This window comes from Glossina fuscipes, unplaced genomic scaffold (genome assembly GCF_014805625.2).
Source record: "Glossina fuscipes isolate IAEA_lab_2018 unplaced genomic scaffold, Yale_Gfus_2 174, whole genome shotgun sequence".
Classification (NCBI taxonomy): Eukaryota; Metazoa; Arthropoda; class Insecta; order Diptera; family Glossinidae; genus Glossina; species Glossina fuscipes.
In genome coordinates this window covers 1017308-1153667 of record NW_023998517.1, presented here as the reverse complement: position 1 = coordinate 1153667, position 136360 = coordinate 1017308, and the positions used below count along the sequence as shown (strand labels likewise).

General features: G+C 33.9%; 2 protein-coding genes and 1 long non-coding RNA gene across 6 annotated transcripts; 2 read left to right on the top strand and 1 right to left on the bottom strand.

Annotated features, from left to right (window-relative positions):
* Positions 1-512: 512 nt before the first annotated feature.
* LOC119641693 (kinesin-like protein KIN-8A) lies at positions 513-2876 on the bottom strand. The gene has a single exon (XM_038040480.1). The coding sequence runs from the start codon at positions 2874-2876 to the stop codon at positions 513-515; it is 2364 nt and encodes a 787-aa protein (XP_037896408.1).
* An 18537-nt stretch (positions 2877-21413) lies between these two features.
* Positions 21414-83735, top strand: LOC119641700. Its single transcript, XR_005247875.1, has 3 exons — positions 21414-21588; positions 82977-83369; positions 83469-83735. It is a non-coding gene; the product is annotated as an uncharacterized LOC119641700 (long non-coding RNA).
* Positions 83736-83833: 98 nt separating this feature from the next.
* Positions 83834-110303, top strand: LOC119641712 (homeotic protein antennapedia). 4 transcript variants are annotated; one of them, XM_038040506.1, is made up of 4 exons: positions 83834-84574; positions 87917-87955; positions 88147-88369; positions 109998-110303. In XM_038040506.1, exons 1-4 carry the CDS (start codon positions 83951-83953, stop codon positions 110246-110248), a joined length of 1137 nt encoding a protein of 378 aa, XP_037896434.1. In that variant the 5' UTR covers positions 83834-83950; the 3' UTR covers positions 110249-110303. The 4 variants fall into 4 exon arrangements, with proteins under 4 accessions (XP_037896434.1, XP_037896436.1, XP_037896437.1 ...); XM_038040507.1 differs by having other exon boundaries at positions 83951-84574; positions 88147-88357; positions 109998-110248; XM_038040508.1 differs by lacking the exon at positions 87917-87955.
* Positions 110304-136360: the final 26057 nt, after the last annotated feature.

Here is a 136360-nt window from a genome sequence, read left to right as displayed (position 1 = left end):
TAACCTTCCATCAATTTGTAACAATAAATGGACCAAGAGAAGTACGGATCAGGAATGCGAAAATTTTTGGCTACAAGCAGGAAAAATAACATTTGTCATCATATTGAGAATTTTTTTGCCATTGTGACTTCTGGAATGTTAGTAAGTATTGTATACATATATATATATGTACATAAGGAAGACTTTTTCTTTTTTAAGAATTTAAAATGAAAACCAGCCGCCAAGGACTTTCATTTATTGAAGAAATAAAAATAATGCTATCTTGAATGTTAAAAAATAAACCATAATTTTAATTATAAAAGAAATATCAAAGCAATAAACGGTTCGAAAGGACAAAGTTTGATAAATGTTCTCTAAAAAAAAAATTTTTTTTTTTATGCACATTTTTGTATTAATTACGAATATTGAAAGGACACGTAACGCAAATAAAATTAAATTTTACGAAAATATACAAAAGAACAAAAGTTCTGCAAATATGTGTAAATGCGACAAACGCGACAAAATGGTTTGAATTATTTCTTCGAACGTAATGAAGTTGCTCGATTGAATCGTACAGGAGGTCCGTCAGGTCCGTCGGGATTGCTGTTTAGTGCACGCATTGGTTGACGGCTCCCCAAGCTTGCACATGAAAAACGGTCTCTTGGGCCGCGAGAACCAGCATTCTTGAGCACTCTATTTGGGACAATTTTTCTATTTTCTTTTTGCAGACCAGTGGCCACAGTCTGCATAAGGTTGCGATGCGTAAATTGTTTAGATCTAAGTAAAACATTATTCAGTTTTTTATTATTTTTGGAAATGTCAACTAACTCTTCGGACAATACGCACGTAACTAAATTCGATTTACACTTAAGTGCTTTGCTTTTCTCCCAATGGCTTCCAGTTGAAGCTGGGCTGACAAGGAACGTGGAATTTCCACCAACGTTATCCTCTTGAACAGGTAATAACTTTGTCTTATGTAAATTCGTTTGTTCTCCATTAGTCTCTGCTGAATAGTTGCCGGCACTTGTTTTGTCTTCTAATCCATCTAAATCAAATAATTCATCGCCAACAACAAATTCTCCAATTTGTACAAATTTTTCTCCCTCGCAACCAAATGCATCATTGTTTTGATTGTCAAACATCGTTAGCATTAGGCCGAAATTATTCTGGCCACTGTCTTCAGTTTTTAATAAGTCTACATAGAAATGTTGCTGGAGCGCTTCTATATGATATCGTTGGTCTTTAGTGAGATACGCATCCTTGATGACTTTGTAACTTAAGTCAATCACTTTTAGTAGCTCAGTATGAGTGCTAATTAAGTGCTCGCTTCTAAGTAGTTGTTGTGCGTAATGCAAGCAAATGAATTGATTTTTTAAACATGGTTGTAAAGTATTTGCATATTGTGAGGTTTGAACATCATCCTGCATCTCTTGCAAGCCTTTGTAAAGATTTTTGAATTCTTCTCTCACGCACTTAGTCTTATCCATTAATTTATTAATTTCCTTATCTAAGTCACCGCACGATGATATATAGGCCAAGGACTCTCTTTGTGCCGTAGGAAAAGTTTCAAAAAGTCCGCTCACAATGGCTTTAAGACTTTTACGCCATGTTAGGATTTTTGTCTGATTCTGTAAAGCAATTAGGGTTTTTTGCGTCTTTAAAATCTCGGAAAATGAAGCATTGATGCGATAGCACCAATCACTGCATTCACTGGCAGCGAACGTATTGCATTTGGAAGTTTGATGTTCAAGGTCAGTGTTCGCTCGCTTCAGTCGATCATTTTCCTCTATAAGCTCGTTAAGCTTTTTAATATAAAACTCTTTGGGTAAATTCGATTTCAAAACATTTTGTCGTGAAGTTGTGCGAATTCTTTTTGCACGTCCAGCATACTTTAAAGTGTTATAGGTATCCTCATATGGTAAGGAACTCATTGACACATTGGCCACCATTAAAGTTTGGCAATTACCTCCCAAAGAGTCCTTCAATATGCGCGTGAGATTAGAGTCGCGATATGGTATGTGTTTCGAACCATCAGCTAACTTATTAATGCAATTCCCTAAAGCCAATAGCGATTTGTTAATACTGGCACCTTCTTTAAATCGAGATTTCACTCCTTTGGTGCTAGCCGCTCTTTCACTGCCAGCTAAATCGATCATTGAAAGTTTCACTATACGCTTACTACCAGTTTTAGAATCCGTCATACGAACGTGCACTTGGAAGACGGCATGAGAACGAGAACTTTCCGCATTAATATCGGTGGGATGCTGCGTGCGATTGGAATTGCCCAGCGTCAATAATTTAAGCAATTCTTCGACGCTGTATATTGGGGTCAAAGACAAACCACTTACAATAACTCCCTTTGCATCCTCCCGTAACTTAAGCGGTCCAGTTTTCGTTAGTAAGTTCATTACTTGTTCATTATATATTTCCAAATAGCTGACGCCCAGATCAAATCTGTAGCCATTAGTTTGCTCTTCGATTTTATTGAAAAGATGACTCATCGTTAAGGACATTAATCCAGCACAACGACGATTGCCAAGCATTGTAAATGTTTTCCCAGCCCCCGTTGCACCATATGCAAAAATTGAACAGTTGTAGCCGTTTAAAACAGAGTCAACCAACGGTGCTACACATTCTTCAAATATTTCTTTGTTTGCTGCATTCGCATCGAAAACTCTATCGAATTCCATGCTCATTTTTTTGTTTACCCGTTTCGTAACATCTCTAAACTTTTGTTTAACGCCTCGAAAAAAGAACTCATCGTCTTCTTCATCTGGATCAAAAAGTAGCGTCGTTCTATCAATAACTTCGACGACACTTCTCGTATTCAGCTCTTCTTTTTGATTGCATGGTCTTACTCGCACCGCAACCTTTATATTCTTTTGTTCATTAGCCATTATTACTCCGTGATATTAAAAAAAATTATTTAAAAAAATAAAAATTAAATTTTATCCCTACGCTTCTAGTTGAAAATAATCCAATGGCTAGGTTTACTTTCAACAGATCGCAGCAGCAATTTTCCAATTTTCAATGAACGTCTGCCTGATAAAGCCAACCCAAGATTTGTTTCTACACAATTATGGCCTTTTGATGCAAACTTTTTTTTTTGTTGCAAATATTTCCAAGGATTGTTTCTTAGTGCTTCTATATCAAAACGGATGAGATTTTTGTTTTACTCTTATTCGGGAGCTTCGTAGGCTTTTTTCACTTTTTTTTTTATTATTTATTTTTATTTTTTTTTTTTTTTGTTTGTTTGTATATGGATTATGCCTGCTTGATTCAATTTAGACCCATAATCCAGTAACGTGAAAAGCAAACTACTGATGATACTTTTTTTATTAGAAAATTTTATAAATATTATGACAGCAATTGTTTTTCAACACTTGAATCATGTTTTTTTTTTGTTCTTGAAAACAGGTATTTTCAGTTGCCAGACGATCCATAGCAAATATATTTATATCCTACACCAGTTGTGGCAAAAAGTTATGTTAAGTTTGTGCGAATATATGCTACAGCTAACACGACTTGAGATAGGCCCACCTTTTATTATACCGATCGATTGAGGATTATTTTCTGAACCAATCGTCGCTTGTCTATACTTCCGTCCTTTTCCTTGTCTTGTTTTTTGAGATATTTTGATGAAATTTGCTCCAAATGTCATGTTTTAACCCAAGGACGAACGTTTTCAAAATTGTTTCGAATCGGCCAACTTTCTCGACCACTTGCGATATAACGCCGATACATTGTTAACTTTTGAGTGGCGCAGGCTGTTTAATGGTAGGCTTTGCCCCATTCAAGCGCTTTTACTTGTTTTATTTTTTAACCGTGAAAACAACAAATAAGAGGTTAATAACGGGACTAGAACGGTGGGGAGAAATATTAAGACTCTTTCTCTAAGAAAGCCCACGCACTTTTTGAAAATAATCTCTCTCTTGTTCTCAAGAGAATGAAATTTATCAACGCGTTTTAATTCGCGTATTTTTAGTGAATTTATTCTGTCTAATGTTTGCACATTCTTTGTCCCGCTTACACCATGCGAGAGAAGCGCGATTTCTAAATATTACTTTCAACGTTTTATTACTCCCAGCAAATCCCGAATCGAGATATTGTGTAAATAGGGAAGGATTTTGCTTTTATTTTTAAAAATTTTAATGCGAAAGTAAACCTAAGCAAGAGACAAAGGATATTAGCTTCGATGTGAAATAAAACTTGTATATATAAAAATACATAACATAAGAAAAGCTCTACACATAAAATGAAACTAGTAAAGAAGTAAAGATAGAAAACGAACGCATACTCCTTCAAAAATATATACTAACGTGATGAATATAAATCATGATCTCTTGATCGATGGTGCGCCACCGCATTGATTGACGTTGCAAATGCACTTTTTAGGATTTTTCCTTGCTGTTTGCACTACGCGAAAAGAATGTTCAAATTACATGCCGTTATTCCATAGCTTACACAATCAAATTAATAAACAAATGTATCGAGATGAAGCATTAGAAAGCGAAGAACAAAAATCCTCAGAAAGAGCTTAATAATGACATGTTAAGGTTCAAAATACCCAGAGCAGCTGGAAACATTTTGCAATAAAAATGAGTGCTCTCGTCTGCATACATCACAATTCACGTCATCCTGGAGACCGATCAACTTTTTCTGAAAGTTTTCGACCTTTTCGCTCAAACACTTCATATCATCGATTAATAATTTATTTACTTGCTTACTTAAATTGCTCGACAATATGTACGATAAACATTTTTTTGCTCAGCGCAAGCACCAGGTAAAATTAAAAAAACTCGCTTACAATGTCAATGCGATGGCACTGTGAACTTCTTTTGAAATCCTTTCATCTTACGCACAGCAGTTAGGTATTTTAAGTTCAAATGGGGCATATTCGCTTGCTTAAGACGGCCAGTTTCACCTATAACTTTTTTAATATAAAAGTGTTTCGATGTGTTCGATTTCGGAAGATTTTCGTACATTTTGCAAATGCCCGGCGAGCATTACTTAACAGTTTGTGAGTATCTTCGTATGTTAGGAACTTACTATCACGTTCGTTAGTTAGGCAAAGTTTTGTAATTTCTTTCCGATCAACCGCTCAATAGCCGAGTAGGGTTCAAACTATTAACGTAATATCCTAACGCCAAAAGCGATTTCTTAATGCTGACACCATCTTCTTTTAATCGTAAACTCAATCCTTTGGTGCTAAGCCCCTCTTTCATTGCCATCAAAATCTATCAAGAATCCATCATAGGAACGTGCTTGAACGTGTAGTTGTCGATAATAAGATCATTATTTGCTCATTATATATATTTCCAAGTAGCTAACGCGTAAATCATATCTGTAGGCGTTACTTTGCCCTTTGATTTATTAAAAAGTTGCTTGATTGCCAAAAATGTTACGCTGGAAACGAACGACTGCCAAGCGTTGCAAATGTCATTTTATCCATTTTAACGATGGTTTTCGTATCCTCTTCAAATTCTTTTCCATTATATGGTGTTGTTCGCACCAAACCCCCTACATTCTTTTGCCCATTAACCATGTTTGCTTCCTCTTTTTTCTGCGTGGCAAAGCGGCCACAAAGAGTCTGCCTAACGATATATCCAAGATTTCTTTCTAGAAAAATATAGACACTTAATACAACTTTGTTTTGTATCGAATTTTTTCAAGAAATACCTTTAACGCTTCTACATCAAAGCGAACTTTTTCTTTTTTTTCTCCAAAATTATGACAGCTGTTGTCTTACTACACTCAAGCGAAATATGGTTTTGAAACAATGTATTTTTAGTTTAGACACACAAAAGCTATCGAGTGACTGGTAAACTAATGGAAATTATTTTTATTTTGTAGAGATGGAAGCAAATACCTAAGAGGTTGACTTTTTACTCCGTAAAATTTATTTATTCATAAAGTGGATAGAATGGCGCGTGAAGTATTAATAAATTCTGCCTCAAAGAAAATCAAAGCACTTTTGAAACAGAAACTCGAAAATTTCATTCCTTTCGAACAAATTGATCGATGTATGGCTTATTTATAACATTCGAACGTAGTCGATTTGCCACATTGTCTAAATTCAGATTGAGATTTAATTTAGCTACATTTGTCTATCTATCCTTAACCCATTTTATTGACTGCTGATATCCTCAAATTGTAACAATTTTAATAGAAAATTAAAATGTCAAATACATCTTCTCCATTCCCCCGGAAACAACAAGCTTAGCAATGGTGCGTAATTAGATCCCTGGGGTCGTACGGAAACACGCAACACAAGTTCCGTCGTCCGGCTGGAGTTAGAGATTGGGAATGGGTTAGAATCAGTTTGAATGAATATAAAACTCTTTACATGTTTTTAAATCGAAAAGTGCTTAAACACGCTTTTCCCCATTTTTACCTTCAAAAAGATATTTAAACTGTGAAATTTGTTCTCTACTTTCAGGTAACGGCGAAACATTTCTTGGTAATTTTATCACACAAATCATGGTAAGCTCTACTTGTAATAGCCAGATAGATTTAGATAAGAGCCTTCAATTTAGTATAGCTATGGTAAGCCTTACTATTTTCATACCGTTTCTAGAGGGAGCGTGGGTGCTAATGTTCAGAAAGTCGTTTTGTTTTTCCCCAACGCACTGCCTTCATTATAAAGAGGTGAACAGAAAAATAGGTGCGAGGAGTATTTTTCAATTCTACGTAATAGAACTTCTTAAATGTAGCTTCCACAAACCCCACACAAGCAAAACTGCTCAATATTAGATCCTGGAATCCCTAGTAAGCTAGTTATTGCAATGAAAATTTGAGGGGTTTTGTGTTGCTTCTGTAGCTTTTTCAGCTGGACAGTGAAGTAGGTGCATCCTTTTTAGAGCCGTGAAAAGCGGTTCATGCAAGTAAATCGAATTTCTTGAGAAAAAGATCTGATATGAATTAATTTTTGTAATAATATTAGATTGATCGAGCACGTGAAGAAAATAGACGGCTTGTTTATCAGCGCAAACCATACAAATTTGTTGGCGTATCACCAAGACGGTCTTGTGATTTCGTCACGAATGCTTTGGGCCTATAAAAAAAAATTTACAGATAAAAAACGAAGCAATTACAAAGAACTTCTCCTGGCATCGATAATCACATGATAGTTTTAACAAGCGGCGATGTCTTCAAATCGTCTAGAGCCATTCCCAATGAAATTGGGACCACCACGACCTACTCTTCGATGCCTATGAGGTGCCAAACTACAAAGGTGGAGTAGCTTGGAAAATTGCTTTGCTTAAAACAAGGAATTTGGAGAAGAGAAAAAACTTTGCTTCAGCCCATAAAAATTGGGGCCAACTAGAAGGGGAAGAAAAGTGGAGAAATCTACCTTGGGGCGTCGAAACCAAAAATAAATTTGTTTAGTTTGATATTGGGAAACGAGATGCACTTCGGTGAAAAGGAAAAAGTTCCACATTAGATTTGCTAAAAACAATTAACATGACAAGTAATCTTACGATATTGCGCCGTTTTTCATGAAAGGGTATCGGCCTGATATACCTCAGAAAACACTATGAATAGATTTGTATACAAAAACAAATTGGAAACTGTAATGTTCCCGCTTGCCGCTAAGCCACTGCATAACTCGAATGTGACTGCGTGGCCAAATCATTCTCCCGTCCTCAACCCAATTAACAATGTTTGGGAGAACTAAGGCGTCATATTTTCTATAGCAATGAAGAAGAATTGTGGCAGAGTATTCCCGATAGAGGAAAAATGGGTAGGGATATCATATTTGATGGATAATATCGTAATGGTTTTGCGGGAAAAAGTTTCTTTCTTCTTCACTATGAAGAAAAAAAACGAAATTTCTTTCTGACTCACCCAATAATATTCGTTTCATAAAGAGCAAACCACAAGGAGTTTCTTTCCGATAGCTGGAATTTCGAGTTGTTTGCATGGTTGGAGCAGAGATCCAAAATCTGAGAACTACTGTTAGAAGATAACCTCGAATCATCAAAATTCGCATCTCACCTTTAACAAGTAATTTCGCCGCCATCAGTCTCTGATAAGTTGAAACATCAAAGATCAAAGGGAAAATAATGCCTTCTAATCTCACAAGAACCAATCGCGAATAAGACGCAAGTTTTGAAAAGATCCTTATATTTTTGCTTCAAGTGTATAAAAGTGCTTAAAAGCCTTTTTAGTGAAGACAAATATATTGAAAATAATTACTGAAAAGTCCAACTACGACAACTATATTAGATCTCCTGAACATTACCCATTTTTCCTTTATGTGAAGCAAAGCTGAGTGAGCTTCTCAATCTCAAGTAAGCACTGGAATGTTCTGGCTGAGAAAAGAACATCCTCTCATTTCAAAATTGATTCGGATTGTTTTGAATGTTAATTTGTTCAAAAAAAATATTTCTCTTATGCAAAATTTCAAGGAATTTTAGAGATTGAAATTAATATGAATTTATTTTGCATATATATTCGGTTAGACATATTATATGGAAGCATTGGATCTATTTAATAAGTGGATATTTTAACCGAAAGGATGTTTAAATTCACATTTTTTCTCCCATTTGCTTTTGAAACTTTTTACGGAAATGTAAAACTTACTAAATATCTATCCTACAAATAGAGCAGAATTTCACTTAGATATAGTGTGCATGTGTGTGTATGATTCTATTACAAAAATATAACAAGAAAAAAAACAAAACGGATATTAATCTGCATTTGAAAGCATAAAGCGGAAATGAAAAGTTTCGTCAGACATGCAGAAATTGTGTGTATATGTGTGCGTGTATGAGCCTTGCAAACCTCCACACATAACACCAAAAACATAAAAACTTCACTGATGTTTGCCTATCTCAGTCCATTACTTTCTATCGCATTACGTGCACACAAACGTGCATAGGCATAGGGATAGGCATAGGGGTGTGTATTCACACATTGTAGCAAAGGTTTGTACGTTTGACATTCACAAGATTATTTGATTTGTTCTAAAAATTTGACAAACACATCTGACAGCCAGCCATCACTTTGATGTACGCATGTATCTAACGCATGGGTATGTCTGTGTGCGTTTTTGGTGGTGGATTTTTTTTTACTTAAGAATATTTCTTCTATCGACCATTTTTAAGTTTTTTAAATCAATATGAAAGAGAAAAACTCCATCACCTTTTAAGTACTACGTAGATGTTTGGATTATAAACTATGTCCGTGCTGCAAAGTCCCCATATACTAGTTAGAGAGATGGGTTCACCTAAGGTCAATGTTTCTATTTACCCAATAAAAGTTGAAAGTTATTCACAAGAGGCTCCTATGTTGTCAAACGGGAAGGTATCACCCAAATATATATGTATATATAGGAATATATTCGCCGTGGAGCGAATCTGTGATATCCACTACCAAGCGAATAAACCACTAGAGCGCAACATTTTCCTATGACGGATGTGTCTCTTAGTCGAAGTATTATTTTAACCGAGAAATACTTTCAGTAAATATTAAAGATTTCATGGCTTCTTAGCCATGCGGTTCTGAAATCAATCATATCTAAGGACTGCAGAAGTAGGACTGCTTGGCGGCGCAACGCGCCCATCCTCAAAGCGGATACATGGGCAGGAATGAAGAGTGTATGGGTAAAATAGAATTGGGATCGCCAAGTGAATTTGAGAGCTCCAAGAACAAACATACAAACGGAAGGCCAGACAGACAGATATTGCATAATTACCTTATAATTTAACATTATGTACTGTTTGTATAGCCACTCCGACTAAAACCGTTTCATATTCATTCTGAGAACAAGAATATTTCTGGCCGGTCCTTTCTCTCCTCTATTTTTTTTAGGGAAATTTCTCGCCTAACATTTTGTAGACCGGTATAGCGTTTGGAAAGGTCTTCGGCAGTCGTTTGTCATTGTTTGTTGCAAACCATAGTTAACATAGCTTATCTCATATATACGCATATGGAATAGTTTCCTATTTTCATAGCCTGCACAACTTATGGTAACGACATACGCATCAATCGCAAGGACTTAAAATAGTCGATCCGTGTTTATTCTCTGAGTCGATTTAAGCATCACTGTCAGCTTATCCACTGATATATTCTGCCATTAAACCTACTTAGCTTATATGTTTCTTTCCAAGTTTTCATCTAAAGTTTCGAGATATTTCAAGATTAAATTAATTAGGATCATAAGAAGAGACAGATGAAAATTAAACGCTGAAAATGGCGCTAAAGGGAAAGGAAAACGTACATTTGAAAACATAAAATGTTTACGTAAAAATAGCTAAAATTTGGATATGAAGGTGCAATTAGTTAAATCAATTCTTTTATAAAATTTCGGAAAGAAAGTGTATTTTTAATACAACCAATCACTCAAGGGATGTTATCTCCTCTACGTGCAACAAGATGACGGTCAGAAGGAAGTGAGGAAAGAGAAGGGGATAGAGAAGCAATGGCCGCAATCTAGTGGGTGTGCGCCCGGTCGATAAGCGTTATGCCTTTACCGGCTGAGCACTCAATGCATTTACGCCTAAAGTAAGCTCTACCGCACTGAAATTTGAACCGGCAAGCAGTGGGTTGGTATTAGCGATCCTTACCTACTTGGCCGCTCAGACGAAGAGAACTGTACTAGGCTTGAAAAGGGACACGATATTCAGTAGTTGACCTTATCCGGTTATAGTGTTTTACGTAGTAATAATTTTGTGTTTGTACCTTTTTTTTTTGGTACCAAAGCATAATATTACATAATATTAGGAATTTTTTCTTCTTCTTCTTGCAATTTAGTCCTTAACCGTGCATCTAAGTGCAATTTAGAATTGAGTGAAAATTGTTTTCTACAAATTTTTGAAGGATTGCAAAAAAAAAAAAGGAAAAAAAGGAGACTGCAAACGCTACACCTTATGATACTATGTTGCATTTTATAATACTCGCTGTGCTGTTGACGTTCTCAGTTTCAAGCAAGTGTCACGTATAGCCTGAAATGTCAAGTCATGTCAAATGTAAAAAATTTTAATATCGAAAGACAGGTCAAAGCAACTTGCTCTGTCTCCATGCTTAACGAAAATGTTTTTTAGCTTTTATGGTCCTTTTTGTTTTTGTTTGCAAGACTATCGCTGCTGTAAAAAAGATGAAATAAGAACTACGCTTTCGTTACAAGATTTGGTTTTTCAAAAAGGAAAAAAAAAAATAAAGAGAAAAAAAACATCACTTGAACAAATTGCGAACAAAGACGGTTTCTGTTACATGCACACTTGTATTTAGAATTTGTTTTTTTTTTTTTCTTTCTTTCAACATTATTCCTGTTATTCCGAATATTTTGTTACTGCTGCCGATATTCTAGACATTCTGAGTGTGTGATGTACACATATATGGACTTACATAAGTACGTATGATACATGATTTTTCATTTTTTGGTTAAACTGTTTTAATCAATGTTGTTTCTTTTTTTTTGTACAGTTGCTGCTGTTCAGGCGGCAGCTATTGTCAAAGTGGTTGTCTTTAGAAAACATTTCAATTTACACTACGATGTGTTATTTTTACGTTATTTTCATTTTCTATTTTCGAATCATGTTCTATAGGCAGGTCGCTATCGGAAAAAAGCATATATTAAAATCCGTGGGTGATTTGATATGACTTCCCTTGAATATTTTAACTCTTACATCCTTGTTTGGAAAGAATTTAAACAACATAGGCTTTTTTAGGTTAATCTTAAATGTCCATTAACGGAGACTTTGACCGTTCTGTTGATCGAGCCCATGCCAAATGCTATTTCTGTGTACTCTCCGAACGTAAAAATATCTAAAGCCTAATGCAATACAAAGTCTGACGTTTCGCGTAAATAATTCAAAACACTTTTCATGTTTTCGATTGTTTTGGTTAGCTGAGGCTCATGTTAAATACTGCGAATCGCGAAATTTCACCTGCCGAGTCAACGATATGCGTCATATAGGGTGTAAAAAAGCAAAACGAAAGGATGTAAGTAGCCTTACATTGCCCGAGGAACAAGTGGAGCAACGCCTTTTCACCTCAATAATATTTTCATTTCAATATATTCGGTCAATATATTCATTTGGCCGGGAAACGTGTTCGCTTGATTCGGAATATATTCACTTTGATGGGTTTGTACATAGTTTTTAATTGACTCTTAATTGATATATTTAAGATCTAAACGATTCGCTAACAGGATCATTTTGACTTGAGTTCAACTAAGAAACCGTTTATCTTTAAAAATTTGATTCCTGTCCGAAGGTAAGCTGAAGGCAAAGAGAATGTTCTTAGATGATTTAGATTAAATCTTTGCTTCCCAAAGAAATAAACAGAAGTGAAAAGTGTGTACTTTACATCAAAAATCAAGTGCTTGGTCTACTCATATATACATATCAAAATCCGAAAGCTTTGAGAGCTCATCTCCGAATTTTTGTTAAACATTGTAAGCAAAAGTGCTTAGGATATTCATTTAAATTAACGTTGCATGTCAACATAATATCATAAAGCGTAAGTATAAACAAGAGTTGATGTTTTGTTTTTTTTTTTTTTTTTATATCAAAAGATTGTTACGTATAAAAGTTTGGCGTTGATTACAATGATGAAATTTACACTGAAATAATTTCTGTTGCAACACTTTTTCAACGGAAAAGGGAGAAGATTTTGTTGATAACATATTTGTGTGTTTTTCTCTAAGTTTGCGTTCATTATATTATTTTTTTTTTTCGTTTTTCTTGTATCGCTTTTGATGATTGTTTTTATGCGTTTCATTGAATTTCCTATAGCGGTAATGGTGCGGCGGTGGTAGCGCATTAAATACTTTATGCCCCCGCGCGGCTAATGTTAAAACCCAGTTGGTTTGCCTTTTTTTAACCAGAGCCTATACTATTGTATGAGCGCATTGTGTGTCGTGCTAGGCTGTGATGTGCGCCCATGTTTGTTCTTTTGACAGCAGTCAACCCGTCGTCATTTCATTTGTTTCTACATTTGTTCGTGTTCATACATTTTGCTGTTATTTTTGTACTTGTTTTTCGTATTTTTCGTTGCCCTGCGATATTGTTCTTGTTTTGTATTTGATTCGTGTTGTTGGGCCTGCCAGCTACACTCACCCTTTCCCTCTCGCTTTGTCGAATATGTAGTTGCCCTGTCTCCCTGTTGTACCCTTAACAATTTCATTTCCCGTGAGTAAAAAAAAAACAAAAAACAGCAAAAAAAAAAAGCCAAAAAGCAAAGCAAACCGAATCACACACACACACACAAACAGCTCTTATGCCTGATTCTCTACGTATACACACAAGTTTTAGGTCCCTTTTGAATGTGAATATGTTTCGTTGCATATATATATGTGAGGTATGTGAGACTTCACGTCCGTCCTACCATTTTGATTTATGACCATTTCATTTCGCCGTTCAATACTAAAACCAACTCGAATGTGATTTGGAATTTTTCTCTTTTTTTTCCTGTTTTTGGTTACTACGATAGACGGACAACAGAATGGATTGTATGAGATGGACAGACATTTTCGATATTTTATATTTTACTTTCAACTACAAAAAAAAAAGAGAAACAAAAACCATAAACGGCAACAAAAATCCATAGTACAAATTTCAACATTCGAGAGTCGAATGACCACTAGACGCTATAGTAGCGCAACACCTTGACTTTGGCATATATATATTCTGCGTAGTACCCTAATACGCTTTCATTCATATCTTGTTAATGCGGTTTACATAATTTCAGCTCATAAACCTTGCCCGCTCCCCCGCCTCCCTTTACTCGCCATTATTAATGTACTATAATTTGGATTTCTTTTCAAAGGGGAAGATGGTTATATCTATTGTGCACTCATCAGGATATTGTTCGATAAAGATTGACACTTTCTTGTTATTATGGTACGTTGCGGCTGTTGCTGCCTAACAATTAAACGAATTGCTTGCTTAATGGATGTTAAATGTTTCTCAAGCAGATGCCGTTTTATATTTAATTAACTCAATACAAATGGACGCCATAAGCCATAGGATTGCAATTGCGAAGGAACGAGACGAAGAGATGTGAATAGATGACTGGCTACGCTCACTACGCGTATGTGTTGATGAGACAATTTTGAAATTATTCTTCAACTCGCCTTGAGCCCGTATCATTACTTTACACAGCCGTTTAGTTATGCCGCATGTATTGTTACGTAGTTGCCGATCGAAAAGCGGAGAGTATTTACTTTGTCATTAATTTTGTAACATTCAAAGATACACTAAGTGATGTATAGTGCGAATATAGACATGCCTTATAGGCGTAGGACGACCATGACCTGTTTTATGTGTCGGGTAAAAAATTAAAATTCACTTTTTGGTGTTAGCCTTAGCTAAAAAAAATATCACTTGCCAATATATCCTCTTCGCAAAAGCTTACTACGCGTAAGACGTAAGACTGTGTCAAAGGTCTATCAAAGATATTTTGAATTTGTAAAATGACATTTTTCTGGCTTATTAAAGTCATCTCCGATGTCTAAGAATACGTGCTTGTGTTTTGATTCGATATCATTTTTATATATTAATTATTCTCTAGGCGTAGGTCTGACCATTAGAGCCAATTGTAATTATGTGACAACACAGGGAGCATCAGAGATCTTAACAAGGATTTAATGTATGTGTTTTCCATCTTCCTGTGTCTCGGCATCGTCCACAATATGATGAAAATTCATCATTAAATATGAATCGTATGGATCTGCCCGTCTTTCTGTCTGCTATTGAAGTTCTTGAGCGAAAAATTTTATCAACAAAATTTGGTTCGCTTAAAGCTCATCGAAACAATCAATTATTATAGTTTTGTAGTTTTAGAATTTATATACTTTAGGCGGTTTTTCTAGATTGCTACTGTGTAGTTACTTATACATATAAACGTTTGGAAAAAAAATGCAATTATGACACACTATCAATTTAGATAGGAATAGTTGATTTTTTGTTCGTTCTATGAGTGATGGGACCGTACAATACGCGCTTAATTTGTACAGGTTCATCTGGTGTAGTTTGTGAGTAACGAGCGAAGAAGCAGTGTTTTCTTCCTTTTGGAAAACGGTGGTGTTCTTCTTTTTTGCGATTACTGCAGGCGTCTATTTCGAGCATTTGGGTCCATTTTCAATAACAACCTGCTGCCAATTCTTCCGCTTAAGTTGAAGTAATTAGTTTCATTTTTGCGGTCAAAAGAATGTTTACAACAGGGACAACAGAGACGGACGGATGGACTTGCTTAAATTGAATTTTATTGTCATTAGTAATATGTACACTCTGTCAGGTCACTGAGGCTGACTTCTGGGCGTTGCAAACGCTCGTACGATATGAATATACCCTCGCCTTTGATGATGGATAAAGTAGCAATGCTCGACGCCGATGAAAAATTCGAATCGACTGGCCATCTGCTACACAGTTTTAAATCGGTGCCTAAAAGTTTCTGTTTATTTTTACCTACGGCAAATATAACAAATTCGTTTGCCCTCCTAAACGGTTTGGTGGAGTAAAGAGAAGAAAAATTGTTTTCCCGCACAGTTGCAGGTGGTATCCTAAGAACTGAAACAATGTTCTTACATATATGGAAGTAAATTTAATAATAATATCATCAAAGTTTGTTGTGTAATGCGTATTTCCTCACAATAAAAGATAAGATAATAAATATTTACACAAACACGTGCACGCAATTCTAGTTAGGTTAGGTGGGCACAATAAATGCTGATTAAGACAAACATATTATGGGCTGTTTTTTTTTTTTTTTTTTTTTTTTTTTTTTTTGTTATTTCTCATTTAATTTATTGCTTCACACAATTAACACCATTTAAAATTTAGAAAACTTGACTTTAATTATTCTTATAAATTTGTATGTCTATATATGCATAGTGAATAAGAGCGGTTGAAACGATATATGCATAAAATAACTCTCTCTGATATAATACATAAATCATAACTACATACTACAAATCTCTCATGAACATTAAGCATTACAATGAGATGTCAACCAACCCATTATTCCTGCATATAATAGAGTTGTTAATGTCTTACGTATGGAAGAGTGAGAGAAAGAGAGAAGAAAAGAAAGAGAAAAAGAAAGTGAAGAAAATAGAAAGAGATAGAAAAAGTACATGATTATCAATTTGATATGTGTTGTGATGGTGTTAGTGCTGGCTGATGCTGAATGATTTCGTTCTTGCTTACACTGTAGAAAAAAAAATTATGGAATTCGCTTAATAATGCTGACCGTTGCTGCGTGGCGTAAGATTCGACAACCACTTTTCTATGCTTCTCACTTTCAATTGAAAAACAACAACATTATATGCAACCGAATGCTTTTTTTTCTTCCAGTTGAATTTTCATTTTTAAGAGAAAAACGAATTGTGTCATTTACATACATACGTACACATTCTCCAACGGCTGGTCGTACAAACCGTCGTTCGTTCTGTTGTTGGTATTTTCAACGTACAAAAAAACAGCCCATAAATCTTTAATATGCTACATGTACGTTTTCAATTCATTAGTTTGTGTTGCTGTTATTGCTTTTTTTCGGGTTGCTGTTGCCACTCCACTGTTGTTGTTCCCTTAACGTTGTTATTGTTACTATGGTAATGAATTTTTAGTACAATGTCGGCATAGTTTTTCCTTTTCATTGTTATTTAAATGTTGGTTTATTTTTATTTTTAATTTTTTTACTTTTTTTTTGTAAGACAACAACTTTCATAAAAAGTTATTAAATGTGAATTCATTCAGAGAAAAAGGGGTTCCAGTATTTGTTTTAGTTAAAGTGAGATAATTGTTGCATGTTCATGGTTTCAATTATGCTCGCTTACCGTTGCTATACTGCGGACAAAGAGTTATCATAGCTTATATCTTCCGGAAGCATTTACTATTAAGCCATTATTCCATTGAATACTATACCTGATGATATTTTATGTAAATAGGAACTGTCGAACTGGAAGCTCAAATGAAAACGAGTACAAGCCTTTGATGTAAATCATCTTCAATCTACCCTGGGCTGTATGTCAGTCAATAAGCCGACGGCAATTTCTTTCACATTTATTATTCTATGCAAACCCCCTAATATCTTTGCTTCTTTCTTTTCATGTCTTGTTTTTTCTTTTTAAGGCAAGTGTTGCGATATTACTGGCAATTTTTAAAGTTGATCTTTAAAAAGATCAAGAACATGTATCTGAAGGTTTGGCTTTATATCTTAATTGCTGATCTTTGTGAAATTTCAAAATATAACGGACAAACTGACGGACGAAGTATACAGCTAAGTAGCTTTGAAGCGTAGCGGATGAAGCATTTACTTAGCTCGGTTTGAAGGCTCAACGCGTCTGCCTAAAGCAGAATAAAGGAAGAAGTGCATTGGAACTGATTCTGGTGATGGACAGACGGACGGATGAAGCATATATCAATAATTCGGTTTAAAACCCGAAAACGTGAATAGCCCTATGAAAGCTTTATGGGATCCACAGGTTTTACATATCTTGGGCAACTAAATTTTCCGTAAAGATTAAATGGACTCTAGCTTGATGCTTAAGAAAGCGTCAAATTCATGATAAGACATTTTGGGTGATTAGTTTATCAGTTCGTTCGCGACTTTGATACTTGATGCGTGCATAGCATTTTGAACGGATTTCCTTAAAACTAGAATAGCCTCTGTGTGAGGCAAGCCATATATATGTAATCGTTTCTACTAAGTTTGTTTTCACAAAATATTATAGGAATTCATCGCAGGTATGTTAATTACGGGTTCATGTTTTTGAGTTTTTTTTTTTTGTGCAAAGAATGTTTTAATTCATTGAAAGTCCTATAGTGCGATAAGCTTTACCAAGGCAAAGTAAGATCTACCATCTTTTCTAACCACTCTATAAATCATTTGTGGTCATGAACTCAAGATTTCTGCTTAACTTAATACATAATTTAGATAAAGACAGTAAGAGAAGATGTTTGAAACAAGAGTCAAAACTTCTACTTAAACTCCATATATATAAAAAGCTTTACCTTTCTTAGAAGTCAATCATACCGTTACAAATGAACCTTTTAATCAACAAATACAAGAAAAGACTTTTTCCAAACTAAAAAAAAAAAAAAAAAAAAGAATTGTTACAAGCGAAAGTGTCACAAGGGCCAAAAGAATCCCTCCATTATCACTTTTCATTATACAAACAAAGTAAATTCATTCAAACATACTTACACGCATGCGATATTAGCACATATATATATATATATATATATATACATAAGTATGTATATAAAATTTGAAGCATAAAATGCACAGAATTATACATATACATATGAATGAATAAAAACACGTGCTACATACTAAACTAAAGTTGTTTTCTTCTTAAATTCTTTTCAAGTCACCAAAAAAACAAAAGCGAAAAATTTCATTTAAACAGAAACGAATTTCAGATACACGCTATCCTTTTATTATTATTACTAACGATTCTTTACATTATTTGCTGTTGAATTTTACCAACTTATAGTGACGTCTATTAGATAACAATGGTAGAGGGAAGGTTAGGCCAACTGTAGGCGTATACATGTTTTACATTTCTTGTAGAAGACACAGAAGAAAGTTTCCTCTAGAAAACGCTTGAGTACTTTTTCTTTTTTCTTTAAAAGCGTAACCCTTTCGTAAGCTGCGTTTTAACGGATGAAGAGTCCGTTCGCTTCGATGGATGATAGAATGTGCATATGCGTTTTAAACTTTCTTTTCATCAAGTCGTTAGAATTCAACTTAAGAACTTTGATCTTTATATACGTATTTTGACTGATTTCCTATCAAAAAAAAAAAAAAAAATCACATATGGTATTACCGATGCTATTAATCCCACTACTCCTTTGCATAGAATTTTGAATTGATTTAATGTTTCTGATCGTCCGTTCGTTGACAGAAACGTGCATTAGTGTTAGAAATTAGTGTTCGCGGTTTCAAATCTCAAGCGCGGTAGAGTCTGCTTTGATCGTAGCGATACCGAGTGTTTAGTCGGTGAAGGCGTAACATCCACTAGGTTGTAGCTACTGTTACTTTGTCTCACGTTTTTCCCAACGTCACCGTGTTACACGAATAGGGAATATGGAATATGTGTGGTTAGTGTTATTACAAAAAAAAAGTCGGCGCCAAAAGTGAGATAACTTAAAAACATCTAACAATCGATCAAAGTGTATAAAAGGATCTCGGACATTGAACCTCATTCCTAGGTTTATCCAACCTGATGAAGACTCGCAATTTGATTTCAATGGGCGGAGAGTAAAATGGAAATAGTTTTCATAGGTCTATCGACATATCAACGGTTGATAAAATCTACTTGAATTGATGGCGGCTTGACTGGTGTAACAAAATTTCTCTTTACTAACAGGAAATTTCAACTTTTATCGACTTTTACGTCGATCTGTTCCTTCTAAATTTCATTTCAAATGCGTACACTAATCATTATGTTCATACCAGCCATACATAGGCCAGATTTCAAATCAATTCTGTTTGGCTGAAATGTTCAAACGGAATAATAAGCTTTGTTTACCATTCACGCAAACTGGAAAACCGAGAAAATATATCCAGTAAGTAAGCATAGGTGGCACACACATGTGGGTATTTGAGGCAAACAATAAACACCGCCAATTAAATACAAAAAAGCGAGAAAGACAATGAAAAGAAAAACAAAATTGAAATGTTGCTATAAATTCAATATATCTGCTTTATGTTAGTTAAATCGTATATATATATATATATATATATATATATATATATTTCCATTGCAACATTTCCATGAGAACAAACAACATTGCAATAGCGTATGAAGTCAACGTGTTGCCGAAATGCTTCGAAGTAAACAAAACAAATGATTTCCAACTAGAATTGAAAACATTATTGGTTGTATGTGTGCGTTTCGCTACGTGTTTGGTATTTCTTGTTTCTTTTTCATTATTTTGTTTACACATATTTCCTTAAGTAATTCATCATTTTCCCAGTAAACCAGCAACAAATGTTGCCAGAGTGTATGTGCTGACTGGAGCAACATGCGAAATAGATTTATTGGAATGTTTACAAGTATTGAGGTTCGTTGTGAATTCACTGTTAGCGCGTTTGTTTAGTTGTTTTTGAATGAACGTGTTTAATAGACGTGTAGTATTTCAAAACGCTTAAGTCCCCCTCCCGGTTGTATTAATTCAAGCAAAATAAATATATATTTAATTGTACATCTCGTTTTATAATTTTTAAACTTTAATTTTTAACACTTTCTTCCTTCGGAGCTTAGTTGTTAAAAAAGAAATTAAAAAAATACATAAATAGAAGTTTGCATTGCAAAATGAAAAACAATTCCGAACTAAAGTGAATAAATTAAACAAAAAACAAAAAAAAACCGAAGGAAAATTTTTAATAAAAATGTGAAAATGTTTTGGAAAATACGAAGAAAACTGAATTTTTCATAACCAAAGAATTAATTTTATTTGCTAAATTAATTTTAAATATATGTTAAGAATATATTAAAAAAAAAAATAAACAAAATATCAAATTGAGCTTTTGTCCAAGTGTAAAAGAAAAGACAATCATCAATCGTCATAGATTTATAAAAATTCTATTAAAAAGTAAAATTTAAATTTTAAATTCTTATCAAAGCCAACCTTGAACTCTTTTTAAATTCAATTGTGTGAAGCCAGACCAAAAAAAAAAAAAAAAAAAAAAAAAAAACATAAATAAATAAATTAATAAATAATTCATGAAAAATGTCACCAATAACAACAACACTTGATGCTCTATTGAGGCAACTACAACAATGTTGCCCAAAAACTATACACGGTCTTGTTCAAAGTATCAACTCAAGTCGCTGTTGCTTCGTCGTCTTCTCAAATCCGCATACGCACTGATAAACTTTAAATGACCCACAGCGGTTTTGTTGTTTCTTTTTCGAAGTGATAAAAAAAAAAGAAGCGAAATCACAAACAAACAAAAATAAAGGAAATAAGACAAGCGAGCGTCAAATACCTTTTGCCACCATCATCATCATCATCATTATTATTATTATTATTATCATAAGAGCGCAGTGATAACTTACAATAATAACATTAAAAAAAAGTTTCAATTATCATTAAAAGTTTTTTTGTTCCTTTATTTTGTTTTCTCTTTCTTTTTCGAAATAAATTGTTTATGGGTAGAAAACGAAAATTTTCGCGTCAACATCGAAATTTATATTTGCTTTCGCATCTTATTGTTGTTGTGCTTTATTCTACGTTTCTCATCATTCTTAAGCTTCATCAAATTATTACCGTGCAAATCTTTACAATTTTATTTCCTATTTATAAAAAATTCTATCGAAATTTTAAAAATAAATACATTTATCGGAATTCCATAAGAATATCGTGTAAATAAAACAGAAAAGAAGATAAAATTCCTTCAAAAACTGTAAATATTAAAAAATAATCAACCAAATAAAAATTTTAATTAAATTATTTGTAAATTTTGAATAAAATCTTCAAAATATTGTGATATTAATTTAAAACAAAACAAAAAAAATAAATAAATAAATAACACGAAATCATATCTTCTAAACGAAGAAGAGTATTTTAAACTTTCCAACGCTAGTTAAAGAAATTATTCTCCACGAATATATCTACTGCTGAATATCAATCAATTCACCAACCTAAGGTAAGGCTACACTTCCAAGTCGCGAAAGTAAAGAAAACGATAATGAAAAAGTGCCTCAAATTTATTGATCAACCCGTTAGAGCGCAGTAGAGTAATCGTCCACTTTTCGCTCTCGTTACACGGCAGAGTTCTGCTTAATGTTTTTAAATAATTTCCGATCTCTATAACAAGTAGTTTATCTATAGTTCTGGTTTATTGCAATTTGATGTCAGAATATTTTCAGTAGCGAGAATTAGTTAATTGAAACGCCCGCGGTAAAGCAATCGGTGAAGTTTTTCTTTTTCTTTGAATGATTTAAACCTATTTATTGTTCTACTAGAGCTATTTATGTAATTTAGTCTTGGAATCGCTTTTAATATGTAACTAGTTAGCTGTGTGCGTCGTCATCCGTCCATCCGTCCGCATCATATTTTATCATTATGATTGTGTGTTTCTCATATTAATGTATTTTAGCAAAATATGTTTGTCATTTTATCAATTCGACCTAACAGTCAGCGTTTGACGAATATACGAGTAAATCGCTAAAGAACTCGACGCAGTTAACTAAATGAGAAGTCTAAGAGGGTTTACTTAAATATTGTATTGTTCGCTAACGTATCAAGAAGGTTTCAAAAAGTCATTGCTTACTCTACGTTTTCGTAAACCAAACCACACAGAAATGGTGCAAAGTGTTCAAGGTTTGCGCTGCGAAATGATTGAATGTTTCCTTTCAAGCACTGAATCAATGAAGTAAAGTAAATTCTGCTCCATAATCTCTATTCTTCATTTCATTTCTCGTCTCGATTAATTGAATCTATTTCGCTTGAAAATCGGAACGTAAGCGCTGGGAGAAGAACAGCATTTCCATTGTTATGGCATACGTTTTGCTTAATCTAGAAATGTTCCGAACTTCCTAAAAAAAAAAAAAAAATGAGTTTCCTAATGGATACGCTTTCGACTTCCTCTAATGACCCTTCGATCCAATAGAATCAAATTACAATAGAATCGAAACTTAAAAAGAATTAAAAAAACAAATCGAAAAAAGTCCGAGATGGAAGAGTGCGGACAAACAATTCCTATACGCAATATGCTATGACATTGTTTAACTTAAGAATTAAAAACGAATAATTTTATCGACCTTAGCACGGAATCTTTACTTCGTCTGTTCGTCATAGTTCTTAATTTCTACGTTGGGATCATAATTTGTGTTTCACATTGAAGAAGAAATATTCAATCGACTTCTATCAAAAACAATTTCCACAATTACCACGAAACTAAAAGTGTGTTGTTCAAAAAGTCATTTCGTCTCTTTTTTTCTAAAAAGACTGTAATTGCATTTTCTCACAGACAAATTCATTGTCAATTGAAACAAATCAACGACAAACCAAAAGGCGTTAACTGAAGCAAACCGTCGGAAAGCAACTCATGAGGTCGCTAAGACCTCGTGATTACGTGAAGCGCTTTAATCTTTCATTTTCAGCAAGAAATGACTTTCTGGACAATCCAATAATTAATTTTCGCATATTTTCTTTCAAAGAGACTTAACAGGGGCTATAGCCTTGTGGTGTTTGGTTTTTTTGCTGATCAACGAAGGAGCGACTCTTTTGAGAGCAATCATGTTAGAGGTGTAGGATACCTTTGAAAAAACTGTTATTATCCTAAGGTAGTGTTTGAAAAGACGTTGTTATAGTTTTTGGATATGCCTATGGATCTAAAGTTTCATACTTTGATCTATATTTAGTTCATAATTCGCGTAAAAGTTGCGGTTATGTTCAATAAAATGCATAAGAGGTGCTTACCATTGCGTATAGTTCTTACAATTATGATTTTTCCGTGGCATTAACGTAGACATTCAGGGAAATATGCTTGATCCATCTTTCAGTGAGCTGTAAAAAGAGAGAAACTATGACGTTATTTGAAATCGGATTAGAAATATTCTGTGAGGGAGGCATAATCAGAACGTCATATTGAATATACAATGAATGCTACAACATTTACGAATTTTTCAACAAATTATTGTAAAATGAAATGAATAGAATATGGTTTGAAATTTCAGTGCTATAGCATCCATATTCGCGAACGTGTGAAATTATTTGAGAAAATTTATTTTGAAATACCCCTCGTTCAAAAACTAAGACCAATTTAATTTTTTTCTTTTGAAATCTATTCATCATTCTGAATCTACTTCGTCGCCTTCAATGTAATCCTCAAAATCCAATAATATTCCTTATTAACAGTTTGGCCCGCCGGACGTAATTCATAGTGCACAACATCAAGCTAATGGAAGAAAACTATTCACATTACCTTTATTTTTGAGCGACTTTAGAGCGCTTTCTTCGGTCTTGGCAGGGTTTTTGCACAGTATTTGCTCAATAATCTGCTTTATGACCGGTTGGTAGTCAAGACTCATCTCTTCACGCACGTATTGCAAATAATCGGAAAAAATACTTTTGTGTCGTACAGAAGCAAGCGCAGTTCAAACACTATTCACGTTTATGACACACACTGTTGGCACACATGGCTGCCACAGTGCTACCGATTTAAAAAAAAAAAACCTTTTCCGATATTTGATGTAATCGTACAATTTGAATTAAATGTTGATCTCTCTTTTTGGGCACAGAATCATATAGACAAACCCCTAGGTCTACAAGGAGTCTCACATCGTTCGAGACTCCGAAAAATTTTATGGAAATTTTGTAGTATTAGAAACGGAAGAAGATAACTGCCTAAATCACATCGCTCGATGAGAGAGAAATGCAGACTTTATTATACATATATAAGAACAATTTTCCATAGTTACTGTATAGTAATGCCCTAAAATGCATAAGAATTTCCTTCTCTTGTATTTTTAAAATTTTTTACTTTTCTAAAAACCTGCATTTTTCTAATCCATTCAAAGTTTTGCAATTATGGCAGTGATGTTTTGTTTAGTAATGGTTGCACGAAAACACCGCCCTTATCAATTGTCCGCCATCTTGGATGCAAAAGAAAGAGAGAGCAACAAGACGATTTTGCAGTTGCGTAGCGTTTTACTTTGTTCTAGAATTCGTTCGTTCTGCAGAGATATATTTACGTAATTTTCGAAATTTATTTCTTAAATGCGAACATAAATAAAACCAGATAATGGTAAAATTATTTGAGTGGTTAGTACCTATTGGATGCGAAGGAGCTTAAAACGACCACGGAAGACAAAATCGTTTCCTATTAAAAAACGTGTCCCATTGACTGCTTGACAACCTTTTTCTTGTCCTTCGGAAGGCCCTTGCTTGGCTACTACAAGCTCTAGCCTAATGACGCGTAGATATTTAAAATTTTGTGTGGTTGACTGTTTTTGTAGCCGAATCTCTTCTATTTTCGGACTCATTTCTCACTTTATATAAATAAAACCTTCGAACGAAACCTTCGCAATATTGAAGCATTACGAGAACAATGTTGGAACTTGGAACTGATCAAAAATATTCTACTTGGCTTAGTGAGAGTTATTAAGTCCGACCGTCTGCCCATCTATCCGTTCTATTTTTCGTTTCTGACTTCAAAGCAAATGTTTAACATAAACTTAAATTCGCCTTCTTGATGCTTCTGAAATAAAAAAATCTGCCATTTTAGGGGCTAAATAAAACCGATGCCAAATTTTGCTTATTATACTTTACAGAAATCTTTAATCTAAAACAAATCATGAATGTCTGATAACTGTTGTTCGTTGTCATTGCCCACAAACTGTGATCAATTGGTCTCGAATGGATTAAACACAACGGTATAGAATCGTTCATCGCTCCGCTTTTGCTTGGCCGCTAAAAGGGGGCAAAATGTCTTGATTTTTGCTGCAAGGGTTACAATCTTCGCAGGTTTTCGTTAAAAACCATAAACTGTTGTGCACTAAGAAGGATAAGATATATAGCACTTCCACTTCAGATTAATTGCCTTGGATATTGTAGGTCTCTCCCTAGGTATCGCAAAGGATCTGTTATAGCCTCCGTAGTAAGCCTTAATGCAGTGCAGACTATTAGTTCATTCTAAACTACCCGATTCAATGAATTTGTAACGAAAATTGTAAAATATGTAGAAAAATGTTTTCCCTCTCACTGTTTAGCGTACGGTATAAGGTTTGAGTTTGTTGTCTTTTATATGAAAAGTGAAAAAAAGAAAAAAATGCAAATCTTTTAAATCCACACGAGAATTTTTTCTCTTGACTGTATTATATTTCTTTTTGTGAATATTTACATAATTTTCTTGGCATAATGTTTAAATAATTATCGATAAATCTTGTATAAGATTTATAATAAATTTTATGTATTTTATGCGTTAGTTAAATAGACGGCGAGCGGCATAGTATCACATTAGATTTTCTAGCATAAATTTTACTTTTACGTAAAATTCAATTTTCAAATGTATTTTCAAAACTAAATAATCTAAAAAATATTGAGCCCCGTAGCCAATAGCTACTCTTAATAGCGAAGGTGTGTGGATATACGCGGCTTCTGCACAGGTCGTAAATAGTATCTCCGATATCGATTTATGCAGATTCTGCCAAGAGACGAGCGAAATGTCCCGTTCTACCTTGCACCAATGCAAGACCATCGGCAGAATCAGAGATGAAACGTTTAGCGAACACTTTATAACGTCTGATAAAATACTATCCTCAGGACGAAAGAAAGCGGCGGGATTGATAAGAATCGTAAAACTGTAAAGCTAAAGACATGAGCTGGTACAATAGGTCTTTTAGGTCGCAATACGGACTGCCCATATATATGGATAATAATATGGATATATTACCAACATATTTGCGTAATGAAAGAATGTATAATGATTTCGTAAGAGCTCAATACTTTTTTTTTGTAATTATAATACATAAAAATGAGCTTTTCTTTCACTTACAGAAACGATACACAACCTGTCAATAGTAAATACCTGCCAAGAATAATTTGCATATATATGTCATTAGAATAATGCCGATAATACGAGAACTAATACGTATAATAACCAAACACCAATAAATGTATATTCGGTGCGATAGTAGTCTCACTGGATAATAACATAATTAATTAGCTATAATGTATGTTAATCAAATTGTACTTATAATTGCAATTTAATTAGCGCATTTAATTGATTCATACATAAATCTTTTAGTGTCTTGTCAATGTATGCGTACATCTCAATACGTATATATATACGTTTAGTGATATGATTTACTCAATAACGAGAATCTATTTATGTGACTTGACGAATGTTGTAAGCAAAAGGAAACTAAGAAGTGCAAACTATATACATTTATATTAAGACGAATCTTGAGTGCTCTGTACTCGTCACTGCATGCTCCATATATTTACGCCGTTCATAGCTGGCTTCTGTTGGCTATGTTATGTGATGTAAAAGAATTTATTGTCCTTCTTCTCTTGCCGTATGCGGAAAAGTAAATAATTTTATGAAAGAGGCTCTTAAGTGAATTCATATTGGATACAATTTTGGTCTTACTTAAGTCCAACTGCTTCAACAAAAAGTGTTGACCAAAAAACATCGAGGAACTGCGTAAAAAAACTAAGAATCATTTGATATATCTAAGTGATGCAGTGATGCAAAAGACAGGGCCCTAGCTGTGCTTGCCGCTCTCGTGAAATTCTCTTATGAGACTGTGGGCGCATTGGTTGTTAATCGAATAATTTTTTCTAGCAAAAATTTTCCAGCAAATTGATTAATGATTTTAAGAAAGTTCTTGGGCAAGTGAAAAGTGTTGAATTAAATGCCTTTCATATTAAATAATATGTGTAATGATTGCTAAATTTAATTTCTCAAAAGTCAAGCCTATCAAAATTTGGACGAAAAGGGAGGGGTTAAAACATTGAGTTGAACAACTGTTACTTTCAATTATAAGAAGATTTATGGCTGCATGGGGCGTGGCGGCAAATTCTGATTCGCCTGATTCGATTGGTAAAACGAACTTGAAGTCAGATTGGATGCAAAAATTTTAAAGCTAAACTTTAACCGACACTGAATGCTACTAAGGGAGCTATAAAGCTACGGTCTCTTGTGGTGGAAGCCACGTTGCGACGATAAGAGAAAGAGAACAAATTGATTAAGATGCTTGAAATCATCCGTACTATTACGATTACAAAATCTCTGCTTGCATTAAATACAACAATCGCTAGCAACAAGAACACAAACTTCTATAAGTATCAGCAGTAGTAGCAGCAACGGCAGTAGTACGAAAAAACTACTATTTGTTTATATTTATACACGTATGTGCGTATATGTTTGGTTTTGCTTTTTTCTTTCTTATTTATTTATTTATTTATTTTTTTTAAACATGGGTCAGATGAACTAAACAAGTTGTTGCTTTATTTTATATTAGCAGCACCACACAATAAACGATCCATGTGGTTGTATACGAGTGCATATAAAAAAAGCGCACTTTACGACAAATGAAAAGAATAAATAAATAAATTCCATATGTAGAATAATTGATAGTTTCCCCTCATCACTGAACAGTTCAACGCTGTTCAACTTTACATCATTTTATATTGTTTCTTGTACAGTAATGGAGAAAATGATTGCAAATAAAAAAAATTCCACGTCTTTAACTCTGGTTCCATTCCTAGCGTAAGAGGCTGCTGCGACTTGTTAAGACAATTAAACTGAACTTTGGATGATAAGCATATACACAATAACACAATGAATAAAGCGGATTTTTTCTGCTGCTGTAATGCATGATCGAAATTTTGTGAACGCCAAGAAGTGCGGTTGCATTTGCAATGCAAAGTCAAGGTTTGACCCCAAGAATGCCTTCAAATATACAAGAAACTACGACCCTTAAGCTGTCAATAAAGTCTTGTGTACATTGCAATCACAACTGTTATGCCGATCCACTCAACTGAATATTAAATTTGCAAACGATCGAACAGCTCTTGGAACAGCATCTAAGACCTAAGATTGTGAATTCATGTCTGTTCGTTTGGTAGTCAACGCACCACTTTTTTATTGGTTGCCACCGGAACTTGCAAAACCTAAAAAAATTGAATTACAGATCTGATTCAGGCTTAAATGCACGGGTTAGGAGTGAAAATTTACAAGACTCTTACTTACTAAAATGCTTACAGTATTTATGGAACAGAAAGCCTTGGAGGAAAAACACCTGAGAATTGTTGTTTTTTTATTACTTGTCCGAAAATATGATACACATTTAGAAATGGACATTTTTCTCCACGAACACGGACATTGCGGTAGAGTCAACTTTGCTCGTAGCTATAGTGAGTGCTCAGTCGGTAAAGACATAAAACTTACCCACTACTTTCTCTCTACTCACTTGAGACACCTGAGTGATGGGTGATATTATAGTTAAAGGGACAGAATAAAAAGTTGTTGAAAGATGAAAACTAGTTAAGAAATAGATAACCTTTGTACAATCTACGTGGAGTCATTTTTTCCTTGTTCGAAAATACGATATATGATTATAATTGGGTTTAATAGGAATGATTTAAAATGATACTTGATAGTAACGCCTGGGAGCAAGAACAAACGTGAATAACTTAAACATTTAGCCCAATTTGTATATAACGCGGATGTGAAAGCAATTGGGTAGCAATTGTGGGTAAATAAATTAATTTTGTGTTCGACTGTTTATAATAAATAATTAGCGCAAAAATAATTTACTTGTATGTATAAACATATAAACATAGATGCACATGCAGAACGGCGTTAAGTCTACAGTTTACATGCTTCTCTATGTCAGGCAGAGCGCACAACTACTTAGTATAGCAGCCAGACTACTCTTTAGTTGAAATTATGGAACCTGCAAACCAACCGTTTAACTAGTCAGCCAACCATCATCCTCATCACCATAGCCATCATAGCTGGCAATAAATCATTTTTGCTCATACTTTGCGCATTTTTTTTTTCTTTATTATTTTTGTTTTTCAGTCTTTTTTTTTTTCAATATATTTTCTGTTTTCATTTACATTACTCTGCTGCGATACAGAGAATTGCTTTTTGCTGGATTGGTTTTTTTGTTTTTGTTTTTATATCGGTTTTCCCTTTCTCTTCATAGGATGTATTCAAAATAAATGCTTAACAAGAAGTGAAAGAGAGGCTGTTTAAGAAAATTTTGGATAAAATTTTGGACGAAGCGAAGACTAAGGCTAACCTAATGGGTTCGACTCCGCACGTCTTTACATATTTTTTAAAGCAATTTTCTATGTATATTGATATGTGCGCGGAAGAGGCAAACAGCAGCAAGACAACGGCCTAAATAAGACGTCAAGTCGATAACTATGAAGTTTCTTTTCTGTGCAATATTATCATCTATTACGGTACTGACACTGGTGATTAAGTTTTTCCAGTATTTCAGATCAGTAATATGTTTGGAAATGTAACCAGACTTATGTAGCCAGCTTTTATGCTGTTTAAGTAGAGTTTCATTGAGTAACAAAGGTGACTCATCATGCCTGTCCTGTTCACCAGACAAGGGTCACTCAGTGCCAGATATGTCTTGCACTAATCCTGGCCCCAGTGAGCAAATAGTTAGGATGCTAATGTTAGGTTAGTTCAAGTAAACACATAAAACCGTTGGCTTGCTTTGCTGAATTCATACTTGCTAGAAATATGTACATTACGTGCGTTAGTGCCTGTTTCAGTTAGTTCCCTGCAATGAATTCTATAAACATTTCTCGCTTGTATAAATAATTAAAATGAACAATAGTCTTTAGATCTATAGGACATTTACTCGCAATTTAAGTAAGTGATTGATCTTCAAAGAGCTTCACCGAATTGTAAGCGGAAGAAGATGGGCAGCCAGCTTGCCATTAGTATCATAGTTTGCGTTAAAAATTTAGTTTAAAAAATTAATTACTTATAATCGCTGATATTCACACCGTAAGCTATAATTAAAATTTAATATCATGTAAATCTAATTAACTGAAACCAGTCTTTTTGTAATTATGAACAAATTATAAAAACGGTTTCCATTGATAAGGAAATTCCTAGAATAACATTAAACACAATTAAGTTTTCATGCTTAACGCGCACAGCATATGATTTGCAATGATCGTTAAGATAATGATACTTGATTTTAGTTAGTTAATTTATACAATTTTTTATAAATTTTATCGTATTTTTCATTTAAATTGAGACACTAGAGCAACACACGTTCAAAAGATTTTTACTGAGAAAATCTTCTCAAGATTCTTTCCGCTTTATATAAAGTTAGGAAGATATTTGAAATTTCCTCGTGTTGTACATGTGAAAAGGGAGAAACTATTATACATTTTTTTTTATGTATCTGTTATAAAAAGTAAAAAGAGACTTAGGGATGTACTCTGGCGTTGTGATTGGTCACTTTCTTGCTTTCGTTATCATAATTTCGCATCCACTTCAGTATTCCGAAGCCAGAGTCATAAAAAACGGCCGATATTCGTCTTACTAGCGAACATGGTTGTTAAGATCCACAAATAGCCCAGAAAAAAATGCCTTGAGACTTGCTTGATGTCTCTCACGTGTAGAATAATCCGGTAAGTGCATGTATTATTGACAAGCTTGAATGATAGAAGCTGGGGCCACCTATCCACCTATTAAACTACACGTCTTTAGTGTAAGTGTACTATAAGAATAATGTGTAATGGAAACGGAAGGGCTCGATTGCATAGCAAACCATGAGTGTCGTTACAGTCTATTCTCGAACGATAAGCCGCCTTAAAGAAATATAACATTCTCACAGAAAGATTCTATAAAAAGATTTTTGCATGCGATATGTGCTGATCACAACAACGAAAAAGTTAAGTCAACACTCAGCCGCCAGCAAGCAAGATAGCAACCGACGAAACACCTCCAAGCCCGCCAAAAAAGTAGCATTTCTCCAACACCGGCATACTGCACCTTATATACTATTGATCGAATTGTCATGAAATCTTCAAACATTTGTTTGAAGACTGGTGCTGTCTACAAATCATATGGATCCGTATGAGCCTAAGCGGAGCCAACAATCATGTTTAGCATTGCAGTGGAATCTTTACGCTTTCATTATCTGTTATTCTGATAGTGCATTCATGCTAGAAACAAACTGTAGGTAGATAGCAAAAGATTAGGTCGTAGTCGAACATAACTTCTTTTCTCTTCTTTTAGCATGACACTCCTCTTTTAATTTATTTAGCGATTCTTGTTGTTCGCCATAGGTTAAGATAGTAATTTTCGTTTCATTCGATCTTTGAAATTTCTTTTTGTTTTTTCAATTATTTCGACCGCTTAATATAAGCAAATTCTCGATTTTATTTCGAAGCGATAAAACAGTGCGATTTTCAAGAAAATTATCGCCATTTTCATATGAGGTTCCGGGAATGAAGGTCATAGTTGAACTGAATGCTTTTCAACCAATTAACTGAGTATGACGAATATATACGTTATAATCTGTCCATCCGCCCCTATCGGATTTTCTCGTAACATTTCATCGTAATGAATGTGTATTTGCCACAATAATGCATTTTAGAAAATCTTACACAAATATATAACACAAATATAACACAATTTCATATCACACATACTCTACATTTGATGAGTATACGAGCGAGTATGTCGCTAAAGAGGTCGACATCGTTAACTGGTTACGTCCAATTCGACGAATTTAAGAACCTTAGTAGATTTCTTTCTTTCGGTACACACAAGAAAATGTTATGAACAAAAAAAAGGAAAAAAAAATACTCTTGTTTCCAAGTAAACGAATGCGTGTGTGTCTAGAGATGCTCACGTTAGATAATATTTCTACGATGTTGCGATGTTACGCTGGTGAACAGATTACAACGACAGGTGTGACACTGACAGCTCTATTATACGTAAAATATTGTGCATTAAAGCAATTAACTTTACTAACAAATTTTTCTGATTTTTTCGTTTTGGTGTTTTTTTTTTTTTTTTCAAATAATTATTTGCAACAAATCAAAGTACAAGTGATGGTGTTAAAATCGAGATATAATAGAAAATAAATAAAAACACACAAAAATAAATGCAGTGAACAACATTTGTGTTTTTGAACGTCATGCAATACTTATGTATATATGTATCTAAGTATTGTTGTTCATTTTTTTCTTTTTTTCTATTTTGTTTTTAACGAATAAATTACAATATCAACCAAACTGTTTTATTCAATGTCAACAATATATTTCTCTTTACATATCTTTTTATATATAATATATTTACATATATGCATTTATTAATGTGTATATGTGTGTATTGATAATAAAAAAATTTAATAAAAGCTTCTGTGATGAAGATTATCGTCACAACGGTCATATAATATGGAAAACGGTTATTTAATAGGCGAAGTTGTTGTTTTTTTTTTTTTCTTATGTCAATTCTTGGATGTGCAACGTGTAAGTAAATGTGTTTGTATAAACGTAAACAAAACAAACAACAAATATAATAAAAACAAACAAAATATGCTAAAGTCTGAAGTCTATGTTGCTAAAACGTCACTTTCCAACAACAAACAGTTAGCAAAGTTTACTATATCTGCATGAAAACAAAATAAAAAAAATTAAATAAAAAACATTAAAAAGAAAAAAAATGAAAAACGAAAAAAAAAAAACAGAAAACAAAATGTGAGAAAAACATAGCAGTGATATCTAATGTGAGAGCTCGCATAAACATGTGAGACATACGAATTTGTAAACATATACATATACGTGCATGTACGTTTTTGCAGCTGTATTTGTACAAACATGGATGTCATTTCGATGGAGATAGTTTCTTTTTTCCTTGTTTTTTAAACAAGTATGTGCTTAAGTGTACACACAATCATGTGAAAATGCACATATTGTACGTATAGGTATCTGCAAAAAAAATGCTTATATATATGTGTACATATATATATATATATATATACATACATACATAGTTACGACAATGCTTTCAGTTTCCATAGTAAACAATATGCAAGAAAAGTGTCAGTCAAAATGTCGCTTTCAACACGCGCTTACACTCACTTAACAAACTACTGCTATATGTAGTTGTCTAAGAGCATGTCTATGTATTTATTGTTCATGCACACACTGATAGATGTGCATCATATGTAAATGTCCATACGTAGTTGTGTATATGAGAACAAAACAACAAATGAAAAAAAAAAAGCAAGAGAGTACACAACGTATTAAACATATTAAAAGAAAAAAAAAAACCAAAAAAATGATACTTCGTTGTCTTTCGAAAATCATCACTAGAATCTTTCCTTATTATGATCATGATAGTCAAACAATAAACTGGCATTACTACATTGGGAATTTGATATTGTCCCATCATTGGCAATTATCTCAAAAGTTTAAAAAATAATGAACCTTATAATAGCCGAATAGCTGAATGTCGCGATATGAATCGAGAGAGAATAAAAAAATTTGTTGTTCCTCGCAGGTATATTTAAGATACATGCTGACTCGCTTTGCTGTATTTATTAATGAAGCTTTATTTTCACGACATAATTTATTCCGTATGTATATAATGAAATCATAAATCGATGTTTTTCATAGGACATCTTTGAAAGTTAACAGTTAACACTGATTAAATATGCTACACCATTTTGCCTATTACAGCTATTTATAAACGACTTTTCACAATAACACATTAGATAGGAAGTGGTTGAAATAGTGATTCGATCGAAACCATTTTCTGTAGCACTCGTGCTTCGGCCAAAGCACATTCCATCAAAATATCTCAAAAATTACGACTCATACGTTGAACACAAAATATGCGAGGCCGTGGGTCTATTTCTGAATTTAAACATATCCGCATAACTTAATATACCTCGGTACCGCAAGTCGTGTAGGATATAAAAATACCTGTTGACCTCATCCAAAACAACTCTATTATGAAGGAGTTCCGAACATTCAAAACAATTCCGAGTCGATTGGCAACACGAAAGGTGATTCTATCTCAATTCTGCCTTGGTGTTGCATACATGTTTTACCACATTTGTGGTTGTGTGTGGTGTCAGGTTAATACCGCCGGAAATCATTTCGCCGGCATTGTGCGAAACAAATATCTTAATAATTTTTTCCTATGCATGCCTAGTTTAAACACGTTATTAGAACGGTCAGTCAGCTAATATTGTGGTCATGTATCCCGAAATGCGTGGATCGATGAACTACTAAATCTATTAAGCTACAAACGATGACTTTTTAATCCACACACAGAATGACGTTTCAAGAGAAGTGAAAGGCATCGATATGATTAAACTATGTCTCTTTCATTTTCATTCATTCACCTTTTACTTGTAATGGAAACTTATGCGTATGCGAGCTTGCGGCAAAAAGCCTAGTTTGACGCATACAGTTTTGGTTTTTAAAATGGAAAGCAATCAATTTCTTAACTGAATATTCAAGTAATGCTTTGATGATGAGGTTGTCTTCAAGTCTACTCCTTCAGCTATCCGATTAGTGAGTTGATAACCTGGAATTGGCGTCTGCACACTATTACAAATTTCCTTAAACGGTCTTCGAAGGGTATTTCGAAAGGCACAATTATTATGACATTCTTATAAACTACTGTTATGGGCATTAAAAAACGCCACAATCTACAAGTTGATAAACGAAACCCAGTAAATTGCTTAATATTTATGGTTGATTGTTCTCCTATCTACGCAATGACTGAAGCCGATTTTGTTAAAAGCTTGGACTCAATTTTATATACCCAAAATTTTCCAAGTCTGTGTGGGTATGTTTTATTTATTTTTGTGTGTGATTAACTGAATCTTTAAATGCAACCCTGAAAAAGCCACATACATGTGTTTTATATAAAAAATTTTGATTTTCTAACTGAATTCTTATGATTTAATGAATTTAGCAATAAGTATGAACGAACAGATGCCTACAATTGGACAAATCGAATCAACGCGCTCCGCAAGTTAGAGTTACATGCGTAAATGAAATGTATTTACGAGTCTGTACAATGGAAATGACATAATTAGTATGCCCCACCCTTATAAAAAATATATTTTATGGAAATTTATTCATATAACATTTTAGTTGTAACTTGCTTTTTTTTTCTTCCCTTCTTTCTGTGTTGGTCGCTTGTTTGTTTCTTTCAATGAACAGTTTATTAATATACGCTCCGTCCGTCTGTGCAAATTCACAATTATTTTTTTTTGTATAGAAATTGAATAATTCTATATCATATTAACGTTATATATATATTTATACATATACATATGCATGTGTGATGATATGTACACTCGTACAGATTTTTATTTTAACAAGTTTCAATAAGATTTTATTAACATCAGGCAAAGTCTGCTTGCTGCTCGTTATTATCGAGAAAAGATGTTTCCCTCTCCTTATGTACACATAATCAAGTATATAAATGCAAAGACTATGTACATATATATATATATATATATAAAAATAAAATTTAGGTAAAAGTTCACTTCGTTTTTAATTCACTTTTTTGTTTTGTGTGTTTTGTTTTTGTAAACAAAACCCACTTCACAAAATTTCTCGTCTTTAACTTTCCAGACTGATTTAAGTGTGTTCGTGTGTCGGGCTATGTGTCAGTCAAGTTAAGAGCGCGATTTTCACGATATCTGCTAAAATAAAAATAAAACGATTTTTATACCTACCAAATAAAAAATATATAAATTTAGTTACATCATAAGTAACTAATGAGAGGCTGCCACTGACTGACAAGATTTACCGAAATCCAAATAGAAAAAAACGGCTTTTCAGGGTTCAGGGTTTTATTTATATTTAAAAGTGTGTGGATTTGTGTCCCTTTCCATTCCACTGTCAATCAATAGTTTTGCTAAAAAGGTGCCTGACAAACAATTCATCGGTTAGTCAAACTGAAGGTTTCTATTAACCTAAAGTTTATATTAAGCCCTTAAAAGCTCAAGTATGGGTAATAGGTTTGTCAAGGTTCAAATTGTTTTATTTTGACTTTCTACTGAACCCGGGCGTTAGCGTAAGAATTAGTTTGGCTTCTAATAACATGTATGACAAGGAAACCAGATCTTTCCAATATTTAATGTTCTACCGAACTCAGGCTTCAGTAACGCAGTGACTTTAGTGTTCAGCATATAGGGTACGACAAGGAATTCCCAAGTCCATATATTATTCGTATATATGTCTTTCGAATCAAATTTTGGAGTAAAATTACAATACATTCGATGATAGAAGTTTGCCACATAGCGGTTGACTTGTGTTTTATTTGTAGTCGTAAGCACTTTCAAAAAAAAAAAAAAACTACAATTCGCATACTTAAGGGTTTCCCCAAATTAAGGTAAATCGGGCGTGTTTTTACACAGACGCCTTCTGAGATTGAAATTTTTAGGCTTAGAAAGTACTTTCTTCTGATTTATACTCTGATTTGATTATCCGAGACTATAGTAAGTTCTTACATAATTGATTGCTTGGATTGACTTAATTTGTAAATATGCAGTAATTGGAGAATGGGAATGCATTGCTCTTGCAGTTTGCTATTTATTTGATTTCTTTTCACATAGTTTAGCTCTTGAGCCGATTCTGGTGGTGTGATGTGTAATTCTGTAACTGTTGATCTGGATGGCTTGTACCACGACACTGAATTAATAAATAAATAGGAAATTTATTCTGAAAGCTTTTTGACCTTAACGGCATAAGTATTGCAAATTTTTCGGCTTTCATAGATTTCGAAAGGTTTTAAAATAGACCGTAGAACGTAAATCATCAGGTAGAACATATCATTAGATGGCATATCATATGATATAGTTTTGGTAAATGAGATTTAATAAGGGCAGTGACGTATTGCGATAGTCTAGGGTTGCTCTAAACTATAAATAATAATTCAATTTAAATAATTTGTAATTGCAAGCGATATAAATGTTTATAAAAAAAACGAATTATAAGCAAGAACGAAAGCTTCGAGGGATTCTATGTAAATGCTACGTATTCTTCCTCATGTTAAGCTAACTTACATGGTTTACGAGAAAGAGCTTTTTAATTCTGTGAAAGTTTCACATTTTCACGGCGAACATGCAAGCAATCCTTCTTCAAAGGACTTGGCCTTGGTGACTTCCGAAGAGACATTGACTTGGGAACGTAAATTATAAAATAATAAGATTTTTAGATTTTTTAACTTAGGTGTCTTTTAACAGTTTTTTTTAAGTGACTGAGAATCACATCGTGGTATGGTTCGCTACAAAAATGCTTGGTATGATTAGGGCTAATGATGTTTTCAAGCCAAACAAGATTTATAAGGAAAGAGCGCATACACGAATCTAGCTTAGAATCTTATAATAATCCTCACCGTTCACGTAGAGAGTTGCCTGGATTGTCTTACAAATGAAGTAACAACCTAATTATAACTTGGTGTTAGCGAGCAAAAAAAAAAAAAAAGAACTGAGGAGAAAAATTTTTTTCTTTTGCTGAAAGGGCAAGCAAAAGCACGAATATTATGGATCATTAATGCTTGCAGAGGAATGCTCTCCTGTAAATAGTTTATTAAATTACTCTAATTTTGTTTGCGAGTGTTATAATTATGTACTCGCCGTCGAACATGAAATATTCCATTACATCAGGGAAATTTCGTTGCTTGCGCGCTTCGTCTTCTTAAGGGTCTTAAGGGCAAAGCTCTTGACAAAGTGTTTAAATGAATTGATGTTTATGCAAATAATTTCGAAGAGAGCACCTGCTTATTATAAGCAATAAGTGAAAAGCAAAGTTTATGATAATGAGATAATAAAGAAAGCCACCTAGTATAAGAGAGGTATAGGTATAAGTGGTGTTGGTATCTAGCAATATGGAAGAAAATGAAAATGTAAAGAAAAACTTAATAGATGGAAATCTACGACTAATTTCCACTATAATCAAGTATTTCATTATTGGGTTTTCTAACATGTTTTTCTTTATATTAAAGATATTTTATTTGAATTACATGTTATTTGATAATGGCCGCTATACGGCAAAGCGTACTCATATACATACATATACTGCAGTATTGTGTATGTGTAGTACAAAACGCGTGTACGTGTATGCTTAGATAAATTGTACATGTTGTTTTTATAGTTACATATTTGTCTATGCACATATATGCATATGTATATATATATATATATATATATGTGTGTATATATATAAATATAATGTAAGTATGAAAAGTGAAGGCTTCCATTAGATGTGTGCGCATAAAACCTTAACAATATCGCCGACACGAGGAGTTTTGTTCAGAATCTTAGTTATGTGTTTGCGTGTTAACATGCAATTTTTTTTTTTTTTTTTTTTTTTTTTTTTGTTTTTGTAAACTTTTTTTCCCTTACTTTTTTTTTTTTTTTTCTTTTTTATTACATTAACAGAAAAAAACTGAAATAAAAGATAAAAAAACATTAAATAAATTTTAAACATTCATAGCAACAACAAATCAGTTAAGGTTGTGATGGTAATGGTGGTGCTTAGTGCTTCAAAAGAAACAAAAAAAAATGAATAAATACATAAAGCAAAAAAAAAAAAAAACAAGCAAATTAGGTAAAGTTTAAGTTATAGATATGTGTACGTGTATATATGCATGATTGTATGTGCAAGTGTATAACGGTGTTTTTGGTTTATAACCGCACCGCACCACAGAAATGCATTTTTGTTTGCTCTGCTTTATATAGCTTTGCTTATTTAACCAAATTAATATATAATTAAATATGAATATATTTTACGATATTATATGATGGCTAAAAAATATTAAGCCTTTGACGAGCATTCCATTTTCCAAATGCCCATAAATACTAACACTTTTGATTTACTTGATTTATTGACATTCAAACCTTCAATAAAGTTCAATATTTTTTAGACTAACTAGAGGAAAATCTTAGTGGATTGTAAATAACTTAATTAAACAAGAACACCAATAGCAACAACAACAACAATGGAGGATTTATAACTAAAAAAAAAAAAAAAATTACTACTACACTACGGTTATTCTTTATTTACATTATGACATATTTACTGAAAATTAACCAACCAGTCGCATATTGTTATCCATTTTCTGTGGAGTTTTATATTTCGCGCACATGTTAACTTATGTTTATTCAAAGGATTTTCTCTACGTACATGCAGATGTATATGCATACATATATATATATATATATATATATATATATATACGTATATATATGCTTGCCTATGTGTACAACGGTATACCGTTCGTGACTTTGCGCGAAAGGCTCCATTCAATATGCCCACAAACATATACATATACATATAAAAGTTCGCATTTATTTGAATAGGTTTTTGGTTGGCGTGTGTGTGCGTGTGTATGTGTATGTGCGTATGCATGTGTGTGCGGTGAACACAGTTGTTATGTGGCGCTTTTGTTTACTTTGCTAGCAGAAAATCTTGTTAAAAAAAATTACATTTACAATTTATACACGCACACACGTGCAAACGCTATATCATTTATTCACATTCGTGTTAAATGTAAAGTTTATAAATAAAACTAAAGTTTCAAAGAAAATTATATTAAATTTTTCAAGAAAACTAAACGCGATAAAGCTAATCTTTATGTACGTTCATGAATATGTAGATGTTGATATGGAAATTGTTACCGCCTCTTAAGCGCTATTAACAAATAGAGGAGCAGTAACACCTAAAAAAAAAAAGGCAACACATTATTATTTGCTTTCCTTTGATTTTTATTCTTCTCTTATGATATTCTAGACGTTAGCATTTTTGTTCTTTTTAGAGAAAAAATAAAAAAAAAATTTATACCACTTTCACTTGATCCCTCACCATTTTCAGCCAAAACAACAACAAAACGTAATTCAAACTTAATTTGTTTTTCAAATATTAAGGTTGCCTATAACAGTCAGGAAAATCTCCCTTTTTAGGGTAATATGAATGGTCAGAGTAAGTTCTTTCGTGTCATTTCGTGCCACCCTGCTGGCCTTGGTTAAACTTTTAAATTCGTGGCCATTCATCCGTCCGCTTATCTTAATGTCGCAAGAATTGGTTAAATTGTAGGCATGCAGCACATCACTGACGTAATCACTGTACTCGTGACGCGCTTTAATATAATTCGGAGAAATGTGGAGTGAGAATCTTGAGTCTGAAATTCAATTTGTCCTTATTGTTATTCAGTACAGGGGATGTGCATAGAACGCACGAAACCATATGAACACTTGAGATTTACATATTTATTTATTGAAAACCAACCATGGACAACCATTTGCTTGCAGAACAGCGGCGATTCTTCGCGGGATAGATTGAATAACTGATAGTCTGAATAGCTTCCGAAGGCATTGCATCTTTTTGTAGCAAAGCATGCATCAATGCATTCAAGAAAATCTGCTCCAAACTTTCCCTTAACAGTTCAATTATATTATGCTCAGGCGATTGCGGTAGTCATGCAACTTGTTTAATGATATTCTGATGGTTCTCAAGCCAAGGATGAGCGTTTTTGTCTGTGTTTATGGCGTATAGTTATCTTGGAATAAGGAATATGGCGAAATACGAAACCTCCCCCAAGCTTGACTATAGTCATTCTGCAGCCTGGATCTTCTTTTGGGCTCCGCAATCGAAAAACCCGATGGGTTTCAGGAAATAATGTGAACGCCCTTCTTCATCGGTCTTATGATCTTGGCACCATTTTTTTTCTAGACTTCCATACATATACAGAGTTTCCCAACCGGAGCTCTTTCAGGAATGCTAGCCTTGCGGAGCTCTCACTCTGTTGCTTTTGCCAAAATGGCATTGCTTAAGTAGGTGTAAAATTCTGCTGAGACTTTCTCCACGGTAATGTTATGTTGTCTGCTGACAATCGTTTTCAGTGTTCGCCAATCTCTATCAGTTAAGTTCAGGTTTCGATCAGTTTTCCTCTTCGCCGATGGTATTTTGCCTTAATTCGTGTATGTTTTTATGATCGTGGACACTGTCGCTCATGAAACATTCCGCTAACTGAGCACAAATGATTTTCTCCCGTTCGAAGTCTTAGAGATTACACATTTCACGAATGGATTTAATTGACGCAGAAGAAAGCACATAACGCACTGAAATTTGACACGTCAACAATGAACGCTTCGCACGGAAGCAATATTGTCAACATGCAACCAGGCGGTATCATATTGCAGGGTGTTCATATTATTTTGCTCATCACTTGTATTTTCCATCTGAATAATCTACACTGAATGGTATTCAGGGATTGATCACTTTTTAGTGTTTGATGTACAAATTACATTTCATGCCGTTTTGTTCTCCTACTTGCACAGAGATATCATTGATCTCTAGCGGTTACATTGCTATTTAACATTAAATCCGTTACAAATGATACAAAATAGTTATGTATAAATGGATTTAATGACAGATTATCTTCTCATGAAACAAACATTTTAATTTCAAATTAAAAAAAGAAAAAATATATACAAAAATACGTCAGTGAGAACAATGTAACGACAGCATTGAATACTCAATTATACAATTGACACAAATATTAGTTAATGATATGTATGTACAATACACGCTGTATATATGTATATATATATATATGTATATATATGTATATATATATATATATATAAATGTGTGTATGTGTGTGCGTGTATGTATGTATACATTGATCGAGAATTGTACTAACGAATCCAAAATTATAGTAATCGGTCTCGAAAACAGCAACGTTACAGCAACATAACAATTTGTAGCTGATACTGTTTACCACAAGGCACAAAAAAAAAAAATGAACAAAAAAAAGCTGCTGATGTCTATGCTGTTGACGACTGCTTTACTATGTTTCGCTGAGGCTGATGGTAGACTCTGACGAATAAAAACGTGTTTATTGATAGAAATCTTTAAATTGTCAATCAAACTTCACATTCAATGTGTTCACGAAATTTTTCCGAACAGCAATTACAAGCAACAATAAGTATAATAAATACATACAGCCAGACATGTAGACAGACAGTAAAAACTTATAAAGCATCGTAGCGAAAAGACAAAGAGAGGAAGACAGAGAGAGAGAGAGAGCGAGAGACAATTTAATTTTGCTGCACTTTAAACAGCAGCAGAAGAGTATATTGTCACTGCTGCTCTGGTGGCATTTATGTGCCTTTAATAAGTTTATCAGCGCCATCAGTAATTTCGGTTTCCGCTTTTTGTTTTGTCTCAGTATTTGTGTATAAGCCTCTGTTTATTTGTCCGTCTGACTGTCAGTTCGCTTCTGTGATCTTATTAAATGATTCGTTTAACTTTATACATATACATATATATATATATATATATATGTATGTTTATGTATATGCACAGACACTTATGTATATATGCTTTGCAATCTCTTTGTGTTTTGTATTCACAAAGTAATTGTATAAAGCGAATATATCTCGCTTAGTAAGGTCGGCGCAAGCTTGCTTGTATACATATGTATGAGAATTTTAATTAAACAATACGTCTCGCGGTATTTAAAGCGATATGAAAGACAAGGAGATAAAATATACAACCACTTAAATTTTTATGGTTTCTATCGCTAAATTAATAACTGCTATGTAATATGCGAGAAAATATTTTTAAACAAGATAAGCAAATTGTTGGCGCTTAAGTTCAAAGCAATTTTATGCATACACATAAAATGAAATTGATGAAAACAAAACGACCACGTAGCATAGTGATAAACTTCAATCATCTAAAAATCTATGAATTTTCTTACATTCAGAAAATTCATAACTTGCAACATAAGTGATCTTCTTTACAGCAAAAGAAATTTACCATTTTAAAGCAACTTTCATTCTCCACATATGGAAAAAGTCGTGCACATATAAAAAATTAATATGCAACGAATTTCTAATAAAAGCTAGAATGAAAGAGTTAACTTACGAACGCTAGTTGCTTGGAACAGCTATTGGTTTCGGTAAATCTAGCTCTCTCTCTCTCTCTCTCTCTCTCTCTCTCTCTCTCTCTCTCTCTGTGTAAACATAAAAGGAAAAAAGTTGTAGCGGCAGCACAGAGGACTTTCATAATGTTACGGAAAATTGGTTTAGGCCAATAAGCGAACTTGCTCCAGTTCCAAACCGTATATTAAATATAACTTAATGAGGCCAGCCGTGGTGATGAACGAAAAACAATCCAGTTCCCCAATGTGGAATCAAACCGAACCGAAAATGCATATAACTAAATAATCAGTGACGATGCAAAGACTCTCTTTTTCTCCCTCTCTGACTCTTTCTCTCGTCTTATTCCGCTTTCTCTTCTTTTCTTTTTCTGCCTCACTCTCACCCTCTCAAACTGTGTTTCTCCTTCTTCAACTCTCTCTCGGTCTATTTCCCTTGTTCCCGCCCATCCATCTACCCTATCTCGCTCTCGTTCTGACACTATGTTTCTCCGTCTATTAGACAATGGAACTTGTTACCACATTTTTAAGAAAGCGACTCTTTATGGCGCGGGACTTTTCAAATCGTATTCAACGAGTAAGGCCTTTTTACTCGTTTTACTTGGCTCTACGTCATCGTATTTCTGCTTTACTTTGTTGCTACTTTTCATTTTAAATTCGAATTTTTGAAAATGAACTGTTATCGTAGCACGTGTCGTAAACGCAAGCATTCTTTTTTTCGTAATTTTTTTATTTTTTTTATTTTTTTTTTTTTAATACGTAACATATACTATGTGCGTGTAGTTGTGGGGTAGAGTTGCATTATTCTTTGATCTCTCCTTTAAACTTCTTAAACGAAAACAATAACAGAGACACAAAAAGAATTATTATGTGTTGAAAGGGTTAAAACTGACTAAATGAACTTTAAAGTTAGTTATTTATAAACTATCCTGCCGATCTAAAGCATACATATATATGTATATATAACGTATATATATATATATATATATATATATATATAAACGAGTGTATGTAAGAAAATTTCAGTGCACATGCGCGCAGTTGGCGGTCAGAATAACTGCCATAAAAACATAAAAGACAACAATGCTTGCTGTACATATACATATACATATATATATATATATGCCTTCAGAAAACCTTACACAACAATATTCTTTCCTCTTAAGAATTTTTCAAAAGAAAACAAAAAAGAAATACATTTTTTTATTTTTTTTATGCGAACCAACTGCTGTCCTCTCTTAAAGAAATAAGTTAACAAACATTGTGAACAAAAACAAAAAAAATTAAAAAACAAAAAGATCGTAACAGTTGACATTAATGTAGTCAAAAGTTAAAAAGTTATACAAACAAACATATACTAAAAAGCGAAAGAAAAAGAAAAAGTAAAAGATGGTCTTAATACAAGCGCACATGTTGTCGTTATCGGCCAAAAACGACAACGAAAAAAGCAAAAAAAAAAAAAAAAGAAGCAAAATAAATAAATAAAAATAAATAAGTAAAGGAAGAACAATAGGTATTCCCCTATGGTCACCAGAATTTTAAATGGCAGCAAGGACTTATGCGATCGGTTGTGTGTTTCATTCGCGTAATGAAAACCAGTAACAAATTAACATATTTGTTATTGTTGTTGTACTATTGTAGTTGGCGGTATTTTATTATAAAGAGTTTACAAGGGAGGTTAACAACTTAATACCAAAGTTACGTTCGAAACATGAATTAACTGTCATTAACTACAGCAATTAGTAGGCGGATTATATTGTTGCAATTGTTTTTATTAATTAATTTCATTAAAAACGAATATCGAACTAAATTTCACTAATAACGAGTTTGTTTTTTTTTTTATTGTTTCATTTATAAGAACGACTGACTTAACTGCAACTTATGAACTAAATTCATCCTTCTATTAGAATTGTTGTTCAATTTCCAAAATCTGGACGTATCACAGATCGATACAAAATGCACAAACCATATGCATGCTTGATTAAGGTGACAGCTTGAAATGACTTTTAGCGTCAAATGATTTTTTCGACTTATTACAAGAAACGAGCGACACGTTTAATTAGCTTGACACTTTGAGGCGATTTTTAGACGATCCTAGCAAGAATTATTTTTGGAACGATATCTGAATATATCCGTCATAGACCCTGTGAAGTAAGTAGATTCTGGTTATTTTGGAAAATTTCCGATCGGTTTATCGTTAGGTGGATTCATTTATTATTCACCAGCACTGAAACCTATAGATTAATCGATTCGATTCACAACGAGTTGAGTTAAATGTGAGCCACATTACTAGTTGCAATTGTCAACTGCCACGGCAGATAGCACTTTTCAGATTGGAAGGATCAACATTAGTTCGGGATCTAATGATACCACATAGAGACGGTTTCACATGCCTACTCCACAAGACAACCATCAACGTGAGGCCTGTTATTCTAAATTAATTGCTTGAACTCTCTTCAAACTCCAGAAAAAGCTCACTCAGTATGCTAGTTTTATCCATATTTCATTCTACGCTTCTTTAATGATATTTTCGCGGGGAAGTCATCAAACGATGATGTTGCACCCAATGGGTGCATTTATAATCGTTTCAACGATTAAATGAGAAAGTGACGACACTTACTAGAACTCTACTTTGGAAATTATACTTATTTTGGGTCTGTATTGTCGACCTGACCTCTCCATTTAGCAATAACATGGCAGTGGTGCTAGAATATTTCCATTAGAACTATGTAGTCATCGATGAACTAATTGCGTACTGAGTGTATGTAACAATTGCCATAAAAATTTCGTTCCTCGCATCCCTTTCTATCATTGACATGAAAGACTCCTATTTGAGGTGCTTGGAATAACAAATGGATAAGAATCGTGGCTACCAAGTCGGTGCTTAGAGATTCAAATCTCTGTCGCGGCCTACAGCTTTCTCTTTTCTTGGCTCTTTCTAACCGCCACTGTGTCGTACGTAAACGAAACATCGATCGTAAACGTAAAATCGATTAAAGAATTCATTTGTAATTTTCTTCTTTTTTTTTTTTAATGTCGAGTTAATTTAACCCTTAGTGTTAGTTGTGTATAATGAAGATTTACTTAATAATTTAAATGCAATGATTTCAATAAATAGTTTAACTATACTAATTATAGGGCGCAAACCACTTTCTTGCTATAAGTCTTGAAAAAAATGTTTTATTGACGAAATAAGAGTTTTTTTTCTATGTGAGTGTATTAGTGTATAAACGAATGCATACGAATGTGTGAAATAAATTAATGGTTTAATTGAAAAATTTGTTGAAATATTCGCATTTTGTTATATACACGTCTGATGTCTAATGTACACAACGGCAACTGAAGAGATAAAGGGTGAAAGACGATAATATATAATGTGAATGAATAACTGCTACTGACGTCATGAAATTGTAAGTAAAATTAAAATGTTTAAGAGTAAATGTATGCATATATATATGTATATATATATATATATATATGTAAAAGTAATTTTTTCATATGATGATTGAGTTAGCAAAGTCTGAAAATATGGGGCATTTAATAGAATCGAACTTGTCTAACAACATTTTAAAAATACACTCCTCGCAATTAAATGTATTTCTGAGAAAAAGAGTATATAGTGTCAATAGAATTATTATTATGGAATTTGTTGATAAACAACTATTTTCGTGTTTTTGTAAAAAACAAATTTAGAAAAATCTTAGAATCTATTCTACACTTACAATGTATGGAAAACGTGATGAACTTATCACTAAGCTTAACTCAAATGTCTGCCAAACTCTTCTAAATCTAATAATAGGCAATAATTTAAAACTTCTGCGCATGTGTGCAGTTTCTTTAAAGATTTTCGCCCATGCTAAAGATTAAAATACTAACGGATGTGAATCATCAATTTTTTTTCTATAGGCGGGATGTATATATATTCGGCAATTCGGCCAATAAGCTCATGGTTTTGAGTTTCGCTATTAGCTAAATAGGAATTTTTTAAATTTCAAAATTTTAAGAGTTTCAGCGGCATCGAAGAAACTTTCTTTTATTCGAAATGAAGATTTCTCTGTCAAAAATAAATTTATAAACGCCTTAGCCACGACGTTTGTTCTCGCGTAAAACACTTACCTTCCACCTGCAAATGTGTATTATCCAAGCGTTTCACTTGTCTATTAGGAAAGAATCTTCTTGCTAGACGACGAAGTAAAGAAAAGTGCGATCAAGAAGTTGATATACATTTTGTACGAAATTTTTCGAAACTTTCATCTTCTTAAAAGTCATACGCTAGGTGAAACCTGGACTGAAACAAGTGAAAGCTTTATAGTCTTCTCAAGCGGTCCTTCGTTCGACTATGCTAAAGTTTTTCACGTTACTGCCATCTAAAGGCTTACTTTTAAAGAAAGCCCTTACATTGGGCTGCGTTCGAAAAACAGGTCCACATCGCCCAAATTAGATTTAAACATTAAATCACCATTTTGTGACAATTTTTATTGTAAATCACAAAAACATTGGCTTACGTAAGAATGTTTATATGGAATGAGGTTTGATAGATGGTTCCATGTTATCCAAAATTTTCCAATTCATCAATTTTTGACAATAAAAATGAAAAATATTTTGTGGCACTTCTTTGTATAGGCCCGATTTAATCCATTTCTAGTAGCCGATATCAACGGATTGTCATAATCGTTCATAAAAACATCTCTAAAATGTTGTCCTTTAGATCGAACATAAGAACGCATTTAAAGAAGTCAGATATATAGGTGAAGAGACCGTCTTAACACAACTCTGAACCGATGGGTAGGCCAATAGACGGATTTAAGTCAAGTCCCTCTGCGTGTCGAGTACATACGCACAAACTTGATCTGCTCTTCTTGTGACGTACGACATAACAGTGCGAAATTGCGCAAAGTGCTGGGAAAATGAGCCATTTTTGGGCACTAAATGTTGAGCGATTTACCTCTGCATAGGAAGTTATTCAAGAATTCCAACAAAACCAATAACTATAAATCCGTCCTAATCAAAATTATTCATGTCTGCATATTCACTACTTTTCCAAATATACACACATATCATGCACTTCTGCGGAGAGCTTAGAGCTCTTAACAATCTGGCGTCGCCATCTTAATCGCAGCACCTTTTCTTGTCTTATCAAGAGAAATGCATTGTATACAAAAATTGTTGTCGCAAGTGCAAAATGTCGCGTGCATTTAAACTTCGACTACGAGTGATTAAAATGCATGTTTATTAAAATATCGCCTAAAACAAAGTAGGGCACTTTGTCTATACCTTAAGTAGTATCTTAAGTAATTCAATCTTTAGCTTTCAATTAGTTGATAAATTTGATCCGGTACTTACATGCTTACATACTAATCTGAAAAAAATACACAAACTAACTATGTTCCACCATCACTTTGCTTAATTTTACAAAATAAAAACGTCAACCGTGCGATACAGAAAAAAAAAAAAGTAAAAATAAATAAATGAAAAAACCACAACCTACACAACCCAAGCAACAACAAACAGAACACGTAGATAATTAACAATATAAAAACAATTTGTAACACAACGACCATGAATAACAAAAACCTTACCTTACCTTATGTGCTCTTCTCTCAAACTCTAAGAAAAACATAGACGATCTCATGCTTTAAATGTATACGCAAACAAGTTTGTACATGTATGCATAACCTTCTCAGTCTCGTAAAGTTCAATTGCAATTAAGAAAAGCACACATTAATTTACAAGCCATGGTTTGGCACAAATTGACCACCAAATAGAGGTGTTGCCAAAAACCTTAACAACAAGAAGCAAACATGAGCTAAGAACGAACAAAACAAAAATACAGTCACCTTAAAAAAAACATGCCACAAAAATTACTTAATTACCTGCAACTGCGGCATTTACTCATTCACTAATTCATTCAGTTGTACATACGCGTTACCAATACCTACCTATATACCTATATATATATATATATATATGTATATATATATATATATACCATACCATACCTATGGACATGGTTATGTACTCACTACCTACGTAAGATATATGAAAATATGTTCGCTAACTTTACGGTTGAATTCAACGAATTGGTTAAGAAAGCCTGACAGCAAAAGCCTTTGCCACCAAATAGCTCCGTATCAATGTGTAAATACAATAATGAAAAATTCATGCACAGAATATGTTTTTTTTTTTTTTTTTCGTCCTTTCTTTTTATTCATCGTTTCTTGCTACCAGCCAAAGACAGAAGAGGAATATTGTCTGCGCTCAGTCACCGGTTGTTTTGATATTCATTGAATTGCAATTTTCATTATCACCTTCACATACCGCAATCTTCTGAACTCATTAAAACATTGAATCGGTAGCCAAACCAAATAAAAAAAAAGAGACGATCGAATTTAAACGAATCTTAGATACGCATCGCAGCTAATAATCAATGCGCCACATCCAATTTGTCCCTACATGGTTACACTCTGAGGTTAACAGAATGATATTAGCGAAGTCTTGCCGAGACCAACTATTCCACTGGTGCGTTCAAGCCTATCCAAAAAAATTGATCAAGTTCGCGAGAAATTTTTCTAAATCCATAACAACAAGTTTTCAATGTCGTAATACAGCCCGAGTTAGTTACGCAGCTCAACTGTTAGGATGATGTTTTTGCTGAACCACAGATGAACTTTGCATCAAATTCTCTTAAGGCAATCAATTAAATCTGAAAGAGTGAAGTAAGTAAAGCTCTCATCGGGATGAAGTTAGTCGTCGTCTCGGCGTTTCGCCGCGTGCGATGAAAAATGCACACCCCAACCCAAACTGTTAACCACTATCGCCTTTCGTGTTTGACAACCCGCAGCAACTTAGAGGACTCTGCTACTCCTGCAATGTCACAAAGAGGTCATGTGTAGAACCCATTTTCTCTCGTTAGATAGGGGGTGGGGTCTATCTATCACCTCAAACACTTAGTATATCCACGATTTTGAACAACTTCGGGGGAGGGAGTTTTTGCAGAACACACTACAGCTCACAGTTCACGTAGTCTTTGTTCATAATTGTGCGGAATGTAAATAAAACTTGATGCAAAAGTCCGTTAAGTCCAGCCAAATATTTTAATATCTTTAGGTCAGGTAGGTGAAGAAGAACCGCTTCACTTGCAATTGTTACTGCTAACGTCATTTCCACAAGTAATGGCTGGAGAAGGTGGAGAATTTCGATGTTCGGCATTAACAGACTCCGTTAGGAGGAAAATAGTAAACGTCGAACAACAACTGTTCTCAATTTATTAAGATCCCTGACATAGACAGAACTATACTAATGTCACTCCGTCGATATTTCTGCGTACGGATGCTTTTAGAAAAGGTGCAAAGTTTAACATGTCGCTACACTGTTGAGCTGGCAACAAAAAACTCTCATCGCGGTGGTGTTTTTTAAATAGGAGGAAGTTTTCAAAAAGTTCATGGAAAAATCCTAAATAAAATTAAATGTTTGCAGCCTTCTCATTTAGGTCAATGGTAGGATCATTTCGATATCAAGTAAATGAGTGAGCAAAGTTTAACTTTTCGTCTTAGATTTAAAAAGAGCCGTTATATGTGTTAAGATTTACACCAATCATCCTAATTACTTTACATTTGAGACTGTAGAAGCCATCAAAAATTTGAAATTGTGAGTGCAGGTCATCTTTAATGTCGACTTTTAGGTCGTAACCTTCGGGTTATGACAAAATTTCTCAAATATCAAATAATACTTGAAAACTATATTCAAAGCGCAATTTAATCAAAAAGAACTTCAAATATAGTTGCAAAAGAAAACAACAACAACGAGAAGAAAGTTAATGTATTCTCTGACGTCGTATACAAAAAGTCGAAACCTCAACAACATTTTTTATATATAAATGCATGCAGATTAAGTACAATAAAAATAAACTTTTTTTTTTGCAAATAGAAAACCAAAACTTTTCATTCATACCATACCATGCCATGCCATGTATATATTTATACACATATATATATATATATATATAGAAATAGGTATGCTTACGAATTTTTACAATCCACTTGAATGCAAAAACAAAAACCAAAAAGCAAAACATTGAACTAAATGTTTTGATGTATATTTTTACTCACGACAGAAAAATTTTGAATGAAAGATATGCACATAAGCTTATATCTGTTATGTGTTTGTGTGCGTGTGTCTCTTTAGCAATATAAAATGGGGTTTATTTAAGGAATCGAATGTAATAATAGAATAAAGAGCGAAAAAGTCACACAAAAAAATATCGGAAGAAGAATTATTTATAAAAAAGAAAATATCAAAATTGTTGATATCCCCGAGCCAAGCAAATTATGATACTGAACTTGACTCAAAGGAGGGAAATGCAAACAAAAATAAAGAAGCAGCAGTCGCCCACACCAGGAAAGCAAAAATAACACCATATTTTTATAGCCAACGTCGAAGGAGGAGGGGTGTATTCACTTTATCAAAACGTTCGCTACGCCCAGAAGAAAGCTTCGGAGACCGCACAAACTACATATATACTCTTGGTCAGCATCAAATTTGAATCTATCTCCGCCTGTCCGTCTGTGTAATGTTTGTTGTAAACACTCTCTTGGGGCCGAAAATGAAGCTATCAACTTCAAATTTGGAAAATAATTGAAAATTCGTGCATGTCGGTTGGTATTGGAGATGAACCAAATCGGTCGGAGAACACGCCAACGCCAGCTGAGACAATCTCTACTTTTCAAAACGCATAAGAAATTGTTTTTTTTGCTCATTATTCATAAACTGTAGCAGATAAATGTAGAAAAACTTGGACACGTATTCTAAGGGCAATGCTGTAGTACCTGTGAAAAAGTGGAAAAAATTGGCTGCGCCTACCCCGTACGATAGTTCATCAAAATGTAATTTGTGAAAAGAGCCTTAAAAGCTTTATAAATAAATTCTTGGCCAGTTTCAAATTCACAATGCCCCCAAAACACGTCCGTCTGTTTCACTGCCCAACTGTGTACTATCCCTGGTAAACATTCTCCCGTTAACGAAAATGAAGATATCGCCTACAAATTTGCAAAAGCATTTTCAAAGGACACGCCTGCAATGCCTACACACCTGCGTGGCAAAAACTGTGCACACATTTCCTTTCCTTATCTTTGCTTGTTACTTGTAAAATGCAGCCCATATATCAGATAAAAATGAAAATTTAGTTCTGTTACTTTCTTTTGTTTTTTTAGGATAACGGTGATGGGTATCAAGGGTTCGGTCACGATCGCAACCAACCTTTTTACTTGATATTATTCATTAACGTGACTAATATATTACGCTTATGTATTGGTTTGTAACACCAATGGAAGTATGCTTGACTTTATTGGAAAGTTTAGGTAAAGTTAGATAGATAGATAGTTTGCAACCCAGACGTATTTGAAGAATGGCAGAATTGCTGGAAAGCGTTTCTTTTCGATGTGTAGGCAAGAGAAGGATGATTATGTTTAGGGATCACATCCCAACCAAACTTTTTTACTTTTTCTACCTCAAAAATCCTAGAACAGATAGTTATGTGATACGTTTTCCTGCGCTTCCATTTTCTTAGCTTCTACAGAGACAGAGCGCGTACATTATTTTCAAATGTAGTCTGAGAAGAAGCACCAGAGTGCATTATTAATGCATATAATTGAGGAAAGAATTTCGCTGGTTAGAAGATTGTGAGATGAACTTATTCGATTCTGTGTTCTGAAGTTGGATCTCACATGACGGTATTCTTAGGATGAATGACACCAATTTTTTCCTTTCTTCTTTCTCTCTGATAAACGGCCCTCTACTCGTGCCAGAAGATCCTATCTATTCGTTTGCAGAGCCAAAAGATACAGTCAAGGGCTTGGGTTTTTTAAAGCGGTGCATAAAAGAACTTACGGCAAACCCTATATTCGTATGAAGTTAGGGCCCAAATAATTCCTAGAGACCCTTAACTGCTTATACCGAAAGGTTTAAATGCTCATGGGCGACAAAAGTGTGCCCAAAACTCTCTCTGCGCCTGGAGTTGCGCGATAGTTGTGTGTGTTGCGCTTATGTGCAGACATATCCATGGCAAGGGTTCCTGCATATAAAAGACGTTTATCCACCAATTAAGTGCTTTCAGTGATTTTGTCGGCGATGGCGAGCCATTTCACCGCATACCGCACCCCACACTACCGCGATTCGTTCCTTAATAACATTGCTGCCTTTCGGCCAACTTATGAACAGCAAACTTTCCCACCTTTCCAGAAGTTTTCACTTTCCCTCTTTCATTCTTTCCTACGTACAATTCTCCCTGACCACTACCTTTCTAACAGCTGTGGGGTAAATAAAAAAACAAAAAATTTAGCGACATTTTTGCTGCGACTGTTTCTAATCATAACAGTACTTCCCCGATCAATGATTTTTCGATAAGCTTAGTACGAGAGACTGTTGAACAAATTCCGACGTTCGGAGCGTGTGTATTGAGTCTTGACTTGCCGCGACTCCTTGAGACAAGGTTTAAAAGTGTCGTGCGTACAGCTAAGGTTTTAAATAAATCTTGGCCATAAGTGTCCAAAGCCATGTCACGGAAGGTGAATGGATACCTTTTCTTGCCTTAGGCATATGGAGTTAAAAAGGCCAACTATATATAATAGTTTTATCCAGGCACAACTATGTACAACCAAAGCTAGGAGATGTGCTTACATTGTGAATGAGCTCAGCTCACTGTTAAAAACCAGAATTTTGGTAAGGAGTACAGGCTTTTGGGGTCAATCCGCAGTCTATTTTGACAGTCTATTTTGGTAGTGATTCTTAATTAAAAAATGAATTAGAAAACTTGACATTTTTGTGAAACGGATTATTTTGAAGAATATGCTGCTGCTTTGTTCAGCAATCGCATCTTAAGCTCCTTGGGCTAAGTTAACTAGAAGTAGTACAGTAGGCACTTTATTAAATGGTTGTAATAAAACTTTCGATATTCGCTTAGCTAAGCGGCACTTTTGAAATTTCATTTTTATTTGCTTATAATTGTTGCTTAAAAAACATCATCTATTTGATGAAGTTTTAAATAAGTGATTATTAAGTAGTTTGGTCTTTGAACGTAATACAGTTTAACGTTTTCTTTTTTATGTCTTAATGAAATCGTTTTAATTACAAGTTCATAAAGATAAGGTGTGGAAGGCCAGTTAACGAAAAAGGTTAATTATTTTTTCAATAAAAAGGTTTTAAACAAACGCACAATTAATAAAACCGTCATGTCTTAGTTTAGGCATTAGTTGAAACTAAATACGAAAAAGAAAAAAAGCAAAGATCTTTACATTCCTTCCAGGTTTTTCTTTGTTATTATATTTATGTTAACCTTGTAGAATATGCCTACTTTTTTGTTGTTGTTATAAGATCAACCAAGAATTGTGATGCAATAAGAACTTTCTCTTTTTCGTACCTACAGAGTTAACACTATTCCCGCACGACATGAATAGTTAGTTGTATACGAATGCCAGCGATCGCTGTAACATGTATATGTATCCGTTAAATAAAAGGTAATTTAACAGCAGGTTCAGCAGGTTCTCTTCTTTACGATAATTTAGTGGAAAAGGACGCATCAGGTCTTTTTATAAAATTATGCAAGAATCATACCAGCTGTGCACGCTAGCATAACTATGCAAAATGCATTATGTAATAAAGTTTTTCTAAATCTTCCACGCTACGCTTGAGATCATTGTTAAGAATTATAAAAGAAAGATAATGAAAAAAAAAACAAGAAAGAGTTTAAATACCTTCCGCACCATATGCATGAAAGAATAGTGGAGGCGTGCTTTGATCAATGTTCACGTTTAAAATAGTTGAGCATTTATTTACAAAAGAAATTCAAAAATTTGTTTTTTTTTTTCCCAAACATATATTTATATGTAACCATAAGTTTGATCAACAATGTGTCGCCGTAAACATGAGAATTGAAAAATGCATTTGCTACAGCAGAAAAAGGGTCGATTCTTGTAGCGCATCTAATGTTGGCATCTCCTGAACACGCATTTTCTGTTGAGCTCATGAGTGGAAAACCTTTCAGTGCAGCACCTTTTATGCGAATTGTTTTAATTGGGAGGTTATGTAAATATATGAAGGGAGGTTTGTTCTTAGAAAAAAACGGCTAAAAAATGTTATCCAATATTTGCCATTTGGATGAGTGCGGAAAATATTTTCCGGAAGATAGTGCAGGAAGAGATTACAAAGAAAGTTTATACCTTTCGCGACGGCGCACCAGCAGCACACCTCGTCACCAATTTATGTTTACAATGTACCACCACAATTAGTAATTGTCTTTTGTAGACCGCGCCAGCAGCCCTCACTCACTAAGTAAGTGTCATATACTCGTCGCGAAATGGTTAATGCTTATCTAACCTTACAATGAAGTGAAACAGATGCGCTTTTTTTTATTCTATGATCAATCCCTTAAAGCATGTCTGCCATTCGTGCAATGCGCCGATGTGCGCGAAGGCGAAAAAGTGCGGAAAGACAGAGTCAGGGAAGCGGGTAAGGTGTATGTCCAGTCTGTAGGTGTTATGCCTTTATCGATGGAGCCCTCACTATACCTACGACCAAAGTAAACTCTATTGCGGTGCGACTGTGAGTGAGAACACAGCCCTTTTGGACTTTTTCCTCTAGAGTCAGCGACAGTAATAGCTGTTATTAATAAATCGTAAATAATTATAACGATTACATATATATAATTAATAAAAAATGTCAAGTGTAAAGCTTCGCAGTCATACTAGAATTGAAATGCAAAAGTTTCGTCACAAATTATTTTTGGCAAAAGTTTCCATAAAAGATTTCAAAGAAACTCCGAAGGGTTGTCGATGTATAATGATGAGAGTGGTGATCTCAAAAGTGATCAAAAAATTGTGTCAAAGCAAGCGCATATACAATTCAAGATCGGAACAATCTTAAGTGAGTTTTTTCGTGCAACTTTTCGATAAACAAAAAAAAGTTTAATTAAAAGAGAAAAGTCCTATAAAATAAAGTAGAAAACACTCTTTAGTACGTCGTAAACATTTTCATTGCAACTTATCGTCTCTTAGATCCACATGTAGATCTTTAATCGTTCATTGCTCAGACTTTATTTGATTTTTCCTTCGGCAGTGTTAATAACTTAACCAAATATTATAAGGCAGAAAATAAAAGAAGAAAATCAAAGATGAAAGATGAAAGCGCCCTTTCACACTTGTGCTTTTAATCTTCAAAATTCAAAGTATTGGAAAACCCCACATGTGCACGAACAAAGAAAGCTTATAGATTAAGAGAGAAGTTATATTCAGCTTACGACGAACTTGTTGACATGTATAGCTTGCATTGCTTCATGTCAATTACTTCTTTTCTTTAATAGTTTTTCAATTCAACTGTACTGCAAGCATAACATGCCCTGTAAGCTGTTATTCAGTTGTATATAGATATATTGCTCGTATCAGTTACAATACGGAACAACTACAAATACATAAAAAAGATCATAACGAATATTTTCCAAAGCATAAGATGTATAAGTAAATTAATTTTTTTTTTTTTTTAATATGGAGCAAGCACTCAGGGTATGTCCCCTCTATTCGTGAAATACGCTGAAGATCAGAAAGAAATGGGGAAGCAGGAAGAGATACGGAGGTGAGAGCAACAGTCCCATGACAGCAATTCATCCAATTGGCAAGTGTTACGCCTTTACCGATTGAGCAATCGCTGCAGCTGTGACCAAAGTCGTAGTCACGATACTTACCTACTCGATTACTCATACGGATATTCAGCATATTTGGCCGAAAATTTTATATAAACGAGAAAAAATAATAATAAACTCGGAGGACTGCCGATCGAAGTTAGATCTTTTAAGAAATTTGCGAATTGTAGTCGAAATTAGAGACCGATTTTTCTCACCTTGAAATGCAAAAATAATATTATATAAGGGCAGGTCTAGATATAGAGAATGACAGAGAATGTATAGAGTAAGGAGGATAAAGGTTTTAAGGTTTACACGAAAAGACAAGACAAGAGCTTTCGGCAAGCGACTGAACTGAATTTAAAATGTTCACATCTTTCTACAAAAATGTTCTCTTATAAGTTAGCCCTCATCACTTCTCGTAGTACCCTCATCGCGAACGAAGGAACCAAGTATATCCAATTCACTTTAATAATCGTTTGAACGAAAATGAAAGTCATAGTCGCGAGCCATTTTAGTCAGCCTAGGTTTCATTAAATTGTACTCACAGCCTTTGCCGTGTGTCGATAAGTAAGTTTTTTTTCCTTCAGAAATGAACTGATTGTACGTGGAGAGGCTTTTGAAAAAATAGATGACAGAGACAGAGAGACTTTCTTAGCAATTTATTCGGTCGGCCTGAGTAGCGGAAATTACTTGAAGCGACAGGTTGGGAGACTCTATAGTAGTCGGGTATCGAAGAACACGTTCAACTTAATACAACTCACAAATACGAACACGTACACCATTTTCCTTTTGTGTGAATGCTATACACATTGGCTTCGGTTAGAGGGAGGTTTTTACTCATTCTCATTCCTGTGGATATGTTTTTAACCTTTGCCTAGGATTGTGCTGCATGCATTTTCGGAAAATTCAGTTTACCTGTTTTTATTACACTATCTTACATACAAAGTTATATTTACGTATATATGTAATAAACAAAGCTACTTTGTTAGTTAGTGTGTTTATACATATTATTCGATATCAGTGTAAAAACATCCCCGACATATGTCGGTATTGGGTGGTAAAATCATTTGTTGTTTTTCGTTAAGACTTTTCACCCTCCTATCATCCAAATGGAAAAACAAATGTTATACGAGGAAATAGATAAAAAAAAAACAAAAAAAAAAAAGAAATAATGAAGGGAGAGAAAGAAAATGTGGAAATAAGAAAAACAACTGGATTTGTTTTTTTTTTTTTTTTTTTTTTTTTAAAAAAGTTTTTTTGCCATTATGGATAAATTATAAATGTTTTTTTATTTTTTTTTTTTTTTTTTTTTAATTCTTTTTCCTTTTCATTTCATTTCATTTCATTTTTCATACTATTAAACTTTCTATCGGAGTTTTTGTGCTGATGATGTTTGTTCGAAATAAACATAAAAGAGCAAAAACAGACTATTCTTTCGAACCCTTAAGTAAGTTGAAAAACAACTTTTTTCTTCGCACTTTAACAGGACTTTACTTTTACGTTCGATACGATATACAGATAAAAATAGTTTTCTCTTACATTTTAAGTTTGACGATAGGTCTCGTTATTAGAAATTAATCACATTACCTTATACACACACACGCACATACACCCACATACACATTTCCATATACCATAAACTTAAAGCAATTAAATTAAGAGCATTTGCTTAATTTGTTTCACAGAGGGTGTCACCCAACACAAAAAAAAAAACAAGTTGACGGATAATAGTTTTATATTATTAAAAAGTAAAGAGAAAGGATGTAGGAAAGGGAACAAAGGAATTCGAGGAATTTCTTCCCCGGAATCAGTGAAGCTCATGGATCAAGGAACGAGTTAGGCAACCCGTTGAGCGCTATACTTTATTCTACGTTCGTCGTGGCTATCCCAAAACTAAGTCTATTCATTCAGTGAAGGATCGGCTGGAGGGATATTGCGGACTTTGTTTGAACACACCATTTAAACCATCGTCAACCAATGGTTCACTTCTGCCCGTTTCGTGTGGGAAATGCCATCGTGCCTGTGGGCAAATTTACCCACAACCGTACTTACAAACGGCGGATCGACGTTTTATGTTCTTTGCTTGGGATCAGCCTGCGATTCATTTTGCAAACTATCGGGATTGGTTTGCCAAGGGATATCGTCTATATTGTCTTGGAAATATTCTTTCAGATTTCGGTTATTCAAGCCGCTCATTGATACCGCTTTTAGTCTCAAAATGTGGTTAATTAGGTTAAGGTGATCGCGAAATTTCACTGCATGTGCTACTCTACTCCGTTACTTTTTGTTACAAATGCATGGTTTTACTGGTAGTGTGCCCTACCCTATCTCATCGACCAGATACTTTCCATAACCACAGTTGTGCTTTTAGAAGATAACAAAGTTAAGATCGTCTCGCTCACATGCAAGGATATGTATCTTTCTAACGCGATGTGAAAGACCCCGAATGGTCCAACGTCGTCGTTAGCAGAAATGAGAATTATTGTACCTCGTGGCAAACAAGCGACATTTTCGTCACTTAAAATCGTGTAATAGATTTTTTTACTCTCTGTTGTCTTCCAAGTGCCAGGATTTGAAAAAAATCTAAACAGTGATGATATCTTCATTGAGTTGGGAAAAGTGCTATTGATATTGATTTTGGATATCGAGACAATAGCTAGAAGAGACAACAAAGATAAGAAAGATAAACAAATGTTACGCGTAAATTCGCATTTCAGGTAACTAGACCCACTTTAGCATCGAAATGAAACGTGAAATATCGCGTCTTTTTAGAAACCGCTTTGAGAATTCTAGGCTAAATTAAATAAGCTGTTTAAGCATGCGTGAATGTTTATTGGCGCTCGACAACTAGCAGTTGATCTATTAATCATTTTGAAAACCCTTAACTTCATAAATTTATTTAAAATTTGGAAATTTAAAAAAAAAAAAGTTGGTCTAAAAATTCATCGCGAACTTTTAATATGAGATCATCTATTAATTATAATTCATTTGTTTTTATGTTTTTTCCTTTTATTTATTTATTTATTTTTTTTTTTTTTTCTTATCGCAAACAAAAGCTTTTAATTCATTAACAAATGAACACACATTCAGCAAAACAAAAGCAGAGTTGACCAAAAAGTATATTTTATTATTAACCCCATTTCCTGCTCCATCCAACTCGCTACAACTCATGTGTGGCCTTCATTAACACTCTAGAGAATTTTAATAAAAAATTCCCACATTAATTTCGGCGACAACAACTACAACACGGAACACGGAAAAAATGGATCTTCAGAGCAGCAAAAAACAAAAACAAAAAAACAAAAAAAAAACGAGAACACTACAGCTTACAGTTGTGACATTTGTTTTCAAGTCTCAGAAGTAAACCAGTAACATATTTCAACATTGAAAAAAAAAAAAAAACTCTGATTATGTTTTCAGTTGCTTAACGGTTAAAATGCAAATGGGCGGACTCGGCGAGTATAATATAATAATACGTCCATGACATAAACACTATTTGTTTGCTTACATATATCTATATACACAATACAACTGGCCCTGTTTAGCTTATATATATGGTATATATATATATATATATCCGAGAACATGTCAGCATATCGTAGCATTACATTACATTTCATTTAACTTCATTTCATCATGTTGCTAACTAAACAAAATTTTATGAAAGTTGACATAACCACACATTTTCATTTGTGTTTTTTGCTTTTAAAAGCAAACAAACACCTTCCGTACCCGTGATATGTATGTATATATATGAATAAGCAAATGTATTAGTACTCGTTTACAGGGATTCTACATTATCCTACCTTAGCCAAGGGAATGGGAGATGTGGGGGAAAAGTGAGCTGTAGTTTTATTTCTAAACCACGACCATTACCACAACGAATACCAAACGTTGCTGCATGTAAGTCTAACAAATGCTCCATGGAATTGTTAGACGATTCCCTTTTCTTTTTTTTTTTTGCTTTTGCTATGGCTTCCGCCGAAGGATGAAGTTGTATTTATTTCATGGAGACGTTCGCCATGCTTAGAAGAAAGCTTCAGAGAGTTTTCATATACGTATCATACTAATAGTAGTGTTGTATTTATACATAAAATGTCATATATAATATAATATATATATGTACATATATTATGTTTTTGGTCAGAATCAAATCCTAAATCTATTTAGGCATGTCCGTCTGTCCGCTTGCGGCAAGCATTCTCCAGGCAGCAAAAAGTAGAATATCGGTTTCAAATTTGGCAAAAGCATTTGAAGTATTTGCGCGCAAATCGATATTGATAGCCAAAGCCAAACTGATCAGAGAACACCCCTACAGTGCAACATAATTTGAAAACAGTTCGGTTCTCAACAACAGGAAAAGTTTGGCTTTTTCCTAATCTCTACAAACTATTGCACACTACATAAACCGATGACATATTTTCCGTGCATCGTGCGAGTGATTCTGCAGTATTTGCGCAAAGGCGGAGAAAATTGCCGCCCGCAATAAAATCCGTGCGATTTGCATAAGCAAACCTTGGAGTTTACATTCTCTCTAAATAAATCTATCCATATGCAGCGCATTATATATATTGAAGGTATTGGAAAACTACTCGTACTCTTTGGTGCCTGATGTTAACTATGGTTATATTTATTTATTCTTAGGATCGACATGTTTTAGACCACACAGCCGTAAAAGAGCAGCAGTTTTGCATTGGTAGCTAGAAGGTACAACTTTTGCAGTTAAAGGCTTTTCCTACGATCAAACTCTATTTTCTAAACATTTGGTCAGCGCTAGAGCAATGGAATTCATATATGCAGATGGGCCCTTGAGACTTAAAGGTACCAAGTCGTCGGAATTTAGTTACGGCATATTCTCTCTATGGTTAAGTATTCAACGCTAAAGGCGGAAGCGGTGTCTTTTTGCTGTTTGTTGATAATCTAAGTCATACAAAAGAGACCAAGCGACCGCGTGAACGGTATGTGATGTCCTTATGCGGAAAACGAGCCCTAAATTTCTCCTTTCTTCTGTTGGGTAGCTACAGTGTTACAAGTTCTTTTCTGATCTGCTATTCATTTTGCAAGAGTACATCTTAGTATAAGATCGATTGAGAGAAGTGTTTGCTTATGCGAAATTTTTTGATTTTCACGTAGCATTAAGTGAGTGCAAGCAGATGCGAAATTAATTTCTTCGCCAGTTTTGAGAAATATTTGACAATTCGCCGTAGGGCTGAAGGCACCTTATAATGATCTTAAAAGAGAGTTAACAAAACAATCAGAGTCAAAAAGATATTCTGAAGCTCTTGGAAATGACAAGGAAGGGTATTGAGTCATCGAACAAAAGCTCTTTTTTTTTTCTTTTTTTTTTGTATCCCAAAGTGTTCTGCAACCCATCATAATTTCTTTGTATATTCATGCGATTGTTGTTTTCTAACGTTTTCTGATCTTTTGCTTTGAATATCAACTCAAAAATGTCGCCTTTGTTGTGTGGAGAAAATTATTTGGAAAAAATTTATAATATTCTTGGCACCGTTTCTTAAAACAAAACTGACAAATATTTTGTTGCATGTTTTTAGTTTTTTTTTGTTTTTTTTTTTTTGATTTTTTGGTCTCTCAGTTTTGCATTCTTGTATATTTCGTTTTTCATTGGTTCTTTTATCTTATATTTAAAGTTTTGTATATTATTTTATTTCGCTTGCGAAGATTTTCTTCTCGTTTAGTTGTGTGTGTGTGTGTGTGTGCCTGATTCTTTACTTATTTATTCTTCGCCTTTAGTGACTTAAATAATTCATTTAGTTATTGTTGTTGTGTAGATATATGTGGACACGTGATTGTTTGCAACTGACACTATATATACATAGGTACATAAAAAAAATATATACACACATATATATATATATATATATATATGTGAGTTTGATATCATGACTATGGGATTTGCTTATGCTTGTCTTACTGAAGGCTGACATTCTGTGACAGGCCATGAGCGCAAAAACGCTTTGTATTTCGTTTTTTATTTTTATTTTTTTTTTGTTTTTTCACTGTTGTTGCTATTTTGATAAAAAGAAAAACAACACATATATATCATATAACATATAACATAAAAAAAAAGAAAAGAAAAACGTTTGTAGTGTTGAGTGGTACGAATGAGTAAATAACAAATGAAACGAACTTGAAGTAACAAAAGCAAAAATGAAACATTTTATTAATATAAAATATATATATATGTATATATACATATATACATGCATATACATTCATATTTGAAAGGAGGAAAAAAATTCTGTAACATATCAAAGAGAAGCAAAATGCAAAGAAAATCCCTTCACCTTCACTGCACTGTTGAAATCTTGAATCCGGCATTCATAAAATGTCAAACACTTCGCCGCCTCTTAATTGAAATGAAATAATTTTCTGTAACGAATTACTACTGCACACACATACTCATCAGCAAACTGCATGTATACAGACCACAGCGGTGATTGACTTTGTCGTTACTTTTGCAATATTTACAAATACTTATGACAAAGATCCTGCAAAATAAGCATAATCTAGGTCCACCGAAGACCAAAGAAAGAGTCGACTTCGCCATATCTGTCCGTTTCTTAATAACTGCGCTGTATGTATTCTTGAATGTCAATTCTAAAGATTAAATTTGGGAATAAGCGTAATTAGGTAAAGTTAGCTCCTCCCTTGATAGCCAAAAAACTTGGCCTACATACACAACAGCAATGTAATAGAAAAATGGTAAGATCGATCAAACTCAAAGTACTTAGGAAAGTCATCTGAAAATTTATGGCAAAAATATCGGGAAGTGGCTTTCAGGCTTTCCAGTATAGTTGGTTGCATGCTATTTATAGCAGAAGCTCCAAGAAGCGGCATATAGCCGGGATTCGCATTGAAGCGAATATCGCGCTTTTTCATTTGCTTATTACACTATCATAACATAATTAACTGACTGATTTGGTGTACGTTCACGTACACATGTATATCAAGTCATTATTTTTAGTGCTCATGCATGCATCTACTTAACTGCGCAATTATTTGAATGTGTGAGCGCTAACCGCAAAACTCATTAGCCTCCATTGTTTGCTCGCTAATTTGGTAATTATGTTGAGCTGCGGTAAACCGTGCTAGTAAACAGACAACAATGGGCGACATAGATATCTTTACAATATCGTAAACATTACACATGTGCATGTTATTATATTAAAGCAAAAACAATGTATGATAAATTAAAGCAAAAAAATAATAATAATAATAATAATAATAATGCAAAAATTCTTACATTTTTTCTACAAAAGTACTCATCATTTAGGCATGCGATGCTTTAAAAAAAAACAAGTAGGAAATCGTATTCGGTTGTAATAGACTCTTTTATATCCATCACTTTGTTATCGTAACAAAGTTAAAAAAACGTAAAAGAATTACATTTTCATGCTCTATAATATGAAGTGGGCGTGGCCAATTTTTTCTATTTTCAAAGTAAAAGTCTCTGTCACATAGGCGTGCTCTTGCAAATTTGTAGGCGATATCTTCATTTTCGCTAACGGGAGCACACACTTGGACAGACGAACAGACGGACATGCTTGGATGCATTTCAAATTTGGTACTGGTCAAGAATTTATACACTTTATGGGCTTTTTGAAGCTTGTTCTTGCGGATTATAAAGTATAGGTGCTCCAGCATCATCCGTAAAATATGCTTTCAAATTTTTGTACATTTATCTGCCATAGTTTATGAATAACGAGCAAAAAACCAATATTCTAATCCTCTTGAAAAGCATAGGTCTTCTCAGTTCGTGTGGTACTGTGGGCGTGTCCTAAGACGCTCTTTGGCCAATTTGGCCCAATGTGCAGACGACTTTATGGTGTTTCTGATGCTTCCTTCTGGGCGTTGCAAATGTTTTGATAAAATGAGTATACCTGTCAACCTTAGGTGATAGGTATAAAAAGCAAATAAATAAAAAAAACGAAATTTAAGTCGTGTTATCCTTTAGGGCGAATCTTAGACAATCAGCACATTAAGCATATACTTATATAAAATTGTGCAAATTTTTTCTCTTTTTTTTCTTCGATAAATAACCCGAGTTTTAATTGGCCAACGCGGTTCATCTTGAACGTTAAAGGATTTGAACAATTAGTTATAGATCAGTCAGTTCAATTATGTGCAAATGTTTTCCCTTTTGTTGAGACTGTATTTGTGTTCTACTTGCTGCAAGCGTGTTTATGAAAAACTCATTATCCATTTTCAGAATTGATTTTTGCGAGTGAACGGACAACACAACAGCAAAGTTTCAAATTTCTGTTTCATTGGTAAGGGGATTCATTTCATACATGAGGGGATGGACGCACAGACAAACATGACTTAATCGAAGCAAAATCTCATGCTGATAAAGTGGCATTTTAAGCTCTAACGAGAAATACTTCTTGCGAAAATGGTTAGAGAAAACTATACCATCCGTCGAAGCAAACAAAACTCGGAAGGGTTCAAGCTAAAGAAATCTAATATGTATCACGCATTTGATTTGAAAGTTGTCACTAATCAGGGGTATACATGCTGAATCGACCATTTGATACATATTTTCGTTCCATATGAATAAAAGGCCTTAAGGCCTTACGTTTCGCAATGTGTTACTTATCCCTTGAACTTTTAAATTTTTCTTTGATATTATAACACTATAAGAGATGTGCAATGGACAAAAAAAAATTAGGAATTTAAGTTTTGCATGAAGGATACATATTTCTATATAAACGCACACACACACCCATATCACTAACGATGAATTAGTACCAATGTTTCTTCGTTTTCTTTGGTAGAACTTGAAAGTAACAAAATTTATGGTAGAATTTGGAAATAGAGAAAATGAAGAGAGAAATAAATGCTTTTGCGCTATTTTTTAGAAATAAATCATTCTACCGTGAAAAAATGTAAATTTTTACGTGAATTGAAAAATAATACTGAAAAAATTTTCAATATTGTATAGAGGATAAATAATCGCAATCAATGTTACAAAAAATTAAAATGTTAAGCATATTTTCGGACAGAAGAAATGCTTTACTTTTCACTTCATTAGACATTATACGCAAAGATTATAATGAAAATTCATATAAATTAAAACAAAAAATAGTCATTGTACCGAAAAATTTGTCGTATATGGACTATAATTTTTAATAAAAGAAAAAAATGCAACTGTAGATTAGGTTTACTTGCGTAAAGTTATGATATGATGTAAAAAGTTGAGAGCTTTCAGCATTCTATTTACATTAGGCCTAATATTTTCTAATCTGATTCTACGTACATGACTAACATACGTTGTAGGTACGAATGGCTTGTATTTCTTCTATTTTTTGTTTTTGTTATCTAATTTTAATAGCCTGTCTTTGTATAGTAATGTTATTATAATTGATTGAACATTATTAGCATTTAAAAATGGCAAATTCAATCATTCTCCAGCTGAAATCTTAAACCACAGGAAATGCATAAATGCAACCAAGTATGATATTTATTTGATAATTGTATTAAATTATAAATATAATAGTAGTAAGCGACACCACAGAATATAATAAGAATAAGCAAAAAAAAAAAAAAAAAAAAGCACTGAAAAAAGGCAAGTAAAAATAAATGCATGAAAAAAGCAAACACATAACACAAACAAATCAACGGGATAAAAGCACCCAACAACCTTTTCTGGTAAAACGTTTAGACACATGTATGTATAATGTCAATATGGATAGATGGATGAACGGACAAGTGGACGGACAAATGAAAAAGACAGACAATCAGACAGACTGACTGTCAAGCAACCAGTGTCAATATAACCTGACTTCAACAGTATTCAGCTTACAAAACGTAAAGAGATAACGACAACAATAACAATAACAAAACCAATAATGATACATCTAAAGGCAAAGATATGAATGTGTTCACTTAACACATACATACTTCAATATATTGGTGACTGCACCTGTTTAAAGTTCACTTCACACAATCAGTATGCGCTGTCAAAGTTTGACAGTTAATATACTTTAACATTAATGCAGTTTTTGTTGTTTTTGTTTTTATTTTGATTTTTTTTTTTCGTTTTTCTCTCCTTTTTTGCGGCCGCATTTTCTTCGCCTTCTGTCTGCATCTGAGAAAGATACTACAAAACTTTATATAGAGTTTAAGGCTTAACTAAATGAGTGTGTCAAGGGAACTTGAATGTACGTTCGTGCGCACACCATGTTGACTGTTTTTACTCTCAATACATAGAGCATAGAATTACGTACATGGCAAAGAACCATCATCTACTATTACTACTACTACTACTACTACTACTACTACTATTAGAGGGTAATTCTTCATGATGCTCCAATCTACTCTATAGAGTGCACTGTTGCACTGTTTTCTACGAATTATATAAACTAACGAAATGTAAACATTAATTTAAAACCTTTTACCCACTGGGAATAGTGTGGAGTTTTGTTTTTGTTCTCGTATTTTTTTTTTTCACAAGTTGATGTCATCCTCAACAACTGTGTACTGAATGTTATTATTGGCTATTGAAAGACATGCATTAACAGCAGTTAAGAGACAGGGAACATCATCTCATCGACGCATATTGATATCGTAACGATTTCAATCATTTATCATGCCAAAAAATTATTATCTCTGACAAGAGATCAGTTAAACAACGACTAGTGATAATAAATCTAATTGACATACTTTGACAAACAAAGGACGAAAAAAGAAGGCAAACAAAAAAAAAACAAAGAAAGAAAAACGCAAAAAAACACAGGAATCAACGACTGATTATTGCAGGTTCGCCATCATTACTAATTTAATTTCATAAAAAATTCATGAGATTTTCTTTTTTTATTTTTATTTTTTTTTAAGCCACAGTTGCATTTATTGCTCTTGTTGTTGTTGTTATTGATTAATTAAAAATGGCGGCAATTAAGACTCTTGTTGTTGTAATTATCGTAGATTGTCAAAGAGATTTAAACTTAAAAGTCGCTTTACATTTTATGATATTCTAAAAAGTATTGAGCTCTAAGACACGAGATTGTCAGGCATGGCAATGCATAGGAATCATTTGAGAATTAGTCAAAAGCAAAAAGGAAAGATCAACTATTTTCGATGTGGAAATTTCGAGTTTCGGTCCGCGCACAAGCACAGGGAGGCATCGACATTCTGGCAGAAGCCGAGAAATATCGATGCCTAAGTAATTGTAAAATTTCAAAGAACCTGAGCAGGCATCATCAATTCTCTATAGCGAAAGCCAAGAACCTGAGCAAGCAAGTATAACCGACCGTATATACAAGAGACTTAATTTTTGGAAGTTACCAGATTTCGATCCATTTACGAATTTTGACTGCGACCAAGTCTTTAGTAAGGTCGACAGCGAAGGGAGGCTTTTACATACCATAAGCATCTGCTAAAAAGGTCATGATTGTAACTCGGCGAAGCGAAAACATAAATTTATCGTGATTGAAAGGGGAAATTAAGAAGAGAAAAAGGGCACAGTTGATAACTAACAAATAACAAAACATAGTCCCCGACATAGAAATCGCAAATAGAAGAAGAGATTTCCAAGAAAGTGCTCAGATAGGGCCAGTACAGCAAAATATACGTTGATGGTCAAGGAGACAGTGCACTATGGGGCACAGCGCTGCTTAACCCTCTGCTGGGAGACCCCGCTGCGGTTCACAATTAGTTTCATTCGCCTTAGCTGTTGTGTGTGGCTTCAACAAATTGAAAAAAGTACAAAGTATTACACAACCTTGAGTCTGGTCAGAGTTTTTGAATAACGTAAAAGTGCTTTTTGGCAAAAAGCCTTTGGAACTGATGCTTCACAATCTTTTCATTGGAATGCCTCTGCAGGATTCATAAAAGAGCAGGGAATACTTTGTCGGGACAAGGAACAGTTGTCCCCGCGAAATCTTTATGGGCTCAATACTTTTTTTGGATGATCGTTTGCCTTGGAAGCTTGGAGGAGAGTTAGATGTTCACGGTTGTAATAATTAATATTGGTTCGTAAATCATTTTGTTTCTTAACAGGCATTGTTGAACAGCAAGCATGCATATTACGGATAATAATAACGCAATACACACAATCAATTCATATCAGCCCAAGTGTTATTGATATCATTTCAGTTTTTGTTAGTTTCGCCGTTTCTTTTACCTATCAACAACAATCGATTGCTATAAGTTCGCTTGCTGCCTGCCTGCCTGCTCGCCTGTTTGCCTAACTGACTAGTCTGATCTATACGACTCATGTGTTTGTTGGCTGTCTGTTCTGTCCACACTCGCGTACGTAGCGCCCCAGACTGAACGTCCAAGAAATTGTGACTTCATCTGGCACATTGATTGGCAGCTGAGCACAACTCTCGCAGAGAATGCAATAATGCAGACACAACAGCTCAAGACTAAAATAAAAATCAATGTGAATAAAATAAACAAAAAACAAAAAACAAAAAACAAAAAAAGAACAGCCTCACAACACACGCAGAGTCACCGAGCCTTGGCTTAAACAAACTTTTGATTTGTGTGAGAGTTTTTTTCTTCTTTTTTTTTATTTATTTTTGTTTTTTTTATTAATATATTTACAAACTGCACATTGGATTGTTAGCCGGCAATGAAGAAAAACCAAACAACAAACAACTTTAGGAAAAAAAGCCAAACTAGTGAAACTTTTAAGTAATGCGTCACCATCACTATCATCATCATCATCATCATCATCATCATCATCATTATCATCATCATCATACTTATCATCATCATCATCATTACTGTTATTGTTATTGTTATTGTCACCGTAATAATCATCGTCAATATACGTTGCAAGATCATTATGTGAAATGTCATCATTACGGTGGACATTACATACTCTTACGACAGAAATGCGTGAACAACTTAACTCGCAGGCACGTACATTTTAACACATTCTCATGCACACACACACACACACACACACACACATACATACAATCGGGCACTTGTGCATGCACAAATACACGTGAAGTTTATTATAAAATGTTGTTTTTGTTTTTATTTATCTTTAGTCGATGGCTTTTTTTAATATCATTTTTATTTATCTTGTGCTGTGGTAATTTTTTTCATGCTAAGACGAAACAAAACAAAGAAACACACATACATTTATACTTATATATGATAACATTTCGTTTAACAAAAAAAAAGTCGACTTCTGGACACAAACGTATTATAGTTAATGGCTTTTTAAGTGTGCGTTCATACTATCATTTGTCTGTTAACCAATAACAACAACAACAATAACAACAATACACCTCTAGTACGTACACGGGACGAATAAAATTTTTCTATTTTCTCAGTGACCGATTGAAATGTTTAACGATTACCTAGAAAATTACAACAAAAATCATACAAAAAAAAAAATATATATATATATAGTTAAATGGCAACAAAAATATAACAAAAAAAAAAAAAACACAAACCAATGACAAAAACGTGATAAAAAGAAAACAGAAAAAATTATTTAGACTATTTTATACGGACAGACAAAGATTGCGTGTGAAAATTGCCCAACATTCCAAGTTACTTCATTTTATTCTTTTATTCGTAATAGTAGTAGTAGTAGTAGTAGTGGTCGTAGCGATAGTAGTGTGCAACCGTTGTACGTAAAACTTCAGCAGCTGTTTAGTTATATCAGTTATTTTTTCCTTTTTTTTTTTTTTTTTTTTTCTTTCACGCTCTCCCCTTATTGTCAAACTGTGAATTTTAATGCGATATTGAACTAATAATTGAACACGAACATATACTTGCTTTTACCTGAGTCCTACATTAGCAGAACGATTAAAAATTTAACATTCACGTGTACGTACTACACATAAACCATAAATGACTTGTCAGTTCGTTAGTATTCTTGTATTCTATTTCTATTTCTATTTTCACGATTCCTGGCTTAAAAAACTTAAGCGAATGTTATAGCGATGGCTACAAACGTATTACATTGCATGAAAAACCGCTTAATAATAATATTATGAATCTAATGAAGTCGTCGACGCTACTACGTTGCATACAAATGTTTTCAATCAAACGGACCTTCAAACTACACGTTATACTAAAAGGTTTAAGCGAATAAAACTTTGAAAGTTACGCAATAAAATCTAGTCATTGTTGAAATATAGCTTTGAACGATATATTGCTCTCTATTGCACCTCTAATATTTCGAAATAGAAATTTTCTACAGGAATCTCTTCAACTGTGGCCGCCTGGGTGCTTGACAATTGCTGGGACGAAAGCAAACGACATAAATTAAACAAAACACAAAAAGTTCATATTAAGTTCCTCGGAGTTGAGCGATAAGCGATAAGAAAATAGGAAGAAGTGTAAGTAGCCGAGTAGGCAAGACTAGGGACTACTAAGTCAGCATTCGCGACTTCAACTCGCAATGCGGTAGAGCCTACTTCGTCGTAGCTGTAGTGAATGCTGAGTCGGTGAAGGCCTACTAGTCTGTGGACATGTCGTCCCTAGCTCTTTCTTCTCCCCTTCATTTCTTCCCGAGATACTACAAAATTTTATCTAGAGGGAAAGTGATTGCCCGAGTAAAAAAAAGAAATATTAGCCTACTACTCAATACAAGCATGTAAAGTAAATTGTAATTTTGGTCAAAAACTCTGGAAAATTTGGTTCGAAGTCCAAAAGGATTTTGAAGGAAAAAAAACAAGTCAGTATAGTCGGACAACGTCAACAATTAAATGCCCTACATCACGTCGCCTAGTACGCTTATTCGCTCTCTTTGGCAATTATCAACCAAATATTGCACATTAGTTTCATGCAAAGGCATGGAAGAGCGCATATTGGCGGCTGCCAGAACATCAAATGTCATGATCAAAATTTAGCAAACTTAATTTACTTCCTATATATTACACTTTTTAAGTTTCCATCATAAAAAACTAGAAAATAGAGTTTCTCTCCTTACAAGGGCTTGCTTTTTATGGTGACCTTTATATAGATTACGGTTTAAAAAATAGACTTATCTGATCCGAAATTTTCTACCGCTAACATTTTTTCGAAATTACTACCATGAGTCAATTCTTTTCGTACAAAATATTAAAAAATCAATCTTTTTCTAAAGAGCTTAGTATTCATGAGAAATCTTACAGAGAGTGGAATCCAAGAAATAGACGCCTATGATCACATTTGGTCCACATAATTTTTATGCAAAATTATTATCATGAACAAACTTTCATCAGAACGCATTAACGCCCTGTCGTTTGTAAAGATTCGCATTTTCCGAGAATAATGGAGAATAAGGAGTGGTATCTAAAAAACGGACCAACGTGGTCCAAGTTCGCAAAGGTTGGTTTTCCTCTCAATTTACTGTTATGAAACAATTTCCATCATGACGTATTGAAAATTACATCTTTTTACCAAACAAAGATTCAGTTTTCATAGAAAAGGGGATTATCCGGGAGGGTTAAAAAAATTGTTCTTATCAATTTAGAGCATGGAAATAGAATTATTCAGCCATTTTTGACGAGAAATTTTGAAAACTATAATTTTTTTCCGTATAACCAAAATAAGTCGTTATATGGGAAGTGCTCGGAAAAATCGATTAGAATCGTTTTCAAAAGCGTTCGCCTCAATAAAACATCTTAAAAATTGGGCTCTGTAGGCTGAACCCAAGAAAACAAGACAAACAGACGGACAGACAAGCTTAAACCGATTCAGAAAGTCATTCAGAGTCGACCCAGCCGATGAGTTGCTGAGTGACCAAACGAATGATTCTGAGTGGACCGATATAAAAAAAACTGGATCTATCTTCAGCCCGCGCAATCTTAGTATACATTGTCTCACAAGTGGTGTAGGGTAAAATGAATAAATACAAGAATATACTCATTGCACGAGAGATCTTCAATTAACGTTTGTGCAAATTAGTCGCAATTTTGAAATTAAAGCGCGTTCAGAGTAAGTTATCCTGCGTGATTAATATCTCACGGCTTAGGAGATTTTCAAAGCAAACCAAACGATAGATTTAGAGGCTTTGTGGGTAAGCTCTTCGTAAATAAATCGAACCCAATGTTGATTAAGAAAAATCATTTTTTACTTAATCCAATACGCAATAAGTACGCATGTGTAAATGTTGTGCTAGAAGAACAACCATTCATCTAACATTCAACTACTTTTTCAAGCACGTGCTACGATTTCATTTCCGCAAAGTATGTCATCTGTTTATTTTTATGCAATAGCCAGAAATATGTTTTGGGAAACATTAGATTCTTTTGACAGGTCACTGCCTATTCTCGCTTAGAAATGAGAGAAAGCAGTCTGTTGTTCAGTAATACATACTTAATAGTACATGACCTTAGCTGATGTAGTTTGTTAGTCAATTTGCCTTACTTTTCATAGGATGTTAAAAGCGTTGTTTTTAGGAGATATCTTCCCTTGCATTTTTGCTTAATGACTTTTTCTTCGAAACAAAAACGCAGCAGCCTGAAGAAGCCGAAGAAGTCAATGCTTTATCGAGAATGAGTTAAAATACCTCAGGTTAATGTAAATCTCGTGAAAACTTTTACTTACCTTTTAAGCACTCTGTTCATTTTCTAGGCGCCACGCGTCTTGTTATCAAAACAGTCATTATTAAGCTATAAATAAGAGAAAAAAAAAAGAACTGTTTAGTGTAAACATTTTTTTAATTTTGATAATTAAATCTTTATAATTAGTCTACATTCTATTAACTAAAGTTTTTTCATTCCATTACTATGTGCGGCAATAGGTTTAGTTTATCCTCAAACTATTACGAAAACATTTCTTAACCAATGTCCGCTCTTATAGCGCTCTTCCTATATAGCGTTTTATCAGACCGATGTAAGGCAGGTTTACAATTTTATTCTGTTCTTATAAATTTTTTATTATTTTTAAAATATTTAAAATATTTTTTAATTCAATTTTGAAGTATTTTAATGAACGCCTCAAGTCCTTAAGTAGTTTTGTACTCTTTGCTTATTGTTGTTGCTTTTTTTTGCTTATGCAATGAAGAGCACATTTGTCTAATGGATGTTTACTTCATTTTTACCGTCGGCCATGATGATAAACAATTTAGTAAAGACAACCACCGCATTTATGAAAAACCAGCCCACTATGACAATACAAACACATATACATATATAGATACCGTTACTCTCCTCGCCAGGAGGTAGTGTTACGTTACATTGTTAGAGGATTTAATTTCTACTCAGCGTTGGCACCGTTGAGCTGCAATCAAGTCAGGAGACATAGCAACGCCTTGACAACCACTAAATGATTTTTAATTTTTTTTTTTTTTTGCTTTCTTTCTTTCGTTATTTTTTTCATTTTTTCATTTTATTTTTATTTATTTTTTTTTTTTTTGTTAATTCAAGGCTCAGAGAAAATCACCTCAGAGAAAAATACGAAACAAAGCAAGCAGAGCAACAGTCAAGCAAAGTTTCACAGCACAACACAAATCATGTTATGAGTAAAAGAGATAACACTCGAATGTCAGCTTATTTTTTGCACACAATCAATCATTCACTTTAACGGCGGTAAACGAATAAAGTCTTGCATGCATACATACGTGTGCAAGCATTCAAAATGTAATGGTATGCGGCGAGACCAACAACAAGAAAGCAAAAAAAGAAAACCCAAGAAATTACGAACAACAATCATGAGAGTAGTTCGGTTCAGTTTGCTTAATAGATTTAATACTCTTTCGTTTCTTTCGTGTAACGTTAAGCGGCACAACGTGAGCATGGGTATGGGTGCAATAAGTGAACGAGAGATGGGCGCGTGAGTACACGCGAATCACGAGAATGAAAGTTGCAAAGCGAACGTATTTATCTCTATTAATATAGAAAATCTTTAAACGACGGCTAACCTTTATGGATTCTATTTAAGATGGCGCGGTTCTCTCATTTCTTCAGATCATTTTGTGAAAATAAGTTTTAGTTTAACGATGCCGTCCCTTCTCTGTCTCCAATGCAAACGGACGACATATATACCCATCTCGAGTGTTTGAAATACGGAAAATCATGCACTTAAGGAAACAATCAACTTTTCATACTAAACGTATATATTTATGTAGGTACGTATGTATGTATGTATGTATGTATGCATATATATATACGTTTGTGTAGTGTTTGATTGTAAATGACGTAGTGATATTGATTGAAGTGGAGCAAACAATTTACAAACTATTCATTCGTATACGGGAAGAGTGTGTCTTCTCTATCCCTTGAATTTTGCTTACTCTCCCTGCCGAGATTTTATGTTTTGTTTTATACGCTTTGCGGTTTGTATGTGTATGATTTCTCTGCATTTAACCATCAAACATCAGCCATTTTGATTTACGACTTCTATGCTGGGTTTTGTGTAAGCCTAGACTTATCGTCATCATCATCATCATCATCATCATCATCATCATCATCATCGCTATCGTTGTCGTCGTCGCCGTCGTCGTCGTCGTCGTCGTCGTCGTTGTCGTCATTAACGTTTTGTTCATCAAGCGTAGTTACACTGGTGACTGCTGGTATAATGTGTTTTTTCTTCTTTTCAGTTTTTTTCCGTTGAGTTGATTTCGTATAATTTTTGCCTATTGTGTTTAACGCACACATCTAACAGTTACACCATTCTCTGATGAAACTCATACATTCATACATACGCACACAATGCCCATTCCAGCGGTAAGCTGGCTACTGTTGAATGAGTTTCTTTACCATGACTTCCGTTTTGCTTGGACTGACTTTGACAGTCTTGTTTCCAGAGATTGTTATGTGTGTGTGTGTATAACAACAACAACAACAACAACATATATTTATCGCGTTGAAGCTTTTACTCTTTTCCCATCATCTAACTATAGGCGGCGTAAGCTTAAGACGTCCGACAATTAAAAATAGAGTCGGAAAAAGGAAAAAACAAAAAAAGGCAACGAAATAAAAAAAAAAATACTAAAAATAAGTAAACAAAAAAAAGAAAAAAAAAAAATTCTTCTTTTTTTCTTTGTATATATTTCGATATATACAGTATGTATGCGTATATGTATAAATGAAAACTACACACTTGGACGCACACGGTATATCGGTTTTCCGTTACCTCTTATGCTCAACTTGGGCAAATATAATTTTTTTTTTTTGTTTTTTTTTTGTTTTACTCATCCATTGATTGTCTGCCTGTATGTGTGTGCGTATGTCTGTCTGTCTGTGTGTGTGTGTGTGTGTGTGTGTATGTGTGTTAATGCTTTTGTATTCTTTTCGGTGGTCTTTTTCTGCAGCAGTTGTTCTTTTTCACATGTTTACACATTTTTCAATACACTATACCGCCATCAATAATTTGCAGGCGTTCATTATTGAATGGTCATCGTTTGAAATCTTGTTGTTGCTATTTTAGTTGGTGCTCTTTTGGGAGCGGTTATATTTGCTGCAAAATTTTAAAAAAATGTTTATTTTAAATCATTTCCTCATGGCTGAGTTTTGTCGAATGGCTTTTTATGTTCAAAAAAATAAATAAATGAAAGGCTCAGGTAGACGTTAGAAATTAATTTTAAGAAACACATTAAGCATATTGTGACGCAATAGGCTTTTTGGGTGCTTTTCTTATTAAAGAGAAGTGCATTGCTGAATATTTTTCAATGTTCTTTTTCAAGCATATTCGTTAGCGCAATAAACTTCCACTTCTCGATATTCGGCTCTCATTACATAAACACTTCAAAATGTCATTTGAACTAATTTGTGAGGACTGACTGACATATTGGAACATGTAAAGCCGGATATGTACTTCAAGCCCATTTTATATGGCATAGTCTAGTTATCTCCTAATATAATTGAGCATGTATTTGTATAATCTATGGTACCTTTGGAGAATAAGCGCATACTTTCTTAATTATTTGTATAAAAAGGCCAATCATGTGAGGATAAGCGTATATGTTGGTTTACACTACTCAATAATTGAACATGTATTTGTATAATCTAATGGCGCTTTAGAGAATGAGCGTATTATCTAACTCGCGCTATCTAGCCTTGCGAGTAATGACAACCGATTTAAAAGCCAATATTTATAGATCGTGTTTCTCTGTTCGGCTTTTCAGTAGTATCTACAATTCTTTGAAATCAATGAAACTCCTCGACATGCTTAACAGAGCTCTTCAGATCTTGCGTTCAGCTTTCGTGGATAAAGATAAAAAATTTACTTTCCACTTCACTTTTTGTGCCATTGCTTTCCAACGATCTTACTCAACAGTCTTTTAGCCACTTGTCTTGGTCATTTCATATTCACATTTGAAGCTTTTTTACGGTATTTGGCAGATCAGTCGAAATTTACGAATTTATCTGCACAATTTACAAATCTATCTTCCTTACAGGGGATCTTAGATCCTATTCTTCGCAAAGAAATGCTTTTTAAAGTAAATTGATTAGTTATTGCACACACGTCACGCAGAATCTCTGTCATGCCTTTTTCTCAAATAATGCATTGCTTGTACACGCATCCGCAGCAATAACGTATTCATTGACGAATCAATTAATAATATTGTTTTTTTAAATGTGTCGCTAAACCAATTGCATTGAATAAGCAAATGTTAGGCTGAGGACTTCGCGGATATTGGAGACGAAATTGACCTTTCCAACGCTTCTCTTTTCTACTAAAGGTATGACAATTAAATGCCAGCGAGTGCTTGTATGAAACAGTACACACAAGCTGCTGAAGGAATAATTAGGCGATTAAAGTTTTAGTCGATAATATTTTAGCGATTACGATGAGGTTTCCACTCTAGTCGTAAAGTCGGGGCACTTTAGGAATATTTTTGCTAATTAAGTGGACAAAAACTTATCATATTAAAAGATATGATATATAAGTGAAACAACCGTCTGGGAGAGTATAAACTATACAGGCACCTAACCTAAAACTTTTCAGCGCCGAGAAGGCAGAAAGATTTACATAATAAAGTGCAAATGATTGCTTGTTTCGTTTATTTGATGGAGACAAACCTACTTACATTTCGATGCATTTGCTTCATGCATTTTTTTATAATATCAATTAAATAATTTATTTTGATTTACAATCGGTCGAGTAAGCGTTAAATAAATTAATTTTTATCTTAAGAAGATGTGAATCTTTTTTAAAGTTATCTAATATTTCCAACATTAGTTGCTCTATCGGATTATTTCATCTTTTATGCGAGCAACAAAAGAATTAAAGATAAATGTTTGTTTCTTTTCGAAATAATTTTTATATCGCCCTTTGACAGTATGGAGACATCTGCAGATAAGTTGTAGAATTGAAATCGTAACCGAGACAATAACCAAAAAAATATACAGTGAAAACTTGATTGACAACTTCGAAATTCAAGCAACAGATGGCGCATTTCAAATAATATAGATTTTTATATAAAAGCCTGAAAGTAGGCAATAAATTTTCTCATAAATTGTTTTTAATACTATTTTAAGCAATCATTGAAGAACAGAAATTTTATGTAACGCGCTGTTAAAATTTTTACTTTCAAACACAAAAACAAAACAGCTTCGTTAGATCAACTATAATTTATAAAGCAATGGTCCGGGTGTCATGAAATTTTCTAATATTCCTTTTGAAGTTTGGCACTATCCAAAAATGATATGGATTCGTCAGCAGCCGTCATACATCTGTATGTCGTTTTACGACGTTTCATCGTATGACGTTTGTATCGTATTTACAAGAAGTCTTTGTTAACAAGAATTTGGTTAACTTTAATTTTAACATTTTTAATGAATTAAAATATTTTTAAGTCGCCTAGAATAGATAGGTAAAATTCCATCTTTCTATATCTATTTTTGCGATTTTTCGAATTTCAGAAACAAGTCGTACGTTTGTCGAAGGGAAAACTAATTAAGAATTCATTTTATCGGACAACTTTGTTACATATCATATTTGACTATCGTACTACTAAAAATGGTAGAAATAATTCTATCGTTAATGGTTGATATTTGTTATGTTTATACGAGAAATTGGGCGGCTAACAACTCGCACAAACTAAGCAAAACTTTCCTTTTTTTCATTCCTGTATGTGCCAACGTATGCATGTATGTATGCGAATATGAGAATTGGTATTTAAAATGTTAGCTTAAAAGTTTCAGCAACTAACAAATTTTATCGAGAACATTATTTCAACAATTTACTTTAAACAGAGTTAAGCTAGACATTATTATCAGTTCGCTTAAGCATGACTAGGTTTCATTTCTTTGGAAACTCGAAACCTTCGCATATCCATGCATAAAATCTGTCATGTGTATACGCTTTATTAAAAATCAAAATATATCTGAATGCACTGAAAACAAATTCTATACAAAAACACTTTTCTCTTTTAATCGATATCTTGAAGTGAAGAAGTTTTTATTACACTTATTAACGGCAGAGGAAAGAATATTAGTTTTATGGTAACAAAAAATATTGTGCTGAAATAAGCGGACGAAGTGAAGATATGCCACATTTCGAGATAAACGGTTTTTTACATACGGTCAGCTCTTTTGTAACGCGATAAATTTGTATCGCTTTTTACGAAGACTGCGCTCTAAGAAACTAGGATTTGACGTGCCATCCAGGTTTATTCGAGCCGCGTTACAGCATGGTTGACTGTGCATGACTAAGCTTTGATATTAATGGCGCATCTGGGCAGTCATATGCACTTAGCTTGCCTTCAGAGATAAGGTGTAAGGCGGAGTACGGTCAGGCACGCACAAGAAACATATCATGCCCTACATCACTTCTTGTACAAGGGTATGCTAAGTTTGTACGGATGTAAACAACAACAAGCAGGGCTTGAGGTAGACCGCCTTCTTATTGTATCTATTCATAATCACTTTCTGAATCGACTTAAGCTTGTTCGTCCCTCTGTCTGTCTTGTGCTCTCCACCTCAGTTTTCAAGTCGGAATTTTTGAGGTATTTTGATGAAATTTGGTGCACCGGCGTGTTTTGGTTTTGGTCCAAGGACGAACGCTATTGAAAGAACTGAGCATTCTCTTCAAATAGAGCATGAGAGTGTTTTCTTATTTCTTTCATTTTTCCTATTCATGTTATTTGAAATTACTTTCAGTGTACTTTAACGTTTAACGTGTTTATGTTAAAAATATTCTATCTTTGCCTACGAAAGCATTTAAAAACTGTATCGGTATGTTTGTATACTCTAAAATAGAAGAGAAAGCTGAGAGTCCCAATGACGATATGGCTTCATAAATGCCTAGACGTTATCCAGCATCCATTCGTTTTGTTTGTGGGCACCATAAGCCAACCGTGAGTCTGGGTTATGGCTAACAATTATTTATTTATGTTTGATAGGCGATGGCGGTAAGGGGTAAAAGGACGGAATAGAAGGGGACGCGTCACATAATCATATATATTTCACTATGCATTACCTTGTCTATGTTTACATTTCTTGTGGTTTTGTACGATTGCCTACCATCATCATCGCATCGTTGTTGTCGCATATTTGTTTCCGGTTTTCATTGTTCTGTCTTTCATGCCAACGTTTCTGTTGTTTTTTTTTTTTTTTTTTTTTGTTACGTGATTACGCATAGCATTGTGTATTTATAATTGAAACGGAAGCTTTGGTTTTGTCAGCTTTTTGTTTGTTGGTTGTTGTCCTTTCCAGAAAGATGTAAACAAATGAATGAAATTTTTGCGTTGTGGAGATGGAAATCATTATGTATTTCTTTCACTTTTCGTTGCTGTTATATCAGTACAACATGATAATTAATTTAAAATCTCACCTAATTTGTACGGTAAATGAAATAATTGTGAGACGAGTTTAATTTACATATTTTGCTGCTACGACTTCAACTGCTATTTACATTTTGTGAATTGGTTTAAGCATAAGTGTCCGTCTTTCCATCTGAGGTCGGTTTGTGCTGAAGCCATAAGCCATAGACCGCACATTTTCAATGTACTCTCTTAACATAAGGTATGCCGGACGAACGTCACCAAAAATGATATCCACCGGACAATGACCACTTCTCAAAAGTAGTCATAACTTACAAAAGTCGCTATAGCTATGAAACAGTTTTTCACTTCATATTTCTCGACATATATCAGTGAAAAATACGATTCAATCTTATTAAACGAATGTGGAGTCTTCGGATGGGATAGAACCATACTTTGAATACACTCCCATGTAAAAATGTTTACAAAAAAACCTAATCTTTATATGGCAGCCAGGTTCACCTTTTAGTTTTTTACAAGTAAAAATAGTACAAAATAATGACTTCACATAAAGTTTATTATAGCAATTGTTGGACTATAGAGATCTATTTTCTGCACCCAACGCCGCACAGGTAGAGTCTCATGCACGTAACAATAAGTAACTTTTGATATTCTATGATAAAAGTAGGTGAAGAAAGGTGGTGTTAGGTAAAGTGGTTAGGTAGAGTGGTGGAGGTGTGAGGTAAATTGGTGGCGTAGGGTATGTAACACTCGATATTGACCGATGTAAGGGTTTAAGATATAAGCTAAGATTTGTAGACCTAACACTTTGATTATATTACAAAAAAAAAAAAAAAAAGAGAGGACAGAAGGACAAATGCAAAGGCAGAAAAGGCAATATTTTGCTAGCTTCACACTATGGATATTCACACAGGGTATACCCGTAGATGCATATGGTTTTCTTATCCACAATCGAAAAAAACTCCGATTATTCTGAATTTTTTATTTTAACTTTAATCCGTAAATCTGATCAGAAACATTCTAAGGAATGCTATTTTGCAACAATTTGGTCATACAGCGGTCCATTCATCTTGCCGGCCGTTGAAGAGGTCTTTTTTGATTCGCCTGACTTGCACAAATTGAAAAAAGATACTCACTAAACTAAATAAATTTTGATTCAAGTCAAAGCCAAACTGATCTTTTGCTTACTACTAACTACTAAAAACTGAACTATTAAGCTACTAAACTAAACTAAACACTATGAGTATCTTACTAAGCTGAATGAGTATCTTAGGAAAAGGTGAAGTAAGAAAGAATTTTTATCCAAAATTTCCATTTTTTTAATTTCATTATTCTTACCTGCTCCGACTCCATTCTAATTAAGTGGGCTTTAGTTAAAACATTACAATGGTAGGCGTTAACTGTTCTAGAAGCACCATTAGAACTGGACCTAAAAACCCTTATGCAATTAGATATTTCAGGCTACTGTCGTATAGTGATTTTCTTTCCATTTCTCAGGTAAAAAGATCTTTCGATTTCTCAGGTCATAAGGTGACGAAAATAAGTGTTTTATTTTAAAGTTTAAATAAATGTTAAATTGTATTTACATACATGTGTTAGCCGAGAAGTTGTTGCTGTCATCGAAAGTATTTAAAGGCTTTTAAAGACAAATCAAGGTGAACAGAAGGATCCAATTGGCCTAAAGACAAGGTTGACTGGCTGGCTAGTTGCCTTTAGGTTTTTTCGATATTTCCTCATCCTCTACGACATTCGTATCCTTACGTGAGTACGTGCATGAGTTATATAAAAACACATACGCACATATGCTTATAAATACATATATAATTCCTGATGCCATTCTATTATGCTCTGCATCTGCTATTCATGTCATGTAATTACAATAAGTGTATATGTATGTATGAATGCGAGCATACATATGTGAATTTGAACATATTACAAATACATTAAATTCATATACATGTATATATATATATATATATATAAATCCCATCCACATGTTTAAGGCTGTTGCTTGTATTGTTGAAATTTATGATTTATTGGGTCAAAAGTTATAGATTGTATTAAACAATTTGAAAGAGATAGCAATACGAATTGAATGAAAATGAGAGAGAAAGAGAAAGATAGGTATGCAGGAAATTGAATGAATTTAACCGGAAGGATGGTCAGGTCAAGGCGATTATCATTATGCGTTCGCCTATACGGCCATATTTTAAATAAACGCCATTACAACAAAAACAAAAATTATTCTAAATAAATTTTTTTAACAATTTTTTTGCCTTTTCTTTCTTTCACTTTCAGAGTTTCATATTAAAATTGGACACAATAGCACTTAAGAAAATCCTGGAATTTATTTTTACCTAAAAGAAAAACGGAGAGGAGAGAAGAAACAAAACAACAAGAAAACAAAGCAAAGAAAATAAAAATAGAAAGGAAAAGCCAACGGATTTTTTGTAAAGAATTTTTTGCTCCTAATCTATATTTTTATCCAACTTACAAAAAACGCATTCTATTTTGGATTCTGTACCAATCAGCGATTCAAGAGTAGAGGAAGGAAGAGAGAAAGGCACACCATAAACTTTTGCCTTGCATGAGATCACCAAGAGAGATAGCTAATTTTATACCTCAACACTTAAACGCTAAGCTAAGGATTAAATAAATTTGTAAATTGTACTTAAGTGTTCAAAGCCCTAAGTAAGTCGTATATTAAAAGGAAATGATTATCCTTTTTTCTCTTTTTTTTTTTTTGGGAAAAGGTAACCTTTTAAATTAATGAAATTTTTTTTCTTACAGGTTTTACGGAGTTACATAACAAACGCAACACATACACACACACACGCGCACGCACCCACACACAGACAGACACACACACTTACATACATTTCTATATACACACTTAAATACGCAAAAACACATACTTACATAAAATATACGCATACACCCTCAGACAGGCGCAACATACAACCCCACATTATTTATATATTAAAGATAAGTTCTATTTAAAAATAAACTTTAGCTTCAAGCATCTTTATAAAGGTTTTTCTATTCAAAATCAATCGCAACAACAATAAAAACAAAAACAACCGATCAAATAAAAAAAAAAATAACAATAATTCCCTTTACATACAGACATTAAAGGAAAAGTCATTTGTTTATAGTAAAAGAATAAAAAAAAAAAAAAAAAATTAAAGAAAGAAAGAAAGAAAGAGTCACTAGAATATAAGCACATACAACCACACACATCACCGTAATACACACGTAGATATTTCATAAAGATGACAATGAGTACAAATAATTGTGAAAGTATGACATCATACTTCAGCAACTCCTATATAGGTGCTGATATGCACCATGGTCATTATCCGGGCAATGGCGTTACCGATCTCGATGCCCAGCAAATGCATCATTACAGTCAGACACCAAATCATCAGGGCAATATGCCCTATCCACGTTTCCCGCCCTACGATCGTATGCCCTATTATAATGGTCAAGGTATGGACCAGCATGGCGTGTATTCGCGACCCGACAGTCCATCCAGTCAAGTTGGCGGTATGCCGCCCGTTCAAGCGAACGGTAGTCAAATGGTCGCGCAACAGCAACAACAAACTCAACCTCCTCCACAACAACAACAACAACAACAACAACAACCTCAAAATGGGCCACACCAAGCACAACATGGTTCAGTAACGCAACAACAAGTCGCAACACTTCCACAACATCAACAGCAACAGCAGCAACAACAACCGGTTGTTTATGCCAGTTGCAAATTGCAAGCGGCCGTTGGAGGGTTAGGTATGGTGCCCGAGGGTGGTTCACCGCCGCTAGTCGATCAAATGGGCAGCCATCATATGGGCACACAAATGTCAATGTCACACCATATGCAACATCCGCAGGCTCAGGTGGGTATCGATTTTTCAATTTTCGAACTTGTAATCAAACAGCGAAGAGAGTTATGTAGAAAAATTTGAAACTAAAACCATTTGATATTAACAGCTTTGAAGTAGAATTTTAGTGTTGCTTCTAGTTTTCAGAAATCGATCACAGAATGCACTAAAACGAATTCAATTCTAACTTGTGTAGTATTTTAACGACATTTAATAGTAGAAATGTTAATTAGTATACTAGTAGAAGCAATAGAAGAATATCATCAAAAACACCATAAAGTTTGCCTTTTAAAATATAGAAAAAAGTCCTGCTTTGCAGCAGCGTTTATTGCCTTTCACTTATCACTTTTTTAATTTTTGCAGTGCGCTTTGCTTTAGGATCATTTCTTCTCGCATTTCTTGGCTATAGCGCCCTCACTTTTTGTTGCGTTACTTCCTTTAATCGTAGTCATGTAATCGTAGTCCGTAATTAACTAGGAAAGCGCTTTTTTGTCCTAAGACGGAGACAAATGTAAATTTTACGCCAAAACTGCTATACCAAATTGATCGTAACTGGTCATTACTCTGAAACAATAAAGAAGATGGGACCGAATTTTCTACACCCACCACCATTCCATCGAGTGAGTGCGGCTGATTTTTTCTGTATTTAGGAGGAATAAAGGCGGAAATTTATATGTGTATGTGCAGGTACATGTGCTGCACGTTACAAATAACAAGGAAAAAGAGGGAAAGCAAAGGTGTTCACAGTTTTTCTTGCATAGGATTATGGGCCTTGTAAGCGTGTCCTTTGCAAATTTTTTTGCACATTTTCAGGCGATATCTTCATTTTTGCGAACGGGAGAACGCTTATCACAGACACTACACTGTCAGGCAAACGAATAAATCGGCGGACATACGGACGGACATGCTTAGGCGTATTGAGAATTTGAAACCGCCCAAGAATTTATATACTTTGTGACGGCTGCTTGAAGCTTTCTTCTGCATGTCATAGAGGAATTAAAAAGGAAATTAATCCTTGCTGCTTTGATGTTAGTTAGGCGCGGTCAATTTTTCCCATATTTGTACAGGAGACTACAGCATCATCCACAGAACATACATTGGAGTTTTGTAGATCTCTCTGCTCTAGGTAATGAGTAATGACCAAAAGGCCAAAAACAGATTTGATCTTATTTTGTGGAATACAGCAGGCGTGTCTTTCAACCGATTTGCCCCGTTTTGCAGTACTAACCAACAAATTTGAAGTCGATGACTTCCGGCCAGGAGAGTGTATACAAGAGACATTACAAGGGCAGATGACCGGACGAACATGCTCAAATCGATTCAATATCAGAATTTGTTGTTAGTCAAGTAGATACTTTTGGGTTCTCTGAAGCTTCCTTCTGGACGTTGTAAACTTTTGGACAAAATCAATATGTTCCTCATCCTTGGGTGGCACTGTTTCCTTAAATTTCTCTGCCTTTTTTACACTGAATTTAGTCTTCCTTATTCTCTACTGTTTACATATTGATTAGTTACACTCTTGCTTACTCTAGCAGAAATTGCAATCGCTTTACACAAAATTGAGCTATTGGTAAGGAGAGATCATTGCAGTTGTACGACTTGTTTTATATGTCGGACACATGGCACTTTAAATTTTTGTTTGTCCATCATCTCCAAAATTGTTTAGTTTGTACACGATTTGCATGCTCGAATGTGTTCTCTATATCAGATACAGTGCAACTCGAATGAGGGGCAATTTGGTTCTATGCGGCACTTAGGTACAATTGCACAAAGCAACCTTGCAATCAGTTGTTTGGCATCACATTGCAGCTGTGAGGTTATTTTGTTTTACTCATTGCTATCTTCGATAGATCACAAAGGGCCCTTCAAGCAGAATTGACATGTTTTAGAAAATAAACACAAGAATGTGTTTCTTAACCTAATCGTCTACCGAAAGTGGCTGATTTTAGAAGGGATTGAAATTATTATGACATTGTACTCATGTCAAAAGTATAAACTGTAAAGACACTCCTTGCCTTTGAGGTTCTAGACCCGGATAGTCCAAGCAATGTCTAAGCGAAGCTTTAAACAAATTCTACATCAATTAGGGGCAATTAATGTGTCATTCGATCAATGATCTTTCCGAGTTTTATGCAAAGATCGCTCCATGAAAACGGAATAAACAAAGGTTTCCATGGCCCGTTTCTGTCAAAGTAACGCTTTATAAGCCCTTAAAAGGTCAATTGGGGAAATCAAGAGCTACAATGAGCTTGCACTCAGGCTAATTTCCATGGTTTCAAAGGCAATCATGGCTTACGTCGTATAAAAAAGAGTAATCGCCACAAAATCATAATTCTCATGAAATCGCCAGGAAATGCATGAGTTTATCTCTTTTTTCTTAAGTCAAATTAAGGCTCAGTTTGGCAGCATTGGAAACTGGTGGCTGTCAAATCCTTTTGAGTTTGATTTTTATATAAACAAATATTAGTTATTTAGCTTTTTTTTCCAACCTAGGACTGATTGTATTTTTTCATAGTCAAGTTCACAATTACGCCGCATAGCATTATTTTGACAACTGACGAAACAGGGTTTGTTTGCGAAGAATATTTTGACAACCAGCAAAACAACTAGCAAATCCTTGCTTTTTTTATTATTAAACGGGATAAAATCCTGCCCAAGGAAGAAAAAATTTAGTGAACGTGAAGGAAAAAATTGTATTGACAGAGCGTTAGGATCAAGACTGGTTTACAAAATTTTGTTGTGGAAAATGTTGATGTCGAAGCTGCACATTCTCGATACGAAGTGGCGGACGAGATTAAATTTATCGAATCCAACCGTTCACGATCACGTGAAAACCTAACGCCTTTCATTTCCATTTTAAAGAAAGGAAGAAGCGAAATTACTTTCCAAACAACCCAATATGTTTACAGGCGAAGAAAAATCCGTTTGTTAATACTTTTCCATTTCTTCTGTGAAATCACTAAAATCCTCGCCATCGTAAAATAAATCCGTTTTTAGAAAAAAAGTACAGACCAATCTGTAGGCTATGGAGAAAAAAGGGTCTTGACTTTTTCTTGGGAGCTCGACAGAATATTTATTCTTTGAACTTTTGTTACATCATCTACATTGTCTGTCACGTTTCATGGCAGAATTCAAAGGCAAATCTATCAATAAGTAGCCAAATTGCGCGAAAGTATTTCGTAGCATAGCGGAAGCTTTAGATAAGTCCTTTTACGATATATGAAGCTCGACTTTATACAAGTTTATAAATAGTTCTTAATCAGATCGGGTAAATTGTCTGTGCTTAGATTTTATTATTATTTTTTCATCAATCCATGCATTCTCAATACCCGATCTTATTTGCCTTTATTTTTATAGTTGGGTTACAATGATGTCGGAGTTCCCGATGTTACGGAGGTAAGAATCGAAAAAGCAAATGAAAAGAAAATTAAATAATAACAATTTTCCGTTTTTATATTATATGTATGTATGTTATTTGCAAATAGTATTCATTACGTTTCTTTCAAAAATTATTGTTTTTTTTTTTTTTTTTTCATAAATTATTGTAATTAAAATTTTGTAATTGATTTGCATTTCATTTATGTTAGGTTCATCAAAATCATCATAATATGGGTATGTACGGGCAACAGCAGGCGGGCGTAGCGGGCGGTCCGCCTCAAGGTATGATGCATCAAGGCCAGGGACCACCGCAAATGCATCAAGGACATCCGGGACAGCATACACCACCGTCACAAAATCCAAATTCACAATCATCAGGGATGCCTTCGCCTCTATATCCTTGGATGCGAAGTCAGTTTGGTAAGTGTCAAGGAAAGTGATCGACAATTCCACGAAACGTATAAAGTGGAATTTTTTTCTCCTAACTCTTATCCAGTAAACGTAGTTGTTTGATTGTATTCGAATAATTTCTTTTTTATACTTTTTATTTTTAAATATATTTATTATTTTTTTTATTGGTTTTCTTTTTACTTTTCAATTATTGAGAATGCTTGGTATTGCTATTGTAATTAGATTTAAAATTTTAGTTTCTTATCTACGACCTATCAAAATTCCAATTGGATGGTTTTCTTTTTTGAAAGCAAATCTTCAGCAGGATATTATCAACAAGAAATCATAAAGATATTCCGATAATCTGTCAGTAGATGTCCTTCACATAAGGGAAGTTGGAAGACGATTTTTTTTTACGTTCAATCGTTTTGAGGAACAAAATATTCTATACATAGATATATAAAAGTCTTAAGCGTCGAGCACAACGAATGCATTTGTATCGCGCCTTATGAGAAACACTTATTTTTAATACATGATGTATGCATGATGTATGTTGCGAATTCATTCGTTGCTTTCAGCGCTGCACTTGCTTTCCTGTTCACTCTTCGAATCTGATTTGGTTCAATTGTTATATGACAGTAATGGAAAACACCCAACAAACATACAACTTCGAACCAAATTTTAGTTCGATCCGTGACGTGCAAGCAATTTGAGAATCTAAGCTCTTGAATCTACGTTGGAAACAGAATACTCAGACTGGTCGTGGTTTCATACGACCTCACTGAGTTCGTACAAATTTGTCATGTTTTCATTAACCGGCATTACCGTAACAAAACAATGATCAATAGCAGAGCCATGAACCTTCAAGTGTGACGATGTGATCATTCATTATTAAGAAAAATGAAATATATTTTTAAAAGTGAACGCACTACGAACGCAGCTTTTAAAGTATTCGACCTGGCAACTTGCTTATTTCTCAATATACTGGACTTCGTCAAAATAATCAACGGCAGACCTTGATTCTTCGGAGTCACGTTTCGCCGTTTGCAAGAAGAAAATAACCTAAGGAATTAAATTTGCAGAATAGCACGTACGAGGAAGAAAATCCTCCACTGACGCATAGAGTCGAACGGAATGGTATGGAATCGTTCAAAGAAAGTCCATCAAGATAAGACTGATTTGGATTAAGAAGTACCTTAGAAGTGTGTGAACACGAACTTTGGTTTTTTTATTCCTTTAACACGAGCAATCAGTCAGGTGACGTCCCTTTTCGCGTAACATGATCACTGTCAGAAAGAAGCGGAGAAAGGGAAAGCAATGGGGAGGAGACGGCCGCAGCCTTTTGCCTTTACCAACGGATCTCTTGCTATAGTTACGACCACAGAAAAATCTATCGCATACCAGTTTAGTCCCTAAAATAAAGAATCCAAAGCCAGGACTATCGGAAATGAAAGGTGGTAAATATGAAGCAAAAATAAAACTCTCTCCTGGAGATGGCCGCCATAAATATGCACTGGTTTCAATGGGTTAATGATTGTTCGTTGAACTTACTAATAACGCTTCTCAACCAGCAATGAAGGCTTTTAGAATAAAAGGCAGAAATATCTAAGCAGTTAAAAGTCTTTGAAGCGAACATTTTTGAATAGTTGTCTTGCGAACAGATCTGCTATCAAAAAGGCGATGAATTTTAAGGCATTTGCAACAATCATAAATTTGCGTGAAGTGCCTCGTCCTCTTTTGCTTTCTCTTTCCTCAGGAGGGCTGTATGCTTGTAGATTTCATAGAACTACAAGCCGTTTCAGCCGGCTGGCAGAGTCGGAGACAAGAAATGGATTAACTTCGCTATGCGAAAATTGTCTTTACTAAAATTGCACGCAACGCGAATGCGGAGTTAAAAGTCACTATTTTTAAGTTTTAATTGTGAAAATTATATAAGGCAAATAGACGAATACGGATCTTAGGCCGATCAGAAGTTCATATAAACTATGGAATTTATGATAATGTCTTTGCGAAACTTTTACATGTTTCCGTTGAATGGAACTGAATAAGTGATTGAATGCGAGTTAGTTACGCTCCAAATTTGCAAAAGAATTTGTTTACTTTTGTCAGCCAAAAGCATTATGTATAAGCAGTCACCTCGACTTGCCAATGACCTCTGTCTCTACATATAAATGCTCTATATCTTGCTTTAAACTAAACCCTTATGTTCTCTATGCAGTCGTAATCTCGTGTATGCTCGCAAAATGCGTAGCATTATTGTCGGGTGGATTAACCTTTTCTTTGGCAGGAATTCAAGCATGTAATGCTTTTCAAGGAATCCTTTTAATGTGTGTTAAAATTTCACTTTTACATTGACTTTCTTTTCTTTTTGCCCTTACTTAAGAAATTTTGGCACAAATATTTTTTTTTTTTTTTTTTTTGTTGTGCCAAATGTCAGGTATCTTGATAGGCGAACGGTGTGTTTTCATTTCATATTATTTAGGCTTCGCCTTCATTGATTGATTGGCAAAGGCTCATAAATTTTATTACCTTTCGAATACTACTACTACCTTTGCTTAGGAGGAGAGCCAAGGCTAAGTGCATGCAATTAGAGTTAAAATAAATTAAGAAGAAGACTATGCTTCTAGCTAAAGACGAACTAAATTAAATAATTAATGTAAACGCTTTGGGAAATGGTTAACCTTTCCAATGAAGCTATAATAACGATGAAGTTGCTCATGCAAAAGTATCTTATGTTAAGACAGGTCTTAGTTTGCACATCGTGCTTCAACTTTGAAGACTTCTACCCCGGTAAACATATTTCCAGCTTCAGTTTTGAAGACCTACTCTCTGGTAAGCATATCTTCAGCTGCGCTAACATTGTGAGGATCGGTAGTTGTTCTATTCATCTGATGGGAAAATCAAGTCTAGGAAAAATGGGCTCAACTGAAAGCCTGTTAAGTCTGTCTGTCCACCATTGCTTCTTCTCTTGCTTTTTTCAGAATAATTGAATGAAGCAAATAAAGTCGTACGCGTTTTGTTACGATATATTTGCTTGCAGCAAATATCGATCGCTTTCACAGCATTCGATAAAACATTATGTAACACAATGACAGTGAAGTTCCAATATCTAGTTCCTGCCATATGCGATATATACTCACTCACTCGTATATACTGTTGACTATATTTTATATTTCACTTCATTTCTTTTTCACTATTTCTGCCGTTCAGGATAGCGTTTTGTGTGATTGTGCGTATTATGCTGTGTCCATGTGCAGCATGAATACTGAACGTTGTTTTCTTTCGTCTGTTTTGTTTTTTGTTCGGGTTTTGTTAGATTGAGATGTAAAGTAAAATTGATTACAGCCATTAGTTACACGTTATGTGCAATGGATGCCATCAATTTATTAATCTCTGGTACACGAAGGTTTCACGTTTTTTTTTTTTTTTGCTTTTTTCTTGCTTTTTTTCTTTTTTTGTTTGTTTTTGTTTGTATTTTTATTGCGCTTTACTTCTTTTTCGCATCAGCCATTCATTCATGCTGATGTTTCTCGCGTTTTCGTTTTACTTTTTTGTTTTCTTCTTTTTTTTTTTTATAGGATCACGCGTACTTTAGTTAAGCTCAGATGCAGTCGAGGCTCAGCTAAAACTGCATTTGCATTGTAAAAACCACAGGCTACCAAAAGTTTGTCGGCGTGACTGTGTGTATTTTGTTGCTGCTTTAGTTCTATGGATTGCTTACACAAAAAAAAAAAAAAAAAATTTATTTAAAATACATCGCAAAAGCATCTCGATTATAATTTTTCGCCAAGCGATCCCACTGTATTTGTCGTTTATAACTACTTAACGCCTGTTTAAGTTGCTTGTATCCATTAAAATTATTAATGGTTCGGCCGGGATACCAAATACCAGCCAGGCCAGCAGAGTAAGGCTGAAAGCACGCCAAAGCCTGGCCTAACAGTCGTGACTAAGTTCTAAAAAATGTTTACTTGATACGGAATAAAGTTAAAAGACAGAAAAAATAGAAAAAAAACAAAAAAAAAGCAAAAACGAAAACAAAAAATCCCTTTTAGTGTCACGACTTCCTTTTTTTCTTCTTACTTTTTATGGACAACAAAAGTTTTAGTTTTTCAATTCTTATAAAATTAAGTTGTTAAACTAAAATGTCTTTTTTTTTTTTTTTTCTCTTGTTCTTGTTTAAGTTTTCGGTAAAATAATCCCTTAAACACATAATTTCGTTTACTTATTGCTTATGAATAAAGAAAAAGGTTAAGAAAATTGCAAAAATTTTTCCAAATATGTTTTTATAAATTATTGCAAGCTTGGAAGAAGAAGCAGACAAAAAAAAAAAAGAAAAACATTTCCTTATTACTTATACATGTCCTTGTTATGCTTTTGAATATTATTGTCCTTTACTTGTTGTTGTTGTTGTAATGCATGTATGTTGATTGCAACATTGTTGTTGATAATTTTGTCTGACCGTAAATAAATAAATAAAATAGAAGGCATCACCATCGTCTACGTATTATGCACGACGACAACAGCAACTTGTTGTTTATGTCTTCTGCAGCATCAGCATCCTTGGGCTGGTTGCTGAGGATGCCTTTAAAAATATTTTGGCTTAGAGCTGCTCGTTTCTTTATTTTTTTCTTTTTTTTTTTTTTTTTTTTTTTTTAGGGGTTATTCGTGCGGTTTTTATCAAAAGTATATTTTTATGTGTGTGGCTACCAACTGTTGCCATTTTTAAGGTAATAAATTTTAGCGGTATTAAGCAAATTCTGCAACAAGTATTTCACACTCTCCGAGTTCGTACTTTGCCCAAAGCAAAGATAAATAGTATGCACATAGTTTTACTGGCAGACAGACACACAAACCCGCAGACACTATAACAATAATTTTTATTATTCAAAATTATACAGTATTTATATGTGTTTAGTAGAAGATATTCAGCAATAGAGAGAAAAAAGCATTTTGTTAGTGAGGTTTTGCAACATTCTCCTATCAATCGATCTTAACAAGTAGGAGAATGTAGGAGCATGTGTGAATAAGTATTTCAAGGTCAAGCAGCACTAACGGTGCCTTGCGTTCACAGCTCCTTGGGATCAATTCTTCTATTGGTTGTTATGGTACCTGTGACAAATCTTTCAGCTAACAAAACATTTGATTTTAGGCTAATCACACTTACGATATAGAGGTCAGTGGATAATTTTTCGTGGATCCATTTTAATTTCTCAGCAAAAGCCAAATATAGCCACTGCCTTCGTAGTCGATTCGAAATGAAAGTAAAAATTGCAGCATAGTACTGTTAGTACCAGTGTTGCCAACTTGTTGCTCAGGTTAAAGGGGTTACGAAATCAATTGCTTAGCGCTCAGTTAAAATTTCTGACATTATTATATTTAAGTGGCCCTAATTAATTAATAATGCAAATGCATATCATAATTACGGACAATACAATCAAAATGTACATCATCATTTCGGGAAAAAAAGTGTAATGTTTTTACTTTCTTAGCGACGAATTTTCACTATCGAACCAGAAGGTTAAACAGGGTTACCAGGTGCCGTATTCCTTAGTGTTTCCCAATTTACAGTGTGCCGACAAACTTGTCTGACCCTTATAATTTATAATTCCGAATGCTTTGCTAAGCTTTATACTCTTGAAATAATATCAAAGCAGAAAGAAAAGCTGCTCGTTTGTTAATTGTGGAGGTGGGATGCACGAACTATCCTTAATTCTTTTTCTGAATCATTTCTTGTTGTTTCCCTGACTTGGCACTGAGACGTATTGCATGGTCTTGTTATCAGCACAAGTCTCTCATATCTCTTTCGAAGAGCGCAAGATAGAATAGCACAATTCAATTTGGCAAAACACATCGTCGGCTTTTTTCTTCGCACTCTATAGACACTAACAACTTACTCTTCTTTTCGCTTGCACATGTATACGCCCCGTAGTTGGTCCATGCTTTTATTCTAGATGCCATTGTTAATAAAATATTTAAACTAATATAACATCAGGGAGGGACAGCGACGCGGAAAACTTTATAGAAACAAGTCAATAGTTACAGTAGACTTCCGAAGAATAATTTCTTCATTACAGTATTGAGAAAATTGATTTAATTATTACATTTATTATACGAGCAGAGGTCTCCGGCTCTTCCTCAAACACATTTTAAAACTTGGTCTGACCTATGACAATTACAAACGAAGACCTTAAAGACCTCATATTAATCTCATCGAAGCGTTTCTAATTTGCAAAAACCTTCTTTGAACCACATGATCTTAAATGATCTTTAAGCAATTTTTGTCATTCTTTTTTTTTCTGTTTTTCCTAACATATTTTCTATTAAATATCAAATCCTTACACTTATTAATTTTATTAGATATGATAAAATTTTGTAAAAATACTTTCAAGCATTGTTTATGCCATCCATATAACACCAGCATATCCTTTAAAGATAATACTGATTGTGTGCAAAGTCAATTTCACAACTTTTCCTTAAAGTTTTCAACGCATTCTTTTCAAAGTATTTTCTCAACATAAACGCTATTTTGTCAGTTCGTTCGTTTAGTTGAGTTGAAAAAACAAAGAAAGAAAAAAAAAGGAAGAACAAAGAGGAAAACTTTTCTTAAGTTGAGGATTTTCTTAAACTACATGAGCTTTTCTAGCGCGTCAAGGATGTGTTCGAAAAGACAACAACTACTTAAAAGGACGATTTGAGAAGCTTATAACACTAAAACTAAGTGACGTAAATGTCTAAAGAAAGACTTTTTCTTTTCATTCCTCGTTTTTCCTCTTTTGCAAAAAACTAAAATAATAGCAACAGCAGCAGGAGAAGAAAAAGAGAGTACGAACAAAGCGATACAATCAACTTTAAACTGCTGACAGAGCGTGTATAAGAAGCGTTCGCGTATATGGGCAACAAAACTTTAAATACTAACAATTTGAATCAAGAAATGAAGAACGACGATACATGGTTTCGTATTAATACTCAAGTTTTCATTAATACAATTACTTATATGCATATATATATATATGTGGTGTGTGCATAGATTATTGCAAAGCAGTACAAGTAAAAAGATTATATGGGCGCTAAGACGAATCTCAGGTACCTTTCATCGCAACCGGTTAAATGAGTTTTGGAGAACTTAAGATGTCCTAGCGGACGAATTGGAAAAACTTCCACTTAGGACTTTGAGAGTTTTTTGGACACCGAGCAGGTTTTACTTGTCGTAAACAGATTTCGTCTAAGAGTACAGTGAGTTCTTGATCAGATGGCTTTTATTAGCGTTTATTGTACCATAGCACATTTGTGGTGCAGGGGTATATTAAACTTGTCCAAATGTGCACTGTGCTCTTGCGGGGGAGGGACTTGAGATGGATGCCGCTCTTATTATACTGTTGATCGGGTGAAAGTCACTTTTTGAATCTAATCTAAACTTGTCTATCCGTCTGTCCGTATTATTCCTTCTTGCTCAAGCTATGAGCAACGGTTATTGAAATGTGTTACATTGACATGACACTTTCTCGACCATCTCTCCTATCACGCCTTGCATGGAAAATCGTTGTAGTTGTTTTCATTTAAGACCCAACAGGAGATGGTCGCACGATCAACGAAATACGAACTTACATCCTCCATACATGTTATTGTATGGTGCAAAGGGAACGGTGAATTTGATATATCACTAGCACACACACACACACACCCTACACCGTTTTGTGTAAAACAAAAAAAACCTTGTATTTCCTTCATCTCCAAACTGTTGCAATAACAGTAAGCGTTTTATAGCGGCTAAGCAGGCGGCTTTTCTTCTTGTGTTTGGTACGTATTAAGTTTCAGACCCTGATGAAGATTTGCTAACTAATCTAATCTTTTGTTTTGAAATGGTTTATCTACCACCAAAACTGGATGAATGTTGGTTATTGGCGATACTACACTAAGAACAAATGTTAGGAATTTTTACCAAGTAATCTCTTGTGTTGTGATTACAAGATATTTATCGTCAGTTGGACAGATAGACAGGCATAAACATATCGATTGAGAATTTCACGCAAGTCAAAAACTTATAATAAATTATTTCTAAAAACTATGTCTGTATGTTACAAACGGAATGCAAAAATTTGTAAATTTATAAATTTTAACTGTGGAGCGTCGGAGTTTGCTTCACGATGAAGCACGAAATGCTTACAACTATGCCTGCAATGTAAGCGATTTTCCTTCTTTTTTTTTTTTGTGACACATTTTTCCACTATGTTAAATTCAGTTTAGGCAAGAAACGTTGGGGCATCGATGCCCTAAATTGACTCTAAGGCGAATACAGTCCTGTGCTGTGCTTTAAACTAACAATTTGGTGACGTGTATTAGGAAAACTATTGTGGTAAACAAATTCTTTTTGAGATAAGATGTGAGTGTAGCCCATTTATCCGAAATCTATCAGAGAGCATTAGTCTCCTTCGAAATATTATTTTGGAAAACAATTGTATTTCCCAATAGCAACACAAAAGGCAGCAAACGTATACAAACGTATAGGATAAGTGTTTGAAGCAGTATTTGTTGTTTTTTCTTTTCGTGTTGTTTTTTCCTTTTTTTTTTTTTTTTTTTTTTATGTGGCACAAATACAACATATAAGGAAAGTAATGTGCATTTGGAATGGTTCACTGGTTGGTGGTTTGGTTGGCTGGTTGGTTTGATGGCTGGTTCAGAGCATTGCTACTAAGTTCGTTTTATGTTTGTGCTTCACTGAATGCTCACAATGGGACACGGCTTCACATGGCATGTTTTAGTCAGCTGTCAAATATTTTGACATGGGTTCCAGCTGAAAATTCCAAAATGGTAGAATTTCTGACAATAAAGAAATGTGGTATTTTTCATATACTAAAGTATATGCGAGTGTATGTGTGTGTGTGAACGTGTGTCTATACAGGAAAAATGATTTAAACAACTAACAATTCTTTTTTTATTAGATTTCTTCACTTACACGTGCATATGTATATATCTAGGTATATATATATATATATATATATTTTACTAAAATAGGTTAGAAATCCATGTAGAATATAAAAATATTTTCTTTTACATATATGTTTTGATTTTTTTAAATTCGCGTTTTAACTCAAGTCAATTAATACAAAGAGAGAGAAGAGTGATGTCTATGGTATATTAAATCCAGTCATCTAATTAGTTGGGGTTTCTTAATTGCACTGGAATTAAATCTCATTCTTGTCATTCCATTTGTCACAGCAAAAGGATACTAATTACTGCGATCAAATAATATGGGGAATGCGTTTCAAACCCCCTTCAAAATGACCTTCGTTTGTTTTATTTCCAAAGAGTTTTTATACCCACCACAAATGTTTGAAAGTGTATTTATTTTGTCAGAACAGAAGCCGTTCCATAGGCCCTTCAAGATGCATGCATATTTCAGATATACAAATTCCTCAAGATTGTATTCATATCTGTCTGTCCGTCTTTGCCTGTTTGTCTATGTCGATGTGTCGATATGTATAGCAAAAATTCTTCACAAATTTCGGAAAACATTGAAAATTCTTGAAGACGAGTTGGTATTGAAAATCAGTCTGTCTGGCTTTATAAGAATGGAGAAATCAGCCAAGCCCATCCATTATTATAAACTACAAAATTTTCAATTTTATTGCTTTTTTTGTTGTTGATTTTTTTTTAAGACAAAGGTAGTGGATGTATAAAATTCGGCCACAGCTGAATATAATCTTCTTACTTTTTAATTTGAAAAATCTCAAATTATAAATGGAAAGTGGAAAACGTGGTGTTTGCCTTAAGTTTACTTATAGGATTTGCCTAACTTGATACTTGCAGTTCCACGTATCTCTTGTCTGTCGCAGGCCTTAAAAAGCTCAAGTAATATTCATTTTAAACGGTTTTGCTGTCCAGCAACAATTCAATCGCTTCTCCAAAAATTACAATGTTTTACTCAAACACCCATAACTTACTCAAACACCACTAACTTACTCAAACACCACTAACTTACTCAAACACAATAATTTACTCAAGCAGTCATAACTTACCTAAACAACAAAAACTTACTCAAACATCCATAATTTATTCAAACACACACATAAACTTATAATAATTGGATGACCTAAACCTTACGCTTTTTGCCAATTTTTTTTAACTTTCTTCCAAAAGATGCAATTTTAGGCACGATGTCTATGCACCTTTTTAACTTGATTATTATTTCCTAATTCTTTCACGTTGCATATCGTTACGTTAGGCCTTTACCAAATTATACGTGTCATACGATTTCTGCCAAAATTTTGTTACATGTCTAGGCATAAAAATCTTTGAGTTAAAATTAAAAATCAGATTTATTATCAAGAAAGGAATAAATTTTAGTGAGAGCAAGTTATTCTGATGAATGCTGTGAGGATTTTCATTTTCCTTCCTTAGTAGAAGCGTAAAAATATTGCCGAAATCTTTTTGCCAGCATTTGTAACCCCAGGCTTTTAATTATACTACCGCTCAAAAGAGAGCAGCTTCTTCTTTTGATCACCCTAAGCTTTTAAATGTTTCGCTGCTCAAGTGCAAACGTCTTATGGCTGCGTTGCTTTGCTAATCTCGATTCACAAATGACCAAGCCTGGCGCTAGTGGCTTATACTCATAACGCATTGTTTTATTTCGCCTAAACAACTTCGTAGGCTTGCCAGAGCTTAATGTAAAATTTTTTAGATATTTTCTTGTATTCCCTGGAAACTGAACTTTTTTTTTTCAAAAACTTCTCAGTACATTAAGTTTGAAGGCGAATTTTTAATTTTTGCTTAGACGAACTTACCTCAAACTGTTCCGAATGATCTCGTTACCCCAACCAGCAGATAAAGATTGAATATCAAAATTGCATTAACTTATAATTTTGCGTTGATTAAAGACACATGTACCTAGCTACCTACGTTATGGGATTTAGAAAGATTACATCTACATATTAAATCAAGGATAAAAATATTGATATACTGTTGTCTAGTGGCGTGAGTAAAAAAATTAATTTCGACTACTACAGTGAAGTTAAATGTCTCTACTTAATCAAAACAATACAACATTTATTATTAACGGGGAAAAGAAGAAAAAGTCCTTAATTAAATATTCTGCGCTTCTTTCCTTTTTGTTAAGTTTTTTATTAAAAAAAATGTTGAAACCCAAAATAGAAATCCCTTGAAATTGTTGAAATTAAATTCAAATGAAAATATTCCCTAGAAATTAGAAAAAATTGATTGCACACATCTATGTGTAATATTCAGTTAACTTCTTTTTTTTCCTCTATCATCGTATGCATGAAACTGTCTCGAACTCTGTCTCTCTCGTTTATATTTTTTTACACATAACCAGAAGTTATGTTGCTCAACACTAGATGTGCTCTGGTCAAATGTTGTTGTCCAAGAGTCATCAAAGCATTTTTTTTGGTATTTTTTTCTTCTTCTTGTTTGATTTTGCTTTTTTAAGACCACAAATTTTTTGTTTGTATTCTTAACTAAGGAGAGTACAGCGTGTGTGTGTGTGTGTGTGTGTGCGAAGGGGGGGTTTTATCATACAAACTAAGCATCAGGTTTTTTTCGAATCTTCTTCCTTTTGTTTTCATTTTACCGTATTTTTCAACATACAGTGCACATCTGAAATGCGTCAAAAACTGTAAAATGAAAGTTTAGCAGTTGACTTTTGGGATATCTAAGCTGTGTCAAACTCACAAAAATATGGGACTTTCGTTTCATTCATTTATTCGTTCACTTTTTTCCTATTTTTAATTTTTAGACAAAAAAAGACAAAAATGATAAATCACTATTTAGGAAGTTTGCCCCGAAGATCTTAGACTTCTTTTAGACTCTTCCCGCTCGAGATGCTCTCATTTGTAAAATAAACTGTATATTTTGAATATGTTTTTTTTAAAAAGTTTCCCTGGTTCAGCTCAAAAATTGGACGCCTTTTTCCTTAAGAAAGGCAAACCTTTTGTGAGTGCGATTACAGTGAGCGCAAGGTGCCTATTACCAAAACTACCAGAGTATTTCGTGTAAAGCAAAGCGAAGAGACTGCAATGAAACACATTGTTTCTTTTGTTGCTTTAATTTTTTGTACTTTAAATCGAGGAAGTATCATATGGCAGCTAAAACATACGAACAATTTGATGCTAGCTAGCGTCCCATCGCTTCTTTCTGGCTTAAGCAGTTAATCGTGTTTCCTTCGCGAGCCTCTAAATTTCTATTTTTCTCGCATTTCCTTAACTTCCTGAGACATTTTGCTCTTTGTATATATTTGATATATATATACATATATATACATCCAATTCTCTTTTTACATGTTATCCACGTTCCTTACAAAATCGCGCACAAAAAAATCGTGTAAAAAAATATATGCAACATATGGTAAAATTTCCACAATTTTGCACAATGTAGGATGAAAAATCTTAAAAAAAACGTGCAAAAAAAGTAATGATGAAGTACATATTACATATACATGTTTGTGAAAGAAAAACGTTTCGTTTTTATTACAAAAGAAAAAGTTAAAAAAAAAATTTTACAGTGACAATTCAGTCCATAAGTACAACTTATAAAAGTCCAAATTGAAATTAGGAATAGAAATCAATGTCGCAACTATTTATGGTTACTTGGCTAACAAGAAATGACTTGGGCTAACAAGAAATGAACACTCCAACTATAACGAGATAAAGAAAAAGGTCATCATATAATTTGGCAGACGAAGTCAGTAACAAAGTAAAAACTAAAATTAAAAATAATTTTTTTGAGATTCGTGTCAAAGCATACAATTCGTATTTTCATTCATATTGATGAACAGTGTCATTTGAAATCCGAGGGAAAAAGATGGTATAAAAAAAACCGTGTAAAAAAGGAAGTGGGTATAAATTCTCTTGTTACACAGCTTAACAATCAAAACATTCATAAACGTTATCTAAAGTCGTTTGCTTCATAATGGGTAGCTTTTGAATATGCTCGCTGGAAAAATTTTGTGGTTTCAAGGCGAGTTGCTCACGTCATCTTAAGTTGAAGATCACATCCTCGATCGGTTATGCTCCAGGCGGGCGGACATATGCCAACAGTCATCGCGAATCTAAATCACTTGCCGAATTCCTTTGCCCCTGAATGATCTTTTCTTCTCAAACGCAAGTAAGGATCATCTCTAGCATTTGGGGTCTATATTTTCGGTCCGACGTGTCCAAAGTAGCAAGTATTGTGCCATGGGGCATAATATTTCCATCCGACCTATAAAGTTTTTGATGAAATAATTATTGACTGGTACAATTTTCATAGAAATTCCGTTGTTATCGCGCATTTCTATCACTGATACAAAAGAAACTGACTTAAGGTGTTTGGAATAATAAATGGATAACAAGCGCGGCTACTAAGACAGTGTTCGCAATTTCAAATCTCAGGTACGGTAAAGTTTGCTTTATTGGCGGCTTTAGTGAGTGCCCTGACAACAAAGGCAAAGCATTTACCGATTTTCCACACACCCACTACGCCGCCGCCACCAACTTCTTCTCTCTTTCTATTCATTCATGAAGGAACTTCAAGATCCCATTATTAAATTGCAAGCATATTAACACGTGACCATGATAAATACGTACGTGTGGTCTCTTTTCTAATATTCATGTAACTTATGTGATTCTAGCCTTTTTTTCTTCAATACTTTTTCTTATTTTGTTTTTGTGTTCTTTGTGTTGTTGTTTTGTGCCTTCACTGAAGAGAGCATGCAAAAACCGGAGAAATCATAATCTGTAGATTTTTTCTTTCTTATTATTTTGTAATCAGTAAAATTCTTTATTATTATTATAATATATATATGTATATATATATATATATATATATGTTTTCCTTTTCTTAAGTTAACTGTTGTGCGCGCAACGAACGAGCGAGTGAATGAGTACTTGTGCTTGTTGTGGTTGTGGCAGTATTTTTTTTTTTTTTTTTTCTGTTTTACTAAATGACCGCCTGTCATTTTGACGACTATGATAATAATGATGATGATGATGATGATTTTGCAGTTTAATAAAATGTTGACGGATTATGGGACTCTCTTGCCTTGAATATGGAGACCTATGATTGTAAACACATATCCACACCAACTCATGTCATATCATACCAAAAGTTTATGCATATAGATTCATATATATATATATATACATATAATATATATGCGTATGTATATAGTAGATGCATTTATTGTAACTTTTATTGTTTTGTGTTGCGTTGTGTTGATGACATTACAAATGCCACACACGGATAATATTCTGTTTTGCGAAATTTTCATTTATAAATTTATCAACATAAATAATGTGTGGTTTCTTTTCTGGTGGTTTTGTTCGTCGTTGTTAATGTTGCTGTTAGTATTGTTGTTGTTATTGTTGTTATTGCTGCCGCACAAACTAAGGAATGGTGGCGTGTTAAGGTAAATCTTTTGTTTTCTTATTCACATTTTGCGAATTTGTATACAAATCCGAAAGATTTCCTCTCTCAGCCACTTTCAGTCTATCATACGAATAAAACGCTATAAGCTTGTCTGTCATTTCGTCTGTATGTCTGTCCAATTTTAAATTTCCGCAATTATAAAAACATTTGCATTTGTTTGTTATTTGCTTTAACTCACTCAGCATCACAAATCATGACGATATACTACTTTTGTTATTCATTTTGCTTAGAATACCGACCGATTCCCGTTGACAATCCATTGGCTGGCATACACTTATACCTCTTTTGTATACCTGGTTTTGTAACTTCATTTATATATATAATTTAACACAAAATATAGCCACTCCTTCACTAACTATATTCGGTGGTTATATTCGGTTCACAGCACCGAAATATTTTGTATCATCGCTTCTGCACACCATGCTTTGCTCCCATTTCTCGCAATCTGTTGGGGGTTATGTCACAAAATCTTCTTCGAATCAAAAAAAAAAGAAGAGTTGTAAGAGCATTTAGAGGTAGTAAAGGGGGCTGCTTGCATCTTTCAGGTGGTAAAAGCGTTCGTCTGTCGCTCTTCTTAATCAGTAACTCAATCGGCTGCTTAACACACCCATAAATCGTAGGCGTGGTAGGTACGTCAAGGATTACATTATTTCTTGGAATAAAGCGCCTGCTGGGTGTCTAAGCTTCGTCGCAAGCTGATCATAAACTTTGAATTGTTGTCCTTCTTGCCCTATGTCTAACATTTGAGAGCCATTATATTATAATTTTGTTTTTTTATTTCTTTGAAATATTTTCGAGCGCACACAACACAACACACAAGTCAACTAATAAAAGCTGCAATGTCTTGCTTGCAGTGAAAACTTTCACAACAAAAAATCACACAAAACCAAATAACTCCATGATTGGATTACACGAAATGATTCCTATTATTGCAGTTTATAAAAAAAAAAAAAACAAAACAAATCTTTTAATTTCCATATATGTTGGATACGCGAAGACTTCTATTTTATTTGTTAAATATATATTTATATACGCGAGGAGATATATGCAAGTAATTATCAAAGTGTTATAACCCAAGATAGTAAGGAATTAATTCTTCATTTTTTCGCTTTACTTATTGTTTTATGGATACAATCCCTAAACAAAGTGAAGAAATTTTTTTGGGTAGCGCAACGATATTTTATATCTAACATTAGTCAGCATATAGCCATTTTATGAAAATGGCGTACACCTCTCATCTCGTTTTTCTCTTTTCATTTTCAAAGTTTGCACTTAGTCACATGACAACTGGGCTTTCTTTTCAATAACCGTTGCATTCGCTTCGATAAGTGAAAGATTAAATGTTTTTAAAAAAAAACACGAATCTAGTCAGAAATACTTCAATGCGTTATTTAGAGCACAAGGGCAGATAGCTAAGGAGCTAAAACCGAGTAGTATTGACTGATGTCTGTCAATATGACCACGTTCTCGGTACCTCTGTAACCAGTTGTTCGAAAATTATTTGAAAAAATGTGATGTGAAGGCGACACTTTCCTGGCAATAGAATCGAGCAACGAAAAACATAGTCCAAGGTGTGAAAAAGTCCTTAATAAAAAATTATGCACTATTTAGAAGGCAGCGAAACATTTTTCAAAGAAATTTTGTGAAAATGACATCGAGACTGGATCAATGCATTTTAAGGCGATTTGTCCCAAAGAAGGACGCGTGACCCAGCTTTGTGACCTTTCCTTGTTTTATAAGCAACTTTTTGGTAAATAAAAAAATATTTTATTAAAGCGAAAACGATTAATTATTGCCAATCATATGATGAATAAAGTTAGTAACCACATTACGTTATTACCGCCTTTGTATAGAGCGTAATCCCAATTTGGCAATTGGCCGTTTAAAGTCAACTAACCAAACAGATGTAGAGATAGAGAGAGAGAGAGAGTCACTTTCAAAACAATTTTTATTAAAAAAGATCGGTATGCACTTTAGCGATTATGGCACCCATGACCTCTCGTCATTCAGTTGATATCAAAGATTATTGTTTCTGTCTTGCAAACATGAGCAAAACTGAATATGAAAATAACAGCAGCAGGCAGGAACATAGTTACTCTTACTACAATATGTAACAAGGAAATTAAGCTTAATGCTAAGGTGAAGTACATTTCGTTTGAATATGTTTGCGCTATAATTAACGAACGATATTTAATTCATGCGGCAACAAAGTCATAAACTGTAATTATTTTTAATGATTTCCTTTGAGTCGAGTCAACTAGAATTGATAGTACAATGTGCACGTTTTGAATATGCTTATAAAGCGAATCAACTTTATACCTAAGCATATATATAGATGCATATATATATATATACATGCATGAGGCCATTGCCCACCTTAATATGATTGTGAATTGTGATGGAAGAAGGAATAAACTAACGCGGTATGAAACAAATGAAATAAATTTTTTTGTTTTTTCTTTTTTTTGATTTTTTTTTTTTTTTCATTTTATTATAAAAAATGGTGGACTAATCGCAATTTAATTACAATATGCTTTCATATCAAAATACATATTTATGCGCATACATATAACCGCATGTTAAACAAAAATGTATGAGACTTCAACAATGACAGCAACAAATTCGATGGAAACGAAAGGCAAACTCCACTCTACTACTCTTTCTAATTTTTATACATATACTCTTTGAGACGTTGTAGTTGGGTTTCACTTTGATGGACTATTTTCCTACTCATGCAGACTTAACCAAAAAACCGTAATTTGTTTGATGCGTGAGTAGTTTGGCGAGTGACCATTTTCTTCTACCATTACTATCACTACCACTACCACATGCTCTACCACTATACACTCGCACATTATATGCATTGAGACTTAAATGATTCTTCGGTGTAATACTTTACGTTGTTTAATGTATTTAAAGTAATTTTTCATTAAATACCGTTTGGTTAGCATGTGTACTCGTTCATCAGTAATAATCGTCAGCTAAAAGAAAACAAAAAAACAAAAAAAATCTCATATACTTTCATATCACATAAACACGCGTACAGACGCAAATATCATTTTAATCAAAATCATTTATGAATTTTCGAAACTATGCATAAATGAGAAATGAGTGAGTGTGCGTTAAAAAGTTTTGTTTATCTAAAGGCGCCTTATACCTCAATCCAAGGGTGTCCAAAGCGTTATTGCGTTGGGCTATTTAGTGTATACAAACGCTAATCATGAAACGCTCAAAATTGCATTTTCGAGATTCATTACTCTTGTCGTTTGATTTGTAGAAATCTGCTCCCGAAGCTTATGGCGATGCTGCTCGGTTTTAGTTTCAGCATTTTGAAAGTAGTTGCGTCGATGTCAATAACAAAGAACGTTTTGGAGGACAAAAGCCGCCAAACTAATTGGATGAACATCCAGCTTAAATTCTCACAACAACTGTCGAACAAACGCAAAGTCATCCCCTGGCATGACAATGTTCGGCGACGCGTTGCAAGAGCCGTCATGAATACACTGTTGCGGTTCGAATGGGAAGCTCTGCAGCAACCAGCGTGCTTACGAAGCATAGCGCCTTTTGTCGACCACTTGTTCAAATCGATGTAGCATGGCTTGGCTGGTGCTTGGTTTCAAAATTCTGAAGAAGTGCAAAAATGGGTCGATGATCGCTCCCAAGCCAATATCGTTCTTTCGACACGGTAACACCACGGTGCCAGGACGATAGAAAATATTTTGGAAAAAATTTATCCCTTGTTATCATGATAGTTGACGGCAGTGGATTCATTGCGTATTCCCTTCCAGTTTGAGAGCACGATTAGGTCGCTATAATCTGTGACAACTGGTGAAGAACATTGCCAGCCCAATTTGGGGCAAATTGAAAGAGCAGAACACCTCGAACGATCGAATTATGCAGACCCCTTTTATATAGGTCTTAATGAACACTTACTTATGTTTGCGAAATAGGGCCGAAGAGTGGACACTCTTGCCTTAACTGTATAGTTATCATAATGTATTCAAATGTGTTTATACAAATAGACGAATGCTTGCTTAGATGTTTGGATTGGTTGGTTGGTTGGCCGTTTGGTTACTTGTTGTGTACTTTGCTTTTTGAATAGATGTGAATGGTTATTGTTTGTTTGTATCCACTGTGGTCAGGCTTTAAGTCAAGTCATTAAAAACTAATTTTGTTTATAAAACTTCTCTTCGCCCCTTTTTTTCTTTTAAAGTTTGGGGGGGCTATGGTTTATCTATTCCATTCAACTGTGGTCAGCAATTTTGAATTCAAGGTGTAAAACTCATATTTATGATGTTTTCTTAAGATTCTTTATTTTAGACTTTACGTAATTTATCAACTGTATTTAACTGTTATGGGGATAGTGTGCTATGGCTCATAAAAGCCGCAGAAATATACACAAACAAATATATATACATAGAGCCGCGTGCACACATAGCACCATGGGAGATCGCCTTTAAGCATTTAAGCGTAAAACTACATAAAAAGCAAATCATAGACCAAAACCTAAAATCAAAACACGCGCACACCTATATGTGCGTACACACACAAATAAATAAAGCTACAAAAAGATACGAGAAAAGAAAAACGTTGCCAGAAATGCCATTTATTCCATCAACCAATGATTAAATATGGCCGCCTTAGGTTGTAGACATGGACATGGCATCAGCATCATGTCTTCAGCATCAAAAAACAAAAAAAAAACAAAAAAAAAGCAAAAAAAATATAAGGGAATGAAAATACTAATAATGCTCGACTTGAGTCGAATTTCGTGAGCCCATCATTCCATAGCTCCTTTCGTTTATCGCATGAGAATGTTGATAACCTAGAAATAGTGGAACACTTTTCCCCCGTTTACTGACGCATTGTGAGATTTGATGACGTTATTTTTATTTAATGACTCAGGTTCTCGAGGTATTAATGAATTCGTCGAGCATAGATAATCGTTTTTTAAGTAACTTCATTCATCAGATGTTGAACTAAAGAAACACTTGTTAAGTGACAGCTAAGGATTATGTGACAGTCTCTTCATCAATTCGAATTGTTAAATGTTTAGAAAATCGGTCATTATTGCTATTTTATTTTTAAAATGAGCAATCACTCAGGGAATGGCCGCCATACGTACAGCACGGCAATGGTCAGAAAGAAATCAGGCGAGAGAAAGACAAAGGGAGTGGTAGTCTATTGGTAAGCGTTATATACCTTCGACCAAAACAAAGCTCTAATCGCCTTGAGATTTGAAGCCGCGAATACCGGGAGTCATTAATTTTTCGCCTCTACTTGGTATGAGAAAGAAGATCTTGGAAATAATTACTCTGTGATGCTCGTAACCCATTGTCTTTTTGACATTTAAAGTTTCTTCAGAGTTAACTGTGGCCACAATTGCACCCGTTAAGCCCAAGGTATACATTAAATCTATGTTCAGTCAACAAAAGTCGCATTGTCAACGGTAGGTTTGCCTTGAAGGAATATTCAGAAAATGCTCTTTTCTTTTTTTCACTCAATAACCCACCGGTCTGACATATATATATGACAACACTGTTGAAAGTGATTTCTGAATAGCACCAACCTTCAGACGATATGTATCAAAATTTGATGACATTCTGATAATTAACCTGCAAGTTATAGCTCATTTAATAACGTTACTTCCGGAGGTTATCAAGGTAATGGAAAAATCTGAATTTTGATGAGAAAGAAAACGTTTACAGTTACCATTGGCTTGAAAATGATACAGGGCTTGTTGTGAGGGAAGCGCTATAAAGAAGATATGTCGGCTGTTTTAGTGGGTTACAAAGCGCATTCCATAACTTCCACAAGTCATTTTTAAGCCAGAGGGCTTTATATATGCCAACCTTGCATATTTTAGGGAAAAACGCTTCCTATTCTAAGTCAATGACAACACGACACTAACTAAACGCACATCATAAAAAGGGACATAACTAAATGAAATTATGAAAGAAAGAAAAAAAAAGCAGTAGGTGGTGACTATGGCAATATAATGATAGCAAAGGGGAAAAATCTGGAAACAGCCAAAATTCAATCCAGGAATCAAGCAAATCCGAATATAATTATTTCCTGGGACTAAGACTTATACGTAAACGAAAATGATTAAAACTTTCTTCCATTCGCAGAGCATAAGTGCATAGGTATAGGTATAGGTATGCTTATCTATTTGCTTATCTCAAAGCGATCCTTTTACTTGTTTGGTTAATTAATTACCAGACTTTAGATCAAGCAAAAAAAAAAGAAGAAGAGAAAGTCTTAGAATTCCACTGCATTATAGAATTTTCGTTTGCACGTGTATTCGCTTTTAAATAATTTAAACTAAAAACACAATATTTAAAGGAATTAAACGTATACCTGGCGACACTTGCATTCCAAACTTGATCGATCGCCGTTGTCTAATGTTTGTGCAAAGCGCATTCATTTCATAGAAACATAAACAGGAAACCCAAAAACAAAAAATGAAAAGAAAAAGGAAAAGAAGAAAGAAAGCAGAAATTGTTTTTTGATACATATGTGTTTAAGTATACGCTGTGATATACAAAGTGAAAATTTTTACATTTGTAAGAAATTAAAGGAAAAAGAGATGCGTTCTTAATGCTGTTATAAATGCCGATGTGTGTTTAAGCCTCTTGATAAATGCTTTAAAGCAGTGCGCATAATTAGTTAACTTTTTGGCCAACAGAGTATCTCGTAAAGATATTTTCTGAATTTTTATTCATCCCTCTCTCCCTTTCTCTCTTTTTTTTCTTGCTCTTTCGCTCTATCATTCTGTATGCGTTTTTGTTTTTTTTGTGTGATGATCATTGCATGGCCGGGTGTACTTCTGATGGTGCCTGGGTAAGTTTTGTTTTGTCGACGTTGTCGACTGATAATACCATACGAGATCCCATTTCGGTTTATAAAACGCAACAGACAAATCCATGCATGGCATCCAAACCAAAAAAAAAAAATAAAAAATAAAAAAAAAAGAAGAAAACCAAACACACATGTAGAGATTTTGACAAGTACAAATATGCTGGGATATGCATACAAAGGTCGTCTTTTTGATGTTGATTTCATATATATTTTCGTTTTTATTGTTGCTGTTGTTGTTGTTGTTATATTGTTTTTCGTATACGTTTGTAGACTTTGTTTATTTGTAGCTCGTCATTTTTGTTTCTCTTTTTTTATTTGGTAAATTTTATTAATAGTAAATTATTTTAATTCTTGTTTTTATCCTTTTTTTTTTAAATTTTTCTCACAACAGAACGTAAACGTGGTCGTCAAACATATACACGCTATCAGACGTTGGAATTGGAAAAAGAATTCCATTTTAATCGCTATCTAACGCGTCGAAGGCGTATTGAAATTGCTCATGCATTGTGTTTAACTGAAAGGCAAATTAAGATTTGGTTCCAGAATCGACGCATGAAATGGAAAAAGGAAAATAAGACCAAAGGGGAACCAGGTTCTGGCGGCGAAGGTGATGACATTACTCCACCAAATAGTCCACAATAAGTACAATCGATCAACACGCCCGTACTTCAGCGCATTACTCCTCATCCCATCTCTCTCTCTCTCTCTCTCTCTATCTCATTCTCTCTCTATCTGTCTCAACCCTCCAACAAGCTGGTTTAACAATAGACAAAATTGAAGAAAATAAATATTATTACTTTTCTTCTTCTTCTTTTTTTTTATGTTATGAAGCAACCTATGTTAACACACAATACTGTATGCTTTTGTTTTGGGAAAAGAAAAAAATAAAGAAGGAAATTAATTAATGGTTAAGAGAAAAAAATTAATTATTAATGAAAGCTATGTTCAGTTATCTCCGTAAATGCTAGAGCAAGAGTTCTTTTCAAAAAAAAACAAAAACGTCCTATTTCGATACCTTTCCACAGACGAGAGTTATTTTCGCAAAAAAAAAAAAAAAAAAAACTATGAAGAGATTGTTGGGTTCCACTTGCAAAGATTATTACCTTCTCAGACATCATGCATAACATTGGGAGTTTTGTTCACAGAAAGACTTTGTACTTCGAGTACATGTTCGAGATTTCTTCTCCATCGTTGGTTACCCTTCTGGGCATCGTAAACAATATAAAAGTTCTATTTACCAAATTGCGCATTTAATATTCTGTCCACTCCTCCCTATCCTACTTGTATTGATTCGAAAATGCTTGTATTTTCAGGCCCTTACATCAAATTATGTTCTTCTCTTGGGGGAAATCAAATTTTCAAAATATTTGTTTTTTTTTTTTTAAATTTGATATCAAAAATTTAAAATCACTGTCTTGCGCAAAGATGTTAACATCTTCCCTTTCGTTATGTGACGATGACAAAGATAAACGGAAATGAATGAAAATAACGAATGGGTACCGATAGTTATGCGTACATAAATCTCTTAAGACTCTTGTTTTATTATTAGTTTTCATTTGAATTTTTATGAATAATTGAATAAAAATTTTAAATGAAAAAAAAGAAAAAAAAAAAAATCAACAAAACCAACTCATGTGACCTCAAATCTTAATAAGTTATTTAATGCAAAATATAAAAAAAATAAAAGCAAAACTATTAAAAAAAAAAAAATAATAATAATAATAATAAATTAATAACTACATAGAATAAAAAAAAAAAAAAAATATTTAAATCTTAAGTAAAATTGTAAAAATACAAGAAAAAATATATTGCAATGTAAATTAATTTATGGAAAATCTTAAATAAATAAAACACGAATCAAATGGTGTAAAAAATGTCTAAATACCTATATAACGATAGTTATAAGAAAGTGAAAGAGGAAATTGCATGAACAATCCCATAAGGAAAATACTCGACGTTGATTGAAAGACATGCAATATCTACAAAAAATTTAAGAGACAAAGATATACCAAACAATATACACATAAAATAATAAAATTAATTAAAAAAAGAAAAAAAAAAAACAAAAACACTTAAAATTAAAAATAATTATATTTTTACTGAAATGAAACAAATGCGATAGTACAGAAAATAAATTATTTGTATAGAAAATTAAATGTAATAATAATAATAATAATAATGATAACATTTCTAGATAAAAGAAAACCGATGAAAATTCAAAGTTAGAAAAAATTTATGCAACCGAAAAAAGTTTTTCCAAATTTCCTTAAAAACAAAAAAAAAAAAACTATATTCACCTTAAAGAGTGACTTTTGAATACCTAGGTTTTCGCGCTTCTATATAACGAAAGTATAAAATGAATGCAGAGAAAGTAGGAAATTTTAGGTCTACGGGCATATATTTACCCGGAAGTTTTAAAAGTTTATAGAAGAAGAAATAATCGAATAAACTTCATATCAGCTTCGATATCAGCTCAAGTCTGGAGAGCTTTAAGGGAAAGGTTGTACGAAGTAATCTTCTTTTATTTAGTGTTTGTTGATATTTTGATCCATGAGTTCACTATCGCTCAGCATCTGTCAAAATACACATTTGCCCAAGTCATCCCAATATTTTATGCCTTAAAGATTCCAATAATATGCGGGTAGATGGGAGCAACTGGCTAAATTGATATCTCGATTGATTGATCGAACTAAAAACATGAATTGACCAATAAAGCCCACCTATCTGCCTTTAGTTCTTTGTTAAATTTTTTGTGATCACAAAATTTTTTGAAGTAAACCGATCCCTTAAACTAAATCGAGCAGATATTTGAATTATTTCTAAAAAAATTCGTAAACACTTTTAGATTTAAATCCCAAGTTTTCTGCACGAAAGGGTATCTATGCAGAATTGTTGTTCTCCTATTTGCAACAAATATTCTCCAGCGACTTTTAAAGTACATAAAAGCATAGAGGTGATCAGAGCGGGGTTTTAAGTCAATTTCATCATATGTACGGCAAACCAGTTATCTGCCCGCTTGTCCCGCGTTACTTATCACAGGAGCAGGGATAGAAACTGGCTCCGTTCGGTTTTAAGATATACCGATTTAACGCGTACCCTCAGCGCTTGAAAAAGTGTCTGAAAAGCAAAAGCAAATATTCATCTGGGAGTTAAAGCAAATATTTACCAAGGGAATCTCATTGTTTCCGCTAAAAGCAATCGCAATCGGTCATCCGACTCTTTCTTTAGAAGTTATTGAACCCGCAGGTTAGATCTATTCATACATACTTACTTTTGTACCGCCGATTATCAAGTAGATGAATATGGTCCCTAATTAGGTACGTCAAAGATACCAATCGATGGGATGTCATTGCTAATTGCAGCGTCTACGCAGCCAACTAAATTTGCAATCAAAATTGAAGCAGTCAGGACATACACGTTTTCTTTTATAGTGAGTTTCTAATTAAGAAAATCTAATAGAAAGCAAGGGGATTATATCTGCAAAGCTGAGAGAAATAATGCTTTAACATGTTCATCATGTATATACAAGAGGCAGTACACGTGTGTGTATAGTGAAGTGTATATATTCCTGCTAAGCTTAAATTTCTGGGTTAAATAAACCACGGATCTCCTTGTCTGTCGTTAAAACAAGTGCTTTTTTGATTCTCTTACCCAAATCATGTTTAAAAACAGTTGCGATACGCTATTAACAACTGTTAAAATATGAAAAATATTTCAAAGCTTTTAGCATTTTTAAGATAAAGATAGATTTTTTCTTGAGGTCGTGTTGAACAGCTGACAGCATCTTGTGATAGTGGTCATCGGCCACTATCTGTCTTCTCATCTATCTGTACCAGTAAAGAATTGAGTTAAATTAAGCGAAAGCACCATAGTGTAGGCTACCACCCAACATTAAATACGCGGTTATGCCAGTTATTCATATTAAAAAATAAGGCATTATGTAGGAAGTGGTCGAAAATGTGGTCTGATTCGAATCACTTTCAATAGAGTTCGCCCGTGGTCCAAACGTTGTCGCTGCAGCGAATTTCTTTACAATATCTCAAAAATTGCGACCCCTAAGTCGAACACAAGAACGTAAAGTGGACAGACGGACAGACAGATTTAAACAGAATCACTTTTTGAATCGACTAGTATAATAAAAGTTGTGGCTATCGCTTTTCTAGTGGTTGTATATATCCGCGCAAACGGTATCCAACTCGTTTAATTTATTAAATCTTCCCAGGCTGGTTAGCTTTAAGGTGAATATAATTTTTATTCTTGTATTTAAAATTTTCATAAACTAAAGTGTTTGTTTTTTTTTTTATTTTTTGTTTTTGGGAAAAACTAGGACGTTTTTCATATACAAAATACCAAAGTCACAAAATAAATACCCTGTAAATGTATACTACATATAGCATAGTTAAAAAAAAAAAAAAAAAAAATTAAAAAAAACTTGTAATCCTTTCTTCTTTTTTGTTTGTTTCTGTAGCAATATTTGTTTGTAAATAATTTTTAAAAATTAAAAAAGAATAATAATATAATTGGTATCGAAAGAAACATTTATACGTAAAAAAAGAATTTATTTATTTTTTTTGTTATAGAGTTAAGTAAAGAAACATATATACGTAATATATTTAAAAAAAACATCTAAAAATAAAAAATTCTTGACAAAACTTAAAAGTGAAGGAAAAGTTAAAATTTCTCTTTTATTGAAAGCTTTTTAATAAGTTGTAATTACTTTTGCATCGAATCACTTGAAAGCAAAAACCAGATATACGTAAATTTTTGGCCGACTTTTTTAAGAAACATTTTTTTTTTGCATTAATTTCCAAGAAAAAAAAAAAATAAATAAACTAAAATCATTTGTAAAGATTTGTCAAGATTTTAATAGTTGACTCCTCCGCGCCCCCCTCCTCTATTCACATACCCAACAACACAATATTTATGATATAACTACAAGAAGAAAAAAAACAAAAAAATACAAAAAAAAACAAAAAAAGCAAAACGTTTAGTATCAATAAAATGTATTTGTAAACTTATTATTGCTAATAATAGAACTGTAAATAATCGAGTGTGAATTATATACTTTTTAGAATGTATTAAAAATAAAAACAAAACAAACAAAACAAAAAAAAAAATAAAAGCAAAAAAACAAAAAAAAAGAATAAAAAATATTATTAAAAAAAGAATTTATGTTTATTTCAAAGCATTTCATTAGTTCAGAGACACTGAAAAGCTATCGAAGCTTCTTGGGAATTTATAACCCGCAAGAAGAAAGAGAAAAAAAAACTCTACAATCGAAGGATAAGATTACACTAATTTTGTCAAATCATTCTTTACACCAACCATAAGCCTAAGAGAGATAAGATTTCAAGCTGAATGAAGTTTAGTTAGTGTGCCAGGCATCCTTTCAAGTCAATGTATAAAGGTGTGAGGTGGGCAAAATGCTAATAAACAACTCTGCGAGTTTTATGTGTGCTTAACAGGGGGATCTCCCGGACCGATATCAATCAGAGTACTCTCGTAGTAGGCATCAGCAACTACTTAATTTCAAAACAATTTGATGAGAGTAAGATTCTAAACCTATTCGCGACCTGCCTACATGCGCTTCCTGCAGGCTTAAGACATACTACAGAGAGTATTTATCCTTCGAAATCCGGACAGGAATTCCTCCACCCTTGGTTGCTTACACCATTGCTGGTCACAGTAACTTAAGTCTGTGATCCTAAGAGAGACGCAACTATTTTCTGAATTAATTCAAGCATGTCTGTCCGTGCGTCGACCTGATATTAGCCCATGTCACATACTACTGCCTGCAAAGTTCAAGTAAAAGTTAATGAAATAGTGGTCTGCTGAGTTGAATAAAAGAGAGAGGAAATGTTATTGAAAACAAGATTACGTGGACGGGCATCATTTTCTGAAACCCCTGAGTACTGCAGTGCAGTTTAATATTTATTGTACTACAGTAACCAAAAAGTAAGACTAATATTTCGTTTGTAAATGAAATGACATGAGATTTGGATCTAAGCATAAACGGAGGTCGATCGAGCGTATATCGTGCAAAAGCTAAGTCACGAACGGTGCATCAAAATGATATTAACGGTAGTCTTCGATTATCGTGGTATCTTGCATTATGAATTCCTTCCGGTGGGCCCAATTGTTAACAAGGATCGCTAATTGGGTTAATAGGATTACTTTTGAAGACGACGAAGTACCTTTGGAATGATAGGTTCAAAGAAGAAAGAATTAAACTGATGGAATAGTAATGTAATGTGCTTAGTTAAGATCAGAAGAGTGCACGTTTCAGACCTCCTCCCGCATAAGATACAATTTGTGATCTATGTGTGTATGTGCAGAGATTTGTGAAGACTTATACTAAGTGAGGTTAAGCAGGCTATTTGCTAATCACTCGATCTTACTCAACTATCGACTTTTTTTTTACCTCTATTGGATTTCTTTACATTCAAACTCTATTCCCAAGAGAACGATAGATTGTCCATTACATTCAAAAACTTACTAGACCTTTAACAGAAGTTACTCACTAATGATTCGCACGGAATAGGAAGCATATTTTTCGAATTTACTTAGTAGAAAAGTAGCCACACAAGCCAGAAAAAAGTTAAAGGATTATTTTTTCACTGCCTGCCATCAAAGAGTATATTAACTGTCATCAAGTGCTTAATTCAGGCTGTCTAAAATCAAAGCAACAGAAGGTAACTCGAAGCTCAATTTATCCCTGATCAGAGAATAATGCTTGTAGATGATATGTTTATTCCCAACTTTACTGCTAACTAAATACTTCTAAGGCTTTTGAATGCTCGCTCGCCTAATATTGGTATTCGTATGCTTTTATTAGCTATCATGAACCGCTTTTAAATCTTGATTATGTTATTTTGAAGCATAAGCAACGAATTTCGAAAATTATTTTAAAGGTAAACTTTAGCAGAAAGAAAGCTAAGCAAATTGTCGAAGAGAATAAAGGCACTTGAGTACTTATCCATGCAGGCGTTACTAGTAAATTTTATACTTTTTCATTATCGCTAATAGTGTTGGGTGCGACCGATGAATTTATGATTTTTATGTCACGTCCTAAATGCACTAAATAACTCGATAAATATAAGGAAATTTTGTGCAAGTAGGATAAGTGATTTCATCCAAAATAGAAATAATAACACATTTTTCTTCTACTACTCAATGCATAATCTTGAAAAGATTTAAGCAACAGTTTTCGAGAAGAATAGTTTGTACTTTCGAGGGCTGATTACACTAATAACGACTTTACATCGATTGACCCTTAACCAGTTAGCTATATCGACTTCTTTAGCGCTACACTTGTATACTCATCGGACTCAGGGTATTTGTAATGTAAACTTAGACTTTAATGAAACGACTTGCCAAAAAAACAAATGTACATTCATAATGATAAAATTTTATGAGGGAAGGACGGATGGACGGACGTGGTTATGAGATTAAAAAGTGAGCTTTAGGTACGACTGCATAAATTCATCAGTAGCATCAATTTCGATCAAGGCGGTTAAAAGTGAGTTGTATTTGAAAAAGCAGACATTGCAACGGCCCTGTGGTTTGGGGCCAATATATGGGAAGAATACATCCACAGCGCTCTCCCTTGCTTGTCGTAAGAGGCGACTAAAAGGGTGCATTTTTTTTCTCAATAATAGCATTTTCGAAAAAAAAAAATAAAATAAAATAAATTAAATTTGAGTAAGTGCTGAATGTCTTTGCAATGTTTCGATATGAAAAGAAAAGCTAACAGAAATAGAAAACAACTAATGTATGAAGAAAAAAAATTCAATTATTAAAGAATTTTAAGCAAAAAAACAAAAACGAAAAGTGTTTGTTTGTGCATTATATTAAATTAAGAATAATTTATGCGAAAACATTACAACGAACATTAGTTGCCACATACCCGTGAATATCAAAGCATCCCAAGAATTTTCCTAAAAATAAGCAAACGACGATAAATAATTTTGTAATTATAAATAATTTACGTCAACCATCTCGTCATTCCACACAAATAGAAAATAAATAAAAGTCGATTCGGTGCATTTAAATGAAATCAACAGACCACGTCGAGTATCTGACGTTTTATTCATTTCTTTTTTCATTTCAAAATTTAATTAAATATAAATTAAAATAAAGCGATGAGAACGGCCATCTTGAGAGAAACATTTCGATACTAATCCCTTCAAATACTTTTTTTTTTTCTTTAAGCGAAATTTCAACTTCAATTTTTGTACGCTTCAAAATTCCAAAAGCAGACGATTGGCTTCCTAAGAAAACGTGCGAACATTCGTAACATTTCGGGTTCATATACCAGTTAGGGTTGTTTATGTTTCTACAGCTTAGACAATCGCAAACAAGAGGTTATCTTTGTGCCTTGAGTTGAATTTCCGATACTCTCTCTCCACCTTCCACCAGCATGAGAGAATTGTGAAAAGTGACAGACAAATTTTCGGTAATAAAAGCTGTCCGTAACTCTCTAAATTCCAACTGGAGCACACTTAACATTATAAGGAACATCACTGCCACTTACGGAGACCACATTAAAACTTTTAGGTATCGAGTTATATTAATTGTTTGGGCAATGGGTGAGCAGACCATGCGGCTAATGGGAAAGCACAATGGAAAAGCTTTACATTCGAAAATGTTTTAGTAAGAAAATCAAAGAGAAAATTGACAAAAATAATTGACAGTAGTGTCATCCACGTTATTGTGTTAATCTCATCCCACCCACATATCTAATCACAATGTCGAGAAACTCAAGATCAACCCATTTGCAGGAAGAAGAATTCGCTTTAGTCATACCATTGCTACAAAGCAATAGATGCTTAAGGAATCTAGGCATTAGACATAGATCCTGCGAATGCGGTAACATTTCCCACATTCGAAGAACTGTTTCCGGAGTGCCTAACCCTATGGACATCTTAAAAGTATTTGGAAAACCTAATATCAAAAAACGAAGCATTCTCTACTCTACCTTCAACAATAAAGAAAAACCGCGATAGTCCTGGTTGTTGGTGGTTCTACATGTTTAGCCTTCAAATGTATTTTTTTGGTCTAAATATTTTACAATAATAATAGTAAAAGTTTTGGTAATTATACGCATTCCAGTACGTTGAACACGGAAAATATTGCCGATCGCATTGTTATTAGCTTTCGTAGATCGTGTGTTAATATTTTATGCCCATCGCTACCAAGTGTATAAACAAAGCCGCATGAATAGCCGAGCAGGTAAGAACTGCGAGTGCTAAGTCGAGGGCTCAAATCGCAAGCTTTGGTCGTAGCTATAATGAGGTAGTAGCTCAGTGGGTAGAGGCATAATAATTATCGATTGGGCAAACGCCCGCCGCCACCAATTCTTCCCTCTCTTCTTTCTGACAGTCACCGTGTTACACGTATAGGGGAAACACCCAAGCATTTGGTGGTATTAAAACAAGATTATTTTGATTGGCATTTGCTCCAAGTTTTAGATTAATGTCTATTAAGGATGGTCAGTGAACCAGTTTCACCTGCTATAGGCGAACTATTTCTGATTTTTAAAATTTATTTGTGATCATAGCTTAATGCAACTTCAATCTCCTCTCCCAATTTCTGCTACTGTAATCGAAGCAACACCACACAGAAAATGAACAGGCAAACGAATAGGCGGATAAACCGATGGAACTAAGCTGATTGAGATTTTTTCCTAATATATACGTTAGAGAGGATCCCACACAAAAGTTGAGCTCACCGTCGGGAAGCATAAAGCAAATCGAATGTATCCTGCCTTTCTGCTGTCTATAAATATATTTAATATTTCAAATTGAAAATTAAAACTTCGCCATAACATATATTGCCACTAAAACAAAAGAATAAGAAATTAATCTCGTAAAGTCTTACGGCGAGCATGTATGTCTGCCTTGATATTTGCTATAAAAAATGTTAGTTAATCCTGTACTTTAGTGTATATAAGTACGTAAGGATTATATGCCCGTTTTTGTCTATCTCTTAATTAGTACATTTACGCACATGCCAGGCTTTAGTTAAATTCATTTAAAAGATTCAGGAAATGCTAAAATATTTAGTGCCTTAGACGCTTCTTATACAACTTATATAAGTAAACAATATTTATTCTCTGACGTATACTCTAACGCAGTTGTAGTTATATAAGTAAGTATATGCATACATATGCATATTCAATATATTTTATGATAAATGTTTTCATATATTTATCATATCATGTCACCGTGCAGTTAAGTAAGCAAAATGACCAACTCACCGTTGCTCGCTTTATTAATTTAATATGTTTTGAATTGAAAAAAAATATTTAAAACACATTCATGCTTGTATTTGCATAGCAAAATTTATTGTTGTTGTTGTTATTATTATTTAAGCATCCGTTTGTCTGTCCATTAATTTGCTGACTTGTACATGTAGTCTCACAATATGTTATACATATGTAGTATACTCTCATTGGCCTCTTATTTTAATAAAGTCTTAAGACCTGATGCTGGTTTCGGTCGATACATTGCATATACATATATATATATATGTATATATATATATATTTGTATGTGTATGAAAATATCTCTGTTTGTCACAATGACTGTTGTTTATTTAAATTATTATATATATGGTTATTCCTTTTGTATATGAATGCGTGTTTACGTTAGTGTCTACGTTAAGGTCTTTCATAATTCCAATTGATTAATGGCTTATTATGATGTCAGATTATTAAGATCGTTTTTAGAAGGACATGCAATCAATTTAGGTTAAGAATTTAAGTAATATGTTTAAATATTTCTTTCCTTACAATCTCCGGTTAAATACTTAGTAGGCTTGAAGAAAGTAAATACAGCAAAAAGAAAAACACTTTATTTATGTAATAAAAGGCTTTTTCATGCCCACCGTTAGACTGCGCATACGAGCTACAACAACATCTTTTATTCGACTGTAGGTCAGTACAAATCATACTGAAAACTTCACTACAAACAACTTTAAGAAGTCGTGTAAAATTCCAAGTCAAGTTAATGTCTCTAAAGTTCCGATTACGTAATTACATATTGTGTATACGGCACTCACTCACTTAATAAGTCGTCTGCGTGAAGCATATACGGCAACATTGTTGAGAGACCCATATTACCAGCTTTTAAACGAAATGTGTCTAAAATTCATGATATTCCGCGTTTTACTTTACATGTTACAGTCATTTTAGTAAAGCCTTCTATCGGTCTTCTGTTTTTGAAATGTTCATAATTTCAAAAGTTGGTATCCAAGGAGAAAAATTGGCTTCAAAGCTTTTGGTGACGATAAGCCGGTTGATTTGGTGAAACCGGCATTAGGTAGCCCACGTCTTCGTATTAAACTTTATCCATACATTTGCGAATAAAATAAAATATTTTGGAATTATAATGTTGCGTAGAGTTGAGCTTGAGGGTATCTAAGATCGAGTTTGACATCGGAAATCAAGACTGCCTAGCAGCCAAAAAATATATTTGAATTTACTAGAAATGCAGAATAGACGCATAACGGCCAATAGCTAACATCCGATGTTTGATTTAAAGTTTAAGCAACGATCCGCTTCTACGTTGTAAACTGTTAGGTAAAAGGCATTGAAAGGCATTTTTTCATTAATATTTTTTTGTATCAAATATCGATAAACTTTGACACTTTTTTGTGGGAAAGCCATTATCATTGTAGAGTTTCTGGGATTTCTGGGCAAAAAACGTAACAAAGTCCGCAGTCATCTTTTGAAATCATGTTCATACTATGACGAGAGTTCCACAGTTGTTGAAACAAATAATAGTCGTACAGGAAACATTACGGGCGATACAAGTTGGATGCATTAAGAAGCCCAATTTTGGCTAAGCCGTTACATATGAGTAAAAGGACATTGTCGTAACGTAAGCTGGCGCCTTTCGTGTTAATCACTCATGCGTGGACTTTGATCTTTAACACTCATTACAGTACGGTTTGATAGCATGGATTATTGTCGTCAAAGATTCGTAATCCTAAAGCTGTCTGAGGGGAAGACCTTTTTGCTTGATCTAATATGTCTATGTATATATCTAACGATATACGTATTTTATAATACATTTCTATGCATCTCTGCACGCATTTCCTATTCTGCAAAAGCATCTTCCGATCTTCGAAGTTAGGTAGAGAGGTAAGAAAAAACAGAGGACCAGCTGGATTTTTCTAATAAAGGATTGAGCTCGTAATAATGAACTCCTTAGGCGGACAGTCTTGACCCGATTGATTTCACCATTCACACTAGTGAATGCACCAATGTTCATGGCCATGGTTTATATTAGAAAAATATCACGTTTCCGTTACATATTCTAAGAAGAATGTCCTTACTATACGAAAAATATTGCGAATGGCAGCAAAAAGATAAAACTCGTTCATGTTTAGTCATTCTTCCCTATCCAAAATTAGGATTGATTCCAAGAAGAAAATCTACAGATCATCTACATAAGCTGTAACCATAAGAAGTTTCGAAATTGCATTTCCGGAAAGCTGCCATAACATATGACAATCATTTTCTGCTAATAAGAAAATTATGGATACGTTAGACTTAATAAAGAAATTATAAAAATATAAAAAACAATAAATAAATCAAACACATTAGCAGTAAAAAGAAGAGGAAGAGAAGAGAAAACAAGATCAATCTATAAAAAAAAAACTTCTTAGGATCATTAATCAACGACAACCGATATTATAATGAAGTTGTAAAAATTGTTAGATGAAATCGTTTGACCTTCATTAGAAACCACTTGAAACAAGATTGATGGTTGTTGAACAAGTGTTCATTATACATGTACGTTTGATGTTGCAAACGTGAAGCGGATGCATGCAGACTACGCAGAGGCATTCAAAGTTAATTTCATTCCAACTCTGTCTCTGCGATATTCTTTGAAGAGTTTTAATGATGATGTTAGTTCCTAGCTATCATTTCCTATTAATTTAAATTTGATTTTACATCTAAGAATATTGATTAAGGATGAAAATGTTATTTTACAATTTTATATTTAAAGTGTTGCTTATAAACTGCAACGATTTTTATCACGCAGTCCTATAACTGGATGCCGAAGATGTTTTGAGATTTATCTGAACACTTTCTTCTAGAGTTACGACGAAAAGTATAAATTAGTAATAAAAAGGAAGAAAAGTATTTGAGAAAATGATAAATGACTGCTTTTTTTTATTTTTTTTTTTTTTTTATTTGCGAAATAAACGATGATGATAATGAATGGTATTTATTAAGTTATGGTTAGCGTCGTGGCGTTTGTGGGCACAGCTTTCTGTTGAAAAGTGTCCAACCTGAACGTAATCGGAGAGTTGGTTTATGCATGTATCAATAAATATTTAACCAAAATTCAGCCATTTTGGCAGGGCAGTTATTGTTTGCCGATTGTTTGACTGAGTATTTGTGATGATTTTAGCGAAAATGAATGAAAACAGAAGTATATCAGGTTATCATTAAATATTTGTACTACAGATGAGTTGGATACTGTGTACTCGAACTCCCCATCATTGTTTACTACATTCAGTTGTCGGGCATGTGAACTGAAATACATTCGTACCACGTTGCATGATAATGGACGGGCAAGAGCTATTAACGCTGACTCAAACAATTGCTCAATTTTATCAATTACTGCTCGATAACTGTAATTTTAAGATAATAGAGCAATGCAGCAGATGCTATGAACGCTTCAGAAGAGGATGAACCATAGTTTAAGTATACGAAAGGTTATCGCAAGTTTGCTGACAATGAGGAAAAAGCACATGGTCCCAAGTCGTTGGTTAAAATGGAAAAACGGGATGAAAAAAAATAGGTTTTGCTGCCTCGCTAATCTCATATTCTCCTAAGTTAATCCCTAGCGACAAACATCAACAACATGCTCCAGGGAAAATGATTCGGATCAAATGATGGCCGTAGGTCATCGCGGAAACTGAAAACTATTTCGGGGATCTTGACGAACAAAAATGCTGGAGCATTGTTTGACTAATTGCGTTATTCTTCAAGCTGGATGAATAAATTCAAATCTTGTAAAAGAAAAAAGTTTGTTTTATTATTTAGATCGGAAACTCTTAAGGCAAATCGCGTAAGTACCAGATGAATGCGATCAATATACTCAAGTATTTCTTTAACTGTTAGTGCTTTGTTTGCATTTTCATTTTTAAATTAATTTGACCTTTAAGGAAAAAAGTGCGTCTATATTCTGAAAGCTTTGTTTAATAACTTATTTAAGCTGAAAAACTTAACTTTAAACACCATTTCCACACGACAAATACAAGTATACTTAACACTTTTTTCGCGAGGAGATCGAAAATTATGTATTCATGTGGAGTAAAAAGGAAAGGTATTGAAAATATTATTCCATTAAATAAGTTTATGAATTTTTAGTGCCTAGTGAAATATGAGAAAAATCTAAATCATTTCCATCTATATCAGAGAACGGTTGAAATAGATCGTCCCAGAGAAAGTGCTGAGCAATTTCCTAGAGTAACTTTTCGAAAACACATTCGACAAGTTTCCTCGTTTTCTCCGAAACCTATGATGAAAGATTCCAATGTTTATACCCGCCACAAGCCCTTATGTGCGGGGGAGCCATCGCGAACGGTAACCTCAGTAACTTCCCAAGTTCAGTCTCAACATATGCAATACAAAGTAATTATAACACTATACGGCACATGGAAACGAATTATAGGGTTCCATATAAAGATCAGTTAATGGATTATTTTAATGGCCACAACTCTGGCTCCTTATAAAGCTAATGTTAATGGATTACATTTTACATTTATTGTAAAAGATATATTGATTAAAAAAATTTCGAAGTCGAAGTCTTGTGCTTATATTAAATATTCGAAGCTAACTGCCAAGCGCCAAACGCGTATAAGTTTTCCTTAACTCGAGCTATTGTTTTTCAATCAAATTAGAAAATATAACAAATTATATCAAATGTCGGGACAAACCACAAAACAAACAAAAAAACCGAACGTGTTTGTGCTTTCAAAACCATGTTGCAACTGTAACGGTAGGATTTACTATTAATTAACCTCTCGTTAATGCGATACCCCTTTTAAAATATGCTTTTAAACAAAAAAGAAAAAAGGGAATATCGTACGCAATATACGAATGTATTAAAAAAAGAACTTAATTAAAAAATATTTAAGATAACTTAGTTTTTTTTTTTTTTTTAATATAACTTATATATCATCACAAGTATAGCAAAAAGCCACATAAACTATTAGTCGGTGGTTGGTAGTTGATGCGGTTGATATGAAAAATTGCAACAACATTAAATTAAGTGCCAAGAAATGGCAAGTGAAACGACCAAATAGAATTCAGACATAATTACAGAGGACATTAGTATAGATTACATATACAGGAAGTGTATGTATCCTTGATGGCAATCGCCATAATCAACGCCACAAATGAACCTTTAATAGAATATTAACTTAAAAAAAAAAAAACGCAATTCGCAATTGTGGCCAGTTCGGTGTTGTTATGTATTGAGAAAATTCGTAAACGAATGATAAGCAGAATCGCAGGTAAATTCGAATTCGAAAAAACAGAGAGCATTTTAACGCACGCATTACTGACTTGAAAAAAAAAAATTCAAAATTTCGTCTTAGTATCAGTGAGAAATTAATCGAACTCGAAACCAATACTATTACAATAAATTTCGTACAAGTTAATAAAATTTTGAAAATTCGAAACAACTACACCCATACATATTGTCCATCTATCCAAAAAGGCACATGCACACACATTCATTTACTCTCACTATGCATTATCATAATTTTCGAAATTTGAGTTCCTCTGCTTTGATGGCATTGTCAGTTTAACAACAGTCCTGCTGAAAACAACATCATACGAATATCGCATGCGCATAATGAAATGTATCCGTTAAACATCATCAAATTGCATTTATGTGCGTAGAAGCAATTAGTCTCTAAGCATTTCATTCTTTCTGTTCGTCGTAGTATATAGCTGAACTCTTCTAACGCATCAAAGTCAGCCATGCTGCTTGGTAAGCCATTGTTGCGGGCACTGTGCACTGTGCACTGTGTCGAACACTTGTTTTACTGCTAAGTGCGGCTAAGCTCCGCCTACATTTTTCGAAATACTTGAGTGAATTCCAATATGGCTGCCGTTTGTCGTTTTTCGTGCTCTCTACTATTCGTACACTTGCCTCTCATACGGGAGCGCCATCATTTCCACCATTCAAGTGTTTTGCCTTGTGAGTTTGTTGATGCATTGTAAGTCAGTGTAAAATTGTCTTTTTTTCTATTTTTTTTTCTGTTTTCTTTTTTTCTTTCTTTTTTTTAATAATAATACTAGATGCTAGAATGGGTTATAACAAGCACACACGTGGTGATATCCTCATACTTTTTAGTAATATTGCGTTAGTTTTTCTATGCATCATGTGTAAGAAATGTGTTTATAATATATGTGATATGAGAGAAGGATTCCATGCACGCCTGTTGTTTCATTTGAACCTTTATGCGAATGCATGTATGTGAAATGTTGTGATATTCGAATACATATATGAATGTTTTGAAATTTGAAACTGTCAGCCGGTGCGCGCCTCATTTACTGTGACATTTGTATTGGATACTGTTTTCCGTTGGCGATTTATTAAAACAAAAGAAAGAAAAAAAAAAAAAAACAATCAAACAAGAAAGAATCAGTAAATGTATTAAAACGATAACAATAGGAATTATTAAGTGTTGAAAACAATTTAAATATCTCCATTAATTTTAGGTTATATGCGAAGTACATTAAGAAACAAATTTTCCTTAATATTCTTCCTCTTGAAGACCGATTTTGTCTTTCGATATAACGGAATTTGACATTAATTCAACTTCAGCCGAATTTCACGTTGAACTTATATCAATATCCCGTTCATATATAATCCGCTTCATTGTATAGAATAGAGCTTCGCTTTATGTATCGAAAGTTTTTCATCACTTCACAATCACACTTAGAGTTAGGATATGAAGCAAGCACTAAATTGAGTTGCAATTGCACGATTTCCGAGCCTTTTTGCAACATTTTCAGTCTGTCTGTCCCACTTAAAAAAATTTTTTTTAAACACTCATTCCTATCCATTAGAAGACCTGTAAGAATTTTTAAATTCAAATTACATTAAAGGATGTTGCGAAAAGCGCCAAAATTAGGCGCGAACATTGGACCAGTTATACTTGAGGCGAACCATGCCTTTCATTTAATAAATTTATTTCCAACAACAAAGCCGTAGACCGGAGTAAAGAGAAGGAACTCAAAGCTATTCACTTACCATTGCTATCGTCCTCAACGTAAGACCACAAAGTAAGGCATACCTCATTCCAGTGTTGAGCTGAGCGAAACTTTCGGCCAAAGCGATATTATAGAAAACGCGATATTAATAGAAAAGAGCTTCCGCTAATCCTAGCAAACTGCAGTCGTCAGGTTAAAAGCGTAGCCGACTATGGCTAACGGGTAGGTATCTACATTTTAGATAGTCGCAGAGAGAGAATTTCGAAAAGTCATGAAGGAAATCGTAATCGAGTTCACTGAATTTAACGTTAGAGATACAACGAGTAGTGCGGTTAAGTCAACCCAAGTTATAAGCGAGAGAGTCAGCGCCAGAAATCACATTAACGTAGTAGTTTATATGTGACTTGAGAAGAGCATGCGGAATAGTATACGCAATTGGAGCAAGCAAGCAAGTCCAGGCTCACATAATATCTATCTCACATATATCTTAGCAGAGATAATATCAAAGTGGAAATCAAAGTTTACGATCGAGAATTATACCCAAAATACCACAAAATCACTCAATTCTTCTTATAGCTTTAGTCTTACTTTCGGATTCGTTATTCTCCGTGGCGGATGGGTGAATATCGTAGCTATAAAGCAGGAAAACATCATATATACGAGTCAGAAAAATCATTCGCTAACACATTGCACAATAAGTGAACCAAAATGGAAAGACACACCAGATACGGAATTGAGCTAATCTACTAAAGCAAATTGATTATCGTTAGAAATATATGATCACCTTACACGCGATAAGCTTACACGCGCAACAGACTAAAATTTATAAAAGAAAAGTTCTGATTACACTAAAGGAATGCAGATGCCGATGCTAAGAGGCAAGACATTGGCGAATTGCTCTCTCTCTCTCTCTTTCCAGTAAAAAGTTAGTGAGTCATTTCTGTTGTTAGAATACGCTAAGGAATTGCATTGATATCCGTATTGTGACCAACATCACAGGGACATTGCAAGTCACAAAGACTGTAATCATTTCTGATAGGCGTGACACTTGTTTCATAGTAACCAAGTCGATATTGACGCGTTTTCTCGCCAAAATGTTTCTAATAATAGGATATAGAATTCGTATTCATTTCTAAACTGCTGGTTAAAGCTGGTGCTCGAATGCAAAAGTCATGATAATTTAACAACCAACTTAAGCACAAAGAAGTATATTTTCAAATTTTTGAGATCATGGTTGAAAAGTACTAAAAAAGTGTTAAATTTTATATTCATAAGAGAGCGTCAGTCCGAAATGTGTAGCCCCCAGCAAGTGAGAACTAGCGTCATCAACGAATCTATTAAGCAGCCTAATGAAATTAAGGAGAGAGAAGGAAAGCATAAAGGAAGTGATAGCGATATTGCAAAGAAAAAAGCATCTGTCACTAAAGAATATTAAAATATTTGGAGGAAACAAGTTATAAAAGAAGGCTAGCTGTTTGTTGATTGACATCTGACTCGGCCTCAAATACTTGCAGTTTGTTCTGAATTATTTTTAGAACTGCTCCTGGAAGCAATACGTAACGAAAAGGTTCTAGTCGTAGCACAAAGAAGAAAAAGAAGAAGAAGAACCTATGGTAAAGCGGATGCTTTTATTCGTGGAAACGATGCGAAGTTTTTGAAGGGAAAGGAGCAACGTGATACAACGCGGGTTGTTGATGGCAAGAAGTGAGGCATTTGTGCTTAACAAAGCAATGCAAGGTCAAACGAAAAAGTGCGCATAACACGCTTGATAAGATCCGTTCAAAAATCGAAGAGATTTGTACACGTATTCATAGTTTAATCCTTGTCAAGCATTGTCAAGCATAATCGCTGGCTTACATCGGTGATGCTTCAACGACAGTAAATGTGCTCCCAATATTTTCCTCTGAGCACTAAACAAGTTTTGAAGAACTAATTGTGACATTATTTGTCGCGAAAATGGCTTGCAGCGTTTCTTTTATGTTAAGAGCAAACCTATCTTAGAAAATCTCTTAAAGGAATCCAATAACGTTACGAAAGTCTAATCAAACATAGGCGTAGGATATAGGGATGTTAGCTACCAATCTTATACTAGAACAGAAGCAAGCACGTTTTTGATAAGCATATCCATTGTGATGGATAAAGCCTTTCCTACCAGAGAGGTTACCTTAAAGGGCTCCCCTACACAAGAAATGGTAGCTACTGTTCTCATGAAAACTTTAGCAAAAATAAAATATGGTTCACTTGTTAACCTCATAAAGTTGATAAGCAAAGAGATAAAGCAAAGTCCAAGTTAAGAAGAATGGTTATATAAAGAACTACTAATCAAAAAACTTGAAGTATTGAGCTTTAAATTATAATCATTGGTACATATATCATGACGTGTAATTTTGTTTTCTTATCACTGTATCGCAAAGCTACGCCTCAATGAGTTGTAATTACGTTGAGTAGGCGGCTGCTTTACTAAATATGTATGTTATTGTTATGTTAACTGTCGACGTTGTCATCCATAGCTAAGAGCACTATGCTGCATCCCGACTAACTTATGCTCATATAACGATGGGAGCAATGGCAGCAAAAGTAGTAGTAACAGAATCGAAATATATAGGAGTAAAATTTAATAAGGAAGTACTTAAACAGTTAAAAGTTTTAACACTCCTATAAACATATAATTTTTTAGAATTTTTTTTTTTTTTTTTTTTTTTTTTTTTTTGAAGACCATTAACATTAACAGAACATTTTCTACCACTATAGAGAAGTAAAGTAACCAAAGCGTCAACCAGTTAAGACAATCTTAGCTACTATGGTTAGCATAGTCATGGGTGGAAGAAGTGAGCTTAGAGTGTAGCATTACAAATGCAAAGAATTTGTAGAAAAGAAGGCCAGCTTACCGCACATAGCCATACTTACATTCTCACCCATGTCTATATGTATACGTTGAGAATATAAAACGGCATCATATCGGTGGTATGCGTGGTGTGTATGTGTTACAGTTTGAGTGTTTTTGAAACAAATCGACAACAATTTCATTAAATGAGTGCGATATTAAATTTAATGATGCAGTAGTATTTCAGTTGTGTTCGATTCAATGCTTGGGTTTTTTTTTTTTTTTTGCTCTTTCATTTTCATTTTACTACACCACTGTCTACGGACCCAACTCTAACGGTAGCAGTTATTTTTAACACTTCTTCTCTTAAAAGGTGTGAGCAAAAAGTAGGCAAAAAAAAAACACTACCATACTAACCCTTAGAAGTTTTAAATATATTTGATTCATAAAAATTTTTAAATTAAAATTTTCATTTAACTTTAGAAGAACAAATTTCAATTAAATGTTAGAACCATATTTTAGTTGGGTAAACCAAGTTATTATACACAAGAATCTTCAAGCGAATGCGATTCCCAACACTTCAAGCGGTAGAAAACGTCAAGTTTTATACAATAGTACAAATCTGCAAACATTCCAATGGAATACTCGAGAACACCCCTCACGATTAAGTAAGTTAAAGCAGGGATGTAAGTAAATGAAATCGTCTTGAATCAGTGAGTTGAACTAACCCAACGAAAAGTTTCAAACGTTCGACATGTTATGTAGAATAACCGGTACGCCTCACGTTTATGAGTAAATTTTACAAGTCCAGAATAAAGAAAAGAGACTTTTATCCATGATTTACATGGGAATGAGTACATAGATATATGACTCTCTCTAGCTATCTTTCCCTCTCTCTTTTTTTTTTTTTTCTTTTAATTTTATTTCACTTTCACTTTCACTTGATCTCAGGGTCACAAGCATCATATGCTAACCTCTGGCACACTTCTATTGCCTGATGTTATGCAGGCGAATATGCGAACATATTCGTTCTGCTACTTGGAAAGTTAATATGGCCAAAGAAATTCGAAACTACCGACAGCTACCCTATGTTCTATAAGATATCTTCAACTATCCAAGAAAGAAAGAAAGAAAGAGAGGAAGAGCGGATTGAGTGGAAATCTTTAATAATTCAACTGAATGGAATTATGCTGGAAATTGATTAAAAAAAAAAAAAAAAAATATTTTTTATTTAAATATTTTATTTTAAAAATATTAAAAAAACAAAAAAAAAATTTAAATATAATTGTTAACGATAATGAAAGGAATTTACATAAAATGAAATCGACGATATGATTATTGTAATTAACTATAAAAGGTGCTCTAAAGTGCATTAGTGATTAATGCATAATTTAAAGTAAAGTGCATTTGCATTAAATTGCTGCAATTATTGTTGCTGCTTCGCTTCGAAAATATATTTACATGGTTTTATATACACTTGTACAAAAAAAAAGAAAAAACGCTTTTAGTTCGTTAACACTAAGAATACTCAAAGTTGTTATTATATATATATTATATTTATGTGTACGTTTGAATAGCAATGTTTGAGTAAATTTATATTTAACAAGGTTCGCCTTCTCCATAACTTAAGTAATCCTTTGAGAGAATATTTATCGTCGAAAGATTGCACTTGATAAGTTAACAGATAATAATCATGGGATGCTCGCGAGGAAGGTTCGCTACTTTCAATGACATTGTACGGTATAGTGAACACACTTTGGACTAAGTAAATTTTAAAGAGATTTCGCATCAAGTTTTTAGCCTATGATATTTAGCTTACGATATTCTCAAGCACTCAAGTCTTCCTACAAGCTCTTTCATTTACGTTAAGCCCGTTTTGCACGAGGATTTCTTCTTAAAAGAGAGGTTCTAAATAAATGGAAAAATTAGTCGAACCACCTCTCCTAGTAAAAGGAACAAGAGTCCTCCATGGCGTAATTGGATTGAACGTTTCCAAACATCCAGCCATTACTGTCGGCCTGAGTAGCCGAGCAGGTCACACTTGCGATCACCACGTGAATCTTCACGGTCTCAAATCTCAAGTGCGGTAGAGTTTACTTTGGTCGCAGGTACAGCGACTCAGTTGGGATCCACCCGCTAAGCTGCTACCATCACCTCCCTATTTCGTTTGGATCGTATTACCGGACGACTTTCACTGATTTTTTTGCGTTGAACTTAATGTTTTGCTATGCGGGCGATGATCATTTGCATTTATTTCTGCCTGTTGCTCCCTTATTTCCGCCATATAACCCCTAAAGCAATTGCTTTATTGTTAAATGAGCCTGCATTTTATTCGCAAAAAGTTTCCAAAGAAATCCTCAGACGTATGCTTAGTAAAATGGCGGAAATTTTGAATCACTAGTGAAACCAAAATTCATGTGCCCTTCTATTACCTACATCCTACATATGGAGAATGGATCAAAATATGAAATTTCGCTTGAGTTTCTTACACAAAAACTGAGAGCGCCTAAGACTTATTACAAAAAAGGGAGAAAATCTTTACCAATCAACTGAGGGCGACGATTTTAGTTCGCCTTCTTTCACATTATCTCATATATTATTATCTCCATGGTTCCCTTAACCTTCCGTCCTTCTTAAGTTTTTTTAAAGGTTTCTTTGCAAGATTTTATTAGATTTAATTCTTAAAATTAAACTGAGCAGAGAAACGTCTAGTGGTAAGGTAATGACGTCACCAATTAAATTTACTTTCTTTTTGCAATTATGATTTGCGTTCGTTCTCCGGACGACGTATTGTTGGAACTATATGTCTTAATCATCCACGTCATTATTTATAGATCATAAAATTCTGAAAGCAACTTCCAAGATCGAAGACATCATTAGTTGACTTGGGGCGCCTCACAGCCTCTGCCATTAGACATTCTTGCCGCACCCGTACTTAGCATTTTAAAAAAAAAAAAACACACACACACACACAGACATCAGTGAACGCATGCTTTTATATATATACATATATATATATATATATATATGGCAGCAGGAGCAGCAGTATCTCCCATTTTGTCTCACGTGCATTGTAAAAAGTGTGATTAACATGATTCGTGGCAATTATATGAAATTGCTTCCTTGCACCTTGCACTTGCTTGTTTTGTTTAAACAATTTTCCATTATAATGTTCATATGCGTGCGCTTATAATTTAATAACAATATTTTCTCACTACGAATAACTTCCAGAAAGTCATCATGCATCATGCAAAACAAAGATCCAGACTTTGTTTCTGTTGCTTGACAAGCAGAAAAAAAGAAAAGAAAAAAAACACATACACATATAAACACATTAAACATACGCATACTTGGCAAGTATCCATGTATGCGTAACACTTTCACGAAACTTCATGCACTTAATTTGCAATCAGTTTAAAATTTAAACATCATAATAAGGGTCCAACTTAATAACTTTATTACCGTAGCCATGTTTTTTTTTTCCTACGTTCTTTTTTCCCTTTATTTTAACTTTGGATTTTGCATTTCATTGTGTGTGTGTGTGTGTGTGTTGCCGTTAAAATAATTTCCATTCCGTTTAAATGAAAGAAAACATACAAATTTCGGTAGTATCTTCTTAATGGTTCTCAATCATTTTAGCCACGTTGATGATTTCTTTTCAATGTTGCTGACGCTGTTTTATCTCGCTGTCTCGCTGTCTCGCTGTCTCGCTGTAGAAAATGCTGCCTTGCTTAATGACTAATGCCAACAACACACACACGCATACACACAATATGAATAAATAATCAACAGTGTTTAGCCTGAAGGTAGCGTTCAGCTCTGTTGACATTATAATCGATGTATTATTAATGAAATTTTAATTTAATAGCATTTGAGGCTGCTGCTATTATATTTTGTTGCCCCTCTAAATTAAACACCAAATATTCAAGTGAAGACAAGTCTTTAATTAAGTGCCAGAAGTATACAAAATGTATGATTGCCATTCCTTTCAGTTTACCGATCGATTTTATAGCTTTCTACGAAGCAGCTAACAGCACTTCATAGATAGAACCAATGAACTCATGCATTGCTTTTTCTATTCGCTTGTTCAATTATAAACCTTGCCCTTAGGAGCGAGTGTAGACACGCTTTCAATATTTGGTAGGTTGATCCAGTCAATAATAAAAGCATATCTCTGATATAAGGAAAAAAATATATATAATAGGAAACAACGTTTGCTATCATACAATCATTCTCCCAGCTTTTCCATTTGTTTATAGTAGGATGCTGATTTTATCACTCCATTTATGACTATGTCATATTTACAAGGTATATTGTTTCTAAGTCGGTCTAGTTGCTGCGCTTCGTAATCATAATACAAGCATTTTGAAATCACATAAGGTCTTTAGACGTGTTGATGAAAACTTCTTCTCAGATCTAATTTGGGGGAAGGCATAGGTGCTAATAATGTGCGATTCATCCCAGGGCTATTTTGTAGCGGGTTATAACATTTTGGCTTAAGGATCTAAGCTGCGGCTTTTCGTAGTCTTTTCGCGTGTTCATGACATCTAGACATAAGTATATTAATCTTTCTGGAATTTATTCCAACCACGCACCAGAAGCTGCTTTGTAGCGAGTTATAGGAGTTTGGCCTATGAATTTCAGTTGCGACCTTACGTAGTCCCTTCGAATGTTCATGGAAAGCTCTCAAAGCTAGAGATAAGCGCATTAATCTTTCTGCAATTTATCCCAGGCTCCTACCACGACTATTTTTAAGCTGGCTGATTGGCTTATAGATATGAACACCGGTTTTCCGTGTCACTAAATTATTATTCCTCTTCTACTTTAAGAAACTCTACTAATGCTTTACTCTATCATCTTCTCTTTCCAAGCCAACCTATGTCATATATAAAAACATACGTTTTAATCTGATATAAAAATATTTGAAAATTAATGCACTGTCTTCTGAAAGCAACTAATGAACGCGAACGTAACCTTTTAAGTGTGTATGAAGGAAGGAAAACGAAACATTATTTAAGCATAAAACAAATTTTTCAATAAAATCTAAACTGTTTTGAATATTTGAATATTTTAGGAGAAAAAAATCAAAAATATATAAATAAATAAAAAAAACAATAAATAATAGATTTTATATTAAAAATTACTTCTAGTTTTTTAAGATAATCGAGTTTTCGGTTAATAAACAGAAAAACAAATCCTACCACCATTTTGTCTTAAATATTCCTATGAATGCCGACAAAGATCGTATATTTATTTTCACCCCTTATAATGGCTTATCTTACTTTCAGTTCGGTTTCATAGTTTCAAGTATTTTCATATTGTATGTTATTGACTGACTGACACAGGTAGAGAAGATTTATATTTCTCTTGTGTGGATTATTTGTAATGCGTGCGTACAGAATACACCAGCAACAGTAGTTATAATTTGAGTTAACACACAAGTCTATCTATTAAATGAAAATAAAAATAAATAAAAAAAAAAAACTAAAATGGAAAGAATATTTTGTGTATACATTAAGGTCAATGGCTGATCTCGAGAGATGCACAAAATGTTTGGTACTTTTTTCTTCATATGTTGTTTGATCAGGTATTAAGTAGTAAATAATCAAATAAGTTGCCGCTTGATCGTCTACATCATAAGAAGAGATGAAGTTTAACGCGGTTAGCAAACGCTTTCTTTTCCATGAAGGTTTATTAATATTATTATTATTATTATAATTTTACATTAGTGAAATAAATCTTTAGACTAAAAAAACAAGACATTGAGCAACACAGGCTCTGATTTATATAAATGTACATTAGATATTGCGCCTGGTAGTTTTAATAAAGTAACATATTGAATTGATTTTCTGTTCTGAAGCTGATTTCAGAATGTCCAAAGGGTTAATCGTTCCAAATGCAATACTTCTCGCCAAGGAAAAGTTAAGGCAGTCGCAGAGAGTGTGCTTTATGGTGAGAGTTTGTCCACAACTGCAGATTGGGGAGGGAGACTACTTCAAGATCCATTGGTGAGTTGTAATTGTATGACCAAGGGGAATTCTCGAAAATGTTTGGATCTTGGTTTTCTCAAAATTTATTGGATATAAAGGTGGAGTTAATTAAGGTTTAGAACGAATTTTATATACATGAGAAATTTTGTCTCCATAACGGAGGACATGTTTTTATACATATTTTTAAAATTTTTTTTCACTTTGCTAAGCAATATATTCACAAGATAGTGGGCAGATCTAATGTAAATATTTATTAAGTAAACCGGCATAAATGAAGTCGATGTATTTATGAACAATCGCATAACTTTTGCATCGGTATTTGTTGGCTGAGTAGAAGATAGTTTTCAAACTTCTGATTTCATCAGTTTTGCCCCGAGAGCAGATAATAAAGATATTGCGTTGGCTTCCTCGAACCTACGAACTAATTTTTAGTTTTTAATAGTGACCTGGGCATGATTTTGTTTTTCAAATACTCAATCACTTAGCTGATGTATCCTATAGGTGCGCTATGATGATGTTCATGAAGAACGGAAAAAAGAGACAAAGAGGTGGAGACTGGCCACCTGGTGGATCGGTAAGTGCTCTGCCTTTATCGATTGAGCACTTCCTACGACTACGAATCCAAGTATGCTCTAATGGCACTAAGATTGGAACCTACAAAAAGCAAAACTTGGTAATTGCGATTCTTATCT

Coding starts and splice junctions, on each gene's coding strand:
- LOC119641693 (XM_038040480.1), bottom strand. CDS start 2,876: ATGGCTAATGAACAAAAGAATATAAAGGTTGCGGTGCGAGTAAGACCA.
- LOC119641712 (XM_038040506.1), top strand. CDS start 83,951: ATGACAATGAGTACAAATAATTGTGAAAGTATGACATCATACTTCAGC. Junction 84,575..87,916: donor TGCAACATCCGCAGGCTCAG/GTGGGTATCGAT, acceptor TTATTTTTATAG/TTGGGTTACAATGATGTCGG. Junction 87,956..88,146: donor GAGTTCCCGATGTTACGGAG/GTAAGAATCGAA, acceptor CATTTATGTTAG/GTTCATCAAAATCATCATAA.